We start from the raw sequence: 124,028 nt of genomic DNA, 5'->3' as shown, positions 1-124,028 counted from the left end.
ACATGTCATTTTGGGGGTCCTTGTCATGAAAAAGTTTGAGAACCACAGTCCTAGTCAATGTTTTGTGCTTTCCAGGCACTGAGGGCGGTGTGTGTGTGAGCTGTACTGTCTGATAAGCCAGCCCTGTGTTCTGTCGTCACTGATAACAAGGCAATAAGACTAGTTTTCAAATGATAAGCAGCAATAATCACCAACCAGTAGGAAAGCGCAGGTTCCAAACTGTATTGATGCTCTTGTGCTTCTTGTGTTTAGTGTCAAATTAGTGTTTGTGTGATGGGATTCAGGATAGGTGGGCACTATAGGGACATCTGGGCACCTCGATGTAAAATTGGCTATTTTGTCCAAAATGGTAAAAAAATATATATATATATATTCAAAAAAAGGTCTTAAGTAATGTAAAGTATATGATGTGAACATGCACTTAATTTCATCATTCAACTTCTTGTTTATCCCCCAAAATTACTTTTTTGTTGTTTTTGTAGCAATTGTAGAAATATTAGACCTTAATTGTCGAATGTTTAAGCATGTTCTAATCATGTATAATTTACTTTACTTAACATTTTGGACAAAATAGCCAATTTTATATCGAGGTGCCCAGATGTCCATATAGTGCCCACCTATCCTGTGCATGGTAAATGTATGTGCAATATTAAAGTCCAATTATTGTTTAAAATTGATACATTAATTTATATTACAAAAAATAAACAAGGGAAAAAAAACTCACCAAGAAGTAGGCAGAAGACATCAAGCCCTATGAGCAGTTTCCTCTTGCTGTTGTCAATGCCATTGTTGTTGTTTAAGGTAGAGGTTCCTCCGTTCCTTGTCTCTTGAGCCATGGCTTTCTCATACGTATACTTTTGCATTTGAGAAGAACTCCCCTCTTTTCAGTTCAGGTTTTTTTTTTTAAATCCCACGCCGATGCAGTAAAAAGAAACTCTCTTATTCTCAGTCCAGTATAAAGGTAGAACCCGGGGCAAGCTGCAGAAATGTCATGCAATTCTAAATGAGGGAAACTTCCCAAACTCAAAAGAAGTTGCAGATCAGCTTCTAATCAGCAAAAAAGTTGCGTTCACAGATGTCCCCTGGTTCGTATTTTTAACTTTCAGAAGAGAGGAAAAATCAAATAAAACTCGGCTGTATTGGACAATCTTTTTTAAAAAAAATAAAAAAAGATCACCCGCACGATCGCTGGTTACAAAAAAAAATAACAGTTTGTCTGATCACACAAAAAAATGAATGGAAAGCCCAGCTCCCGTTATTCAGACTCGTTACTTTCAAAGGATCAGGGTGAGAACTATAGCGCTCCGCGCTGTGAGCCTCTCTTGTTATATCAATCCTTTCCCTCTCTCCTCCTCCCCCTTTTCTCTCTCTCTTCAAGTCCCCTCTCTCTCTCAGCAGCTTCAAGCCCTCCTCCTCTTCTCCCTCGATCTGCTTTCTAGTGGAGGGTGATCACCTCCATCCCCTCTCCGTGGAAAACTTTCTCTCTCTCTCTCTCTGCTGAGTCCGAGGGTGCGAGGCGAGGGGGGGCGACGAGGCGGCGGCTCCAGGGCGCGCCTAGTGGTGGCGCGGCGGTACGACAGGCGCGCCGCAGGGGGGAGCGCACCACCATTACCACACTTTGGCAAGTGGTGGGAAAAAAGTATACTCAAATGTTTTACTTAAGTAAAAGTATCACCACTGCCATGCAGAAATACTCTATTACAGGTAAAAGTCCGGTATTCAAATTTGACTTCGGTAAAAGTACTTTTACTAAAAGTACAAACGTATTAGCATCAAAATGTACCTGAAAGTAACAAAAGTAAAAGTACTCATTATGCAGAATGTCCTATTTCACAAGTGTACAGAATGTATATAAATCTTTTGAACAACTTTGAGGTGTTGTGAGCTTGTAGATCTGCTATTTTCAAATAGCTGAATATAGGGATGAAGTGGTACATTTTTTAATAATAATCCAAATCTACAAAGTGACTAAAGTTATAAAAATAATTATCATGGAGTAAAAAGTACAATATTTGCCTCTGAGATGTAGTGGAGTAGAAGTAAAAGTATTGGAAATTGGATATAATAATAAAAAGCAAGTAAAGTAGCCTACAAATACCTAAAAATTGGACTTAAGTACAGGACTTGAGTAAATGTACTTAGTTACTTTACCATCCCAACATCCCACCGCCACACTCACTTGGACTGCTGCCCGAGAAACAGTTTGCTTTCTGCAAATCTGCAACACATATGCATCTATTTTCATCTGTCCATCTATCATGTTAACGCTTTCAAATGACAGGAGCATGTAAAGCTTATACTGAACCATAAGCTCAAGCCATAATGCTTATACTAGAATAGAATAGAATAGAATAGAATAGAAACAGAAACACGGTATCAAGACAATTTAACAAAACCCCAGCACATCTCAGTTTGAGGTTATGCAATATTGTACAAGAAAATACAGATGTAGGAAAAGAAGTAGGCTAAAGGAGACAGAAAGGCCAAGGAAATGAGAGAACAGAAGAGTGGAGAGGAGAGGAGAGGAGAGGAGAGGAGAGGAGAGGAGAGGAGAGGAGAGGAGAGGAGAGGAGAGGAGAGGAGAGGAGAGTGTTCCCACAGTGAGAATCAGCATTCAAAACACCTTTGGCAAACATGTGAAGTTTTAATAACAATGTGGAGGGTCCAGGCTCAAGTTGTCTAAATTGTCCCTTCACACAACATTGTTTGCCTAGCAGCTTTCAGAAAACAATAATTAGTTCCTAAATACATTAGTTCAGTGATTGTTTTGCTCAGTAAAAGGCATAATAGTTATCATTATAATGATTACCTAAGTTGTTTTTACTGAAGTGGGTCATGTATGTTTTGTAATAATAATCTAAATCTACAAAGTAACTAGTAACTAAAGTTTTCAAATAATTGTAGTGGATAAAAGTACAATATTTGCCTCTGAGATGTAGTGGAGTAGAAGTAAAAGTACTGAAAATTGGAAATACTCCAGTAAAGTAAAAAATACCTCAAAGTTGTACTTAAGTACAGTACTTGAGTAAATGTACTTAGTTTACTTCACGCCACTGTCCACATGATTCACCAGCTTTGTCGAAATGAAGTTCATAGACATGTTCCATCAAGAATATTATGCAGGAAAGGCAAAGTCAAACCCTTAGCGCTTACTGCCATCTAGTGGTGGAAATGACGAATAATAACATTAGGCCCAAGACCACAATCAAGTGAGTGGGAAACATGTTTAATTGATTGATTGATTGATTGAATTTTTCATTAGTCATAAATTTAAACAGCACGTGGTACAGCCAGACATTAAGGCTAAAAGGATAACGTTAAAAAAAAAATCCTAGGGACTTGTTTCCATTGTGGTCCTCTATGTATTCAATTCATCAGCATAGCATAAAAATTAAACACAATAATATATGTCATCATCAACAAATACAATATTATGTACAAAAGAGATGGGAAAATTACATTTACTTCCCCTTGTGGTCTCCTGATAGATGTTTTTCAGGCCACTTTTGAAATAAACCAGTGTTTCACGTCCTTTAATGGATGGTGTCAGCCAGTGGTGTAAAGTAACTAAGTACATTTACTCAAGTACTGTACTTAAGTACAATTTTGAGGTACTTTTACTTTACTGGAGTATTTCTAATTGTCCATACTTTTACTTTTACTCCACTACATCTCAGAGGCAAATATTGTACTTTTACTCCGCTACAACTATTTGAAAACTTTAGAGTTACTTTGCACTTGCAGATATAGATTATTACATTATAAAACATACATTAACCACTTTAGCCCTATTTTATGCCTAGGCTATTTGACAATAGTCAAATCTAGAAGCTCACAACGCGTCGCGTTCTTTTATCATGATGTCATGTCACATAATAATGTGATGAAATGGGTGAATCTTTCCATACATACTGGCGGCATAACCAAGACAACAACAGGGGTGACATGTTGGGTAGATTCAAAGGGACTTTGTCTACAGGGACCACCCCACCCTCCAAGATACCATGGGATCTGGAAGGGACACCATGAAGCATCCAAGCAAGGGGTTGCCCCACCACAACTGCACAATGAGTAATTTTACTTTTGGTACTTTAAGTATATTTTGATGCAGATACTTTTGTACCTTTTCTCAAGTACATTTTGAATAGGGGACTTCTGCTTGTAAGTATTACTACATTGCGGTATACTGATACTTTTACTTAAAGGCATACTAGGTAACGTTTTCAACAAAACTAAAGTTAAATTGTATATCTTTTGTGAGTGGCAAAAGTTTCACAACACCCACTCCATGAATTTCACCCCCGGAAGCCTTTTATTTATATATTTACTATTGAACGGTGAAGGGGGGGACTTTCCCGGGGAAATGACGTCATCTGGCCGGAAAACTGAGGCGGAAATGCACTGGTTTCCTGTTTGGCCAGGAACTAACGCAACGGTTTCCTGTTTGGCCAGGAACTACCGCGCTAATAACAAAAAGGAACCTCACGCTGATTTTAAGAGAATGTAGGATTGGAAGATCGAAAAAGAACAGAAAAAGAAAGCACAGCTCATGGTAACTAATGCTCCACTGGCTAAGAGAAACGATCCGTAGATAGTATAAAACAATTAAAAGATCGCTTTTTGAAACGCTTCCGGCTTCCGGTGAAAACGAATGGAATTCTGGGTAATCGAGGACTACGGAAATTGTATGCAGTGACGGTAGTGACCAGCAGAGGTTGCTAAAAATCGTTATATGTGATTCTGCATTGTACAACTTTAAGTAAAACATGTGAGTACTTCTTCCATCACTAAATCTGGATGTCTCCCAGAAAAGAAAAAAAGATCAGCCAACAGATGGCCAAATGTCAGTCTCCCATGACCACAAGAAGATATGAGCATTAATAAGATGTCACGGATCTCAAGGGCATATCCCCCCCCTCCCCCCCTCTATGGTACAGACTCCCCCCCTGGAACATGATTGCCAAGAGGAAATACATTTCCTCCCCTAGACAATACATAGGCCTACATGATTTCCAAACCATCTGACAGCCAGACAGTAGAAAATACCATAGACAACCCTTTTTACATTGTCTGGCCATCACTGTAATACAGTGGTGTAAAGTACATTTACTCAAGTACTGTACTTAAGTAAAAAAAAATTGAGGTACTTTTACTTTACTGTAATATTTCCAATTGTCTATACTACAAAATGTGTACTTTTACTCCACTACAATTATTTGAACATTTTAGTTACTAGTTACTTTGTAGATATACATCATTACATTATAAAACATATATTAACCACTTTGGCCCTATTTCATACCTGGGCTATTTGAAAATAGCCGATCTACAAGCGACGCGTTGTGAGCTTGTAGATCTGCTATTCTCAAACATTTTAGCACTTTTACTTTTGGTACCTTAGGTACATTTTGATACCAATACTTTTGTACTTTTATGTACTATTCTCATGTCTTACTAAATACATCAATCAATCAATAACACCACTTTGAGCACTTTACTTATAAATAACCTAATGTGCCAACTTGCTTCCTGCTTCATCGCCAGCAGAGGTCAGTATACCCCGGTTTTGATTTAGCCATTTTGCATTGGGTCCAGTAACATCTGTTTATTAATTTGTAATTAATTAGCCGAGACTGTGCTTCTCGTGAAAATATATGTGCCAGCCAGTAGGTAATAATATCTCCCTAACAGTGGTTTGTCAGTTATCCCCCTAAATCTTTCTCCCAGCACAATTCTGAGCCCTTCAAATAGTGGAGTGTGTACTCCTCTATCCTAACATCTAGCAGCACCACCTGTAGGTCCAGGGGTCTGTATCCCTGACCCCCTACCCCCCTGTTTTGTGATGATTGTTTTAACTGTTTATATTAGTATGTGTTTATATATTATTATGTTTTGCACGGTTGTTTGTCTGTTAGGTGTTGAATGTTTTCAAATGGACCACCATGGAAATAACTGTGATTCTATCCCTTTTGGCACTTTTAATGGTTATTTAAATTATGGCAAACAAACAATTAACAAACAAACAGCGAGTTTCTGCATATCATGCAAACCTTTCGCATACACTATCTGCATATAATGTATATTATGTCTTTGTTCTAACCTGTTTTCTATCTCTTTCCCTTGGTTCTCACTCTACCTCTATACTCTCTCTCTCTCTCTCTCTCTCTCCTCACAGAATACTACAAAACGATGGGGCGTGCACGGAAGAAAGAATGTCACCCACTGCTTTACAGCTGTAAAACTGTGAAGGGACAAATAAAACTCATTCTGATTCTTATTTGTATTCATTTTGGGGGTCACGTTTTGTAAAGAGGTGCGTTACTCTCAAGGACTCCTTAGAGCCCCATGCAAACAAGGTTCTTGAAAGGTACTTGATGACTCATATTTTGTGTCAAAAAGGCTGCTATTTATTCCTCTTCCAAACTGGTACCTGGTCTGGGCCAAACTGATCTCAGTTAATAGATAGAATAGAATAATCCCCACTCCTTTGGGGTGTTATTTTTGTCCTCTGCTTTTTACCCATCCTATAACAACTAGGAGCAGTGGGCAGCCTTCTCCCTCCATTGGCGCCAGGGGAGCAATTAGGGGTTAAGAGTCTTGCTCAGGGACACACATGGACACATTGCTGGCCTGGCCTGGAATCGTACCTGGGACAACCAGGAGCTCTGGCTCCCCAGGCGGGCTCACTAACCACTTAGATATGGCCACTGGAGAGAGAGATTAACCCACCATCACTCTTTGGTGCATACATTTTATAGTTAAACAATATAAGTCCCTCCTGCCAACACAACAGTCTCCTCTTAATTATATAACATAACTTGAAAGGCTGAGTGGAAAGGTCAACGGTTAGAGGTAAGTAATATAATGGATTTTGGGAGCAATCATTTTTAGCAAATTAATCCTGCTCAACAAGGACATATTCATTTTTCCTTTTTTTTTTTTTACAGTTCTGCAAGATACCTGTAATATTGTGAACAACAGGGGAGAGGTTAGCATGGATTTTAAAAGCCTGGTGTGAGTTTAATAACCAGGTATAGCATACAGTTTGGCATCAACTTAGTAATGGAGGAGGGGTGTGGCCTCCAACTTGGTCCAATCAATTTCATACTCAGATATCTTGGAAAATGGTCAGTTACCCAACAGTTTTCAAGGAATATGCTTTCTGAGGGTAACGATAAGATCAGCAGTATATCGTCAACATATAAATGGAGAATATCATTTTGCAAAGGGACGTATAGTCTGACTTACATTTATGCTGCTTTGTGTCTTACTTCTTTACAATTTCATTACTCCTTGGGAGTATAAAATTATATACACAAATCTCTGTGTGTTTGTGTGTGTGTGTGTGTGTGTGTGTGTGTGTGTGTGTGTGTGTGTGTGTGTGTGTGTGTGTGTGTGTGTGTGGGATATGTAGCCTATATTATCCATGATGAATATAAAAATGGATATAATCATCATATCATATTCATATTTACCTATCATCATATTTATCCATAGCCTATATCCCACATTCTTAGATCCAATCTATTGCGTACCATAGCCAAGCCCAGACCTCCCATCAAGATGCCACCCATCCTGTTTCTTGTATTTTCAATTATACAGTATGCACTTTTGGGTTGTTGTTGGCACTTGGCAGGCAAAATATTGTGCTTAAATATGTTTGGCATAACAGCAGAGAGACACATCTGATTTTCGGCTTAAATGAGCCCGGCCAAAAGCGTTTGGCTGCCAACAATGTTTTTCCGAAACGCTCTGATATAATGACAGGATGTTTTGAGCATCCCATCCCAACCCATCCCATCCACAGGGACCCCTAGGGGTTCCTCAGAGTTACTACAGGCGGTCCGCCAAATCTTTGTGTGATAGGAACTTGTATTTTTGTTTTTACATTAACCACTTGAACCCTAGCATCCCTATTCTGAGGAGAACTTTAGCCAAATACAGCAGATCTACAAGCTCACAACGCCTCGCACTGCCAGGCGTTGTGAGCTTGTAGATCTGCTATTTTTGGCAAGAGAGTTTGGTGTAGTAGAGGGAAACAAGAGTGAAAGGTCAAGTTTACTAAGTATTGAAGGTTAAATGTCTGAAAAAACACCTTAAAGGTTTAATGACATTCACTTTTACACCACATTCAAAGTCTTTGTCCTGGTCCTTCAAAAGTGTACAAAAAGTTTTAAGTGAAAATTCCATTCCAGTGATCAATGGCAGGTGTTTTTCTCTCACATTTCTAAAGCCTTTTCAACTGCAATGAAAAAAGAAATCTTTGCCTGCGGGTGTCGCTGGTGAGGGATTTTGCCTGTCAATCATCGCCTCTGCTCCGCCCCCCCCCCAAAGGAAAGGATAGGGGAGGGGAGGGGCGAGGAGGAGAGTGGGCGGGATTAATCGACTGTGACCTCACTGTCGAAGGGCCAAGCTCAGATTACTTTTCAGCCTAATTATTCAGAAAACCCCAGACCACAGAAAATCCACTGAATGTTTTAAGTTCAGGTTTTTTGGGTGTAATTGAAGTCATAAAACCCCAAATAAAACATTGAAAATAAAAAAAGTGAAAATGAATGTCATGATACCTTTAACATGAATAATAATAATAATAATAATAATAATAATAATAATAATAATAATAATAACAATAACAATAACAATAACAATAACAATAACAATAATAATAATAATAATAATTTACACAATTACAGTGCATGTTGTCAACACACATTTTATACAGTATGTAGTGGGGGGGTCCCTGCTTATCTCCCTCTCTCAGCTAAGGGGTCCTCCTCCTTAGGGCCTGAAAAAACGTTGAAGACCCCTGCTGCCATGATACGGGATTCCATTCCACACGGGGGGATTCTGTCTGATCTGACGCGTCCGTCCGTCGGTGGCGGTGGGTGTGGATTGGGTGGGTTGGGTGCAGTGGTGTAAAGTAACTAAGTACATTTACTTAAGTACTGTACTTAAGTACAATTTTGAGGTATTTGTACTTTACTGGAGTATTTCCAATTTCCAGTACTTTTACTTCTACTCCACTACATCTCAGAGGCAAATATTGTACTTTTACTCCACTACAATTATTTGGAAACTTTAGTTACTAGTTACTTTGCAGATATAAAGTATTAAATTATAAAACATACATTAACCACCTCCTGTGGAAGTCCTGTTCTATACCTAGGCTATTTGAAAATAGCCGATCTACAAGCTCACAACGCGTCGCATCGCGACGCGTTGTGAGCTTGTAGATCTGCTATTTTGAAATATTTAGTACTTTTACTTTTGGTACTTTAAGTACATTTTGATGCCAATACTTTTGTACTTTTACTCAAGTACATTTTTAATTCTGGACTTTTACTTGTAACAGAGTATTTTTATATTGCAGTATTGGTACTTTTACTTAAGTAAAGAATTTGAGTACTTTTTCCACCACTGGTTGGGTGCTGAGTGAGTGTGGGAACGGCCCCGCCCCCCCGGTGCACCCCTCAGGCAGCCAGGCAGGGCAGGCAGCACCCAACAACACACACACACACACACACACACACACCCGCCCACCACACTGTGACCGAGGCTCAGGCTAGGGAGGAAGCCCCAACCTCAGATCATCATCAGAGACGATCAGAGAGCCGTCGGTACTATACAGCCACGCAGGGGTAGAAGATGGCAGAGCGGCAGCCGATCAAACACGAAGGCAGGGTGAAGATCGGACACTACGTCCTCGGAGACACGCTGGGAGTCGGAACGTTCGGGAAAGTAAAGAGTTGAGTCACGATCCCCTTCTTTTAAATAGAATGCCCAACGTTTGATCGTGGGTTTGATCGTGGGTTTGTTCGTGTGTGTGTGTGTGTGTGTGTGTGTGTGTGTGTGTGTGTGTGTGTGTGTGTGTGTGTGTGTGTGTGTGTGTGTGTGTGTGTGTGTGTGTGTGTGTGTGTGTGTGTGTGTGTGTGTTTACCGAGCGGTGGTTCGTGGTTGAAGTTACCGGTGGGGTCGATGTACGCAGTTTGCGTAGCTGTGGCTCTGGTCCACAGCGTTAAGAAGGAGTTCTCCTTTAACGCTATGTTACTCTTCAGCCGTTGTCCGCACGCCCGCGGTAGCGCAGGCTGCGCAGCCTCTCGTCTGTAGTAAAAAAATAAAACATACGCTTTCGCTACTCACCAAAGCAAAGACGGTTTTAAGATGTTGAAAGCCTACTTTACTTAGTGGGGACACTCTGAGCCCCCCACCTCACGTCTAAAATACACTTTTTGTCCAAAAAAGAAAAATATTTCACCGGAAGGAAACAATGTTTTAGTTAATCCACTGCGCCCCCTACAGGTCTGGTTAAAGGCATTTTTCTATTGACATTTTTTCCCCCCTTCCGGTGAAATATTTTCCTTTCTGGCCATAAAGTGTATTTTAGACGTGAGGTGGGGGGCTCCGAGTGTCCCCACTAAGGAAAGTAGGCTTTCAACATCTTTAAACCGTCTTTGTTTTGATGAGAAGCGAAAGTGTATTCTTTATTTTTTAGTAGAAACGAGAGGCTGCACAGCCTGCGCTTACCGTGTGTGTGCGGGCAACGGCTGAACAGTAACATAGCGTTAAGGAGAACTCCATCTAACGCTATGGACCAGAGCTATAGCGTAGCTGTACATCCGTGGCTATAATAGCGATAGTATGGCTTTGTGACGTAAAGGGAGTTGGAGAATACCACAGCCTTCAAAGGCAAATTCTTTCACCACCAAAGCCCCTCAGCAATGATATAGGTGTTTATTAGATCAATTAGACCCACTGGCGTTGTACTATTATCATTAGTATTATCTATTATTATTTATTCGCTTGCATTTGTTGAATTCACTGTCCAGTCCAGCCGCTAAAGGGCATTTTTTAAAAGCCTAAACCCCCACCGTCCACGTCCAGAAGCATAATGTTATCTTGAGTAAATTCTTGATAACGCTATAATAAATGCTATAGATATGTTATCTTATCACACAGTCTGGTGGTAAATATGCGTCTAATACACTACTAGACTCGAGGAGCAGGCATAATAATGAGGGAACCGTAAAGTTTGCGTGGTGTTGAATGGCACGCTGTGCTGCTCTCTATTCTAGCGTCTCACTTTACAGTCTCTCATTCTGTCTGCGTGACCTTGTGGAATTTGAACACCCCTCAGCCCACTGTGGGGGGGCTTTCTCGCGATTCTTCTTCTCGCTTGGCCGCCCGACCCCCCATTCTAAGGGTGGGTGCGCAGTAGCTGTAGTATACAACCCTCGTAGACGTATTTATGATTCTGACGTTTTCAATCTACGAGAGTTGTAGGGTTCACGCCCCATGGAGACCTGGACTTTCTGCACTATGCCCCGCAAAGTACTCCAAACGTGTACAAATTGAAAATAAAGGTGCTTACCTCAAAGCCCCAAATGTTAACTACTTCTACGTGGTAGTAGTTTAATGTAATAATCCATATCTTTCAACAAAGAAGTGTTTTAATGCCGTCTGTGGCCGATTCTGTCGGAAGTTCCTAATGGGCAGTAGTGACGGGAAGTGAGGGGGCGCATCCGGTGAAACCCGGAATTACACTAAATGTAAACAGGAAGTAAACGAGGGTGAAAAAATGTTGTTCGGCCACAGACGGCATTAAAACACTTCTTTGTTGAAATATATGGATTATTACATTAAACTACTACCCCGTAGAAGTAGTTAACATTTGGGGCTTTGAGGTAAGCACCTTTATTTTCAATTTGTACACGTTTGGAGTACTTTGCGGGGCATAGTGCAGAAAGTCCAGGTCTCCATGGGGCGTGAACCCTACAACTCTCGTAGATTGAAAACGTCAGAATCATAAATACGTCTACGAGGGTTGTATACTACAGCTAGGTGCGCAGCTTGATATGGCTCTGAGGATTCTACTGTAGCCTCTGCTGTACACAAACAACCGTTGGTTGGTTGTGTACAGTAGAGTACAGATTCTACTGTAGTTGGTTGTGTACAGTAGGCTACGGGTCATGGTTTGGGGGAGGGGGTCGGGGTCCCCAGATGACAGTGAAGTGACAATTTAAGGAATTTTAAGACCTTTTTAATACCTAAAAAAAATAAAAATACAAGACAATTTCTGCATTAAAAGTAATAAACTATACTATAAAAACTGCTCAAACATTGAAAAAATTGTCAAATATTATAAGAAAGAGGCATTTCTTTTTTAAATAAAAAAAGCTGACAACGCCTCCCGTTGCAAGACGTTGTGAGCTTGTAGATTTGCTATTTTCACGATATTTATCTGTGGAACCGAGTCAAACTAAATGTAATGCCTCATCTCCTACAATTCCAAGTGCTTGTCAGGGAGGGGGGTCCCCAGTTCAAATATGATTATTTTGGGGGGGTCACAGCCTGAAAAGGTTGAGAACCACTGCAGTAGGCTACAGTAGAATCCTCAGTATATAGGCTAAACATGTGTAGACTCATATAAGTCAGTCTCTATAAGTAACGCTTGACTAATCCTTTTGTAACTCTGTAGTGTACACATGTCACCACCAGGTCCATTTGTTTACATTTGGTCTTCAAATTAGAGTTAAATACCAGGGCTATTTGACAGCCACGTTATTGATGTCACTGAAATGTCGCAGGCAGACTGACAGTGTCAACCACTGTTGCCAGATTTTGCGAGAGAAATAAGCAACTAGGTCTATGAAAACAAGCTAAAAAGAAGCAACTTGGCCACATGAGCACTTTAAACCTATTTGCATCAGCTTTTTGAAAATAGCCGATCTACAAGCTTGCAGATTTTCAAAACAAAATGTGCAATATTTTAAAAATACAAATCTGGTTCACGGGTCCCTGGTGGCACACAATATTTTCAGTCCACGGACAAATACATATTAATTTAGGGGTCCTTGACAGGAAAATGTTTGAGAACCACTGGTTTAAACAACATTTAGGAAGCAAGAGCAAAATAAGCAACAACACTTTAGAAACAAGCGCCAAAAAACACAACCCGCAACTACCAGTATTTAGGGACCAGTCGAAATTTACATAAGGGGGGGCATGGAGGAAATGTATGTGCCCTGATCTAAAATGCCATGACCCTCCCTTTGACAAAAAAAAAAAATCAATGACCCTCCCCAAGTGATTAAAAAAAAAAGAGTAACCCTCCCCGCCTAGAAGTGTCACGATATAGCCTATCGTGGTATTAAAATGTGATGATAGGTATTGTCATGATGTCATACTGTATCGTAATATTAAAAAAAAAAAAAATTAATAAAAAAAAAAAAACTTTTTTTTTGCCAGTGAAAGTTAGGAGTTTTTACTGTATGATATGACATGTAAAGCTTATCATAATCATAGTAATTATTAATCATGTCCTCCATATTCAAGGTATTTTGGAGAGAAATGAAACAGACTCCAGTCAGTCACTTTCAGTTTAAAGCACTGCAGAGGGGAGGTGTTGTGTGTCAGCTGATGCTCGTTGACGCTCGTTAATGTGACATGCATCTGCACTCTCAAATAGGCCTACATCTAATCTAAGATTGTATTATACTGTATCTGGTATTATAGATTTTTTTTAGCTGTTGGAAATAACTAGGCTGCACTTGGTTGGTAAAGTCCAGATGACAAAAATATGAGGTTTGTGGAATTTATAGTTATGCAGTCTTATATTATATTATATTTGTTATGTTAGTGTCTATCTGTCCTCTGAAACAATGGGTTTATAGTTAGTGAGAACTTCACTTCTCCATTAAGCTTGCACAAATGTATTTATTTGTGTGTACAAAGCACTTTGTAATTGTTTCTAACTTGCTTTATAACGTTATTTATAAGATGATGGCCAATGTTGATGATACATGAGAAAAGAACATTAATAATATATCATATCGATATCATGCCCAACATCATGTATCGTATTGTGAAATTCTTGACACCCCTAACCCTCCCCATCAAATACAACATGACATTTAAAACTGATATGTCCAATGTTTTGCTTTCCACATTGATTAGAACATTGCTGTAGTGTAGTCAGTCTTGCTAAATGCACAGTGTATCTGTAGTAGTGGTAGCAGAATGGATAGTGTTCTCATCTTACATGTGGGAAACCCATTGAATCCTGGTCAGATTGAAGAAAGTTGAATATTTGGTAACCAGTAGTTTAAAACTTTTGTCACTCTGCCCTTTTAATTATCAACTACAGTGACTACAACTACACTGTTGCCTACATAAAACAAATTAGGCTATCAATTATGGCCTGATGCTTCTGGTTTTACTTGTGGAGCTAGGCATCTATCCACAACTGTCCATATAGATCCACATTAATCACATGCACAGAATTACTTCAAATGATTATGAATATCCAGTTATAGTAGGCCTATTTATAATGCATCTCTCCAATAACGCCTGTTGAAGTTTTGCTTAATTGTTCAACCACCATCGTTAAGACGCTGAATAGATTTGATTGGGTCGTTCACACTCGCTGTGCGTTGATGGCTTGTTAACGACCGTCATTGATTCTAAATAGACAAGGTGTTACTTGATTTGAATTCTTTGTATCCTTTGAAATGGAGAGGGGTCATTGACCACTGTTCTGCTGTACTAAAAAGGTATATAAAAAACGGACTATTTTATAAATACAAAATTGCATGACCCTCCCTTGGATTCAAAGTAAAATTAGCTGACCCTCCCTTGGACCAAAATTAGAAAGGCATGACCCTCCCCTATTTTCCTCCATGCCCCCCCTTATGTAAATTTCGACTGGTCCCTTACAAGCATCTTCACAGAAAAACAAGCCCAAAGTTGCTTATGATAAGCAGACATTGCAACACTGACTGACAGTGTCAACTCCTGTTCTGACTTCTGAGGAGGACTGAGCCACCAGCTGGCTTTTCCCAGATGAACCAGCCCCTCCGACAGTGAACCAAGGCTACATTAGGCCAAACTCCTCTCCCCTCAAAGACTAAAATAGTCTCTTTTTTTTAGGAGGCCAGCAACAGTTTGCACCAGGGGTCGGCTTTTTGACATGAAGTGCCATGTTTTTATTTCCTTGATAGTCAGTGTGCCATATCAACATTAAGTTTAATTATGACGCCACATCAGAATAAATAAAATAAATCCAACATAACAACCTTATTGTTTTTCCTTCTTCTTTAGAAATATTTTCTTTCACATCAGGATGTAATGATCAGCAATAACCCAGACTCCCTCCCCAGTCAGAGTTGGGAGTTTGAATGATTGTAGAATTATGTGCAATTTGCATACATATGTGAGGGGACTTAATTTAACTGACTACATTTTTTTTGAATATTTAATTGTAAAAGAAAAATCCTCTCTCTCACACTTATGCCAGTGTGCCAGTGATCACCCTGCCCCTGGTTTAATCCAGACCCCAAAAATCCTGCCTGATGCTTTAATACAGGGGTCTTCAACAGGGGGTCCGGGACCCCTAAGCGGGTTCTCAGAGTTACTACAGGGGGTCCGCCAAATCTTTGTGTGATATGATTTTTTTTTTTTTACATTAACCACTTGAACCCTAGCATCCCTTTTCTGAGGAGAACTTTAGCCAAAAATAGCAGATCTACAAGCTCACAACGCCTCGCGCTGCGAGGCGTTGTGAGCTTGTAGATCGGCTATTTTTGGCAAAGAGTTATAGGTATAGAGGGAAAAAAGAGCAGCAAAAGTTTATCTGAAACCCAATTTTATACAATATAGAGGGGGTCCCTGCTTCATCTCTCTCACACCTAGGGGGTCCTTTGAACGTTACGTTGAAGACCCCTGCTTTAATAGTTGTACTGTATATAGTTGGATATTGTAATAACCCTTATGACTCCCCCTTTAGAAAGCCCCCTCTCTCTCTCTGTACATGTACTATCCTTTTTTCCTATTTGAATACGTGTTTATGTCTGCTTCATGTTTGTATTCTCTTTCTGTCAGTTGGAGAGCATCAGCTGACGGGCCATAAAGTGGCAGTGAAGATCCTGAACAGACAGAAGATCCGCAGTCTGGATGTGGTGGGAAAGATCAAACGGGAGATCCAGAACCTGAAGCTGTTCAGACACCCGCACATCATCAAGCTGTGAGTCACACGTCAATGTCTCCTTTACTGAGAGAACACAGTGCATGGAGGGACACAGGATGGAGAGGGCGGGATGACATAAAACTAGAAAATGTGCTCCTCGGAGCACAAGTCTCCGCCAGCAGACCCGTGCTATTTTAATAGCACGGGTCGTCTTGGTAGAACGGGTCGTCTTGGTAGAATGCGCGTGGTTTTTGGTGTTCTGCAGGGGCGACTGAATATGTAGTGTCTGCATCTAAAAAATGTTCTTCTTGAAGCAATGTGTCATATGGGAGTCGTCGTAATTGACTGGTTTGTTCAAATGCTTGTCTGTCTTCTTCATCTTCATTGTCTTGAACAGTTTCAGCAGTTGATTGGTGTGTTTGATCTATGTCAGTTTTCTCTAGTGCTACATAATGTATTTGATCAAGGTGGCCAATTGTTACAGTATTAAGACTTCGGCCTTGTTGTGGGATCAATTCAACTCTATAGTCCTCTTCTGTGTTACTGTTGTAGATGAGTATGCTTTCTTAGCTTTGGCCTTCTGCGCCTTTTATTGACCAATGTTAGGTGTTCTCAGAGGGACACACACACGCACGGACGGGTGATTTGTACTGGAAGGTACTGTTCCAATCAAGACTGATTGATCCTGTCTTACCTCACTTCAAAAAACATAAATGGCTTTTTGAAGTGACACACCTATTTATAGGATTTTATTTCGTCATGCGTCCCTCTAGCCAATCAAAGGCATTGGTGTCAACATATTGACACGTGTCAGGTGGAGCTTGACCAATGTTAGCTTGGCTAGGAGGGAGGTGAACACACAGCGGGACAAAGCGAAAACATACTCTCCGCCTCCGGCGGAGACAACAATTGGTTTTATGAAACCAGGATGCCACAGTAGCTGGTAGGGCACCCACATCATATGTACTGTTTGCAGTGCATCCCAATGAGGAGCTATGAAATTACTTAATGTTGCTGTCGGGCAGAAACCAGTTGCCCGACACATTTTCCGCTTTTATTCTTCATAAATCAGTGCTATTGAACACCCTTTACGTCTGTGTGTTGATTAAAAAAAAACATTGAACAAATGAAAAGTATTAAAAAGCAACTCTGACAAAACCAGCTAACTCCATCGGATCCTCAAACTTTCTGCTAAACCAGCTAACTCCACCAAAGGGGGGTGGAGTTAGCTCAGCTGGTTTTGCTGACTGTTTTGAGCTTTTGAGTGACATAGAATGACGGAAAAGTACGGAATAAATTTATGAAAAAATGATAAAATACGGAGATAAGAGGTGTCAGCCCGACAGTATATGCAATGTGGCCCCTCTGGAGTGAGTGTGGAAATATAGTGCCCCCCCCCCCATCATCAAAGTTGCATCACCCCTGTTTTAGAGTTAGCTGGTTTCTGCCCGACAGCAGAGATAAACAATATGTCCATAATGAAAATAAAGTCATTTTATTTATAAAGCGCATACATTGCTGTACCAATGGTCGGCCTCTGCTTCACGTCTCCCATTCTCAATGAGTCACATACTGTACATGCATATTTGCTGGGGGGGGGGGGGGATCCATGCCTCAGCAGATCCAATCTTTGAATATATATTTTTTAAAGCAAACATTTTTAACTCTGTTACAACTTCTGGGGGTCCCTGGAACAACATATTTTGAGATTGGGGTCCACGGCCCAAAAAAAAAAAAAACTGTTAGGATTTAGAAGACATTTGTTGAATACCCAGAACCAAAGATTTGAGTTACAAACGTTCGCTTTAAAAATATATACATTCAAAGATTTGCACACATTTTCACGTTTTTCCCCAAAAATAGCAGATCTACAAGCTCATAGCGCGGCACTCGGTGCCGCGCTATGAGCTTGTATATCTGCTATTTTTGAATAGCCAAATAAATCTTAAAATGACACACAGATGCGTTCCCGGTCTAAATACATTAATTCAGTACGTGAATTGTCCTGAATGAACATCAATAATTCAATCGTAAAGTTTTAATAACATGAAAGGGAATTGCTAATGGCTGCGTTATAAAGGAACTCGAGGATGGCTTTACTGATTAATTCATAATCTACTAACATCACACAATCTGAATCACCACACTCAAGAATGAATTGAATATTATTAAAACGTTGCATTCCCCAGCAAAATGTGTTAGTATTCACCTGTTTCCTAGGCTGTGTGTTTTCCACTTCCTGTCGATTTCATTGGATATCATTGGTCATCTGACCAGTTTCATTGGATTTCATTGGATCAAATCGACAGGAAGTGGAAAACACACAGCCTCGGAAACAGGTGAATAGGATCACAATGATTTGAACCACGTTAACCTTTTATACTTTGGCTATTCAAAAATAGCAGATCTACAAGCTCATAGCGCGGCACCGAGTGCCACGCTATGAGCTTGTAGATCTGCTATTTTTGAAAAATTGTGAAAATGTGTGCAATTCTTTGAATATATATATATATTTTTTTTTTAAGCAAACATTTGTAACTCAAATCTTTGCTACTGGGGGGTCCCTGGAACAACATGTTTTGAGATGGGGGTCCGTGGCCAAATACATTATCATGTTGGGGGTCCTTGACATGGAAAAGTTTGAGAACCAATGCCCTACTTCATCATACAAAAGTGTCGCACAAAAGTAGTGAAAACAGCAGACGTACAAGCTCACAACGCGTCGCAACGCAACACACTGCGAGCTTGTAGATGGGCTAATTTCACTATTTTAAGATGATTTTAAAACAATAGTAAAAAAGGGACTGGTTTTGAACATACAGTACAAGGTTTCCTCCCGACAGCAACAATATAATACCTGAGCTCTTTAGAGTACAGAAGTCCTGACGTCACTCGTTCATCCCCTAGGTCGTAAAGTCATTTCTCTATGGAGAATAACATTGGGTCATCATAGAATCGTCTCATATAAGAATTGTGGTCCAAAAATAAACAAACTGTCTTGGCAATATTGTCAGGGAGGTGGCTCTGTATCGTTTATGATAGTCAGTCACTCATATTTGATACAGTCTGTTTCTAATTAAAAAATTTAACTAATTCGGCAAAAGTAACATTAGCGTTTTCTCGTCAGTTGATGCTTCATATCCATAAGAATCAAACCCAGAACACAGTTCTTATTTGACGCGATATTAAACACGTCTATGGGAATTCAGAATGGGAGGAGGGAACCGCGACCCAGGTAGGATGCGTGAATTACGTCAGACTTCGGTGCTCTATAAACCAGAGGTTTCAACTTGCATTGAGAGATACGGCCAAAGTCAGTTCAAAATGTGATCTCGGGGGTTGCCCAGCAAAGCTCACATGAATCATTTTGAATAAAGTGTGTGTGTGTGTGTGGTGCTGTGTGAGCCCAGGTCTTTTTCTATGCTGTGGTCAGTGTGTTTTCAGTGGCACGCTTCACTTGTCCCTCTGTTTGTTTACTACAGCTGCTCTGTACTGAGCATGCCTATAGGGGTCCTAGGGGGCAGGACACACACACACACACACACACACACACACACACACACACACACACACACACTTACACAGCCATACTGTACAAACAGGCCTGTACAGTCAGGTTAGTGGAAATGATCCCCAGCTAGTTAATAGAAACTAAAGTGATTCCTCCTTGAATAAATCTCTTTCTACTTCCTGTCTGTTGACTCTTGTCTCTTGTTCTCATCTTCTCTCTCTCTCTCTCTCGCTTGCTCGCTCGCTCGCTCGTTCGTTATTTTTAGGCTAGGGTTAGGCTTGGCCCACTTTGACGCTGTGAGCTATGGCAGACATGTGTTCACTCTGCCTGAGTGTCTTCTGTCAGAGCATGGGCCGGCAGGAAGGGAAACACTCACATGCACATGCATGTACACACACACACACACACACACACACACAGAACTGTGGGTAGTGGGGTAGTGGTTCAGTACTGTGTGTGTTTGCCTGGAAAACAACCTTTATGTTTCTCTCAAGTGTGCCCCATATAATCTCCTAGTATGGTGTGTTTGAGTGTGTTTTTACTGTAGTGTGTGTGTGTGTTTGTTTCTCTCTCTGCTCCAGTCTTGTGTGAATGCACACTTGGAGGTGATGAGTTGTGAAAAGTATGTAATGATATATTATGGAGTGATGATTCATCACATCTGAATGCCTCGCTTACCTGTCCATCTGTTAATGCAGTTTCTAAATACCCGTGCCTTTATTTATTCAGGGAATCCCATTGAGAGCAAGCTCTCTTTTTCAAGGACGCCCTGATAACATAATACATACATAATGAGAAACAATAACAAACATTTGAATCACATTACAATGTCACAGATGCAAATACGCATATAGTTACATGAAACAGGTGCAGTCACTATGTAGTGTGTCCTCAAGAAGCACCCTGAATGTCTCTATTGAGACCAGTATCGCACCACTTTCAGAGAGAGTCCTGAAGTTTGTTCCATTTGTGTGGAGCATAATACATGAAAGCAGTTTTTCCTTGTTCACTGCTCTTACGTGGACTGGTATATCTAATGTGTGTTTGTGAACGTGTTGAATGTCCAGTAACCTTTGGTTCCAAAAGCGAGGATAGGTATAAAAGAAGTTTACCACACAAGGCCTTATGAATAAATAAAATACAATGTTGCTCTCTACGAACTGCGAGAGATAGCCAACCCACTTTATCATATGAAATACAGTGATGGGTGAGATAATCATCGCCAGTAATTAAACGCAAAGCACTGTGGTAGACTGCTTCAAGAGGCTTCAGTGTGGAGAGTGAAGCATGCATATACAGTATATCCCCATAGTCAAATACAGACATTATTACAGATTGAACAATAGTCTTGCGACGACCAAATGTCCTGGCTGGTATATGAATAAGAAAAAAGAGATAAGATTATCCACACAATTCCATATTGTCGTCACAATACCGATATCAAGGTATTTGGTCAGAAATATTGTGATATTTGACTTTGTCCATTAATAGCCCAGTCCTAATCCAACTCTCTTTGTGTGTCAGATACCAGGTGATAAGCACGCCCACAGACTTCTTCATGGTGATGGAGTACGTGTCTGGAGGAGAGCTTTTTGACTACATCTGCAAACATGGCCGGGTAAGACATCAAATTGTGTATTTTTTATATCATAATAACACATTTAATTTATGTAGCACCATTCTTACCCACATATAGGGATGGGCAATATTATCGATATCACGATATATCGCGATATTTTATTTCGCGATACTGTATCGATATTCCAGTATCAATATCGCGATTAAAAAAAAAAAAAAAAAAAAGTTTTTTTTTTTTTTTTTTTTTTTTTTGCTTTTTCAGATACAGGCTTTATGAAAAACATTCAAAGAACCTATCACAGATCTGCAGCTACTCAATATGTAGTGTATATATAAACAATATGTAGTTGTGATATATGTATATATCGCAATATATCGCAATATATCACAATATATCGCAATATATCGCAATATATCGCAATATATCCCAATATCGTGATACGACCCAAGTATCGTGATGCGTATCGCAATATAATCGTATCGTGACCCAAGTATCGTGATACGTATCGTATCGTGAGATTGTTGCCAATACCCATCCCTACCCACATACACCCTATTCTGAGCATGTCATAACAGCCAAACATTTGGCAAAAATAGCTTGTAGATTGGCTATTTTCGGTGAAGAGATTTGGTGTAGAAGGAAAGAAAAAGGAAGGGAACCAAGTTTTGACCCCTGGTGGATTTCTTTGTGGTTAAACAAACTTTGCAAAGTGCTGTACAGAATATTATATAGATATACAGTATATTTGGGTCCGTTCAGCCCCTTGAAGGCATTCCCCTATATCACGTACCCTTGTGTGAACAAACGTGAGAAGGGAAGAGCCACTGTCATTCTACTAAACCAGTGGTTCTCAGCCAGTGGTCCGGGGACCACCAGTGGTCCTTGGGAGGGTACCAGGCGGTCCCCAGCTAAATTAGTTAACATAGTGTCACGATCATTTTAACCACTTAGCTTTGGCTATTCAAAAATAGCAGATCTACAAGCTCATAGCGCGGCACCGAGTGCCGCACTATGAGCTTGTAGATCTGCTATTTTAGAAAAATCTTGAAAATGTGTGCATATCTTGAATATATATATTTTTTAAAACAAACATTTTTAACAAAAATGTTTGCTTCTGGGGGTCCCTGGCACAAAACCTTTTCAGATGGGGGTCCGCGGCCAAAATATATATCAATTTAGGGGTCCTTGACATGAAAAAGGTTGAAAACCACTGTACTAAACTGAACATTACATTCCCGTTGTATGTTCTCCTCATTGAGAGAGACAGTGGGGAAGCTGATGGTATTTGGCATGGGCACAGGAATCAGTTCTGGCCCAGTGGAGGGTGAGGGAGGGGGGTAGGCATATGATTCTGGAAGCAGGTGTCTAGCTGCCCATAGACATATAAACGTACAGTAGATGCCTCATTGGCCGCTGTGGTTCATTGGAGCGATGCGTCATCGCGGCCACAATATTTTGAGTGTAAGTCGTGCCTCCTCGTAGTCCTAATGCACGGTATGTCTATTGAAGCAGGTCTCTCCACTATTAAAATCATCATAACTCGCTGAATCCTCGACCGATTTTCACACGGTTTATAAATGTCAGACGTAAGTTTATGTTACGATGTAAGATAGTTTGTTAATCCATTAAGACCAGGAACGCATCTGTGTCATTTTTAAGATTTCTTTGGCTATTAAAAAATAGCAGATCTACAAGCTCATAGCACGGCACCAAGTGCTGCGCTATGAGCTTGTAGATCTGCTATTTTTTAGAAAAATCGTGAAAGATTTGCTAATCTTTGAATATACAGTATATTTATACATTCGTAACTCAAATCTTTGCTTCTGGGGATTCTACAAATGTCTTCTAAATCCTAACAGTTTTCTGAAAAAAACATATGTTTCTATATCAATGGTTCTCAAACCTTTTCGTGTCAAGGACCTCCAAAATGATATGTATTTGACCACGGACACTCATCTGAAAACATTTTGTTCCAGGGACCCCCAGAAGCAAACATTTGAGTTATTTTTTAATAGCCAAAGTATACAATAATGGTTTAAGTGGTAACACAGATGCGTTCCCGGTTTTAATGGGCTAAATAAAAAATGTGGGGTTTCATACGAAATGGTTACAATGGTTATAAAACAGAAGCAAGTAGTAGCCTCAGGGAGGTACTTCTATGCAACTCAGACATACTGTATTTCTTGCAGTGGAGTTATGACAAGCTGCCCAGCATACTGTGGGGTTGGTGTTGACGTGCGTCCCCACTGCTCAATGAGGCGTCTTACCTATTTATGTCCGTGATCTCTAGCCCACTGACAAGCAGTGGTGGAAAAAGTACTCAAATGTTTTACTTAAGTAAAAGTATCAATACTGCAATGTAGAAGTATTCTGTTACTGTAAAAGTCCGGAATTACAGATTCACTTGAGTAAAAGTACAAAAGTATTGGTATCAAAATGTACCTAAAGTATCAAAAGTACTAAAATAGTACTAAAATGTTTGAAAATAGCAGATCTACGAGCTCACAACGCGTCGCATCGCGACGCGTTGTGAGCTTGTAGATCTGCTATTTTCAAATAGCCTAGGTATAAAATAGGGCTAAAGTGGTTAATGTATGCTTTATAATGTAATGTATTTATATCTGCAAAGTAACTAGTAACTCAAGTTTTCAAATAATTTGTAGTGAATTAAAAGTACAATATTTATTTCTGAGATGTAGTGGAGTAGATGTAAAAGTATAGACAATAGGAATTACTCCGGTAAAGTAAAAGTACCTAACATTTTTACTTAAGTACAATACTTGAGTAAATATACTTAGTTAACACCACTGCTGACAAGTATTAAGAAGCATTTGTTTGGCTCTGCAGGAGGCTAGCCGTCTATAAAAGGGTCAGTCTGAGTGTGTGTTTGTCCGGAGCCGATCTCACAGACTGCTGGACGGATAAGCGGCAACTTGATTTCCATAAGCCTAACTTAGTGCCTCCACTAATCTATGAATATTTAACCACTTAGACCATAATCTGTCGGCACCACTGCCCTAAACATGTAGTGTTGTTGTTGGTAGGAATAAACACTGATTAAGCACCCGGGAGGAAGAGGACTAAGAAAGGGGAGGAGACAAATCCTAGTTCCTGTTTCTACACAAAAAAGCAGGTGGTGCCCCCAGAGGCCAAAACAATGGGGTTTTTGCCTCTGTTACCGAATGAGTTCCCAGATTTTTCCCAAACTTTAGTTGACTGCAAAAGCACCAAAAGTAGCAGATCTGCAAGCTCGAAACGCCGCGCAGAGTGACGTGTTTTGAGCTTGTAGATCTGCAACTTTTGCTGTTAATTTTTGCTGTTTAATTTAAATCCTGAAAAGTAACATTTTTGGACATATGAGGTTTCCACCCAACTGTGACGTTAAGCGACTTTGGGCTGCGCTGCGTTTTTTTTGTGTGCTTGTTGCTAAAGTTTAGTTGCTTATTTTAGCTTGCTTCCCCTAATGTTGTTTAAAACAGTGGTTCTCAAACTCTTTCATGACAAGAACCCGCAAATTAATAGCTATGTATTTGGCCACAGTGAGCTTGTAGATCGGCTATTTTCAAAGAGCCTGTGAATATATATGGTAAAACCGGTTTTGATGCTAATATTAAGTCATTTTGCCGGGGACCCCCTGTGTGTGTGTGTGTGTGTGTGTGACGGAGGGTCCTAGTCGCTTCTTTTGGGCTTGTTTGTGTAGACAAAATCTGGCAACACTGATGTGGATCTTGTGTCTTAACCCTTTAAGACCTGAGGCGAGTCTTTAAAAAAAAATCTAAATCCTAACAGTTTTTTGAAAAAAGAATCTAAACATTTTTTTTCAATATTTTTCAAAAATAGCAGATCTACAAGCTCGTAGCGCGGCACTCGGTGCCGCGCTATGAGCTTGTATATCTGCTATTTTTGAATAGCCAAAGAAATCGAAAGTGACAGAGATGCGTCCCAGGTCTTAATGGGTTAATATGACGTCCGGGACAATAATTCCCAAATCCACTTTGAGCACCGAGTGGTCTCGCAGAGCTTTAGTTGAGCACACAACAAAAATGTGTTGTGTTGTTTCAATCCCTTGGATCTAAACGCTAAAAAGTTCTCAAAAAGAAAGAAAGTTGTCAGAACTCAAGCCAACTTGAATAATTCTGGAAGATTCTGGAACGGGGCGCCTGGTACAGTCTGTTCTCTCACACCATCAACAAATCACTGTAAGATGCTAAATCTGAGCTATAAAGTTTCAGACCCTCTTCTGTCCTAGACACTGAAAAAGCTGCTATTGGCAGCTTGTTGTGGTTGACAAACATCCAATTAAAACGATTATGTAAGGGGTAATCAGCGCCTGTGGTTATTATTCCTTTATTTGTTTCTAAAACCGCATGGCTCAGAGTTGATTATCTTGTATACCATGGCCACTTACCAGCAATTAAATTGTAAGTAGTGTTTGTTCACATTTTGAGTAGAAAGTTTGTGTTGGCACCGTCTCCATCAACCTTGGAATAAATGTTCGTGCTCTACTCCAGCAATCCGGCGAAGCCATAATAACGACCCAGAAATGAGCACCAGCTGAGTCACTCTGACAATAGTCATATCTTTTACCTCAACAAAAACACAGTGTTTTTTTTTGTTCTCCCAAAATGTTGAAAGTTATATTCAAATTATGGCCATTCAATCCGGAAACGCATCCGTGTCATTTTAGATTTTATCCCTAACCATTACTTTTATACTTTGGCTATTGAAAAATAGCAGATCGACAAGCTCATAGCGCGGCACCGAGTGCTGTGCCATTTTAAAGGGTCTACACCATGAATTTCATTTTTTTTTTTTTTTTTTGTATTTTTTTTTAACATTCAGTCATTCATTCTCATTTCAGAGATTTTCAGAATGGGCGTGTCTGAACAGGCCATTTCAGAATGGCAATGCAAGTGACATCACTTGCATTGCCATTGCATTGATGCTGGCCAGACAGAATTGCTCAGTAGCCCCCCCCCTGCCCAAGAGGACGTTTTGGTATTGCAGCTGAAAGTGCTGTATAAGCCAGAGACAATTGACTTGGGATGAGTATATCTGAGTGATGATTTAGGCTCAAACCTTTTGAAAAAGGTTTGAGGGACATACACCATATGATATTAAATATAAAATATTTTTTTTAAATTCATGGTGTAGATCCTTTAAAGCAAACCTTTGTAACTCAAATATTTGCTTCTGGAACGAAATATTTTCAGATGGGGGGTTCGGCGGCCAAATACATGTCATTTTGGGGGTCCTTGACGTGAAAAAGTGTAAGCGCCACTGATATAGCAACATGCAATTCAGAAACCAGACATTTGTAGATGTGTTCCTGGATTGAATGGGTTATGTATAGTTTGCAGGTAATGTTGGCTTAAAACCCATTGAGACCTGAAGCCGATTCTACATGTCTCCTAAATCTCAACAGTATTCTGGAAAAAGTATGTTTCTATATCAGTGGTGCTCAATCTTTTTCATGTCAAGGACCCCCAAAATTATATGTATTTGGCCGCGGGACCCCCATCAAAATATTTTGTTCCAGGAACCCCCCCAGAAGCAAAGATTTGAGTTAAAAATGTTCGCTTTAAAAATATATATATTGAAAGATTTGCACACATTTTCACGAATTTTCAAAAATAGCAGATCTACAAGCTCGTAGCGCGGCACTCGGTGCCGCGCTATGAGCTTGTATATCTGCTATTTTTGAATAGCCAAAAGTGTAAAATATTGCTTTTTAGCTCAAATCTAAAAATGACACAGTTCCAGGTCTTAATGTGATATGTTTGAAAGCCTGTTTGACATTACCAAACCTGCATATGGACGATGTCACTGGTTGGCAGGTTTCTGAACTGTCCACAGCACACCAAAGAGTGAGCAGACAGAAAATGGTGCCATCTTATGAAATAATGAGCATTAGTGAGGACTAATTATATGAAGATGAGTTTGAAAATGGTTGAAGTGCCGCTTTTTAAGCATTTCATCTCATGTCGGGTGGAAACCTCATACGTCCAAAAACTGTTACTTTTCAGGATTTTACTTCAAAAGTAGCAGATCTACAAGCTCAAAGCTTCGAGCTTGCAGATCTGCTACTTTTGATGCTTTTGTGTGACGCTGTTATATGATCAAGTAGGACGTTAAAGGAGGAGTTCACCCAAAAAATTACTTATTTTCTATCAATTACACACCCCATGAAGCCTTGATTTCATGGATTTATTTTTGTTTTTGTGGCTTTCCTAAGACAATAATTTGATGACCGTGTGTATTTCCGGTAGGAGACACAAATAATCTACTTTGTGTCTCCTACCGGATACATTAGCCGGTAGGAGACGGGAATCAAATTATTAGCTTAGGAATGCGCCAAAAACAAAAAATAATCCATGGATTCAAGGCTTCATAGGGTGTGCAATTGATAGAAAATAAGTCATTTTTTGGGTGAACTCCTCCTTTAATTTACTAAAAAACACAAAAAGTTAGAATATGGAGATAGGAGGTTTCTGCCCGACAGCAACGATATTCATTTATAATGGTGATGAGACCTGCAGCTATGGATGTCTGATCTGGTATTGAGTCAGTCTGTATAATTATATGATGTATACATGTCTCTCCACTGTCTCCTCCAGGTGGAGGACACGGAGGCTCGCCGTCTGTTCCAGCAGATCATCTCGGGGGTGGACTACTGCCACAGACACATGGTGGTCCACCGGGACCTCAAGCCTGAGAACGTGCTGCTGGACGCCAGCAAGAACGCCAAGATCGCTGACTTTGGTATAGAGTCCACACAGAGAGCTCCTCCTCTCCTCTCCTCTTCTCTCCTCTCCTCTTTTCTCCTCTCCTCTCCTCTCCTCTCCTCTCCTCTCCTCTCCTCTCCTCTCCTCTCCTCTCCTCTCCTCTCCTCTCCTCTCCTCTCCTCAAACCTTTTCATGTCAAGGACAGCAATTGGCCTACGGACCCCCATCTCAAAACATTTTGTTCCAGGACCCCCCCAGAAGCAAAGATTTGAGTTACAAATGTTCGCTTTAAAAATGTATATATTGAAAGATTTGCACACATTTTCACGATTTTTCTAAAATAGCAGATCTACAAGCTCGTAGCGCGGCACTCGGTGCCGCGCTATGAGCTTGTATATCTGCTATTTTTGAATAGCCAAAGTGTAAAATAATGCTTTTTTTTTAGCTCAAATCAAGAAGTGACACAGATGCGTTCCAGGTCTTAAACGCTTAAACAACACTTTGTTGTTCTGTAGCTTTGTAGCAGCTACTAACATCGGGTGTCGCTTTGTATCTCCATGTCTCTGTAGCTCTGTATCTGCCAGTAATCTCTCAAGACAGATTCTGCTAACAGCTGACTATGTCAGCACCACTGCCCTAAAACATGTAGTGTTGTTGTTAGTAGCCATAAACAACACAGAAGAAGGAGGAAGTGGACTAAGAAAGGGGAGGAGCCCAAAACAAGTTCCTGTTTCTACACAAAAAAAAGGACGTGGTGCCCCCAGAGGCAAAAAAAACAAAGCAATCTTTTTTTTTTTTTCACTGAATGGGTTCCCAGATTGCTCTGGCAGATACAATGATACACGGCATATTTGTAGCTTTGCAGCGGAAGTTGAAACCAGCTCAACTTTTTATGTCGCTTTGTAGCTGTTGCAGCAGCTACAAACATCCAGACATCGACTTTCATGTTGCTGGCTTCCGTTGAAAAAAGAACGGTAGCCTAGTAGTAGCTTCGTAGCAGACGGTGTGTGTGTGTGTGTGTGTGTGTGTGTGTGAACGCAGCATGAGAGAGAGTTTACAAGCCTGCGTAGGCCCCCACACACTGATACCTTTATCCCTGCTTGACGAGCCAAGCCTGTAAGCTCCGAGCACACGGCCCGATCTAATTGGATGAACCTGCCTCCGCCTGCCACCGAAAGGCTAAACGCCAGACCCGCTATGTCCATCCAACAGCACTGACCCTTACCCCTTTATCTCCTGTAACTCCTCGTTCCCCTTCCCCTCCCTCTGCTGTCTCTCTCACGCTGTGTACCGGCGGCCTTAGCTCTTTAGTCATAACATTTCTCCCCGCTGTGCCCCTCCTCCTCCTCCTCCTCCTCCTCCTCCTCCTCCTCTCCCTGATGATCAGATGACACTGAGGGGCCTCAAGGCTTTCCTGCCAGATTGGATATCGGTTGCTGTGGGCAGGGTGGAAAGACCTCGTATGTCCCCCCATAAAAAAAGCTTTGTACTTTTCAGGAAATGGAAAACGTGTTGTGTTTTCCAATGGATCCAATGTAGTGGTCGTGATAACCGACAGATAGGTATTGTCGCTGTGCGGGGTGGGAAAACCTTGTATGTCCCCCCCAAAAAAGCGTAACTTTTCAGGAAATGGGGGAAAAAGAAGAACCTGTGTTCCAAATGGATCTAATGTAGTTACTATTTAGTCACAAGCTCCCGTTATTACTTTTCATTGGTTCAATATTTATGAAAACCCACTGACACACTTAACCCACTTTCACTTATTTATTTTCTTTCAAAAATAGCAGATCTACAAGCTCACAAGGCGTCGCGAGCTTGTAGATCGGCCATTTTTTGCTACGTTTGTGTGACGCTGCACGTATGACGAAGTAGTAGGGCGTTAATTTACGAAGAAACACATAAAGTTGAATGGAGATACGAGGTTTCTGCCCGACAGCGACAATATGAGACCTGCCTGTTGCTAGGAGACCTTTACCCGCCCAATGCACCCCCCCCCCTCCCCCCCTCCCTCGTTACTGAGTGCAAGAGCCCTGGTAGATGTAAAAAAAAAAAATCTTCAGTTTCTTACACAAATCACGTCCCCTATAAAAAAATGTGACAGAACCCATGACACTGTCCAAACAGAACCAGCTGTTATTCAGCTGGCAGATTAACATGCAGGAAGCTGGACGGGACAGGTCTGCTATTTTGTAACTCACATTTTCCATGTGATGCAATTAGGTTAATTAGGTTCCATGTGATTCAATCCGGGAACGCATCTGTGTAACCACTTTGTCCATATTTTACACTTTGGATATTCAAAAATAACAGATATACAAGCTCAAGCTTGTATATCTGTTATTCTTTTTTTAATCTTGAACATTTGTGCAAATATTTGAATATATTTATATTTTTAAAGGGAACATTTGTAACCCAAATCTTTGCTTCTGCGGGTTCCCTGGAACAAAATATTTTGAGATGGGGGTCGGCGGCCAAATACATATTATTTTGGGGGTCCTTGACATGAAAAGGTTTGAGAACCACTGTGCTAGATCATATATCACTTTGTATCTTTTGTAGCTGCCTGTGTGAATGCAGCATACACCCTATACTATACTTTCAGTCTGTTGTCACTGTACCTTACTTTTGTGGAAAAGAATGCTTGTAATGACAATATAACACCATGTACTGTAGCAAATGTCTTGAGGATAAACCCAGATCTCAGAGGTGGGATGGATGTAGGTGTGCGTTTGTTTACGTGGGCCTCCTGTCTTGTGATTGGCTGCCTACAGGGCTGTCAAATATGATGTCAGATGGGGAGTTTCTAAGGACGAGTTGTGGATCGCCCAACTATGCTGCACCAGAGGTCATCTCGGGAAGGTGTGTGTGTGTGTGTGTGTGTGTACTAGGGGTGGGACGATATGGGTACCTCACGATACGATATATATCACGATATTAGGCCCACGATAACAATATATATCACGATATTCGACGATGTTCGATATATTGCGATATCACGATATTCGATATATATTGCAAGAAATTTCACCAACGATATATCACGATATCTGAAAATATCGATATATTGCGATATCACGATATATTGCATGAAAATTCACCAACGATATATCACGATAGTCCTTGTATTCAATTCATAAACACATAAAATAGCACCAAACAGTTCAAAATCATCATTACACAAATACAGAGTAGGAAAAACAACGTATCACAAACTAAAAAAAAAGTTTCGGAAGTATATCGATTATTTATCGCGGGAGAAAGTATCGCGATATATCGATATATCGTCCCACCCCTAGTGTGTACAGTAGTATGTATTATGTCATTATGAATGTACAGTAGTCTATTAACTCATTGACTGCCAGAGTCAAACATCATCTACTGTATAGCTGCCCTTGCCTGAGTGTTTTTACTAACCGTTGAAAAAAATCGCTTTAAAAGACGTAGCCGAGTCTCGTAGAACTGGAGAAAAAGAGTTGTGCCCCGGCGATAATCCAATCCGTGGTTGTGGGCAGTTGAACGTGGGTTGTTTTTGCCAAAAAGCAGCAGAAAGCAGAGAAAATTTAATGTTTCTAAATCCTTTAACATTAGATCGGACGGGGCTGGGTTTGTTGTGATCACATTATTTCTGGGTCTACTGCTCTTCTGAAGTCATAGGATCACTCATAGGTTGGCGAACAGCGCCCTCTAGCGTAAACCTAGAAGGTCGAAACGTTGCATAAATAAAAAGTGAGTTTTTTTTTGGAGCTTGAGAACAGTGTGCAGACTTTCTTCTTCTTATCCTTAAAATACAATTTAAAATTATTTCAAAACTGTGTTATTGTTGGGAAAGTAACGTAACCGGTGTGTGCCACGCAGTGGTGGAAAAAGTACTCAGATTCTTTACTTAAGTAAAAGTACCAATACTGCAATATAAAAATACTCTGTAACAAGTAAAAGTCCAGAATTCTAAATTTACTTGAGTAAAAGTACAAAAGTATTGGCATCAAAATGTACTTAAAGTTGTACAATGCAGAATCACAAATAACGATTTTTAGCAACCTCTGCTGGTCACTACCGTCACTGCATACAATTTCCCTAGTCCTCGATTACCCAGAATTCCATTCGTTTTCACCGGAAGCCGGAAGCGTTTCAAAAAGCGATCTTTTAATTGTTTTATACTATCTACGGATCGTTTCTCTTAGCCAGTGGAGCATTAGTTACCATGAGCTGTGCTTTCTTTTTCTGTTCTTTTTCGATCTTCCAATCCTACATTATCTTAAAATCAGCGTGAGGTTCCTTTTTGTTCCTTTTTGTTAATAGCGCGGTAGTTCCTGGCCAAACAGGAAACCGTTGCGGTAGTTCCTGAGGACGTCGGCCACGACGTCATGACGTTGGCCAGGAACGTCATTTTCCCGGGAAAGTCGCCCCCGTACACGTTCAATAGAAAATATATAAATAAAAGGCTTCCGGGGGTGAAATTCACGGAGTGGGTGTTGTGAAACTTTTGCCACTCGCAAAAGATATACAATTTAACTTTAGTTTTGTTGAAAACGTTACCTAGTATTACTTTAAAGTACCAAAAGTAAAAGTACTAAAATATTTGAAAATAGCAGATCTACAAGCTCACAACGCGTCGCGATGCGACACGTTGTGAGCTTGTAGATCTGCTATTTTCAAATAGCCTATGTATAAAATAGGGCTAAAGTGGTTAATGTGTGTTTCATAATATCATAATTTATATCTGAAAAGTAACTAGTAACTAAAGTTCTCAAATAATTGTAGTGGAGTAAAAGTACAATATTTGCCTCTGAGATGTAGTGGAGTAGAAGTAAAAGTATTGGAAATTGTAAATACTCAAGTAAAGTACAAATACCTAAAGATTTTACTTAAGTACAGTACTTAAGTAAATGTACTTTGTTACTTTCCACCACTGCCGCGGCGCGACAACCCTGGTCCATACATACCGTGGTATTGTTTCATACATTGTGTGTCACCTGTGTGTTTTTGTGTTGTGGCCCTTTGCTGCCGTGCTTGCCAGGCTGTATGCAGGTCCAGAGGTGGACATCTGGAGCTGCGGGGTGATCCTCTACGCCCTGCTGTGCGGCACGCTGCCTTTCGACGACGAGCACGTCCCCACGCTGTTCAAGAAGATCAGGGGAGGGGTGTTCTACATCCCCGAGTACCTCACCCGCTCCGTGGCCTCGCTGCTGATGCTCATGATGCAGGTGGACCCTCTGAAGAGGGCCACCATCAAAGATATCAGGTACTGACTCGCCTTCACTGGACACCCCAGTGGAGTGGTCTTCAACCACATGAACCCCGGCAGCGGTTCCGGTAGGAGACACAAAACGTCTCCTTTGTGTCTCCTACCGGAACCGCTGGCCTCCGGCCCGCTGGTCATCAAATTACTGGCTTAGGAATGTGACAAAAACAAATAAATATCCATGAATTCAAGTCTAAGGTGCACTTTATGGGCCATTCACACTGAGCACTATAACTATAAAAATACTGTTTTAAAAATCGTTCTAAGTCAAGTGGATGGCAGAGTTCACACCGACTATATACAAAAAATTGTAAACGATATAGTTATAGTTATCGTTATAGTGCTTAGTGTGAACGGCCCTATTCATGGAGCCAATATTTGGCAAAATTAGCCATTCTAGATTGGCTAAGGATAGACCCTTAGCGGACCCCAGTCAATGACGTCTAGTTTTTAAGTGGTTAATGTGCGTCTGTGGCACTTATTGCAAAGAATCTGTGCCATTTATTAATCTTTTATAGAAATCTAAGTTGTCATTATGCATATTTGCACATAACCTGTGCATTTGTATCATCTACAAACACATTTTTCTATACAAAGCTGTTCTCAGCAAATCACTGCACTAATATTTTTCTTATCTATCTTTAACATTTCTACAGAAAAGAAACCTAAGATGACAAGGTTTTTACACAGTGATGAACACCTCTAGAACCATTATGTTGTCCTGAAATTAATTCAATTATTCTTCTAACTTGTTATGAAGATAAATGACACATTTTAATGAAGGATGAAAGTATGTAAAAAATAAAGATGCTTTGTTTTATTCGTAATGATTTTTGAGTGATGACTAAAATAGAGGAAATTAATCAACACCTGCTGGCAATCTGTTGTTTTCCCTGCTCTGCTGTCAACACGGTTGCCAAACCACTTAATGAAGAAGAACAGACTGTGGGGCCTGTATAATCACTCATTATAGACCAATGTCCAATTCTGCTGCAATGCTATTTAGTAGCTTACAATAATGGAAACATAATCATTTATTTATGGCGAGAGTATTTTTCACATACAAGGGATTTGACTTGGTGAGTTTGGTGCTTTGTACTTGATCGTACTACAGCGTCACACATAAGCATCAAAAGTAGCAGATCCGCAGCGTTTCTAGCTTGTAGATCTGCTACTTTTGCTATTGTTGAATTTGGATCCTGAAAAGTCTTGGACATGTAAGGTTTCCATCCGACAGAGACTGTATGCGATGGCCTATTTGATATCGGGGCGTAAAGCTGAGGGTGTGTTTTTTGCTTATGAACACTACAGCGTCACACAAAAGCATCAAAAGCAGAAGATCCACTTTGAGCTTGTAGATCTATCTATCTTTTTTAATCCTGAAAAGTAACAATTTTGGACATAATGAGGTTTCCACCCGACAGCAGATCTACAAGCTCAAAACGCGCCGCGTTTTGAGCTTGTAGATCTGCTACTTTTGATACTTCTGTGTGACGCTGTTGCATGATCAAGTATGGCATTAATTTACGAAAAAAACCTGAATATGGAGATAATTACGTAAGAGGTTTCTGCCCGACAACACAGCAACGATATACGATATTCTAACATGGCTGACTGTCCTGTGGTGTTCTCTGTCAGGGAGCACGAGTGGTTCAAGCAGGACCTGCCCGGCTACCTGTTCCCTGAGGACCCGTCTTATGACGCCACGGTCCTGGACGAGGAGGCCGTCAGGGAGGTGTGTGAGAAGTTTGAATGCACCGAGTCTGAGGTCATGACCAGCCTGTACAGCGGAGACCCACAGGTAGGCTCACCTCACCGCCCACATGTAGGATTGTTTGTTTGGCAGTGGTGGGTGGACAAAGTATATACTCAATTAAATGCTCAAGAATTCAAAAGTACATTCTCACAAAGTACATTCTCACAAAGTACATTCTCACAAAGTACATTCTCACAAATTCTCACAAATTCTCACAAATTCTCACAAATTCTCACAAATTCTCACAAATTCTCACAAATTCTCACAAATTCTCACAAATAGTGAAAACAGCAGATCTACAAGCTTACAACACGTCACGCTGCCACACATTGTGAGCTTGTAGTCCGGCTATTTTCACTAATTTGAAATAGGGCTTAAGTGGTTAATTCATATTATATTTTTGTACATTTTGGTCCGAAGAATCCCCTCCTAGAAATGTAGTGGAGTGAAAGTGAAAATCCTCAGCTTGCAAAAAACTAAAACAAATACTCCAAAAATGTACTTAAAGGGAAACTAGGTAATTGTTAGCCTATTTTTTTTTATATATTTGTATATAAATGTTTTAGCCCTCATTTCCCTCTATCGGCAAGTGGAAGGCAACATGGAGATGTGCATAGTTGAAATGTTTGACGTAATTGGCTTGGTTTGGTGTTTTGGCACACCCTCAGGTGGACACATTTGCAGACAGAGTGGCAAACGGACAGCCGCATTACAATATAGTTTGACACTTAAAGAGAGGTGTGACTTTTGTGATGGGTGTAGGGGCAGGTTCGAAACGAATAACAATATTGCAATTCCAATGCAAAAACTTTAGGGCGGTCCTTCATATTGGGATGGTGTGAGGGTTGGTTTTCAAAGTTGGTTTTCAAACCCCAGTCATGAATGTACTAGAAATGTGCTTGAATTTGACCTTTAAAAAAAAAACTTAGCACCTGTGATACCTGGAACGCTTCTGTGTCACTTTAGATGCCTTTGGCTATTCAAAAATAGCAGATATACAAGCTCATAGCGCGGCACCGAGTGCCGCGCTACGAGCTTGTAGATCTGCTATTTTTGAAAAAATCGTGAAATTCTTTTTTTTATATTTTCTTCAAAAAACTCTTAGGATTTAGATTTTTTTAAAGAGCTGGTGCCATATTTTTGTACTTTTTCTGTTTTTCATGTGTCTATGAGGTTGATAGAACTTCATTAAGCCCACCGGTGGTGTTTTTATGGTGTTTTATGTCTTCTCTGACTATTTGGAGTTTCTTCCTGGAGGCTGAAACCTTGAGGGTCAAACGTGCCAATAGAGAAACAGCGCTTTAGTGACATCACAAAGCCATACCCTCCCCCTCATTATCATAACACAACAGGTGTGGGCATGAGGAGGAGGAGGGACTAGGACAGGTGGGTGGTGCTAAGGTGGTGGAGGAGGTGCTAAGGTGAGAACCAGGTATACTTAATGAACTGGAGGCGTGTCCACATAAAAACACCATTTTAACACTTACTGTACACTTTTTTTTTTTTGAAAAAAATCCTTACATAATAATAATACCTTATGATCAGGTTTTAGGGTTGAAAAATATCATGGCACCCCATCTTTAAAGAATCGCCTCAGGTCTTAATGGGTTAACCATTCTATTCCCTCTCCAACGCCCTTCCAGGACCAGCTCGCGGTGGCCTACCACCTGATCATAGACAACCGGCGCATCATGACGCAGGCCAGCGAGTTCTACCTGGCCTCCAGCCCTCCCCAGGGCTCCTTCATGGAGGAAGGGATGCCCCTGCCCCCCGGGGTCAAGCCCCACCCGGAGAGGATGCCGCCGCTCCTGGCCGACAGCCCCAAGGCCCGCTGCCCTCTGGACGCCCTCAACACCACGCGGCCCAAGCCGCTGGCGGTGAAGAAGGCCAAGTGGCACCTCGGCATCCGCAGCCAGAGCAGACCCTACGACATCATGGCCGAAGTGTACCGGGCCATGAGGCAGCTCAGCTTCGACTGGAAGGTAAAGGGAGAAATGAGTGGACCGTTTGAAAATACATACAGTACATACACACGCTCTAACTACACAGACACACACACACACAGGTCATGCTAGGATTTTAACCCATTAAGACCTGGAACGCATCTGTGTCATTTTTAGATTTTAGCTAAAAATACTTATTTTACACTTTGGCTATGCTGTGCCACGCTATGAGCTTGTAGATCTGCTATTTTAGAAAAATCGTGAAAATGTGTGCAAATCTTTGAATATATATATTTTTAAAGCGAACATTTTTTACTCAAATCTTTGCTTCTGGGACCCCCTGGAACAAAATATTTTGAGATGGGGGGTCTGCGGCCAAATACAAAAAATGTTGGGGGTCCTTGACATGAAAAAGATTGAGCACCACTGATATAGAAACATATGTTTTTCAGAATACTGTTGGGATTTAGGAGACATATGCCGGTCAGAGTGTCTGGAATCATTACAGTTTACTCGCCTTTCGACCACAATGGTCATGGGTTCGATCCCGGGCACCACCAACTCAAAGTATGAGTAGCACGGCTTGGATGCGGCAAGCTTTTGCAGAGATCTTACTGTCTCCTCATTGAACTTTTCGAGTCGGGGGCACGGTGGCGCAGTCGGTAGCGCTGTCACCTCACAGCTAGAAGGTCCTGGGTTCGATTCCCGCCGGGGATGCTGTGGGCGCTGGGGGCGTGTTCTCTCCTCCGCGTCATCAGTGCCCACACCCTAGGTGGGGTTGGTGAAAGGGCCTTTCTGTGTGGAGTTTGCATGTTCTCCCCGTGTCTCCTATGGTAGGTACCGTCACCTCACAAAAACATGCAGTAATCCTGGTCTCTATACTGCCTCCCCCTGGCCAGCCGGGGCGCCTGATGAAGGGGAAAGGAACTGGTTGGAATAACGTGTTCCTTCCACGCACTACGTCTAACCAGAGAACTCCCCACTGTCGGGTGATAAGAAGCGGCAATGCTCTCATGCATTGAAGGAGGCTGGCAGAGGGAGTGTCTAAGGATTAGATAATTGGCACTGGGTGAAAAAGCAACTTTTCGAGTCGATTGGTGACATTTTATAGCACAGGAGTCAGGACGTATGTAGGATATGGATGTCTATGTATCCATTTTTTTGTTATTAGTGGTGCGGTTTCACCTACACAGGGCACAACCTCGCAGTGACGCTAGTAATGGACAGAACTTTGTCAGAGACGGTTGACACTTTTTGGCATCTCTGTCGGATGCTTCATCATCAAATGCGTGGGCATAGTTGTTGAAAGGTGGACAAGTTGGCATTGCACGGCTTGCATTTGACCTTGTTGTCATTCAATTGTTTCATAACGGTTCCAGTGCCACATTGGACACCTCATACTGTACGCGACAAAGCCGGCCAGGATGTCCGGAGGGAATTATATAGATACGTTTGTAGATTCCCATGAAGAATCAATTTATCATTTTTTTACCATTTTATTTTGAAATTGACCTCTTTCCTCATGGGGACATAACAAATGTCACTGATGTGTAAATTGGATAGTTCAGTCTCACGTGGCCAGGCACACACATATATACATACACACACACACACACACACACACACACACACACACACACACGTACAGCATGAATATTTCTATGGTTGTTTCTCTGTTGTAGGTGGTGAACCCGTACCACCTGCGCGTGCGGAGGAAGAACCCGGTGACGGGCAACCTGGTGAAGATGAGCCTCCAGCTGTACCAGGTGGACAACAGATCCTACCTCCTCGACTTCAAGAGCATCGACGGTATGAAGCCGGTATTATGTAAACATCATCATCCCAAAGGGAATTGTCAATCTTCTCACTTAATATAGCTGTGGGATCCATGGTGATAGATTTAAAATATGTTATAAGTAAAGATCACATTTTAAATAATACTAATAAGAACCGCATAGCCAAATATGGAGCACACGCTGACCCGAGATTCAGGTTAAAGATGGTTTACTCCAATAGGATTCTCTGAGAGCTTTCTCTGAGCTCCACAGGAGCAACAGGCACAGTTATACACGGGACTCCCTCTTTCTTTGGTGTTTCGCCCAGGAGGGAGTGGTTAGGTTAAGGCAGTGGTTCCCAAAAAGACTCAAGTAAACATCCCTTTTTTTTACTTCTTATTTAAAAAAATATATATATATATATATATATATATTTCAAAAGATTTTCTATTTCTTTTTTTCCCCCTTTTGTTTTTACAATTATTCATAAAAGATCTAAGTTCCATAAAAAAAACATAAAAGAAAACTTTACAAGTAGTGAAAATAGCAGATCACAACGCGTCGACACGTTGTGAGCTTGTAGATCGGCTAGTTTCACTATTTTGGGTCCCGGGAAGACATCAAATTTCTCTTTTGGGTCACGACCAAAAAAAGGTTTGGAAACCACTGGGTTAAGGCATATTTTCTGTGAGGTTAGGCCAGGGTTAGGTTTATATAACCACGCCCACCTGGGTGAAACACCAAAGATTCACCACACAGTTTATACACACAACGTTATGATCTCTGGAGGTACTTCCCACATTACAGTACATTATGTCATTGGAAAAAACTGTCGAACTGACGGAAGTGTGTGTCTCATGCAGTCTCTCAGGCCGGAAGCCTGCGCAGCGCGACGCGTTTTGAGCTATTTTTGCTACTTTTGTGTGACATAGAATGTCGAAGTATGGCATTAATTTACGAAAAAAAAGTTAAATTAACCGACAGTATATGCAATGTGGCCCTCTGGAGTGAGTCTGGAAATATAGTGGCCCTCTCCATCATCAAAGTTGCATCACCCCTGCATTACATCATCACACATTTGGGTACATAAGGAACACAGGAGTTCAGTTGGAAGCTGGAGTTGACCAAGGACATCTCCAGCTGAGGATAGGCAGTCGGCTCACGACACAGCAGATACAGAGGGGTCGGAAAACAGTAACTTCTGGCATATTCTATCTCTGAGCCACAACGGCCATCTCTTATCTTATGTTAGCACATAAATGTAGGTGAAGGCCAATTTGATTATACTTGACGGCGTACAAATTTGATACGCTAAAATACATTTTCTAACAAGGATGAGATGATTCTATAATAACTCTTCAGACATGCAAATGGAAAGTACAAAATCCAGATCTATCATATGTCTTTCCGTTAACCCAGTTAGAACAACACATGTATTGGCTGTTTCATTTGCAAAGGAAGCTTTCTTGGTAGGTAGAATATTTAGTTCTTTACTCAGGGTGTCCTCATTACATGTATCCTTACAAATGAGACAGAGCATAAGGGCATCATCATCATCATCATCATCATCATCATAATACTATAAGCCAGTGGTTTTCAACCTTTTTCATGCCAAGGACCCCTAAATTGATATACATTTGTTCGCGGACCCCCATCTGAAAATGTTTTGTGCCAGGGACCCCCAGAAGCAAAGATTTGACTTAAAATGTTCGCTTTGAAAAATTATATATATTCAAAGATATGCACACATTTTCAAGAGTTTTCAAAAATAGCAGATCTACAAGCTCATAGCGCGGCACCATGAGCTTGTATATCTACTATTTTTGAATAGCCAATGCTAAGTGGTTAAAATGATTGTGACGCTATGTTATTTCGCTGGGGACCCCCTGGCACCCCCCCCCACGGACCACTGGTGGTCCCCGGACCACTGGTTGAAGACCCCTGCTATAAGCCACCAGATCTCTGTCCGCAAAAAAAAAAGTGTCTGTCCGCGAATCCCTGTCCGGGGTGTGAGCTTCAGATGAGCCTCTTGGACCGTGTCAAAATTGGGAGGGACTTAAGGGATCCCAAGACTCAAAAATATATAGAATATTATAGGCCTGACCTCGACTAAGTCGACTAGTCGACTGGTTAGTCGCGGGGGGTCCGAGTCGACTAAGTGTCTCTTAGTCGACTCTAGTCGGAAAAAAAAAGAAAAGAAAAAAAAAGTTTTTTTTTTTTTTTTTAAGGGCCAAAAATGTTTTAAATTGTTTTTTGGCCAAGTCTACACCTGCAACCACACGTAACTTCCACTTTATTCTTCTTATTCCTCGTCTTTGTATTGGTATTGTTTGTGTTGGAGCGCCTCAGTGCGGCTGCAGAGTTCATGTGCAACCTCTTCCAGAGAGAGATAGAGACACTAGAAACTCTGCTGGAGACAAAACAAACTGTGTAGACTTGGCCCTTTGAAATAAAATGTATTTTGAACCCAAAAAAAAAAAAAAAAAAAAAAATTTTTTTATTTTTTATTAGTCGACTGCCAGTCGACTATTGGCAATTAGTCGCCAATTAGAGTCGACTAAACAAATCCTTAGTCGGGGACAGGCCTAGAATATTATAATAATAATAATAATAATGATGATGATTACATGAGTGCTTCCTTCCCCCAACCTCGTTTTGCCCCCCCTAGACGACATCATCGAGGCGACGGGCTTCAAATCGGGCTCGTCCACCCCGCAGAGGTCGGGCTCCACGGCCGGCCTCCTCCTCAGACCCCGGCTGAGCATGGACTCGGCCAGCCCCGCCTTCGTGGACCTGCTGCCCACGCTCAGCTCCTCCTCCCTCCCCGGCTCGCTGTCCGGCAGCAGCTCGCCCATGATGCTCGCCCCGCCCACCCGCCAGGGATCCCACACCATGGACTTCTTTGAGATGTGTGCCAGTCTGATCACCACGCTGGCACGCTGACAAGGTTTACCTTATACTTGACCCCTCCTCCTCGGCAGCTTTCTCCACCAATCACGGGGGGGAAGCCACTTGGGCGGGGGGGAGGGGGGGGGGGGGTGAATTCAAGCCAATCACAGATGACTTTATGCAGTGGTTCTCAAACTTTTTCATGTCAAGGACCCCCCAAAATGTATATGTATTTGGTCGCGGACCCCCATCTCAAAATATTTTGTTCCAGGGGACCCCCCCAGAGGCAAAGATTTGAGTTACAAACGTTTGCTTTAAAAATATTTATTCAAAGGTTCGCAAAAATGTTTTTTCAAAAATAGCAGATCTACAAGCTCATAGTGCGGCACTCGGTGCCGCACTATGAGCTTGTAGATCTGCTATTTTTGAGTAGCCTAAGTATAAAAGGCTACGGTGGTTAAAATTATTGTGACGCTATACTAACACATTTTGCTGGGGAACCCCTGAAAACCCCCCCCAAGGACCCCTGGGGGTCCCCGGACCCCACTTTGAGAACCAATGACTTTATGTATATCTCGGAAAAGTCTTGAGCCAGCCTCCTCTCCTTTTAGCTCCTTCTCCTTTTATCTCTCTGTTCCTACTTCTGAAAGGTCTGAAAGTTGAATGGATTGCTTGGACATTGTTGTAGCTTGTGAGATGTTTGGATGTGATGAAAACCAACCCCCCCCCCCCCAGATAAAGGAAGATATATATATAAGGAAGAGGAAGCCATTCGGGTTCTGACAGAATCATAGCCTTTTTTTAGTTTGTTTTGACACAGGTCTGTTGGGGGTCAGAGAGCGGTAACGATAGCTGTCCACTGTCCGCCTGTTTGGCAACTGATCCTGCAAATAGAAACTGTCGGGGCAGAGAAACCTCTTATGTCCATTTTTTTGGGGTGTTTTTTCGTAAATTAACGCCCTACTTGATCATCCTACAGCGTCACACAACAAAAGCATCAAAAGTAGCAGATCTACAAGCTACTTTTGCTACTTTTACTACTTTTGAATTTGAATCCTGAAAAGCAGGGGCGGACTGGCCATTTGGCATACCGGGCATATGCCCGGTGGGCCAAGACTGGTGGGCCACAAAAAAAAAAAAAAAAAGTTAAAAAATATTTTTGCTCCCGTTTTAGGATTATTACGGTCATTTCCGGCCCAATTATTAGGTACATTAATGTTTGGGCTGGGATGCTTCTCTGTGGTGTAATTTACATAGGGTTGCTGGTTAAAACAGTGAAACGCGCCGGCTCGGACCAAAATGCCAGGGCTGAATTTTGGTCCCAGTCCGCCCCTGCTGAAAAGTAACACCTTTTTGGACATATGAGGTTTCCACCCCGACAGAGACGAAATAGAAACCGTGAAACTTAGACCAAGGCCAACGGGGGGGGGGGGAGAAGGTTTCGAGGTCAGAGTTCACAGTTGTTGGAACACAGGGTCAGATAAGGTCAAGTTCACTGTCGCCCCCCCCCCCCCCCCTCCCCCACAGTGCTTTCGTGATTTCCGACTGACTGCTGAAACGTCACCAGACACTACATTTAAGCGAAACGTTATGACGACAGGAAAGAGCCTTCTGAGGTTTTCCCCACAGCCACTGATCTGATCCCAGGCCAGTTTACCCCCCCCCCCCCCCCTTAAAAGTTCTATATTATTAACCCATTCAAGGCGGGAACGCATCTCTGTGTCATTTTAAGATTTCTTTGGCTATTCAAAAATAGCAGATATGCAAGCTATGAGCTATGTGTTACTATACTATACTATTGTTACTATACTAAACTATGTGTTGCTATATCAGTGGTGCTCAAACTTTTTGTTGTCAAGGACCCCCAAAATTATATGATTTTGGCTGCTGATCCCCATCAAAATATGTTGTTCCAGGGACCCCCCCCCCACCCCCAGAAGCAAAGATTTGAGTTAAAAATGTTGTTTAACCCATTAAGACCTGGAACTGTGTCATTTTTAGATTTGAGCTAAAAAGCATTATTTTACACTTTGGCTATTAAAGAATAGCAGATCTACAAGCTCATAGCGCGGCACCGAGTGCCGCGCTATGAGCTTGTAGATCTGCTATTTTTGAAAAATCGTGAAAATGTGTGCAAATCTTTGAATATAAATACTTTTAAAGCAAACATTTTTAACTCAAATCTTTGCTTCTGGGGGGTCCCAGGAACAAAATATTTTGATGGGGGTCCGCGGCCAAATACATATCATTTTGGGGGTCCTTGACATGAAAAAGATTGAGCATCACTGATATAGAAACATACGTTTTTCAGAATACTGGGATTTAGGAGAGAATCGGCTTCAGGTCTCAATGGGTTAAAAAACGAATATATATATATAGATATATAGATAGATATATTTGCACAAATGTTCAAGATTTTTCAAAAATAGCCAACGCATAAAAATAATGGTTATAGCTGAAATGTAAAATGACACAGATGCGTTCCCGGGTGAATTGAATGGGTGAAGATGAGTTACATAGAGAGAGGGGAAACTGACCCTAGATCAGTGTCTGGAGAGGTCCTCATTTAAACACATGCAACACATTTTAATTTCAGGTTTTCTATTACTTTTTTTTTTTTGGTAAAAGACACATTTTGTTATCCATGTATGATATATTTATATTACGATCATTTTATGTAGCTGAGAGAGGTTGACGAAAAGGCATACCAAATAAGAGTCTATTCATACAGTATATATATAATATATATAGAGAGAGAGGATTGCTATTATCTTAGATATATCAGATCTGTATTTATTTTTAAGAGATTTTCGTCGTTGTTTTAGGCACTGTAGGAACATTTATTTATGCACTGTGTCAATATTAAGGAGTTTTATCCTGATATGTTTTGAAGAGCTTGTTGTGAGACGATGGGCCGCAAGGAGAGCCGAACGACACTATTCTGTAACACTTTACTTAAAGGTCGGGTCTATAATGCATTATAATGCACTTATAAGGCTTCATATTGTGTCTTTATCCATAATTACACTTTACATAACTGACTAAGTAAGTATGGTAGTTGTATTGTTCCCAATGAGCTTATCATGCATTATGACCGGCACTTAACAATACTTCATAAACCTTGTTATGCAGGTTGTTATGCATAATTATAAACATTTATATCGAGTGTTATGAAGCCTTATAAGTGCATCGTAATGCATTATAAATGTGATTATAGACCCGACCTTTAAGGAAAGTGTTACCCACTGTTTTGCTGCATGTTCGGTTTAGAGAGCACAGATACAGACCATCTCATAGTAACTGCATACCACTACATAATCCAACTCATTGTGCGCTCTTGAGTTGCTTTGATGTGGTGTTCATGTAGCCGTCTTCAATAAGCCCTTGTTTTTTGCTGATTGTAGAGGCTCGGACAGAGCTCGCCATAATTTCGTATTGTCAGGACTGGAACGCACACACACACACGCGTTTTTATTACTATACTTGTGAGGCCCGAAGAATAGCAGATCTACACGGTCACAACACGACGTGTTGTGAGCTCTCTAAAAAGTGAACTCTCTAATAATAAAAAAATTAACCATAGAAACAACCATTTCCTCTTGTGAGGGCCAAGAAAATGGTCCTCAGAATGTCTGTTTGTCAAATTATACTATACTTGTGGGGACGTTTGACCCTCACAAGTATAGTAATTCAAACACACACACACATGCTCACACACTCTCACACCCCTTTCTACCCCAGTCTAGCCCCTCACAGGGACTTGTTATTATGCTGCTCAGCCATGCATGTAAAGAATGCAATTAAAAAAGCACACAGCCAGCCTGCAGCATCAAGCGGACTGGACGGGCATGGCGGTACAGTACAGTACACAGTATAGTACAGTATAGTACAGTACATTACAGTACACAGTACAGTACAGTACACCGTCTAGTACAGTGTTATTGCCTGGCTCGTTCAGGAGCTGAACAAAGAAGGAAATGTCCACACAGTAGCAGCTTAAAGGACGAGTTCACCCATTTTCAACCTTTCTTCATATAATAGGTCCTCACTATTGCTCATTATAATATGATACAATTTTTTTCTACTGAGTCTTTGTCTCAGAGGAGGGCTGTGGACAGTCCAGAAACCCGTCTACCAGTGACATCATCGATGGGGAATCCAAGCTAATAGAAACTGCAGGCTTTCTATTCCTGGAAAGTTGCAATGCAATATAATAGAAGCCATTGTTCTCGCGTTAATGAAAATCTAAATAAAAATGTTGAAATCTTGTTGGAAAAAAAAATTCTGCCTAACGATGATGTCACTGGTAGACAGGTTTCTGAACTGTCCACAGCCCTCCTCTGAGACACAGACCGAGTAGAAAAGAATTGTACCATTTTATCATGAGTATTAGTGAGGACCTATTATATGAAGAAAGGTTGAAAATGGGTGAAGTCGTCCTTTAAGTAAACCAATCATATTAAAGGTATTAAAGGTAACTAACTAACTGAGCTCAACAAAGCCGTCTCACACTCTTTGCAACACGTAGGGTGACTATTTAGGATGCTGTGTGTGTGTGTGTAAAGACAGAGCGATGAGCTAGGGGTCCAAGATTCGATTTGACTTATGATTTTTAAGGTCATGATTTGATTCAATTTTTTTAACTTTTTTTTCCAGCACTGACGGCTATATCATTAGTCATTTAGAGCTATTGAGTCTTGATTGGTAAAGAAAAACACTTGTTTCTCAAAGTACCTTTTATTTGAATAATAACATAAATTCCCTTGGACGTGCGCATGCATGATTAACAGAAGGAAATAACGAGAATGGCCATCCTGTTTGTCATTTCTATTCACTGAATTGAACGTCGGTTTCGATTTGACTTCGATTCATGTTGGGATTCGTGACACCCTTACGATGAGGCCAAGAGAAGGGAGGATGGCAGGATGGAGATGAAGACATGACTTTGACGTGAGATGGTGTGTATCTGTAGACCTTAGGGCAGAATAAGCCACAGAAACATTTCCCAGGTTGCCTTAAAAAAAAAAGCAAAACACTTATTTAACCACTTAAACCCTATATACATATATAAATATATATATATATATATATATATATATATATATATATATATATATATATATATATATATATATATATATATATACATATATACATATATAAATATATATATATATATATATATATATATATATATATATATATATATATATATACCATGTTGTAAGTCAAATAGCAAAAATAGCCGATTGAATTGCAGAACGCTGACCTATTTTTTTGCCGGATATTTGCCTATTTTTGCCGAATGTTCATCTATCATATGAATAGGGACGTTAGGGTTCATGTGGTTTGAGTGTGCTCATTATGGTGTGTATGTGTGTGTTGAGTTTGTGAGTTTGATGTTGTGCGGAAAGGTGTAGCATCCGTCTTGTGTTTTGTCACGGATTTAATAAAGGGCTCACTGGCTTGACCACGATAGTGACTGTTTAAGAGGGCTTATGCTGTAATTGTAGTGCCAATAAAATAGAATTTTTTGTTCTGTGACGTCGGCAGACTGGGATTGAAAGAGCGAATCAGAAAAGAGCTATTCAAAACACAATGCAAATTGGAGTGCTCAGCTGTAGCGATTGATGGTTGTTGTGTATACACTGTTCAGACACTGCTGTTGTCCGTTTAGTCCACTCAGTCACTTAGTTTTTAAAGGTGGACTTAACAGCAGTATGTGAACCACATTTAAAAACCCATATCAGGCCATAAACACGCAAACACAGAACATGGAAATGAAATCCCCATGTTGGTATTTCAGTTTTCTTGTGGTTTCACGACCTTAAATCTTGGCCCTGATGTGGTTTGAGGCTTAATTTATACTTCATTGCATGACAGTGTCGCTTTGCGGACGAGAACAGATTCTCAGTTCACAACGCAGGTGATGCCGTTGTACAGCTACGGAGTATAATTTAGGCTTTTAAAAACGGTTTCGTACCTGAAACCTCGTAGCGTGAATCCACCGTGTGCTCAAAATTGCCCTATGTTGTCCTATGTTTGATGCATGACACTGTAGTCCTCTGTTGTTTGCCATAGTAGTTGTCTATGCTATCGAGTTGACTTTTTTTTTGTTTTTTCCTTTCCTAAATTATTTTAGGGTTGAATGTAAAATGCAAACTGTTGCTGCTTAGGTGAATTTCTATCTTTCTCCCTCTGTCTCTGCTCTCTTTCAATCTTTATGTATTTCTCTCTCTCTCTCTCTCTCTCTGTTTCTTTGGAGGTGTCTTGTTAACTTTTGCAGTGACATTGCGGTATTTCAAAGGAGTGAGCTTCAAGTCTGTTGCCTTTCTACTGGTGTCAGTATAAAACGCAGGTGGATGGTGTAGAGTTAAGATGTACTGTATTTTAAATGACTACTGTTCAACCAGATGCCATGTCCCCTTTGTTTGGACTCTGTTATGGATCTATAATAATATTATGCTGCGTGGATTTGGGTTTTAGTTGTCATTCCCTGTTCAAATTATTTGTCCTGAGTATTTACTTGCATGGCTGTCCTCCCCAGAGTCCGCACTTGTAAAGGCGGGCACGTAGCTAGCCAGGTAATGTAGCATCCTTTGCAATTGAACTTGGGAGTTGAAATGTGTGTTGCAAAAACTGACATGGAGTCAAATTGAAAGTAGTGGGCTGTAAAATAAATGGTAAAGAACTTACTTGAAAACATTAGGATTTAATTTATTGTTTTTGCTTGGTTAAAGCTGCACTATGTAACTTTCCTCTTCTACTCCGTATTTGAACCCGGTTTCCTTCGCAAGTGCTGACATTTTTACCATTGATACCATTGAATTTTGACCATCAGGTCAAAACTAAATGTCTCAATAGAAGAGCAGGGAGACCAAACCACCCCAATTGTATAAGTTATGTTGTATTAACATACTCTACCATACAGATTAGACATTACATTTATTCATTGTGTTTTGTGTATAAAATTAAACTAATATCCTGAGCTGTATCATAACATCCTGTCTGTGACAGTGTAAATGCAGTGAAAAGACAAAAAAACTAGATTTGATTCAACATGAAGTTTTTATTTCGTTTTTATTTCGTTTTCGGCAGTGAAAAAAGGTAGTGGACGAACATTTTTCGTCATAGTTTTAGTTGACTAAATCAACTGTAATATCCAGCCTCCATACCACCCCTCATCTTGTGCCCACATCCCATCATGACACCTAAACCAGTAGTTGAGGACCTCTGCCTTACGAGATCAACATTATTATAATGGCATCTGGTTGAATCTGTCAAAACTCTTTGTAACTCTGGCTGAAACCCTTTACTACTTGTGTTGTCTTTTGAAAGGGTGTTTAGTCAATGATCACGGACACATATGCATGGCTGTGTCTCCCCCCTGTACTACAACACTGTATTCTTACTAAACACAGCCAGGGTGACACTCTGCCCCCTGCTGCTAGACATTTGCAACTGCAAACAGCAGTGTATAAATGTCGACCTACCAAGTCAAATGGCTTGTTTTTGTTCCTGTATAGCGCACTGCCTTTGATCACACCAGGGCCAAACATCTGGCCAAATGCTTCCGATAGGAACCACGCTGCTTTTGAAAAAAAACAATTATATAGAATAGGCCTTATGATCAACTGCAGTGGTGTGAAAAGTACTCACATTTTTTACTTACTGTAAGTAAAGGTTGCAATACCACATTATAAAAATACCCTGTTAAAGTAAAAGACCTGTGTTCAAAGTGTCACTTGAGTAAAAGTACAAAAGTATTGGCATCAAAATATACTTAAAGTACCAAAAGTAAAAGTACTAGAATGTTTGAAAATGGCAAATCTACAAGCTCACGTTGAGCTTGTAGATCGGCTATTTTCAAATAGCCTATGTGTAAAATAGGGCTAAAGTGGTTAATGTATGTTTCATAATATAATTATATCTGCAAAGTAACTCAAGTTTTCAAATAATTGTAGTGGAGTAAAAGTGCAATGTTTGCCTCTGAGATGTATTGGAGTAGAAGTAAAAGTATTGAAAATCGGAAACACTCCAGTAAAGTAAAAAAAATGCCTCAAAATTGTACTTAAGTACAGTGCTTGAGTAAATGTACTTAGTTACTTTACACCACTGATCAACCGAAAGCTTCATCTTCAAAGGTGAAGATGTACGTCTTTAAAAAGCTAAACTCTTTGATATATTCATAATCTCCTGTCAAAGCGTAGTAGTGCTGTACCATTAATACAGGTGTATATGCAACTACCCTAGTGGCATGTTGGTCCACTTTATACTCTTTACTATGGGACTGGGAGAAACACCAGCCAGATGGGCTTATACATCCACATAAAGATGTTTCTAGTTGCAACCAAAGCCAGTGTTTTCCACAGCCAAGCTCTGCTCTGTGTTTTATCTGTGGAAAGGGGTTGTATGATTTGTATGTCTTCGGTGCAAATGAGAGTGTGTGTGTGTGTGTGTGTGTGTGTGTGTGTGTGGGGTCTCTCTTCCTGTCCTTGTGTGCAATTGAAATTGGGGATTTTATCTTGTTCTACACTGCATGGTGTTGCTGTTCTGATGATTTGCACTTTACGGTTAGTATTTATTGTAAAACAAAAATAAACAAAAACATTAAAAAATATTTTTTTTGTTTTCATGTCTTTTTTTTACTTACTGGTACCTTTATGTCTACTATATACACTCGCACTGAAACATACACTCACACATACTGTTACTGTGTATCAGTGCTTCTCAAACGTATTGAAAGTATTCAACTTTGAGAACCATATTGTACTACTCATACACACACAAGATTATTGACTTGTGTTTTTATTCCAGACACACAAAAAAACACCCACACACGAGCAGTATTATACCACTTGAACATGACCTTAACCACTTAAACCCCAGCATGCCTATTCTGAGGCGGCTATTTTAGGCGAACTGTACAAAGTACAGTTGTAACTCAAGTCCGGTTCTCTCTACATTGTCTTTGCTATTATGCTTTCGGTTTGGAAGGTGCAACCTCAACCAGCGTGTGGTTAACTGATATTTGGCACAATGCTTTGACAGGTAAACCTAGACGGTGTCAAAATCTGCAATGCAAAATATAAAGTCACTACAACCATGGAATGTAAAGTAATGAGAAAAAAATAAAATAAAAATAAAATGTTTAAAAAATTGAATATGTATGAATGTATGTACGGTATATATGTACAATTTATTTGTACGTGTACAGTATGTATGTTTGTGCAGCAGCATGTATGTATGTATATGTATGTATGTATGTACGGTATCACACGTACAGTGTGTATGTGCTGTATGTATGTATGTATGTATGTATACATCTGAATCAAGTCTTTGAACAGTCCTATGGATAAACACAAAGAGACAGTGATAAAATACAATAAAAAGTAGGCTTTCTAGCCGAGGTGTTGAACCAAAGCTAAATATGTATCTGGTAGTTTGTCATCAGTGTCCATTTTCACATAATGTGGCCAACAGGCCACTTTGTAACCAATCACCTGGCTTGTATGGTGAGCACTGCGTTTATATAAAACTGACTCCTCTGGAAACGGCAACAAACAAAAAAAGTAAATCCGACGCATTGTGAACTTGTAGATCGGCTATTTCTTGGCACGACACCGTCGCACTACGTATAAAATTCAGCATTTAGGCCAAAGTCACCAGCAAAATTGTCCCCCACTGGTTGAAGTCTTGAGCGTAGCTTCATATGCGCTACAGAAAGACAGGAAATCCCTTATATACTGCAGGAGAGGTCCAGTTCTAGGGTCGGTGTGGAGAAAGCTCCATTCTTTAGATCCTTACAAAGCTCCATTAGCCGTCTATATATACAGTAGAAGTTCATAACAGCGATCGCACGGAGAAGATGAGTCCGCAGTGAAGGTGAGTTGAGCCAGTTTAGAGCAGATGATTGTCACAGTTGTAGAGAACCTCACCGTAAACCACGCCGCTTCCCCCCAAATGCTTATTTCTGTTGACACAACAACAAACAACACACTTCACCATGTTAACAATATTACAGCAGAGGTAGAGTCCAGCTGAACTTGACATTGATCATAGAGTCGCCTTTACCCAGTGGAGGGTGGAAAGTAAATAGCTATAAGTACTGTACTCAAGTATAATCTTTTTTTGTGAGGTACTTATACTATGTGTATATGTGTTTCCATTTTCTGCTACTTTGTACTTATAGATTTGCACAAAAATAGCAGATCTACAAGCTCATAGCGTGGCACCGAGTGCCACGCTATGAGCTTGTATATCTGCTATTTTTGAATAGCCAAAGAAATTTTAAATGACAGATGCGTTCCCAGATTAAGAAACAAATTATTATTATTATATTTTGTACTTCTTAGTAAAAATGTTGAATGTAGGACATTTACTTGTAACAGAGTGTTTCTACACTGTGGTATTTATAATAGAGGCTATGCGCGCCGTGACATCATCGTACCCGGAAGTTATGCGGGAACACCTAATGAGTGGCAAAAAAACTACTTTGACAGCCCATACATCCAAACAGAGAAGTCCTATCTGATAGTATCAAATGACAACATTGCAGCTGTACGGAAATCTTGAATAATCCTTTTCTATCTGCAAAGTTTTTGTCTCATAAAAATCCACCGTAGACATTGACATTTCTGTCAATAAATTCTGTGCAGGTGATTATTTTTCTAGTGTCAGAGTTTGGAAGCGCTCGTTTTCACCAACGCAACGTCCTGCTGCTGCCTCCTGCATTATGTGACACTTAGAAACAGGTGGTACGAAGAAGGCGTTTCCAAACTCCAACGCTCCATGCTGCTCAATGTTTTGCCACTCAAGTCTAGATGAGATGGGCGTGTCCCGGTGGGAAAGTGACACATGTGCATCTCTATCTGTACTAAAGTGAGTACTTCGTCCAGCACCATTGCCCTCACCTGTGTGTGTGTGTGTGAGTAGTTTACTCAAAGGTGGTGATGTCAGCATACAGGTCTGGAGGAGGTAAGATGATCATGTCGGGGTCAAGGTCTAGGTCAGCATCCACTTCCTCTGTTGAACAGCTGTCATCGGGACTGCAGACAGACAAGGGTGTCAGTCAGGTCCGTCAAGATCACCACATTTTACTTGACTAGATCATTGTCACACAAATAATTGATTTAATTGTGCTTTTTGGCATTGACCGTTGGAACAAAAAAATACATTTCTGTTAGTCTTTCGTGAAGAAAGTTTGCAAACAGCAGAGATGACAAATAACTTGAATATACAAAGAAATGACATTTAATCATTTTATACTTTCAAAATGTTTTTTTTAAATAGTGGAAATATCAGATCTACAAGCTCGCATCGCAACGCATTGTGAGCTTGTAGATCTACCATTTTTGTTTTTGAGCATGTATGAAAATGTTTCAACGTGGAAAAACGTTCGACGATTATCAACTAATTGCAATTAGGCTATTATGTAATAATTGTGACAGGCCTATAGGCGTCATTATATCTATCTCTCTATCTCTCTAAACAAGCTCACACCGGTGTGAGCTTGTAGATCGGTTATTTTCAGCAGTGAGCTTGTAGATCGGCTATTTTCAGTCGTGAGCTTGTAGATCGGCTATTGTCCAGTGTCGTGAGCTTGTGGATCTGCAATTTCTGTGTGTGTGCAACTGCGTATAAATAGTATAAATCAAGTAAGTAAGTTGTTTACTCAGTCAGTCCCGACAACATAACGCTCATGCTCACTGACTCATATGTTAGGCACTTCAATGCCATGTAACACCTCAACCCTCGCTCACTAAACTTGTCTGCCAACAGGTTGCACGACATGTCTGAGATGTTTTCTCAATGTGTGTGTGTGTGTGTGTGTGTGTGTGTGTGTGTGTGTGTGTGTGAGCGCGCGTGTGTGTGAGACAATCCTTACTCACAGGCAAAGTGTTTCTTCCTCCACAAACACCGGACCTAAAGAAAGAGACAAACACCAAAGTGTTTAGTTTGTAAGCTTCGACTTCCTGTTTATCAGACCGGGTCAGGTGCTTCAGAGCACATTCCATTCACTGACTGACAGCTTAATCCAGCTATGTGTAGCTTAGCCTTAGACAATAGGTAGATTACAAGCTATTTTCTTTTTATCGTTGCTGTCGGGCAGAAACCTCTTATGTCCATATTTTAACTTTTTGTGGTTTTTCGTAAATGAACGCCCTACTTGATCATATTACAGCGTCACACAAAAGCATCAAAAGTGGCAGATCTACAAGCTCGAAACGACCAGCGAAACGACCAGCGAAACGACCAGCGAAACGGCGTTTCAAGCTTGTAGATCTGCTACTTTTGCTATTTTTTTATTTGAATCCTGAAAAGTCACAGTTTTTGGACATATGAGGTTTCCACCCGACAGAGACCATATATCCTATATTGTTTTAAAAAATTTAGAGTGGCCAATTATTCACCCGTCGCCCCTTTTCTCCCAGTTTAACCCATTACGACCAGGAACGCGTCTGTGTGTCATTTTAAGATTTCTTTGGGCTATTCAAAAATAGCAGATCTACAAGCTCATAGCGCGGCACCGAGTGCCGCGCTATGAGCTTGTAGATCTGCTATTTTTTTTTTTTTAATCGTGAACATTTTTGTGCAAATCTTTGAATAATATATTTTTTTAGAAGCGAACTCAAATCTTTGCTTATGGGGGGGGGGGGGTCCCTGGAACAACAAATTTTGAGATGGGGGTCCGCGGCCAAATACATATTTTGGGTGGTCCTTGACATGAAAAAGGTTTGAGGACCACTACTATTATAGTTTTTTTTTTTTAAACTGTTAGGATTTAGAAGACATTTGTAGAATCCCCCCAGAAGCAAAGATTTGAGTTACAAATGTTTGATTTGGACAAAAAAAATAATAATTTGACAAAGATTTTTAAAAAAATAGCAGATCTACAAGCTCATAGCGCGGCACTCGGTGCCGCGCTATGAGCTTGTATATCTACTATTTTTGAATAGCCCAAAGAAATCTTAAAATGACACAGATGTGTTCCTGGTCTTAATGGGTTCATTTCCCCCCACACGTTCACCTGCCAGTGAGGAGCCTCTACTGGGAGGATGTAGTAATACCCTCCGTCCTACCCCTCCCGTTCAACATTCCCCGCTGGCTCCGGGCGTCGCCCCCGGCTCGTAAGGAGTACATTCACCCTTCCTGGGCGGCTCCCCTCCCCCAACGCACGGCCAATTGAGTTTGTATAGAGTCTAGACGCTCAGCCAAACCGGATGCACCGTATAGGGGATCCGAACCAGAGACACATATAAAGGGAGACGCCTCCTCCGGCTCTGAGGCGTCTGTCTGTATCTCTGGCGCGCAGCACCAGCTTCCGCCCTCCCTCCAGAAGTTTCCGCGTGCGTCACAGAAGGGGTACGTTCGGTAGGCCAATCAGAGGCAGGTGGGGGCGGGTCTTTTCGTAACCCAGCCACTGGTCAGTTAAAGGGTTATTTCACTTTCAAAAAAACTTTTGGTCATTCTATCGTCTACTCAGGCTTTTGTGAGCCCCCCCAGACCGTTTTTAAGTTGCTTGATTTAGTATTTAGATATTTGATATTCATTTTATCAGACACGCCCCCTTCCTATACAAACCCATTATAACTTCAAAATCCATTTTTAACATGTTAGATTCGTCAAAAACACCCGTCCTTGGTTCTGGTGACTCACCCTGCCCTCCTAATACGCGAGGGGGCCGTGTTTTTTCGATAACTTTTTTCATTTATTTTTAATATTCTTTTGGGAAAATGAAAAAAATAAAATACATTAAAAAAATAAAATAAAATAAATGAAAAAATTAATCGAAAAAACACAGGGCCCTCGCGTATTAGGAGGGCAGGGTGAGTCAGCAGAACCAAGGACGGGTGTTTTTGATGAATCTAACAGGCTAAAAATTGAGTTTGAAGTTATAATGGGTTTGTATAGGAAGGGGGCGTGTCTGATAAAATGATTATCAAATATCTAAATACTAAATCAAGCAACTTAAAAACTGTCTGGGGGGCTCACAAAAGCCTGAGTAGACGATAGAATGACCAAAAGTTTTTTTGAAAGTGAAATAACCCTTTAAGACGCACTGTGATTGGCCAGAAGTCACTTTGAGTGGCAGCTTGCCCTCTATGGCGGCCGCCAGAGCGATACAGGTCGCTCCAATGAACTGCAGAGGCCAATGAGGTATCTAGGTTTCTATATCTATGATCCGAACCCTCTAGATTTGACAGGTATAGCCCTGGGCCACCTGAGCGCTCCCCACACCCCAAAAAAATAAAGGTAATTATTAAATAGTATTACAAGTACAACCTTTATTATTTTTTATTGATTGATTGAAAATTAAAGGTTGTAATACTATTTAATAATTACCTTTTTTTTCCTTCCCAAATCAATGCCAATTCCCCTTAAAGGATGACTTCACCCATTCTCTACCTGTCGTCATATAAATGGTCCTCACTAATGCTCATGATTATATTGTGCCATTGTTTTCTACTCTTCCATTATAGCATGCTAACTTTCCTGGAATAGAAAGCCTGCCGTTTCTATTAGCTTGGATTCCCCCATCGATGATGTCACTGGTAGGCGGGTTTCTGAACTGTCCACAGCCCTCTGAGACACAGACTGAGTTGACAAAAATGGTGCCATATTATCATCATCATATCATTAGTGAGTTGAAGATAGGTTGAAAATGGCTGAAATTGTCCTTTAAACAATGAACTACAGTCCCTGTCGCTGTTAACTCCTGAGGAGGGTGTAGATCAGTGCTATTCAAACGTTTTGTGCCCAAAGCACACCAAGATTTTGACGGGCAAGTAAAAATCTAGTAGAAAGCTTGTAGATCGGCTATTTTTGACGCACGACACCGTCGTGTGACGAAGTATGAATGGTTCTTAACGCACGCAGAGGAACATGCTATCCCCTCCCAGTTCTGCTCTCCTCTGAACAGGTACCCCGACCAACCAGCAGGAGTCGCTAATGTAGCGATAAAGAACACAATCCCCTGCCTGCGACCCACCCTCAAACACAGACAGTTATGTTGGATGGAGCGCCCGGACTAACCGAAGGCACCATGGAGGAATCAAACCCTGATAACCATGATGGAGGGTAAGTGCTTTGACCTCAGTGCCACACCCACATACCCAGGATTACATAGTTTAAAGTGATGAGTTAAGCATTACATACCTGCCTCCTCCTCTGTACTGTGGCTGGAAGGAATAAGAAGGAAAACGAAATCAATATAGCACTGGTATGTATTTAAGTATGTGCAGTGTTGCAATGCTGAATTGGAACGTGGTTGCACTGTATTTTAATGACGTGACGCGCACGTCGCTTAACACCTACACTACAGGTCAATTGACATGCATCTAGGCTCATTCCTATGTTAATTCACCTGGTGTGTGTCGGGAGCCTTTGCAAACTTTGTTGAGGTGTGAATTTAAAGTTGTTTTAAATCTATGCGTGTGCCTGCGCGTGCTCCTGGTCAAATAGTTCCTGCACAGCGTGCAAGGCCATCCCATGAGCAATGCAACCCTGAGTGTGTGTGTGTGTGTGTGTGTGTGTGTGTGTGTGTGTGTGTGTGTGTGTGTGTGTGTGTGTGTGTGTGTGTGTGTGTGTGTGTGTGTGTGTGTGTGTGTGTGTGTGTGTGTGTGTGTGTGTGTGTGTGTGTGTGTGTGTGTGTGTGTGTGTGTGTTTCATACCTGGGAGTGGGCTCCTCTTCCACAGGTGTGGGCTCCTCTTCCACAGGTTTGGGCCCATGGAAGAACGTGGCCAACTTCTGAAGTGCTTCATGTCTCGCTCTGAATAACAAAGAGAGAGAGAGGGACATTTAAATATGCATATCTGGAACATCAGGTTTGAGTGGTTGAGAGAAAGCAAGGGAGATAGAGAGATAGGGAGAGAGATATTAGAAGTAATATATATATATAGAGAGAGAGTGACAGAGTGGTAGGTCGATACAGACAGGCAGACAGACAGACAGACAGACTCACTGTGGGCCCTCTGTGCTGATATCACTGTGACTGTGCTGGTGGATTATGTTGACATCCTTGTTTCCTGAAAACACAAGCATAATACTGTAAACATAATAAACACTATAATAATAAACATCACTACACATACAGTACAATATATCTAGAGAGCAGTTATAAAGGAAAAATGCTATGTTCCTTCCTGAAGTCAGTAGGGGGGGGAATTATCAGATGAATTTCTCTTTCGCATCATTGTTGTTCTTTAACAATAACAACACACATTCCTTTAACTACTTAAACCACAAATGTGTCCCTCTGGGGTCTATAGTAGTGTATTTTCTGTTTTCACTCTACATTAAATATCGACAAGCTCACAACGAGACGTGTTGTGAGCTTGTCGATCTGCTACTTTTGCCCAGAATTCGGGATGCTAGGGCTTAAGTGGTTAACCACATGAACCCTAGTGACCCCATTCAGGGCATGCCATAATAGGCGAACAATCCGTGAAAATAGCAGATGAGATCGTCTTTTTCAGTGAAGAGATTGGGGGGAAAGGAGCGGACCAAGTCAGGACCCCTGGGGAACCCCCGGTCAGCTTATGCATTTGGGTGTTTAATCAAACATAAAAAAACAACTCAAATGATCAAGTTTGGTTGACATACAGTACTTCTGCTTCTTTTTCATCTCAAAATATGTTGTGCCAAGGACCCCCAGAATACAAGATTTGTGTAAAAAAAAAATCAATTTTCCAAACATTGTTGAGATTTTTCAAATAATAAAAAAAATAGCAGATCTACAAGCTCATAGCGTGGCACTCGGTGCCACGCTATGAGCTTGTATATCTGCTATTTTTGAATAGATAAAGTATAGAATAATAGTAAAAGTGGTTAAAATGATTGTGACGCTATATTAACTACTTTTAGGGACCCCACTTTGAGAACCAATGGTTTAGCCCTCTAGGCTTGCCTTAGACCGATCATCTGTGCCAACCCTAAACATGAACTATAGTGTGACCAGAAAGAGAACCGCTTCCTCTTTCAAATGAACTGATAGTGAATGCAAAATAAAATCAGTCCCATTTCTGTTGGTCCAATTCTCGCTCCAGTTCGGACTGCGTTTGGTTAGTTTAAAAAAGATTATTATGTGAAAACACGATTCGTGGCCCAGTACTGATTTTGGATCAGCGGGCCGGTGTGGAGTCTTACCCATATCTGGCATTGAGTGTGTCCTGGTGTGACCCCTGGAGAAAAGAAACGACATAGAAGATCTTAATCTTAAAGAAAAATGTAAACAATACAAAACGTGTACAGTTCCATACATACAGTATGTGGGTGTGTACATGAGTAGGTAGACCAGTTGCTCTGAGAACAGCTTTAATAGTAAATATTAAACAGCTTTAACCCATTAACACATTGCATGCCAGTCGCGTAGATCTACGCGAACCTATTTAAAGCCGCAGCGTGCCAGTCGCGTAGATCTACGCGAACCGCCGATTCCCATTGAAAGTGCCCCAGGTGCACTTTCCGAATTTTTTTGATCCATTTCCGTTTCCGGTTTCCGGTCGGAAACAGAATTATTCGGGTTCCGGTTTTTCCGATCATATCCGCTTCCTGTCTGGGATCCTGTTTAAAACTCGATTTTCTCGGTTGTTGTTTTTCTCCTCGCTGATCACTGTTTAGTGTTGATCGGCTGTATCTTCAAGATGGCGGCACGGATTTGGAAACTGTTTTCGCAGGCCGTTTCTCACAGATCCGCTGTGTGTTTAGAACCAAATGAACGCGCACTTTTAACTTATTTAGCGAAGTCTGTGGCGACATGAAAAAAACAAAAAAACAACAATAAAACGCTGGCACTGGTGAGTACATTATGAGATTAAACTCTGGCATGGAATGTGTTAAGACCTGAGAAGATTCTAGAAATATCTTCTAAATCCTAATTTTTTTTGAAAAAAAATATTTTTTTCCCTCGATTTTTCAAAAATAGCAGATCTACAAGCTCGTAGCGCGGCACTCGGTGCCGCGCTATGAGCTTGTATATCTGCTAGCCAAAGAAATCTAAAGTGACACAGATGCGTTCCAGGTCTCAATGGGTTAATAGTAAATATGTTATTGATGAGTCTTGACTTTATGGTCAAGACAGAATCTTAGACCCAGTGAGAAACCAGTTGAAAACAAGGTTATTACAATTTAGCATTTAGCTAATTGTATTTCCTTTTGTTTCTTTCATTTCAATTTGACTTTTTTTATTCAATTTCAGTTGTTTAAGTTAGCTTTGAAAGTGGGTTTGCTAGTTAAACTTTTTATACATTTTAGTTTTATTCTTTTGTATTGTAATATGGGGATTTGCCAGGGGCGAGGTTCAAAAAGGTAAGAAAAAAACAAAACATCGTAAATTGAAAACAGTTGGCACAGCTAAAGAATTGGAAGATAAGATTTCGTATGTATGTAAATTGACAAAGACAAAAACTGAGTATATATTCTCCATGATGTTTGTATAGTTAGTTTTGCAAATACACAATACGGTTTCAGTTGGTTATCGTTTGTAAAGCCTCATTTTTATATGCGTTATTACAGCACGCGACACCATGGTACGATGGAACATGAGGTCTCATAAGTCTACATTCATCAGTTGACCATGTGAAAGTGGACAGAGTGGTTATGTTGAGTTCAGGTGAAAGAGAAACGGAGAGTGTTAGCTCTCAGTTCAGGTCAGTGTGGAGTCTACATTCATCAGTTGACCATGTGAAAGTGGACAGAGTGGTTATGTTGAGTTCAGGTGAAAGAGAAATGGAGAGTGTTAGCTCTCAGTTCAGGTCAGTGTGGACCAGTGGTGGATAAAGTACTCAAATGTTTTACTTAAGTAAAAGTATCAATACTGCAATGTTGAAGTACTCTGTTACAGGTAAAAGTCCGGAATTCAAAATTGACTTAAGTAAGGGTACAAAAGTATTGGTGTCAAAATGTACTTAAAGTACCAAAAGTAAAAGTACTAAAATGTTTGAAAATAGCAGATCTACAAGCTCACAACGCGTCGCGATGCGACGCGTTGTGAGCTTGTAGATCGGCTATTTTCAAATAGCCTAGGTATACAATAGGGCTAAAGTGGTTAATGTGTGTTTTATAATATCATAGTTTATATCTGAAAAGTAACTAGTAACTAAAGTTTTCAAGTAATGTAGTGGAGTAAAAGTACAATATTTGCCTCTGAGATGTAGTGGAGTAGAAGTAAAAGTATTGGAAATTGGAAATACTCAAGTAAAGTAAAAATACCTCAAAATTGTACTTAAGTAAATTTACTTAGTTACTTTACACCACTGCATAAGTCTACATTCATCAGCTGACCATGTGAAAGTGGACAGAGTGGTTATGTTGAGTTCAGGTGAAAGAGAAATGGAGAGTGTTAGCTCTCAGTTCAGGTCAGTGTGGAGGACTTACGCTGCTGGACTGAAGGGATCACTGGTTTCTGTAGGCGAGGAGAGAACTTCCTCATCATCACCACTCCACTCTTCACTGTCGTCTGTAACTGAACACACACACACACACACACACACACACACACACACACACACACACACACACACACACACACACACACACACACACACACACACACACACACACACACTGGTGTCAAATTGAAGCCTGATACTGTAGAACAGTGGTTCTCAACCTGTGGGTCGGGACCCCCAGGGGGGTATCAACTATATCAAGTATACATAAATACTTACAACTGCCTGTTGAGAGTGGATATTGATTTGAAGTCCTGATGAAAAGAAGAAAAATGTATAAATGACAAATAGTAAGAGAGTAAACCTGGATGAATGGCGGGGCGGCAGTGGCTCAGGCGGCTTGGGAAACGGAATGTCCCCCCCAAATTTTGCCCAAATAAGGAGTTCACCCACACTCACATTTGGAGTAATACGTCTTATGACATATATCCACACACAGTGTGAGATCCACACTACTACTGGACCCCTGTGTTGTGTTTGTTGGGTGAAACTTTCCAAAAGTGTCGTGCAATGAAGGACAATTAAGTTAAACATGGCAACTTCGATTGGTACACACACACACCTGCTCCCTTGACTTGCTGCCTCCGGCTCTATGGCGATGGTGCTAGTTCTACGGTTGTTGCCCGCCCTCTTCCCCAGCTCCAACATCTCCTTGATGTCCAGTTCCAAGTGGTCCACAGCAATGTAGCCATCTGGAACACACACACATACGGGTATGCACATTTAATTTGGATTTAGCTCCACAAACTTTACCAAATAGGGTTCTCTTGTAAATCCACGGTTTAGTAAATCCACGGTGAAGCAGCATTCTGCTTCTATGGGCCGACAGCGTGGAATAAACTCCCATTACACCTAAGACAGGCATTCTCTGTGGATAGCTTTAAAGCACAGCTCAAGACCTACTTCTTCACACGCTTTTAGTTAATTTTTTGGTTGATCTTGTTAAATTAGTTGTAATTGTATTCTTGCTCTGTAAAGCACTTTGAGCTGCATTTCATGTCATGAAAAGTGCTATACAAATAAAGTTTATTATTATTATTATAAACAGGATGTCATTTGAGGTTCTATAATAATTATTGTATGAATTGAATGAGATACTAATAATGCTGTGTTCACACGAGCGGCGACAAAAGCTACCAAACGACCCAAGTGTGTCCGGCTACACATTCCTGCAGAGTCGCCGTTGAAGTGTTGCTCAAGCCACACTGCGTAAAAGAAAAGTGCAGGGTGAAATAGGCTCTGTGCATAACTGTGGTTCCCTTTCCCAGGAAAGGGGCATCAATATTTCTCAGATCTTCATTTCATTGGCTCAGCAGCAGATGTGAACTGGAAACACGTATGAAAGGTGTCATTTGTTTCCAGTTCAAAATCTGCTGCTGAGCCAATCAAATTAAGCCACAGTATGGGACACAGACCTGGAACAAGAAATGTTTATGCCCCCCTTCTGGAAGGGACTATTCAACCACTTTCTGTAGTGTTTTGCCTAGGTGGATGTTTTTATATGCCTAAACCTAACCTTAACCATAACCTCTCAAAAACTATGCCTAAACCTAACCTTAACCCTAACCTCACAGAAACTATACCTCAAAACCACACCCACATGGGCGAAACACTAGGAAAAGAGAGAGTCCGCTTTCTGTAAAACGAGAACTGCAGGTATGCACAGGGAACACAGTTCTATACACAGGGTCGGATTAGCACTATGTGGTGCCCCAGGGCGACCTCAAGTTGAACTAACCATTTTGTTTGTTTCTTTTCGGTTTTTGGTTACTTTATTTTGGTGTTAGGGTTAGGGTTATGTTATTTCATTCTTATTTAATGGTGCCCCCATTGGCTGGTGCCCCAGGGCACTCGCCCCCTACGGCCTATGGGTAATCCGGCCCTGTCTATACAGCGCCGGTATACAACAGTCTATACAACTGTTTAACAGCCATGTACGGAACAGGGCAGGAATTGCGGCGAGAGAGGAGTGGAAATGGTGAAACAAAAACATGACTAGGTTGACGCTTCACTAGTGCCTCATTGGAGCGCTGGAAACAGTTGAAGCCAAGTCGACTTTTCTTTGTCACACCGACCGGTCACACAGCGACAGTGTGTCAGCCATCAGTTTGTAGCTCCATGACCATGTCCCTGTCTTCCATTGAAAAGGAGTTGTAGCCTATTGCTTTGTTGCTGCTAGTGTGAACGCAGAATATGGCTTCACAGCGGTTTTGTTTGTAGAGAGATGGTAGCGTCCTAGCTGGTCTGATGTCATCCCTTGCATGTTTTGCACTTGATGTAAAGCATGCCGTTAGTTGGTGCAGGGCACAACGCGCCTCAGCTGTAATCAGCTGTCAGTCTGCTGATGGTATTCAAATCAGCCACACGTTCTACATGCCTATCAGACTATGGCTAAGGAAGCACCCGGGCCCTGTTTCAATAGAAAATACATCACGATTCGGTTTGCGTCAAGCCTTTTCACCTGGTCTTTAAACCATTGGTTCTCAAAGTGGAGAACCAATGGTCCTTGGGGGTGTTCCAGGGGGTCCCCAGTAAAAGTAGTTAACATAGTAGTGCTGCACGATTCTTGCTCAAATGTGAATCACGATTTTCCTCCATAAGAATTGAGATCACGATTCTCACACGATTCTCTTGTAAATATAAAAATATTAAGTAAAAAAATAAAAAAAGCTTTATTTTTGTCTGAATCGAGATCACGATATTTTTTCGATTAATTGTGCAGCACTATAACATAGTAGTTAATCATTTTAACCACTTTATCCATTTATTAGTTGGGTTTTCAAAAATAGCAGATCTACAGGCTCACAGCGCATCACTTTGTGCCACACTGCCAGCTTGTAGATCTGCAATTTTTTTGTAAAATCTTGAAAATTTGTGCAAAATGTTTAAGCAAAAATGTTTAACTCAAATCTTTGCTTCTCGAGGTCCCTGGCACTGCAAAATATTTAAAAAAGGGGGGTCCGCACCCAAAAATATGTCGATTTGGGGGTCCTTGGCACGAAAAAGTTTGAGAACTACTGACTTAAACATGGACCCTGAATCCTAGCTGTGGACATTATGAAGTGGGTGTGACTCACAGGTGTTGGTGCCGTCCCGGGCCAGCCACTTGCCCTTGGGACAGTTGGTCGTTCTGATGATGGTGATGAGGTCTCCGCTCTTCGCCTGCAGGTCATTCTTGCGGCCCTTTGTCGTCACGGTTACCGTGGCCTGGTACATGGCCTCCTCCTGCCCTGTGATCTGACGGAGGAAGGGAGGTGATTGGTGACGTGTGCGAGGTGACACACATACATACACACACACACACACACACACACACACACACACACACACCAGTGACACTAATCGAGGTTCCATTCTATTTAGTGTAACAGAGCCTTTCTCAGTGCGCCAACATGCAGCACCCTGACTCAGTTTGTCCTGAATGGAATGCGACCTTCATTAATATTATTGGTAACACCTGTGTTTAGTTTACCCTACTATCTCATGTCAAAGATGGCTGCTGTGAAACGGGTATTTTATATGCACGCATTGGCAGTTCTTTGGTTACAGCAGAGCTTGAAGATATTTTCACCAACACAGGCCCAGAGTGTTTGCGTTTCAACAATAGAAGAAGTAAGTAGAAATGTTGTAATTTTTTCTGCCTAAATGATCGCATAAAATGGAGGACAGACAGACAGAAATACAGATTCCTCCGAGGTCTGTGTCTAGGCACCGTGTTGGTTTGCTCAGCAGCTCCTGGAATGAATTCGGACAGGTTTTTGTGCCAAGGCGCACACACACCCCTCCCCTCCTCTCCTCTCCTCTCCTCTCCTCTCATCTACAGATCAGCTAACACAGGGAAACTGTCTGAACCTTCCCTAAAACATCCGGGACAACGCTCCACACGTCCCAGACTCTTCTCCTCCTGCATGCTCCCAAACTAGAACTGCAGTCTCACTCCCTCCACTCCACCTTAGCCTGTAGATCTTGACCTAGCCTTGACGGGGACCATGCATGCAGACTTATGCAAAGGTTAGATAGCATGTTATTTAGACAGATGCTAGGTTCATTGTTTACCTGCAGGAGGTATCCTATAGTTTCAAAGTAAAGATCATCTTTTGATAGTATATTGTTAAGACTGATGCTAGTTTACCTGTGATCCTAGACTACTGAGGCGCTACACTGTCTCTCATGGATTTGATGGATGTGTTTAACTTGCTTATTGTAAGTCGCGCTGGATAAAGAGCGTCTGCTAAATGCATAAATTGCCCTCTCTTCTCCTCTCCTCTCTTCTTATTTCTCAGTCAAAAGAAAGAAAAGCACTTGCTCACCTTGAACTTCTTCTTCATCTCGCCCTCCTTCTTCTCTCTCTCTTTCTGCTCCTTCTTCTCCCTCTCCTTCTGTTCCTTCAGCTCTTTCTTCTCCTTCTCCAGCCGCTGTTTCTCTCTCTTCCTCAGCTCCTTCTCGTCGGGTCCCTCAGGAGGAGCAGCCTTCTTGTCGGTCCTGTTGGAGGGAGACGGACAGAGAAAGAAGACAGACCAGACAGGTGTCAGTGTGTTAAGCACTGTCTCTATTTTTGGGCACAGCATTATAAGTGAGTCCATATTTTACCTTTTTGTGTTTTTTTGTAAATTAATGCCCTACTTGATCCATAATACAGTGTCACACAAAAGCATCAAAAGTAGCAGATTTAGAAGCTCGAAACGCGCCGCAAAGCAACGCATTTTGAGGTTGCAGATCTGCAACTTTTGCTGTTTTTGAATTTGAATCACGAAAAGTAACCGAACTGACCCACACTCGGTATATCACAGTGTACTGTACGTCTATGGGAGTGGTTCTCAACCTTTTCAGGCCGTGACCCCCCAAAATAATCATATCTGAACTGGGGACCCCCCACCCTGACAAGCACTTGGAATTGAGGCATTTCATTTAGTTGTCTCACGTTCCACAGATCTATCTAAAAATCTACAGGCTACATGCTTGTGAGCATGTAGATTGGCTATTTTCAAAATGTTTGCCTAAATGTTACCTTGCTTTCTACGGTAATATTTGACAATTTGGCCAATGTTTGACCATTTTGATAGTATAGTTTGTTGGTTACTTTTGTCATTTTAGAGGTATTAAAAAGGTCTTAAAAGTCCTTAAATTGCCACTCTAGAAACGTGCAGATACCCTGTATACACTTATACTGTAGGTTGGTTTGTTTACTGTTGAGTGAGAAAAACAATGTTGCATATGAAGCTAATTATCTGGGGACCCCCCCCCCCCAAAATATTTTTTGTGGGGGTCCCGACCCCCAGTTTGGGAACCACTGCTCTATGGGATAACTGAGACGCTCAGTATTCCACAGTGTATTGTACCTCTATGGGATAACACAGACAAAAACACAGCTCTGATATTAGAGCAGAAATGGGTCAGAATGTAGGCCTTACCTGCCGAACCTGCCCATCTTGGTTTTCTCCTCAGCCTGTTGACAAAAAGAAGAGAGAAAAAGGCCTAATGGGTTTTTGTGCTGCGATCTATGAGGCTGCTGCACTGAATAAACAGCTTTTGTCATGATAAGAAGAGCGGTTTTCTATCCCTTATTCACAACCTTAACCCATTAAGACCTGAGGCGATTCTTACAAATGTTTTCTAAATCCTAAAAATATTTTTTTCAAGATTTTTCAAAAATAGCAGATCTACAAGCTCATAGCGCGGCACTCGGTGCCGCGCTATGAGCTTGTAGATCTGCTATTTTTGAATAGCCAAAGAAATCTCACGTGACATAGATGCGTTCCAGGTATTAATGGGTTAATTCACATGCACACGCACACACACACACACATTATCACACACACACACACGCGCATTATCACACACAAAGAATTAGGTGGGGGGTGAGCTAAGATCGTACTTACTTTTGACGGCTGTGAATCTATGTACGGATCTATGTGAAATGAGAAAAACAGTTATGTAAACAACTCAAAATACGTTTTTTGAATATTCTTTCTATACAACAGATACTAGAGCCACTATGTAAACATCACCTTACCCACTTTATCTTATCTCTATGCTGTTGATTGTATGATAGAGGGTGGAATTGCGTGAAGTTTGACTATGATTACTGAAGGGACTGAATTGTCAATACATCAGAATTCACCGGGACTACGGTAACCTTGGAGGACCAGACGGGTGTGGTTTGTTGTGTTAAAACAATACTATGTGTCAGGAAGTCTGATGGTATCAGACCGCTCAGCCACTTTAAGCCCTGTACATCGTCGAAAATAGACGATCTACAGGCTCACAATGCGCTAGGGCTTTCACCAACTAGTCGTATAACCACTAGTCGACTTTGTTTGTAATTTGTTTTAATGCCATAGTAATGGCCCATCTTACTATTATTATTATCCTCCTGACTTTATTTTTTATCAAAAGGGGGTCAAAAGTATGCCCAATAAAAGCCTATTATTGGGCAATGGGGATCCTTGGAGACGCTGCTGTGGTGCTTTGCTGCTGTGCCAGAAGCGCTTCCCTTAAAACGCCATAAAAATAAGGGCAGGAGGATAATAATAATAGTAATATAGTAGTAGGATGGCATTAAAACAATGCCCCCCCCCTAATTTTTTTTATTTATTTTTATATAAATTTCGACTAGTCGACTACTACTTGGTCAAATGAGTCGACTAGTAAAAATCATTAGTTGTGAATGCCCTACAATGCGCCACGAGTCACGCTGCGTTATGAGCTCGTAAATCATGAGCTCATAAGTTTTAGAACAAGATTTTTTTAAATTATTTGAACGACTTGCCCATAAAATTAGGGACTCTACAGGGTTAATGTTGCTGTGATCTTGAATTTGTCTTAAAACACGCCCATCTGGTATTCTATGAGCAGTACTGTAGGTTTTAAACAAAGACTGATATACTGTATACAGTAGATCAGGGGTCTTCAACGTTTTCAGGCCAAGGACCCCTTAGCTGAGAGAGAGTCGAAGCAGGGACCCCCTACTACATATTGTATAAAATTGTGTTGCAGATATAAAAAAAAATCATATATTTCTTAGACAGTTTCATAGACTTTGACAGCACTATCATCAGCGTATGTTGGATTCATGTGTATCTTCAGATATTTAACCACTTGAACCGTCAATACTTAGTCTGCTCTTTCTTTCCCCTCTACACCAAAAATAGCCGATCTACAAGCTCACAACGCCTCGCAGCGCGAGGCGTTGTGAGCTTGTAGATCTGCTATTTTTGGCTAATGTTCCACTCAGAATAGGGATGCTAGGGTTCAAGTGGTTCATGTAAAAAACATGATCCTATCACACAAAGATTTGGCGGCCCCCCTGTTGTAACTCGGAGGACCCCTAGCCTGGACCCCCTGTTGAAGACCCCTGGTATAGATGTCTTACTCTTTGGCGGTCCTTTGCGTTTCTTGCCCCCGTCGCCCTTTCCTTTCTTCTTGGTGGCAGCGGTGGCGACGTCCTCGTACACGTTGTCACCGCTCTCATAGACTCTATAGCTGTTCTCTGTTAGGAGCCTGGACGGGACAAGAAGGTTCGTCAGAGAGGTCAAGGTCTCAGAAATGCTTATTTTGAGCAGTGGTGGAAAAAAGTACTCACATTTTCTACTTACTGTAAGTAAAAGTATCAAAACTGCAATGTAGAAATACTCTGCTTAAGTAAAAGGCCCGTGTTCAAAATGTTACTTGAGTAAAAGTACAAAAGTATTGGCATCAAAATATACTTAAAATACTAAAAGTAAAAGTACTAAAAATGTTTTAAAATAGCTGATCTACAATCGCGACGCGTTGTGAGCTTGTAGATCGGCTATTTTCAAATAGCCTATATATAAAACAGGGCTAAAGTGGTTAATGTATGTTTTATAATATAGTAATTTATATATATATATATATATATATATATATATATAAAACATATATATATATATATATAATTTTATCTCCAAAGTAACTAGTAACTCAAGTTTTCAAATAATTGTAGTGGAGTAAACGTACAATATTTGCCTCTGAGATGTAGTGGAGTAAAAGTATTAAACATTGGAAATACTCCAGTAAACTAAAAGTACCTCAAAATTGTACTTAAGTACAGTACTTGAATAAATGTACTTAGTTACTTTAGTTTACACCACTGATTTTGAGGCAACAATTTCACCCCCTTCTGATCTAAATACCAACATTAAGTATGTGGAGGCATAATCGCGTTATCGTCTGTCTCACCCTGTAATCATCGGGATGTCCTGAGCCACGGGAGAGGAGGAGGACTCGGGCGCCTCCTGCGTCGACTCCGGGACGTCCTGGAATTCGACGTCGTATTCCGTCCCGTTGCCGTGGAACTCTGAAGTGTCCGTCTCCGGGAACGTGTGTCCCTCGGGGCTGTCCAGACTGTCGGAGACCCCGTTCCCCCACGACTCCAGTTCGGGCGACTCTGGAGACGGTAGGCCGGGCGCGTCCGATCCCACGTCCTCGAACTCCTGGACCTCGGCGCTGACCTCTCCCTCTGAGAAGAACTCTGGAGGAGCAGGGATGTCTATGGCTGAGAGGACGAAAACAATATCGTACAAACATTAGAAAGGAAAACATTTGCTACACAAATAAAGGATGGGACTTAAAGGGATATTTCACTTTCAAAAAAACTTTGGGTATTTTTGTTGTCTACTCAGGCCTTTGTGAGCCCCCCAGACAGTTTTTAAGTTGCTCGATTCAGTATTTAGATAATTGATATTCATTTTATCAGACACGCCCCCTTCCTATACAAACCCATTGTTACTTCAAACTCTATTTTAACCATGTTAGAATCATCAAAAACACCTGTCCTTGCTTCTGGTGACTCACCTTGCCCTCCTAATGCGTGAGGGGGCCGTGTTTTTCCAATACATTTTTTAATTTATTTTATGTAATTCTTTTATTGAATTTTATTTTTTTCATTTTCCAAAATAAATATTTTTTTTTAAATGAAATAAGTAATTGAAAAAACACGGCCCCCTCGCGTATTAGGGTGGCGGTATGAGTCACCAGAAGCAAGGACGGGTGTTTTTGATGAATCTAACATGGTTAAAATGGAGTTTGAAGGTACAATGGGTTTGTATAGGAAGGGGGCGTGTCTGATTAAATGAATATCAAATATCTAAATACTGAATCAAGCAACTTAAAAACTGTCTGGGGGGTTCACAAAGGCCTGAGTAGATGATACAATGACCAAAAGTTTTTTTGAAAGTGAAATATCCCTTTAACTTTGCTGAACTTTACTTTTTACCAATTTTTTTCTCCCCAATTTAGTAGTGATCGCCGGATGCACCGCGGTGGATTCGAACCCCCCAGACCCTCCCCCCCAGTCACAATTATTACATAATCGCCTAACCACAATTCTTTTATATAATCGTAATGATTTTTTTTCACAATCGTCACAAATAATGTTGAAAATGTTTTCTGACATTTAAAAAGAATAGTGGAAACAGACGATCCGCAAGCTCAAAACGCGCCACATCGTGACGCGTTTTGAGCTTGTAGATCTGCTATTTCCACTATCGGCTATTTCCACTATTCAAGCTATTAAATGATGTAAGTTATTTGCCCTGAGCACATTTTGTCGACGAAGCCTAATCGCAATTATTTGAGCGACAATTCGTCGTCAAGTAAAATGTCATAATCGCGACAGCCCTAACCACCGCACCACCCGAACGCCCGACTATGCTGAACCTTTTGTCAACAGATTTAGTATATAGCAGTGTTGATTTCGTCGTCTAAAACTATGATGACTAAACTATGATGACTAAAACTAAGACTAAATATATTGACAATTTCGTCAACAAATAAAAACTAGACCAAAATGTTAGAGAGAGACTAGTGGAGAAGAGATCCAGTAGAACTAAAAGACAAGTCATTTTATGCTTGGTTGCGCTAGGGTGTGCATGCTGAAAATAGCAGATCTACAAGCTCACAACGCGTCGCAGCGCGACGCCTTGTGAGCTTGTAGATTGGCTATTTTCAGCATGCAGCCAAGTGTAAAATCAGCCATTACGACGCCATCAAGGCACCGCCAACATACATTTTAGTAAAACTAAGTCAACTGTAGATTTAGTCGACTATAATCTTATATTTAGTCGACTAAAACTAGACAAAAACTAAAACATTTCAGATGACTAAAATATGACTAAAACTAAATGGAATTGTATTCAAAAGACGATGACTAAAAACTAAATCAAAATCTGCTGTCAAAATCAACACTAGTGTATATAGCTTTGTGTCACAACGGAGTAACAGGTCCATACTGTTGTCTTCCAGAGCTGGTGGAGGCAGGTAGGGAGTCAGGTCGACGCCGGGGGGTCTGGCAGGCTTCTCTGGAGCCGGACCCAGGGAGTCTAGGTCTGGGAGGGGCTGCCTGGGCGGAAGTGGTGGAACCATCATCAGGTCAGGGAGGAAGTCGGTCCCCTCCTCAGCGATGCCCTCCAACAGGGGGGATGCTTGCCCTGCACAAAAAAATATATATATATATTGCGTGTCCATAGTTTTTTACTTTATTGAACCACTTATCATGGCTTCTGGTGGCTGCTATTCAAATTCACATTTGAACTAGATATGAAGTGGATATAAAATGTAATATGCCATTTGACATTCTTATCTCCATATTCTAACTGTGTGTGTGTCTTTGTGTAAATTAACGCCCTACTTGATCATATTACAACGTCACACAAAAGTATCAAAAGTATCAGATCTTGTCGATCTGCTACTTTTGATACTTTTGAATTTGAATCCTGAAAAGTAACAGTTTTGGACATATGAGGTTTACACCCGACAGAGACGATATGCAGTTTGTACGTGATCATAATAACAGACACAGCAAACGCGTGGAGAAGAAACGCTGAGTGAAAAGAACTCAAGGAAGTGTCCAGAGAAAGGAAAGAGGAGAAACAGAAAGACAAAAGACAAAAGTGGAAGAATTTGACTCGTGAGGAAAGCAAACCAGTCCAGGCCATTGTGCTGTGCACTCTGTCTGGCCTATACAGACAACAGAGGCATGACCTGGAAAAACCAGGAGGCTTCAACAAGACTCCTGTCTTACAGTCCAAGCCATATCTAGTATAATGTCCACCTGAAATAGCCTATCCTATAGATATTTGATAAAATATACAAGCTCACAACATATCTCAATGCGACACGTTATGGGCTTGTAGATCAGCTATTTTCGCTACTTGTCGTACGATGACGTGTATATAGGGCTATATGTGATTAAAGCTATGGCAACAGATAGGGGACAACTTCGAATATTTGTGTACATACTGAATATGTAGACAACAAGGAGTACAATGGACCACAATGGAAACGACTCCCCCTGGGCCTTTTTGTGTTATCCTTTTTAGCATAACCTTTGACTGTACTACCTGTACTGTTAACAAAGCTGTTAATAAAGTATTCAATCAATCAACATTATCAGTTGCTTTTTTATATATAATTATATGGAAATTATACATTTAAATACTCCTATGAGTGGAGGAAGTTGCTAGTTGTACATACTGAATTGACTGTGGTTGGTATATTGTTGGCCTGAAAATGTTCATTGTAAATGTCTATATTTGTCTATATGTCTATATTACATTATGACATTAAATGTACATGATGATAATATAAGTGTCCCTTTATTTGTCCAGTGGTGCAGGTTAAGCAGCAGCAAGGACATCTAAGGACATCTAAGTAAATGTTGGGGGCAGGGTGGATTTTGCTGTTCAAACATGATTTCCAAAATATATATAACATAATTTATCGTTTATGAGAGTAACTAACTGAGAATAAATAACTTTGATCTGTTGCCCTGTCCTCTAAGAATCACTTCAGTTCTTCCAACTGTGATAAAAATAGGACCGATATAAGAATGTTCCATTACAATTGCTCTCCTGTACTTATAAGACTGGTATTAACTTCCTTGACATGGCAGGTTGCACAGCACATACATTTAAAGTTTTTGAACCATGATGCTCATGCTAGTGTTCCATAGCTGACATTCCTGTCCTCCTCCGCCCTGCCTTTCTTGTTGAGTTGTTCCTGGCACAGGACAGGGATTCCAACACGCTTGTTTTTGTTGTCTCTGTCTTTAAACTCTTTCCTTATTGTTCTCAAAGTGGTTCTCAGACTTTGCAATCGCAAGGAACCCCATAGCTCTGAGAGCGTGCAACCTTACGGGTCCATTTGGTTCCAACCCCGATGGTCCCTGGGCCCCACTTCTACTATTCTGCCACCAAAATGTGGAATGCCCTTCCACCAGCCATCACACTTTGCGACTCTCTATCCTCATTAAAAACCACAGGACCTAGATAAGTATTCTAGCTTGCCCCCAAAGAGTAAGTTGATTTGTTAATAAAGTATGCAATCAATCAGCCTTTGAGAACCACTGCCTTGTTACTCCTGCTAATCATCACATGACGGAACCCTCCGGCATCAAAGCGTACAGACGGTGACATCTCCTGCATACCTATAGAAGCCAATAGCTAGTTTTGGGGGTTTTCTGTGACTGCATGATACAGTACATTTATCTGGTGTGTCAACTGTGAGGTGTATTTTCTCCATACCTCGTGTAGAGGGTGAAGTCACATTTTTTTATAATTTTTTTAAACAAAAACACGTGGGGTTTAAATCACAGGGTAACACAAAGTGCTGGAAAACAGAGAGATGTAGAGCAAGACACAGATAGAGAGAAGCTCCGTTGTGATCTGTCCAGTCTTACTGTGGTCGAAGCCGTTGACTTCTACCGGCCTGTTCTGATCATCGTAGTCGATTGGCGGGAGCTCGTATAAAGAGCAGGTGGGGCTGACAGACATGGGGGGCTCCTCAGGAGTTGGACTGACGGCGGTCGATGTGACGGGGCTGGTTAGCGGGATGAGAAGATAATAACTTAATATATTAGTGCGTTTCATTAGCGTCATACAATCTCGTACATTTAAAATTGTATAAATCCAGTACGTATCATAATTTCCACAATAGCTACAAATGTATACAAAACCTGTGGATAGCCAGTCATTTGGGGCATAAACAAGAAGTTGAAGGGTAAATTTAGGTCTGATAATGATGTACCGTGCATGTTGAAATCGTGTTACTTTACGATATTTTCGACCATTTTCCGAAACATACATTATTCTTTATGCTTTTGCATTTTGGAAAAAATATCCAATTTAACATCGAGATGCCCACAATGTTTAGGTGCCTACTTGACGTGTATCCCCTCTTATCACATTCACTGCCAGGGGCTTTTTAATGCCGGCAGGTAGCTTCTGCCAGCATTTTTAGGCATTCTGACACATTTTTGAAGAACCACAGAATATTTATCTCCAGTGTGATCGATCCCCTGATGGTCGCTAATCATGGAGGAAATCACTGTGCATCCGTGAAAAAAAATAACTGTCGTCGTGACCTCGCCGTTCTCTTGTTATACCCAGTTGAAAATGACATGTTTCGCCAAAAATACATAGTAAAAAAAAAAAGTACACAGGAGCCGAGATACAAGATTTTAACCCATTAAGACCTGGAACTGTGGCATTTTTAGATTTGAGCTAAAAAGCATTATTTTACAATTTGGGCTATTCAAAAATAGCAGATATACAAGCTCATAGCGCGGCACCGAGTGCCGCGCTACGAGCTTGTAGATCTGCTATTTTTGAAAAAAAAACGAACATTTTTAACTCAAATCTTTGCTTCTGGGGGGTCCCTGGAACAAAATATTTTGATGGGGGTCCGCGGCCAAAAACATATAATTTTGGGGGTCCTTGACATGAAAAAGATTGAGCACCACCGATATAGAAACATACGTTTTTCAGAATACTGTTGAGATTTAGGAGACATGTAGAATCGGCTTCAGGTCTCAATGGGTTAAAGTAATACGTTAACCAGGAAGTGAATGGAGCGGTAAATCTTCGGATCTCGTATCTTGGGTTGTGGACGTTTTCCCCACACCAAATAAAATCACAGACATATCCGTGAATGGCAGTGAACGGGTGGATTTTAAATCACAGATATGTACGTCAATGGCAGTGAATGTGTGTTAGTGCTGTTGGCTACAGAATACATCTATCCACCTGTTTCCTAGGCTTTTCACTGTGTTCCACTTCCTGTCTTTTGATCCAATGAAATCCAATGAAACCGGTCAGATGACTAATGATAGCCAATGAAATCCGACAGGAAGTGGAAAACACACAGCCAAGAAACAGGTGAATACACTGTTGTTTACCTGAACTTCCTGCGGGCCTTCTCCAGGGCTTGTAAGATCCTCTGGTCACACGGAGGGGTCTTCTTCCCGGGGGCGGGGCTCATCTCCCCCGCCCGCTCCAGAGCCGACAGCGCCGAGACCGGCCGCTCCTCCGCCTGGGGGGACGGCGGGGGTGTAGGAGGCGGCGGGGGAGGAGGCTCTACGACCGGGAGAAGTGGTTCCTCCTCCTCCTCCTCCTCCTCCTCCTCCGCCTCGGCCTCTCCTGCCTCCGCCGGCTCCACCTCGGCCGCCGCCGCCGGCGCCACGCCGGCGTCCGTCTCCGCCGGCGGCGGTGGAGGCGACGGAGCGGGGCTGATGGGGACGACGGGCGGGGGAGGAAGGTAGGGGACGTCCACTTCCGCGGGGCTGGGCGGTGGGGTTGTTGGCTCTGGAGCGGGCGGGGTCGGGGTGACGGAGTCAGGAGGAGGAGGAGGAGGAGAAAAGACCGGAACGGACATGGCGGAGGTTTCTATCTCGGCAGGGGGTTCGGGCTCCTGGACGGGATCCTCCGGGGCGGCTGGGACATCAGGAACGACAGCAGCAGGAGGAGGGGGAGGAGGGGGAGGAGGGGGGGTTATGGTCGGGCGCATGACAGGGCGCTTGACGGGGGAGGGGAGGGCAGCCGCGTCGGCCACTGCTACAGCACTGTAGTCGGCCACTGCCACAGCACTGTAGTCGGCCACTGCCACAGCACTGTAGTCGGGTACGGCGGGAACGGGTGGAGTCAGCGCCTTCCGTATCTGGAGCGGTTCCGGGTCACGGGGGGGTCCCGGCTCGGTCTGGCCCTGCGGGGCGGGCGACGGGGACATCAGGAGGACCGGGCCCAGCCCGGGGACGTCCGGGCTGCAGGGGGCGTCGAGGAGGGAATCGGCCGGAACTTCGGGCGCCTCTTTCTTCGACGACTTCCTGAAGCCCAGGAAGCCCTTCTTCTTCGGCGCGGCGGCGGCGACTTTGGGCGGCGGCGGCGTGGCGGCGGGCACGAGCTCGCCGGTCCTCACCTTGGGGGCCGTGCCCGGAAGCGGCGGCGGCTTCTTGTCCCTGGCGTCCGCCTTCCCCTCGCCGTTCGCCTTGTCTCTGCCCTTCGTGGCTTTGTCTTTGCCGCCCTTCGACTTGGACTCGCCCTTCTTCGGGATCAGGGGCTTCTTGCTCTCCTTCTTGTCTTCCTTGAAGACCACCGTGGGGCCTCCGGAGCTCTTGGCGTCCAGCGTGTGGTACATGGAGGTGAGGAGGGAGGGGCGGGCCCCCGCCGGCAGGTATTGGGTTGTTGGGCTGTTGGCCGTGGGGCTCTGGGGAGGGGGGATGACCTTGGGTTTCTGTGGGAGAGCGGGTTTGGTCCTGGGTTGCTTCAGGAGTATGTCCTCATCCTGGAACTTGGCCCGCAGGGCGTTGAAGTCCATCAAGTCGTCCTGGAGAGAGGAATGCATGATGCATGTGTATGTGTTACAATATGGTATCAATGTATAAGACATTATATTAGGGTTTGGGTTTGCAGAAACTGCACCTATAGTGTGTGTTTTCCTCACTACTGTCGATATCAAGAAAAGGAAATGCTTTTCAGGTGAATCATTTCCAGTAATAACTGTAATTTTGCAACCGGTGATATGATGTTGACTAATGGGCCATTTGTCTACTCCTGTTCCTGTGCAGCTGACTGTGGGTAGAGAAAGTGGAAGGACCAGCTTTGGAATCCTGTCACACATCAACCTAAATCACTTCTGAACAATAGCCTCTGTACCCCCCCCCCCCCCACACACACACACACACACACACACACACACACACACACACACACACACACACACACACACACACACACAGCTCTAAATACAAACAATACTCAGATTATCTGTTAGAATAGAATAGCTACTACTATGCTATTATACTATATACTATATTATTTCAATATTATTATTGCTCTGAATATGTGCTGCATAGCCCTGCCCTGCCCTGCTGGTATGAAGTGCTATAAAAGGAACAAACCAATAGATGCCTCTCATTATTTATGTTAGAGATGCCATGTTACTTGAACTTGATTTTTGTTTTTGTCACAACTTTTCTTTGTGGAATAAAATTAAGTGACGCTTTCATATCGTATGAAGCACTATAGTAAAATAAATAAATACAACTTATAGACCAATTATTTGTTTACCAACATTGAGACTGGACGCAGGTGGTTGTTTCATGCAATCAATTCCCAACATATTGTTGGGAATTGTCAGACAATTGTCAAAGCAAAAGTCAGACTCGATCAAATTACATCTATAGTCTTGATCCAAGGCTAATATCCGAACCCGACAATAATAAACCATATATTGTGTCGATCCATGTTAGATCATGATGTAATAACAATAACAACACTGCTCCATACCTGATCCATGGTGCAGCTTTATATCCACTTATTGAAACGATCCGCAGCAGGTAGTTTTAAAAGTCTTTCTTCAGTGTCTCATTCTGATTGCATCTATTCCATAGGATCTATTCCCCCGTCAGATCTTTACCAGGTTAAATGTGTGTAATGAAATATATAGGCTATATATTATGTCCCTTTCCCGATGCTCTCCTTGTCGATGTGATCCTGTCAGAGTTCTAGTCACAGTGATCACCAGATCCTGTCTAAGCAGAGAGACGCACCTGGCTGGCAGGGTTTCGGTGGAAGGAATGAGACGCGCATCTTTAACAAAAACACTCCTGTCTCGTCCAACTGGTCTCTGATCGTCGGTTTTTGTAGCGCAGTGGTGTGTAAAGTAACTAAGTACATGTACTCAAGTACTGTACTTATAAGTAGGCCTACCATTTTGAGGCATTTTTGCTTTTCTTGGGTATTTACATGTTTCTGTACTTTTACTTCTACTACATCTCAGAGGCTAATATACTTTTACTCCACTACAATTATATGAAAACTTTAGTTACTTTGTAGATTTTGATTATTATTATTACAAAACATACATGAACCACTTCAGCCCTATACATTTCGGCCATTTGAAAATAGCAGATCTACAAGCTCACAGTGCCATTGTGAGCTTGTAGATCTGCAATTTTCAAATGATTTTTATACATTTTGAAAACTTGTGAAATGGGACATTGTTCTTTAAGTATATTTTGATACCAATACTTTTGTACTTTTATCCAAGTAAAATTCTAATTCCGGATTTTTACTTGTAACAGAGAATTTATATATTGCAGTAGGCTATTGATACTTTTACTTAAGTAAAACATTTGAGTAGGCCTACTTTTTCCACCACATGGGGACGTGATGATGATCAACAGCTTCTCAACTGGTTTTCATAGCTTTGGAATGCAGCCCGGCTGGCACAGCGTGTGCGTGCTCACGCACGCGAACGCGTGTCACCGAGTTGATAGCTAGGTGTGTGCGTGGTGCACTTCCATATGGACGAATCTGATGACTTAAGATACTGTAAGATTAAAATTATAGTTCATTAGCCTATCCACCAGTGATGAAAGAAGTATTCAAATGTTTTACTCGAGTAAAAGTATTAATACCACTATGTAGAAATGCTCTGTTACAAGTAAAAGTGCAGTATTCAACATTTACTTGAGTAAAAGTACAAAAGTATTGGCATCAAAATATACTTAAAGTACCAACAGTAAAAGTACTCATTATGCAGAATGTCCCATTTCAAAAGTTAAATTACAACATCTTTTGAAAATAGCAGATCTGCTAATCTGGAATATTTGCCTCTATGATGTAGTGGAGTAGAAGTAAAAGTATTTAAAATTGGAAATAGTAAAGTAAAAACACCTCAAATTGTAGCTAAGCATGTACTTAGTTATTTTACACCACTGGCCTATGAGTGCAAAAAAAAAAGATAATAGCCTACTCAAAATGAAATACTGAAAACAAGCTATGAATAGCCTAATATTATCAAAGGAGAATGTTATTACAAATTGTCATACTTGATGAACCAGTATAGTAGCAGCAAAGTTTGGGAAAACCTCAGATGTGTGTGTGTGTGTGTGTGTGTGTGTGTGTGTGTGTGTGTGTGTGTGTGTGTGTGTGTGTGTGTGTGTGTGTGTGTGTGTGTGTGTGTGTGTGTGTGTGTGTGTGTGTGTGTGTGTGTGTGTGTGTGTGTGTGTGTGTGTGTGTGTGTGTGTGTGTGTGTGTGTGTGTGTGTGTGCCTTGCATCTTATTAGGCTACTGGTCAGGGCAGTTTGCAAATGCATGTCACCTCCCAAATATGGACATGAGGGAACAGAACTCAACTCATATAGGATCAGTGGAAAAAGTACTCACATTTTGTACTTAAGTAAAAGTATCAATACTGCAATGTAGAAACACTCTGTAAAAGTCCGGAATTCAAAATGTACTTGAGTAAAAGTACAAAAGGATTGGTATCAACATGTACTTAGAGTAGCTAGGCTACCACAAGTAGAAAGTATGCATGCAGAATGTCCCACATAAAATGTATACAAATCTTTTGAAAATAGCAGATCTACAAGCTCATATGCCATGTGATGCATTGTGAGCTTGTAGATCTGCTATTTTCAAATGGTCAAAATGTATATAGGGCTGAAGTGGTTAATGTATGTTCATGTTTTGTAATCTAAATCAAAATCTATAAAGTAACTAAGTAACTAAAGTTTTCAAATAATTGTGGTGGAGTAAAAGTATAATATTTGCCTCTGAGATGTAGTGGAGTAGAAGTAAAAGTACTGAAAATTGGAAATACTTTACTCCACTGTATAAATAAACCGGTGGAATTGGAAGTGGTGAAACAAAACAAAAAAAAACAGCAAAAAATGTGTAGGAAAAAAAACACAATGTCAACACTATAACATTGAAGCTGGTAATAATCTTTTGTGGGGTTCTCTCTCCTGATTGGATGAAATTGGTATCCTTAGCTGAAAATGTAGGCCTATGTTCTGTTTACTAAAGAACTGGAGAGATGGGGAGACCTGTTACTGAACAAACGGAATATACAGTAGAGCTTTAAACATTTTAAATAAAAAAACATTTCACTTAAGAGGCGATTCTTAAAAAAAATCTAAATCCTAACAGTTTTTTGAAAGAAATCGAACAAAAAAAAAGTCAAGATAAAAAAAAAAAATAGCAGATCTACAAGCTCATAGCGCGGCACTCGGTGCCGCGCTATGAGCTTGTAGATCTGCTATTTTTGAATAGCCCAAAGAAATCTAAAGTGACACAGATGCGTTCCAGGTCTTAATGGGTTAATAATACCTCCTTTATACTATATAGTCTCTGTCGGGGTGGAAACCACATAAGTCCAAAACTGTTACTTTTCAGGATTTAAAATGCAAAAAAACAGCAAAAGTAGCAGATCTACAAGCTCAAAACACGTCGCTTAGTGCCATGTTTCGAGCTTGTAGATCTGCTACTTTTGATGCATTTGTGCGAAGCTGTAGTATGATCAAGTAGGGTGTCATTTTACGAAAAAAACACACAAAAGTTCAAATATGGAGATATGAGGTTTCCGCCCGACAACAAGGATATTGCATCCATTGGTGCATTTTGTAAAGGAGGAAGAGAACCCGTGACCTTTGCTCTAGTGCCACCCTCTGGCCAAACAGGGTGGCAGCACGGCCACTAGAGGCTGCTATAGTGTAGCTCATGTTTTTCTCTTTTATTGAAACTTTTTTTGCCCCCATTATTATATTGTTGCTGTCAGGCAGAAACCTCTTATCCACATTTTAACTTTTTGTGTTTTTTTAGGGAAATTGACGCCCTACTCGATCAATGATCACACTAAAGCGTCACTCGAAAGCTTTAAAAGTAGCAGATCTACAAGCTTGAAACACGTCGCTTTGCGCGGCGTTTCGAGCTCGCTACTTTGGAATTTGAATACTCTTAACCACGTTGATTGATTGAATACTTTATTTAGAAAAGACATGGAAACAGTACATGGAAGTACAATTCACAATACAATGTTCCTCTAAACTGGATTGCTCATAAAAGCACATTAAATGAGAGACTTAAGGACTTATTGTCTCCGCCGGAGGCGGAGAGTATGTTTTCGCTTCGTCCCGCTGTGTGTCCCCCCCTCCTAGCCAAGCTAACATTGGTCAAGGTTCACGTGACACGTGACAATATGTTGTCACCAATGCTTTTGATTGGCTAGCGACCTACAAATCACCCGTCCGTGCGTGTGTGTGTCCCTCTGACAACACCTAACATTGGTCAAGTTTCACGTGACATCACAATATGTAATATAAATATATAAATAGCTTAGACAGGAACAGTACTTTCCAGTACAAACAGAGATCACAGCTGAGATCACACAATGAAACTAACTCCCATTACGCAAACTGAAGAAGCAGCAAATCATCGTCTGAAACCTGATGAAGAAGCAAAGGCGCAGAAGGCCAAAGCTAAGAAAGCATACTCATCTACAACAGTAACACAGAAGAGGACTATAGAGTTGAATTGATCCCACAACAAGGCCGAAGTCTTAATACTGTAACAATTGGCCACCTTGATCAAATACATTATGTAGCACTAGAGAAAACTGACATAGATCAAACACACCAATCAACTGCTGAAACTGTTCAAGACAATGAAGATGAAGAAGACAGACAAGCATTTGAACAAACCAGTCAATTACGAGGACTCCCATATGACACATTGCTTCAAGAAGATTTTTTTTTAGATGCAGACACTACATATTCAGTCGCCCCTGCAGAACACCAAAAACCACGCGCATTCTACCAAGACGACAAGTTTGAAGAGTTGGCAAACCCATCAAAGTACCCTTATGGCCGGGGTGGTTTAAAAACAGAAAGAGCAAAAAACATTTTACAAGAAAATATTTTAACCAACGCCTTTTGCATTGTGATGGCCGTTTTGCTAAAGACATAGACTATCTCCTGGCAGCTCAGTACATGGTGGAAGCACAACAAGTCAAAGATCAAATTCAGATATCCCTACGGCAAAGCCGTTTGATTAAAATAGCACGGGTCTATCCTATCCTTGTCCTTATCCTTATCCTTATCCTTATCCTGTCTGCTGGCGGAGACTTGTGCTCCGAGGAGCACATTTTCTAGTTAAAAATGAGATCCCCACGCACTCAAATCATGACGACATTTAAGAATGCAGACAAATATACACTACTATGCAGAACGTCATACAATCAGCTTACAGGTTACTGGTATGAAAAACAAGAAATATGTACAATAGACAGTTCGAGGAGGTGTTTTTTAAAGGCAGTTTTGAAAGTGAGTAGGGTTTTACACTCCTTTACTCCTTTTGGTAGGGCATTCCACATTTTTGTTGCATAGCATGAGAACGAGTTCATTCCCTTGTTTGTGCCGAATCTGGGTTGAACATGATCAGTGGGTGTCACACTCTGTCCCAGTGTGGGTACTATATGCCAAAAATACTGGAATCAAACTCAGTCCGTTGATGCAAAAGCAAGTGTTTTTATTCACATTTTTTCAGTAAGTCCAGGGAAAACAAAATAAATCACAAAATAATATAATACTGGCCCGATTGGCACTAGGTCTGCTCTCTACTGCAGCCCTTCACGGGTGGTGGTAGGCACCCTTCTTTTAAAGGCCCCTCCCACTGGACCATACCAATGTCTTTGCCCTTCGTGGCTGTGTCTTTGCCGTCCTTCGACTTGGACTCGCCCTTCTTCGGGATCAGGGGCTTCTTGCTCTCCTTCTTGTCTTCCTTGAAGACCACCGTGGGGCCTCCGGAGCTCTTGGCGTCCAGCGTGTGGTACATGGAGGTGAGGAGGGAGGGGCGGGCCCCCGCCGGCAGGTATTGGGTGGGGCTGTTGGCCGTGGGGCTCTGGGGAGGGGGGATGACCTTGGGTTTCTGTGGGAGAGCGGGTTTGGTCCTGGGTTGCTTCAGGAGTATGTCCTCATCCTGGAACTTGGCCCGCAGGGCGTTGAAGTCCATCAAGTCGTCCTGGAGAGAGGAATGCATGATGCATGTGTATGTGTTACAATATGGTATCAATGTATAAGACATTATATTAGGGTTTGGGTTTGCAGAAACTGCACCTGTTTGTTGAAATGGTATAGTGTGTGTTTTCCTCACTACTGTCGATATCAAGAAAAGGAAATGCTTTTCAGGAGAATAATTTCCAGTAATAACTGTAATTTTGCAACCGGTGATATGATGTTGACTAATGGGCCATTTGTCTACTCCTGTTCCTGTGCAGCTGACTGTGGGGTAGAGAAAGTGGAAGGACCAGCTTTGGAATCCTGTCACACGTCAACCTAAATCACTTCTGCTGGTATGAAGTGCTATAAAAGGAACAAACCAATAGATGCCTCTCATTCTTTATGTTAGAGATGCCATGTTACTTGAACTTGATTTTTGTTTTTGTCACAACTTTTCTTTGTGGAATAAAATTAAGTGACACTCTCATATCGTATGAAGCACTATAGTAAAAATAAATAAATACAACTTATAGACCAATTATTTGTTTACCAACATTGAGACTGGACGCAGGTGCTTGTTTCATGCAATCAATTCCCAACATAATTGTTTCGGGGTTTCGCTGGTTTCAGTACATTCAACCTTGTGTGTTGGCTAGTGAGGCGCGTCCTAGTGAGACGTGACCTTATTTTTTAACTCTATGGACATGACAGAATGGGTTTCATTTGGTGCCGGCCTGCGCGCGCATACTGGTTCTTATCAGTGTGACGTCGTCTGTTAAGGGGTCTATACGTATCTAGCCTTAATTGGATCAAATATCATGTATACTTTAACGAGACTGACTTTTGGTATAGCCAATATACATATACGAAAGCAAAAGTCAGACTCGATCAAATTACATAGTCTTGATCCAAGGCTAATATCCGAACCCGACAATAATAAACCATATTGTGTCGATACGATCCATGTTAGATCATGATGTAATAACAATAATAACACTGCTCCATACCTGATCCATGGTGCAGCTTTATATCCACTTATTGAAACGATCCGCAGCAGGTATAGTTTTAAAAGTCTCTTCTTCAGTGTCTCATTCTGATTGCATCTATTCCATAGGATCTATTCCCCTGTCAGATCTTTACCAGGTTAAATGTGTGTAATGAAATATATAGGCTATATATTATGTCCCTTTCCCGATGCTCTCCTTGTCGATGTGATCCTGTCAGAGTTCTAGTCACAGTGATCACCAGATCCTGTCTAAGCAGAGAGACGCACCTGGCTGGCAGGGTTTCGGTGGAAGGAATGAGACGCGCATCTTTAACAAAAACACTCCTGTCTCGTCCAACTGGTCTCTGATCGTCGGTTTTTGTAGAGCAGTGGTGTCTTTCTTTCTTTCTTTCCTTTATTTATTCAGGGGAGCCCACTGAGAGCAAGCTCTCTTTTTCAGGGACGCCCTGATAACAGCATATAACACTATACATGATGAAAAACAATAACAAACATTTGAATCATATTACAATCATCACAGAAGCAAATAAACAGTGTTACATGAAACAGGTGCAGTTACTATGAAATGTGTCCTCGAGAAGTACCCTAAATGTCTCCATTGAGACCAATCGCTCCAGTTTCAGAGAGTCCTGAAGTTTGTTCCATTTGTGTGGAGCATAATACATGAAGGCATTCTTTCCTTGTTCACTTTTCTTACGTGGACTGGTATATCTAATGTGTCTTTGTGAACGTGTTGAGTGTCCAGAAACCTTTGGTTCTAAGAGCGAAGAAAGGTATAGAGGAAGCTTGCCACACAAGGCCTTATAAATAAAAAGAATACAATGTTGCTCTCTGCGTACTGCGAGAGATGACCAACCCACTTTATCATATAAAATACAGTGATGGGTGTGATAGTCATCACCAGTGATACAACGTAGGGCACTGTGGTAGACTGCTTCAAGAGGCTTAAGTGTAGAGATTGAGGCATGCATGTATAGCACATCACCATAATCAAACACAGACATTATGACAGATTGAATAACAGTTTTTCTGCTGGAAAAAGAAAAACAAGACCTGTTTCTGTAGAGGAAACCAATCTGCCCTCTTAGTTTTTTGGTTAGGTTCTCCACATGAATCTTAAATGAGAGCTTGGAATCTAGCCAAATGCCCAGGTACCTATAAGATGAGACCAGTTCAATTTGTTCACCTTTAAGAGTGTAGACACCAGTAGAGGAATTTGTGTTTGGAGATCTGGAAAATACCATGCATTTTGTTTTGTTAGCGTTCAGGACAAGCTTAAGTTGAATTAGAGCCCTTTGAAACCTAGTGAAGGCAGTCTGCAAATTTGCAGTGGCCGCTTCAAGCGTTGGGTCAATGCTGTATAAAATTGTGTCGTCCGCATACAAATGGACATCCCATTGCGGGGAGGGGAGTGCAATATTATTAACATAGAGGGTGAACAAAAGGGGGCCCAAAATTGAACCCTGAGGGACACCTTTACCAACAGATAGAGAACTAGATCTAAAACCATCAGCTACAACAGCTTGTGTTCTATCCGTCAGATAATTGGAGAACCATCTGACAGATAGGTCATCCAAGCCAATGGAGGATAGCTTTTGTAATAAAATAGGATGATCCACGGTGTCGAATGCTTTAGAGAGATCTATAAAAATAGCTGCGCAGTGTTGGTGATTATCTAGACCGGTTAGAATATTGTTTGTGACAAGAGTTGTAGCTGTCACAGTGCTGTGACCTGGTCTAAAACCTGACTGTTGAGGTTGGAGTATGTTATGTGTGTTCAGGAATGCACGTAGCTGTGAACTGACGAGGGACTCAAGGATCTTGGCCAGACAGCACAATTTTGATATTGGCCGATAGTTATTTAGATCTGACTGATCACCACCCTTGTGTAGTGGTATGACTTGTGCATCTTTCCAAATTGCGGGAATTGAGCCTGATGTAAGTGTTAAATTAAATATATGGGTAAGTGGTGCAGCAATTAAACGTGCACTAAGATGCAGCAGATATGGGCTAATATCGTCTGCACCCTTTGATTTTTTTTGTGCATATTTGTGCAAGTGCAATTAAAACCTCAGAATGTGTAATTCGTCTAAATGTAAAACATGGGGGGGACAGGTCGAGTGAATTGTCAGTGATTGATTCATCACCATGATCTGCTACCGCAATATTGACAGACTGTCTGTCAAATAGATGACCAGCTAGTATAAAATGATTGTTAAAAACATCACAAATATCTGGTGTGTAAAGTAACTAAGTAGCCTACATGTACTCAAGTACAGTACTTATAAGTACCATTTTGAGGCATTTTTGCTTTTCTTGGGTATTTCCATGTTTCTGTACTTTTACTTCTACTACATCTCAGAGGCTAATATACTTTTACTCCACTACAATTATATGAAAACTTTAGTTACTAGTTACTTTGTAGATTTTGATTATTATTATTACAAAACATACATGAACCACTTCAGCCCTATACATTTCGGCCATTTGAAAATAGCAGATCTACAAGCTCACAGTGCCATTGTGAGCTTGTAGATCTGCAATTTTCAAATGATTTTTATACATTTTGAAAACTTGTGAAATGGGACATTCTGCATAATGAATGAATGCTTTGTTCTTTAAGTATATTTTGATACCAATACTTTTGTACTTTTACCCAAGTAAAACTCTAATTCCGGATTTTTACGTGTATTTATATATTGCAGTATTGATACTTTTACTTAAGTAAAACATTTGAGTAGGCCTACTTTTTCCACCACATGGGGACGTGATGATGATCAACAGCTTCTCAACTGGTTTTCATAGCTTTGGAATGCAGCCCGGCTGGCACAGCGTGCGCGTGCTCACGCACGCGAACGCGTGTCACCGAGTTGATAGCTAGGTGTGTGCGTGGTGCACTTCCATATGGACGAATCTGATGACTTAAGATACTGTAAGATTAAAAGTATAGTTCATTAGCCTATCCACCAGTGATGAAAGAAGTATTCAATGTTTTACTCGAGTAAAAGTATTAATACCACTATGTAGAAATGCTCTAGCTGTTACAAGTAAAAGTGCAGTATTCAACATTTACTTGAGTAAAAGTACTTAAAGTACCAACAGTAAAAGTACTCATTATGCAGAATGTCCCATTTCAAAAGTTAAATTATACAACATCTTTTGAAAATAGCAGATCTGCTAATCTGGAATATTTGCCTCTATGATGTAGTGGAGTAGAAGTAAAAGTATTCAAAATTGGAAATAGTAAAGTAAAAACACCTCAAATTGTAGCTAAGTATGTACTTAGTTATTTTACACCACTGGCCTATGAGTGCAAAAAAAAAAAGATAATAGCCTACTCAAAATGAAATACTGAAAACAAGCTATGAATAGCCTAATATTATCAAAGGAGAATGTTATTACAAATTGTCATACTTGATGAACCAGTATAGTAGCAGCAAAGTTTGGGAAAACCTCAGATCTATGTGTGTGTGTGTGTGTGTGTGTGTGTGTGTGTGTGTGTGTGTGTGTGTGTGTGTGTGTGTGTGTGTGTGTGTGTGTGTGTGTGTGTGTGTGTGTGTGTGTGTGTGTGTGTGTGTGTGTGTGTGTGTGTGTGTGTGTGTGTGTGTGTGTGTGTGTGTGTGTGTGTGTGCCTTGCATCTTATTAGGCTACTGGTCAGGGCAGTTTGCAAATGCATGTCACCTCCCAAATATGGACATGAGGGAACAGAACTCAACTCATATAGGATCAGTGGAAAAAGTACTCACATTTTGTACTTAAGTAAAAGTATCAATACTGCAATGTAGAAACACTCTGTAAAAGTCCGGAATTCAAAATGTACTTGAGTAAAAGTACAAAAGGATTGGTATCAACATGTACTTAGAGTAGCTAGGCTACCAAAAGTAGAAAGTATGCATGCAGAATGTCCCACATAAAATGTATACAAATCTTTTGAAAATAGCAGATCTACAAGCTCATATGCCATGCGACGCTTTGTGAGCTTGTAGATCTGCTATTTTCAAATGGCCAAAATGTATATAGGGCTGAAGTGGTTAATGTATGTTCATGTTTTGTAATCTAAATCAAAATCTACAAAGTAACTAACCCTAACCCTAACCCTAACCCTAGAAGTAAAAGTACTGAAAATTGGAAATATTCCAGTAAAGTAAAAAAATACCTCAAAATTGTACTTAAGTACAGTACTTGAGTGAATGTACATAGTTACTTTACACCAATGTATAGGACAAATAAACCAGTGGAATTGGAAGTGGTGAAAACAAAACAAAAAAACAGCAAAACATTTGTAGGAAAACTAAATGCAATGGGAACACTATAGCATTGAAGCTGGTAATCATCTTTTCTGGGGTTCTCTCTCCTGATTGGATGAAATTGGTATCCTTAGCTGAAAATGTAGGCCTATGTTCTGTTTACTAAATAACTGGAGAGATGGGGAGACCTGTTACTGAACAAACGGAATATACAGTAGAGCTTTAAACATTTTAAATAAAAAAACATTTAACTTAAGAGGCGATTCTTAAAAAAAATCTAAATCCTAAAAGTTTTTTGAAAAAAAAAATCTAACAAAAAAAAAAAAAGTCAAGATATTTCAAAAATAGCAGATCTACAAGCTCATAGCGCGGCACTCGGTGCCGCGCTATGAGCTTGTAGATCAGCTAATTTTGAATAGCCCAAAGAAATCTAAAGTGACACAGATGCGTTCCAGGTCTTAATGGGTTAATAATACCTCCTTTATACTATATAGTCTCTGTCGGTCCAAAACTGTTACTTTTCAGGATTAAAATGCAAAAAACAGCAAAAGTAGCAGATCTACAAGCTCAAAACACGTCGCTATTAGTGCCATGTTTCGAGCTTGTAGATCTGCTACTTTTGTTGCTTTTGTGCGAGGCTGTAGTATGATCAAGTAGGGTAGTCATTTTAGGAAAAAACACACAAAAGTTCAAATATGGAGATATGAGGTTTCCGCCCGACAACAAGGATATTGCATCCATTGGTGCATTTTGTAAAGGAGGAAGAGAACCCTCTTTTTTTTTTTACAACCCCGTGACCTTTGCTCTAGTGCCACCCTCTGGCCAACAGGGTGGCAGCACGGCCACTAGTGGCTTCTATAGTGTGGCTCATGTTTTTCTCTTTTATTGAAACTTTTTTTGCCCCCATTATTATATTGTTGCTGTCAGGCAGAAACCTCTTATCTCCACATTTTAACTTTTTGTGTTTTTTTTTGGGAAATTGACGCCCTACTCGATCAATGATCACACTAAAGCGTCACTCGAAAGCTTTAAAAGTAGCAGATCTGCAAGCTCGAAACGCGTCGCTTTGCGCCGCGTTTCAAGCTCGCTACTTTGGAATTTGAATACTCTTAACCACGTTGATTGATTGAATACTTTATTTAGAAAAGACATGGAAACAGTACATGGAAGTACAATTCACAATACAGGGTCCTCTAAACTGGATCGCTCATAAAAGCACATTAAATGAGAGACTTAAGACTTATTGTCTCCGCCAGGCCGAAAGGCATGGCGAGAGAGTATGTTTTTCACCCTGTCCGTCCGTCCGTGTGTCCGTGTGTGTGTCCGTCCGTCCATCTGTCTGTGAGCAGCTAATCTCAGGCACCGTTGGCCCGGTCGCAGCGAAACTGTGCACACACACTCCCTGGATGCCAATTCAGAACCTCTGCCGCAAATATTTCTCATGGCCCTTTTATAGCGCCACCAGGAGGCAGATTTATGCAAAACATATTTTTTGACTACTCCTACAGATTTTGTCCAAAAATCACACAAATCGCTACACAGTATCTCTAAAGTCATTAAACGAAACAGGTCTTTCAGATTTTTCTTATTCCATCCTGATTGGCTAAAAATGTCTTCCAAAGTTTGCAGGAGTGCTCTGTTTTGAACAAAATGCCTCAAATCATGAACACAGCATGCAATTTCCGTGAAATTTTCCAATCAGCCTCATGGTGGCGCTATAACAGGCCTATTAGGTTTTTTTTTTACCTATAACTGCACCAATCTGTGTAAAACTTTGTATGCACACTCCCTAGAGGTCAACAAAAAACCATTGCCCTGCATTTTTCACATCTGCCTTTTATAGCGCCACCAGGAGGTCGACTTATGTAAAACACATGATTTTATACTACTCCAATTTTATCCAAATTTCACGCAAATCGGTACACATGATCTCTATAGTCATGTGATCAAGATGGATGTGTTTGATTTTTCATATTCTATCCTGATTGGCTAAGATTGACATCTAAAGTTTGCATTATTGGCTTGTTTTTAACGAAATTCCGCAAATCATGAACGCACTGTCCGATTGCGGTCAGACTTTGCACGCACATTCACACTATGTTGAGGAACAAATGCCACCCTTTTAACATTGGCCTGTTATAGCGCCACCAGCAGGTCTAATTTAGCAAAACAAGTGTTTTTAACAAAATGCCTCAAATCATGAATGCAGTCAGGGTCCAATTGTCGTGCAAGGCCTAAGAACAAATGGCACCCTTTTCACATTGGCCTATTATAGCGCCACCAGGAGGCCACAATAGCCTACCTGACCTGGCGGAGACCTGTGCTCCGAGGAGCACATTTTCTAGTTAAAAATGAGATCCCCACGCACTCAAATAATGATGACATTTAAGAATGCAGACAAATATACACTACTATGCAGAACGTCATACAATCAGCTTACAGGTGACTGGTATGAAAAACAAGAAATACGTACAATAGACAGTTCGAGGAGGAGGGGGGTAGGTTAAGACTTTGACAGGGGCCAGTTTGGAATTGCAGCCTCCTGAAGGTGTTTTTTAAAGGCAGTTTTGAAAGTGAGTAGGGTTTTACACTCCTTTACTCCTCTTGGTAGGGCATTCCACATTTTTGTTGCATAGCATGAGAACGAGTTCATTCCCTTGTTTGTGCCGAATCTGGGTTGAACATGATCAGTGGGTGTCACACTCTGTCCCAGTGTGGGTACTATATGCCAAAAACACTGGAATCAAACTCAGTCCGTTGATGCAAAAGCAAGTGTTTTTATTCACCTTTTTTTCAGTGAGTCCAGGGAAAACAAAATAAATCACAAAATAATATAATACTGGCCCGATTGGCACTAGGTCGGCTCTCTACTGCAGCCCTTCACGGGTGGTGGTAGGCACCCTTATTTTAAAGGCTAAGCCCCTCCCACTGGACCATACCAATCTTAAATTGACTCCTCAATTTACACACAAACCAGTTATTTCTCCAATGTCTAAATACATTACAATTCACATTTAACACATTTAAAGTGTCATCACATTACAACGGGCAGGCACTATATAAGGCAGCCTGCAGCTCCACTCTGGTCCTTCGTCACTGCCCAGAACCAGGAAGCACTGTGGTAAGAGAAAGAAAGAAACAGTCAAACATTTGCCAAAAACATTCCCTGCAACTTAAAAATTAAGAACAATTTTAACCTTTAACCTTGTGCTGTGAACTCACTTATGTTATGTGTTAAAGGAACAATAATACAGGAAAAGTACTAAAAGCTGTTAAATGGAGTTTAGTGTGTGCACCCACCAAACTATCCTAGCATGCTACCTGGCTATTGTGTATATGGTGTATTGTGTAGTGTTGTGGTTATGATGTTGTCTCTGGTGTTGTGATTGTGGACTTCATTTACCTTTTTGAAGTATTTAGACAGGTACATGGGTATCCCAATGTTGCTGTGAATCTTGTAGACCAGGCCCATTGCAAGTTGCCATACTCTGACCTCAACCCTGAGCCATCCAACCCTAGCAAAATGAGCAGGGGTTAGATGGGTTGTATGTTTGAGGCCAAGAAGTAGCCTTACCAGTTTGTTTTGGGATGTCTGGAGCCTTATTTTACCACTTGAGCCCTAGCCGAATGTTCTGGTAAGAACATTCTGTGAAAATAGCCGATCTACAAGCTCACGTGGCAGCTCGCTGTGACGTCTTGTGAGCTTGTAGATCGGCTATTATTGACAAATATATTTAGTGTAGAGCAAAAACGGGTGGGGACCTCGTAAAGACTAGTGTCTTGGGGGGGCTCTGGGGTTTAAGTGGTTAATGCTCTGTGTCTTAAAGTCTTAATGTTTTATAGAAAGCACTTTAAATTGCCTTGTTGCTATAGGCTACAAATAAATGTGCCTTGCAAGACTCTTATAATTTTGTTACATTGTTACTGTATAGTTTCAATAAGGAAAATAATTGATGAGGTCTCATGTTGAAATGATTGGATGACAGAACATCATGTTAAAATGTTTTTTCAGAAAACAAAAAAACGTTTATAACAATATGTGACTATTGACACACAAATGACGTTGTTTGTCAGTTATGTAACATAAGAGGCCAACATTGTGTTTTGAAAATTGTAAACCTGACTTAGGCCAAATTATTTCTGGAGTAAGGCACTTACTCCAGCCAATTTATTTTGCCTGAGTCCCATTATCTTTGACTTAGGCAAAAAAAAAATCAGGCCGCGACCCCCCAAAAGAATCATGTTTGAACTGGGGACCACCCACCCCGGCAAGCACTTGGAATTGCAGGCATTACATTTAGTTTGACTCGTTCCGCTGATATATATTGTGAACATAACCGATCTACAAGCTCACAACGCCTCGCACTACGAGGCGTTGAGCTTGTAGATCGGCTATTTTCACAAAGTTTGCCTCTTATATAAGACATTTTGTGTTAAAAAGGTCTTAAAAGTCAATTAAATTGTAACTTTGTAACCGTGTATTCTGTTTGATTCAGAGTCACGCCGCCATCCTTGACCGTGATGTGGATCCTGTCCCAGTGAGCAGTTTAGAGTAGGAGTCGGTGTTGCCAACGGATCTGCATCTGGAGTTCATCTCTACAGAAAGGATTCACATCAGATAAGTCAGAACACAATGTCATGCACTTTTACTTATAGGCTTATTAGAGACTTTGAAATGGATATTTTCCGCACACAAAAATGAACTAAAACAGAGGAACAAAGAAGCAATTGTTTTAGAAATTTAAGGAACGACTATTTTGTTACTTTGAGTTCAAAAGGACATTGCACTCTTCTACTTGCTACTGGTACTTTGTTTACTTTTGAGAGAGCTCTGTTTTGTGTGGGGAGTATGTTATTTTCATGCACTTAATTGTACATGCTATTTGTTATTGTGTACCTGTATATTGCCAAGTGTTCAATTTGTACAAATTCTCCTAGTGAATAGCCTATAACTACTCATAACCTAGGCTGTCTGATGTATAGTAGGGTAACTCTAGAAAACAGAGGTGCTGCTACAAATACATTCCGAAAGCCAGTGTTTCAGGGGGAAAGCTTGATAAGAACTTGGAGAACAGTCCCAGTGGATCAGTGTGTTGTGCACGCATACCGTAACTCAAGTCACCCAGTTTGCAAGTTTAAGCCCCCATACTTTGTTAACTTCGAGGTATAATCTCCCAAGAGCTTGAAAAGAAAATAGCATGACTTTCTTTTTTTGACAGCATGTCTGTCTGTCTGTCTGAGCCTGTGGCAGTAGGCTATGCACTGGACAAATGTGTTATTTCAATAAACTAAAAACATGGGAAATGTTAGAGGGAGTAATAGCCATGGATACACGACGGTCGACTGTCACGACCGTCATGGATGAACTTCAACCTGGTGTTTGCACTTTCTCCATTTATGGCCCGTACATCTACATAAACGTTCATATTTCAAATATAAAGTGCTTATCCCATGGCCAAGGATGTCGCATTTATGTACAGGCTCTCAGAAGTACCCGTATCATCCGTATTGTTCAATAAAAAGCATTGTAATCTGATCGGTGGCCATTTTCTCCATATGCTTTCAACTGAGCGACCCTATCGGTTGGTAGGTGTATTGCATGCACTCTGATACATTATGAGAAAATGGCCACTGATCGGATTAAAATGCTTTTTATTGAACAATACAGAATAAACGGGTACTTTTGAGAGTCCCGTGCATAATTGTAACATCCGTGGCCATGGGGTAAGCACTTTATATTTGAAATCTGAACTTTTATATAGATGTACGGACCATAAATGGAGAAAGTGCAAACACCAGGTTGAAGTTGATCCATGACTGTAACAGGAGCTTTCATGTACCGCAGGGTAAGACTGATAATAATAATAAATTGACGAACACATGAATTAATATACTTTTGTGTGTGTGTGTGTGCGTGTGCGTGTGCGTGCGTGTGTGCGTGCGTGCGTGCGTGCGCGCGCAGTGGTTTTAATGCCTGCATTCCCTCTGATGTGCTGTGGGAAATTTGTCATGGACGAAACTTTTGTCCTTTATTATGGAGAAGAAATAAAATAAGTTAACTCACTCTTATCACCCCGGGTGCGACACGTCACATATTTATATGGCATGCCGGTTGCGTTTATGCATGGTCACCAGTAAGTAAGCATTGCCCACCCTGCCGAGCCATGTGGCCCATAGGGTGTTAGGGGTTAGGGGTTATCTCCTGTTTCCTTAGCTTGATGTACAAGTACACCCACTGGACATGATATTAGTATGTCGCAGGTACTTATCCCCAATCCAACCATTGATGCTGAGTGCCAAGCAGGGAGGTATCGGGTCACATTTTATAGTCTTTGGTAGGTATAACCCGGCCGGGGATCGAACTCCGAAACCCCAATCTCAGGGCAGACACTCTAACCACGAGGCCGCTGAGAGCCTGGTCACCAGTATAGAGGCATTTCAGAGTTGTTTGCACCCCCTGGAGGTTGGCTCGTGTGACTCTAGTACCTCTCCTCAGCCAATGTCTCTTCAAAAGCTCTTTCGCTGCTGGCAGAATAAAGCCTCTTGGGTTCGCACTAAGGTTGTCCTCATGGGCTGCTTGTTGTTGGATAGCTCGGCCAACACCTGCACCATTGCGCCATTGTTGGGTGAGTTATACCGACATACTTGGATGAATCATGTGACAAATAAACCTTGAATCTACATACGTGTGTGTATGAGTCGTGTGACAAATAAACCTTGAATCTACATACTTGTATGAGCGGGTGACAAATAGTAGCCTGGTAAACCCCCTCCCTCCGGAAATTTCATTTGCATTTGATTTCAGGGAGGTCTGGGATTGCGAAGGGAGTAGAGATGGCCGAACACTGCGTGTCCGAACCAATCAGCGGCTGCTAGGGGCGGGATCATCCAATCACCTGCCTAGTAGCTTGAAAAAAAAAAAAAACTGTCTGTCATCGATTCTGCGCCCGGAGTCTCAGATGCAAGTACGCTGTGAAACTAAATGTGTGTCGCAAGCTTTCTTCCATTTGACGGTGTCAGGTTAGACAAATAGCCCTTCTTGTTATACATACTTGTATGAGCACATGACAAATGAACCTTCTTGAATCTACATACATAGTAGTATGAGCTCATGACAAATGAACCTTGTTGAATCATCCATATGGCTGTCAGATTGTCTATACTGCTTCCACTGTGTGCGCCCAAGGCCTGCAGAAACCTTCTACTTCACTCAACACAGTGTACCTTCTCCTGGAAACACATTGTTGCTGACTAGGCACTTTCTTCAGTGGCATCCCTATTTGGGATTAAATGTAGACGAAAAGGTTTTCATAGATTTACATCGTCGAGAGCTTGGTAGATCTTTGGCAGTTAATTTCCCTGTACTTTCCTCATATACGAGGTGCGTAAACACATTGTCAGCATAGTTGCTTATGTCCAGGGCATAACAGAAGCCTCCACAAGCACCTCAAACCTCATGAAAATGGCTTGCTTAAGGCATACTTCATTGTCCCTTTAAGTTAAAGTGGCTCCAGTCAGTCAGTAGTGGACAGGTAAAATACAATCCTCACACCAAGAGACAAGCTATTTTTTTAATACACATAATCTCTCCCTTTAATCTGGTGAAAGAAAAAAAAATCCAACTATTAATAACTGCTGGCGTTTCCTTGCTTAATCCCTTATATACTTTTTTGTACGACAAATAGGGGTTCGAGCTTGTAGTTCTGCTATTTTTGCTATTTTTTTAAACTTCTGGACTTTTTTATTTTTATTATTGAAATTCTTTAAAATGTGCTTCATGACCCTGGCTCTTGAAAGAGGCTAGCAGAAAACACAGACCTTCTGCAGACAGAGTGTGGATGGTGTCTGGTCGAGAACCCTTCAACCAATAGAACGTCAACCTCGGCATGTATGTTGTTGAGGACCCAGCGGCGTTGCAGTGTCGAGAGTGAAGTCGGTCTTAATCAGCAGTTGTCCAGAACCTGGTGTGGGGCAACAATGTAGTCAGATGTTGGCTATCTGCCTGCGGCCAAATACACCCAAATATGGAGATGATGAGACCAAATGTGACTGACATCATAGTGCTGACGTCCTACATGACCGACGTGAAAGTCTGGCCTCCAAATGGTCTCTGCGACATGTGGGCGTGCTATTTTTGCTATTCGGTGTACAAGGACGTATATAGGGCAGGCTCGAGTAGTGGTTAAGGATACAGGGATTGAAACATCCCCGATAATTATCGTATTTGTACGATAATCTTACCGTCTGTAGTCTGTACTACAGACGGTAAGTAAATCTTGAAAAAAAAATCTTGAAAGAAAATGTTTTAGATTTTTTTTTTCAAAATGTTTCAAAATTTCAAAACTTTAAAAAAACCTCAGGTCTTAATGGGTTAAAAATACCATCATTCCGAACCTCCGGTACGATAACCGAACGTTCCCCATCTGGCGACACTGTTCAGTACGTAGAACACTTAGGCAACTGGTCCCCCATCAGCACCCGTCTCTCCACCCCGCTCTCCGAGATGGCCGCCAGCCGGACGACCCCTCCGCTGGAGCCGTCCCGCTCCATGGCCAACGCCAGGGCGGTGGCGGTGAGCCGCACGCACTGCTCCTTGTTCATCCCGGACCTGTAGTTGGAATCCACGAAGCCGTAGACGTACGTGCTCCCGCTTCCCCCGATGGACACGGGCTGCCTCACCATCATCCCCCCTAAGGGGACGGAGTACACCTGGCCCCCTTTCCTCCTGTCCCACCCCGCCACTATGATCCCGGCGGTCAGCTCCTCTCTGTAGCGGTAGCAGGTCCTCTGGAACAGGTTGGCCGCCGTCTCCACCGGCGGCAGCCGGTTCGTCTCGACGCCGTGGAGGCCCAGCCGGTAGGCCACGACGTCGGCGACGGCCTGGGTGTCGGCGGCCGAGCCGGACCTGCAGCAGAAGACGCGGTCGTGGACGGGGGTCAGCTTGTCCGTCACTCTGTTGGCGACGTACGGACCGGCGGTGGTGCGGGAGTCGGCCCCGATCACGACCCCGCCGTCGTATTCCACGGCCATGATGCTGGTGCCGGTGCTGACCTCCTCTGTCCCGGTCCAGTCCGGTACCAGGTCGTTGTTGCAAGCGTTCGATTGAAACATTTTTGTTTTGCGGGGACCCGTCGGCTTCTGAGGAAGCTCTGATCCAGAAAATAGCCTTACATACCTCTGGTCTGACGACACACGCATCGCAAAACCGTTGTCCCTAACAATGCCGATTTGTGCAGCCGCTCGTTTAGCGTTGTATTACACAGATGTGACAGTAACCTTTCAATGATTAATTGGTCAAATTATAGGCAAGATTTTAAGTTGAATACATTGTTTTTTCAACAATTAATTTCGATTTTTATTTGGAAAATGACTACAAAATGTGTCTGTGAACAGCTAATCTCCGGCACTGTTGGCCTGGTCGCTGCAAAATTGAGCAAACACACTCCCTGGATGCCAAAGACCAACCTTTTTCGGATTGGCCTGTTATAGCGCCACCAGGAGGCCAATTTTTGCACAAAAATATGATATTACTCCTACAAATTTTGTCCAAACACCACGTCAAAGTATAGATACTCCTGGTCAAATATTACTCAACTACAAGTGAAAGTTTGTTGCTCTGTCAAAATAATTTCTTGTTTAAAGTAGGCCCTACTTGCTTTTTAAAATGCTTAGGTATGCAAAAGTTCAAATTACAAAGTACATTTTCCTTTTTCAATATTACAAGACACAAAGTACAGCTGTAGTGGTCAAAACTTTATTTTTATTTCATTTTATTACACAAGTTTCTTGAACCGCTGTCTTCTCTCCTAAGCCTGACAAATAAAATCTGCTAATCCCCCCCCCCCTTTTTTTTAAGAATAGAAAAGAAAAAAGAATCAATGAGCGGTGTTTGACAACAGTTTTTTTCTTTTTTTGATCTCTGAACTCCCAAAGGGATTCTAGGCAAGTTCAGATATCGCAGGGGGGACTTCTGAACGGGCCATGCCGAAAATAGGTTGCTTTATTCGGATACAATGCGTGTCACTGCTCTTTTTAAAATGTAGGCTTAAAGGAGTAGTTCACCCAAAAAATTACTTATTTTCTATCAATTACACACCCCATGAAGCCTTGAATTCATAGATATTTTTTAGTTTTTCTCACATTCCTGAACCAATAATTTGATGACCGGGTGTATTTCCGGTAGGAGACACAAGGAGTCTACTTTGTGTCTCCTACCGGACACATAGGCAAAAACAAAAAATATCCATTAATTCAAGTCTCCATGGGGTGACTAATCGATAGATTTTTTTTTGGGGGCGAACTACTTCTTTAATGTTGCCTAGAATCCCTGTAACAGTGGTGTGGATTTCTTGACTTGAATATATATCACTGAAGCTTTGTCATTCATTGGATAGTGCATTTTTGTATCTCAACTCCAATTTTCATTAAGGGTTTCACTACAACAACATCAACAACATTCGCGACAGCATTCGCTACAAAACTCTTTGCAGCTTCCACGTTGGCCCTTATCACATCTTTTGAAAGGAAGGAGACTCTTTCAGCTTCAATTCTTGATTCTAGCACATCATCTGTATTCAGCTGCATTTCTCTTAAATATTCTTCAAGTCTCTTCTTTTCATCCTCTTCAATAATCCTTTGCTGCTCTATCTCTGCTTCTTGGAACATCTCAGTGGTGTAGTGGCTTCCTACATTAACCTCCACCATCGACTCGATTTTGGCCAGCAGCTCAGTGACCTGAGAGGGATCCTTGGTTTCGTTGTTGAAGACATGATAGCGACCGTCATATTTGCTGATTACTGCTTGTAGTTTTGGACTCTTTTTCACAAAGTCTTCAACTGGATAACCATTGAGCAGGTCACCACCAGTGAGGAGAATCATGGTGTATTTGTTCGACATGTCACCAAATGCCATCTGAATCATTTCCACACATGTCTGATCCCCTACTGTAAATCTTCCCAGTTTGATCACAATCAGGAACACATGGGGACCAGGAGCAGCAAAACAAATACACTGTTTGATATCATTCATATCTTTATCATCTCTAAATCTGGTGTCAAAGAATCCTGGTGTGTCAACAACAGAGATGTTTCTACCATCCACTAGACCTCTGGCCTTCTGACAGTCCATTGTCAGAGATTCGGATTCAAATGCGAATTCGGATTTAAATGCCTCACGACTCAGGATGGTGTTTCCAGTGGCACTCTTTCCTGCTCCGGACTTTCCAACCATCACGATACGAACTTCTTTATTGTTTGTCTTGAGAGCTGGTGGATTAAAATGATATGGTTATGGATGATGCATTTTAGAGGTTTCCTAAAAAACATTGTCTAATATATTGTATTATATCAGAGTGTGTGTGTGTGTGTGTGTGTGTGTGTGTGTGTGTGTGTGTGAGAGAGAGAGAGCACATACTGTACCTTTTGAACTCATGTCTGCCATGATGTTTGTGTTACTCTGAGAGAGAGAGAGAGAGAGAGAGAGAATTATAACAGATCTGCATACTGTATAAGACAGATAATGTTAAACACAATGTATAGCAACCGTTTTTCATCACAAAATCAAATGAGTTGTAATAGTCTCTATACTGTAAGCAGGGGAGTTGTACTCTAAGAGAAAGCACGTCTTAAAGGTTTACATTATCAACACAATGTCAAACCATCAAATAAAACATCATTAACAGAGCGGCCTCTTCACCCTTCATTTCCTAATAATGATTTGTCTTATTTAGCTCATGGGCAATTGTATTTATGTGGTGCACGATTTGACAACTATTGCAGGACATGCAGTGGTGGAAAAAGCACTCAAATGTTTTACTTAAGTAAAAGTATCAATACGGCAATGTAGAAATACTGTGTTACAAGTAAAAGTCCGGAATTCAAAATTGACTTGAGTAAAACTACAAAAGTATTAGGTAACAAAATGTACATAAAGTACCAAAAGTAAAAGTACTAAAATGTTGGAAAATAGCAGATCTACAAGCTCACAACGCGTCGCGATGCAACACGTTGAGCTTGTAGATCGGCTATTTTCAAATAGCCTAGGTATAAAATGGGGCTAAAGTGCTTAATCTAATATATTTTATAATGTAGTAATGTATATCTGCAAAGTCACTTGTGAAATAATAATCGTAGTGGAGTAAAAGTACAATATTTGCCTCTGAGATGTAGTGGAGTAAAAGTATAGGCAACTGGAAATACTCCAGTAAAGTAAAAGTACCTCAGAATTGTACTTAAGTACAGTACTTTGAGTAAATGTACTTAGTTACTTTACACCACTGAGGACAAGTATTGATAAAGTGGGTATGCGTAACTTGACTGAGATTTCCTCACTCACCTGTAGACAAGGAAAGGAGACCTGATGATGAATCCTCCTGATTGTTTTGGTGGTTCTTTAACTGTGTTTTGAATGCAGGGAGAACCTATCAGTGGATATAAGTGTAATAAGTAAGTTGGTGAGTAATATTAACTAGTCTCACATTTAGGTTTCACTGAGGCAGCACCACCTGCATGGCAGTGGTGGAAGAAGTACTCAGATATTTTACTTAAGTAAAAATAGCAATACCACAATACAAACATACTCTGTTACAAGTAAAAGGCCTGTGTTCATAATGTTACTTGAGTAAAAGTACAAAAGTATTGGCATCAGAATATACTTAAAGTACCAAAAGTAAAAGTACTAAAATGTTTGAAAATAGACAATCTACAAGCTCACAACGCGTCGCATCGCACGGTTGGTGCATATATTTAATGTTTCTTTACTTTACTTAAAAACCCAATGACCATTATAGTGACATATAATCACACTATAAGGCATTATAACAATGTATTAGTATAATGCATTGTGAAATTATTATAATGGATTATAGCTATGACAATTATAATACACTATTATCCTGGCCAAAAGAAACAAGTTTGTAATTGACAAGTAATTATAAAGTATTATGATATTTTAAATTCTAAGTCTACATGCCATTTTCTATAATGTGTTATGATTATTGTTATAAAGCATTGAGTATTTATGAGTCCTCTTACAATGTTATGAGCAGATTATAATATATTATATTATTTTGTACTGTTTAAGGCATTATATACATGGGTCTCAATATCTTACCTGGTTTCAATGTTGAAATCCTGATGTAGGTCTGGAGAGACAGAGGAAGTATAAAGACAGGCTATGAAGCTTCATCAATAGGAACCAGCTCACTGACACATCTCTGGTGTCTCCCTGTCATTTTATATGTCAGTCTGCAGTTCCTTCAATGGGGGAAGTCAGAGATCTATTGTTTGCATGAAGTGAGTGAATCACTTGATTAAGCCCTTCAATGTGGGAAGTCAGAGATCTCTATTGTTTACACTCAGGGGTGTCGAACTCATTTTGGGGTCGGGCCAAATTGGTCAAATGGTGACTTGATGTGGGCCGAAACCAGTTGCGGACGCGCATGTGCGCCCACACGCATTCAGTCACCATCTGTTGTCTCAGACACTGCCACTAACTACGTAGATCACTTTTTTATGTAGAATAATTCAATTTGAAGTTAAACAATACCTGGTAATGTGTGTGGGTGGTTAGGTAATGATTACCATGTTTTAAGCCACGTTTCACTACAGTGCCAGAATTTTTACAGCAAAATAATTTATAGAACAACAGTGGTGTAAGGTAACTAATTATATTTACTCAATTACTGTACTTCAGTAAAGATTTGAGGTATTTTTACTCTACTAAAGTATTTCCAATTTCCAGTACTTTTACTTCTACTCCACTACATCTCAGTCACTGTTTTAACTACAGTATATCAAATTCTTGGCCGAAACCGAATACCGAATATAGGAAACACTTGGCCGAATGGCTGAAAATTATTATTTAAAAAAAAAATATATACATTTTTTTAAATATTATTTTGTACCATGCTGTCATGGCTATGCCTGTTGTAGAGCTACATGATTATGGCAAAACTTCTGTTTTGTCTGCAGTTGCATTATTGCACACAGCCAAAATGCATCCTTTTTGCATTCCTTCCTTTTGGAGAAGTTACTCAATTTCATTTCAGAAAGACACACACACACACACACACACACACACACACACACACACACACACACACACACACACACACTCAAAGTCAAGCGTTCACAGCTGGTGTTAATTTTTTTGCCCTGCGCAGGCTCTTAACTATCGCTGGTTATCCTACTAATGTTCACCCTCTGACAAGTGGATTCTAGTATTCAGTTGAGACAGTGCTGTGTGAGGGGGGAGGTGAGGGGAGGGGAGGGGGCGGGGTGCGGGGAGGAATGCAGCCGCTCTACTCCTCCAGATGAGAGACGCAACTGATATATACTTCTCCAATCTCCATACAACGTTGTTTTACCGGATTTGTGATCCTGTTGAAAAAGCGCTCTCTCCAGTACAGGTAGAGTTGAATGGTGATGGTCCTCTGTATGCTAATGACCTTGGCTGTGGCTTCACGGCTTGGCCATTGTTCTCATAGAACAAGTTTGTCCAGTATTCAGACCCTGCCTCAGTGCATAAGAAGTTGCTAGCAGCCGTTTTTTTGTCTTTTTTCTCTCTCTCGTTTTTTTTCCCATTAAAAGGTAGTATTAAATGGCGTTTTCTAAAATCACATCGCGGGCCAGATTTGACGACGTTGCGGGCCAGAATTGGCCCGCGAAACAACAGTTTGACAGGGCTGGGACATGAAGTGAGTGAATCACTTGATTAAGCCCTTCAATGGGGGAAGTCAGATATCTGACTATTGTTTACATGAGGTGAGTGAATCACCTGATTAAGCTAAATTCAATCTGCACCACAGAGAGAAGGAAGATAACGGCACAATCAACGATTGACGTAGTCAAGGTCCAGTGCTTGTTTAGCATCAGTGTGCAACGAAAGACTACTGCATATATTACTCAGCGGTGGAATGTAACTAAGCACATTTACTTGTACTGTAGTATCAATACTGCAATGTAGAAATACTCTGTTACAAGTAAAAGTCCGGAATTCAAAATGTACTTGAGTAAAAGTCCAAAAGTATTGTTATCAAAATGTACTTAAAGTACCAAAAGTAAAAGTACTCATTATGCAGAATGTCCCATTTCACAAGTTTTCAAATGTATAAAAGTCTTATAAAAAAAATAGCAGAATCTACAAGCTCACAATGCGTCGCGATAGATCGGCTATTTTCAAATGGCCAAAATGTATATATGTATAAATGTATATAAGTGGTTGATGTATGTTTTGTAATAATAATCAAAATCTACAAAGTAATTAGTAACTAAAGTTTTTAAATAATTGTAGTGGAGTTAAAAGTACAATATTTGCCTCTGAGATGTAGTGGAGTAGAAGTAAAAGTAGGCTACATAATATGTAATGTCTTTACTTAAGTACAGTACTTGAGTAAATGTACTTAGTTACTTTACACCACTGCAAGAACCTGAGAGACAATGAGACCTCAAGACGGTCCAACATGGAACATATTTGTTGAGATATGGACTCCAGTACCAAGCTCCGCACCATGGGGGACCAGGCAGGCACGCCGGAAGGGGTTAAATAGTGGGGGGGCAGTGATGACGCCATAGTGGGCGTGGCCAAGTGGTGACGTCATGACTCTAACATTCCGTTTTGGTGTAGCTCCAAATAGCGCACACATGTAACCAAATGGACTATGGATACCTCAGACTTTAACTAAAATAAGCACTTTGATGTGTTGTTAGTTATGTTGTGTTGTTAGATGACAACTTTTTATCAGTTAAATTATTAGGGTATAGTTACCATATGTTAGTAATGAAGTTTGTGTGTTTCCCAAACTTTTTACGACATGCATTAATAATAATTAAAAAAATAACTGTCCACAGCTGGACAAACTGCAATAATATTATAGCCTAATAATACAATACCTATACCATATAGAAGAATTTAGGTACTTTTACTTTACTGGAGTATATCCAGTTTTCAATACTTTTACTTCTACTCCTATACACATATTGTAGGCTACTTTTACTCCACTACAATTATTTGATAACTTTAGTTACTATAGTTACTTTGTAGATTTTGATTATTATTACAAAACCACTTATACAGTATATATTCTTTGGCAATTTGAAAATAGCAGATTTGCGACGCGTTGTGAGCTTGTAGATCTGCTATTTTCCAAAAAAAAATTATACATTTTACACATTTGAAAACTTGTGAAATTGGACATCCTGATTAATGAGTACTTTTAATTTTGGTACTTTAAATCCATTTTGATACCAATACTTTTCTACTTTTACTCAAGTATATTTTGAATACCTTACTTTTACTTGTAACAGAGTATTTTTACATTGCAGAATTGATACTTTTGTTTAAGTAAAAATTTGAGTACTTTTTCCACCACTGGTAGGCTATTCAGTGCATGCAGTGAGTGATCGAGTGACTGTTAGTGCGCACAGGAGGAGGGAGTCGAGGGACACAGCATCCTGTATCTTCATTTCAATAAGGGCAGAGCCAAAACCTGCAGAACATGTTTAGCACAGCCACAGAGATCACGACTTGTTTATTAGAGGCAATTAGCATGTCTGGCTGGGGCCGCTTGACAATGGGAACGGTGGGGTGGGCGGAGGCTGCGGAGCTACTGCTACGCTGGTAGAGAAAAAAAAAGACGATTTTTTAAAAATTATTATTATCCGGCAGCACCACCACGCCTGTGGAACAGCCTTCCAAGCCATTTCAGAGCACCACAGACCCTGGACTCTTTTAAATTAGGCCTAAAAACCTTTTTATTTAGGAAGGCCTTTTGATGTTATATTGTTGTGTATAGCTACTGTCAGCAATATCCCTTTGTGCTTGTCATTTTTTTAACCTATAGCTTTTAACCTTCTATGATTGATTTATGTTTTAACTATGTATAGTTGGAAAATGCCAGAAAGTTGAAGGAATCTACCAATGATGACCGCAGGAGAGTTTACATAAAAGCAATATTTGTTGCTGTCCGGCAGAAACCAGCTAACTCCATTTTTCCGCTTTTGCATTTTTTTCCCCCATAAATCAGTGCCATTGAACACCCTTTACGTTTGTGTGTTGGTAAAACAAATATTGAACCAATGAAAAGCATTAAAAAGCGCTTCTGACCAAACCAGCTAACTCCATTGGATCCTCAAACTTTCTGCTAAACCAGCTAACTCCACCAAAGGGGGGTGGAGTTAGCTGGTTTTGCCGACTCCAGGCTCCACCCCCTTTTTACCTCCAACCTCATTGTGAGCTTGAAGGTCCATTCAGCTGTTCTTATCAATGATGAACAAAACCTCCTAACTCCACTTTTTGTTTTGTTTTTGTCATTTCCTGAAAAATGAACATTTTGGAGTTGTTTTTTGCCGGACAGCAGAGATCTACATCCTGCTGTTCGCAAGGAATGGAAGAGGCTGCGTGATTATGCAAAACTGGAGAGATCAGCCCCAGCAAATGTTGGGTGTATAATCAGAGGTTGTTTATAAGTTAGTGTCACCTTTTCAGTAGCCGGGGTCCAAACATATAAGACTGGGGTCCTGGAATATCAATGGGCTGAGCAACAAACTGGAAAACATAAATGTGATGCAGTGGCTGAGGGAACATGACATAGTGGTACTACTAACTGAAATGAAAAGAGCTTGTACCTGTGTTGGCCAAAAACCTGATTACTCAGAGAGGAGATGTTATTGCTCTGTTTAAACATGACATTTACAATGGCGTTACTGTAGTTGATACATCAGCCCAAGAGCAAATTTGGTTCCAACTTCAGAGTGTTCCTGGTATAATGATTGGCGGGGCCTATATACCACCATCTGACTCACCTTATTTCTATAAGAAATCCAGGCCAAAACCTAGGATAACACCTTTGGCTATGTGGTGGTGGGTGATATGAACACTAGGTATGGAGACAAGGTGAAAGAGCTGCTGAAGGTAGCAATGACATGTACTGCTAGAGAAAGTGCTCCTCGGAGCACAGGTCTCCGCCAGGTCAGGTAGGTTATTGTGGCCTCCTGGTGGCCAATGTGAAAAGGGTTCTGATAAGACCGGTTTACAGCATCTGTGTGCAGATATATATTATATAATGTGTGTATATAAGTTCTTTCTTTGATTGTATTCATTTAATTGAATTCCTGCAATATATTAATTCAATGTGTAATATGCAACTGTCTCTGGCAGCCTTATCTGTAAACGCACTCACATAGGACACTTAAACTGATCCAGTCAGTAATTTTCCACACCAAGCAGACAAATGTAAGAGACGCCCTTTTTCCTAATAAAGTGCTTGGCGGAAGGAAGTAACGGCAGTGTGATCGTGGACATGTCATGTGAAGCATTGTCGTTGCACTCCTCGCGAGTAAATGAGATCTCATGTGTCACGTGTGTCTTCATTTGGGTGTGATCTACAGCATAGGGGTTTATGATTAGTGATCTATAAACCTAACAGGTTCCATTTCTTCTTAGGCCTTGCACAATCGGACACTGCATTCATGATTTAAGGCATTTTGTTTTGCTAAATTAGACCTGCTGGTGGCGCTATAACAGGCCAATGTTAAAAGGGTGGCATTTTTTCCTCAGCATAGTGTGAATGTGCGTGTAAAGTTTGACCGCAATCGGACGCTGCGTTCATGATTTGCGGCATTTTGTTCAAAACAAACCACTAGTGCAAACTTTAGATGTGAATCTTAGCCAATCAGGATGGAATGTGAAAAGTCAAACAGATCCATCTTGATCACATGACTATAGAGAGCATGTGTGCCGATTTGCGTGAAAATTTGATAAAATCGGAAGGAGTAATGAGGCACATGTGAAAAATGCAGGACAACGGTTTTTCCTTGACCTCTAGGGCAGGGGTGGGCAGCATTTATGTCCAGAGGGCCATACTGACTTTGATAAAATGAGTGAAGGGCCACACATTGTACAATTGAATTGAAACTTGAAAGACATAGTGCTGAATGATGTTAAAACTGCATGGATTTGGTAGACATGCCAGACTACTTTAGAATAAGGTCCTTGCTTTCACAACAACAATGTTCAGTTACAAAATATTTTTTTTCTTCTTTTTGTATCACTCTGGTGTACTCTCTACAAGGTTACAATGAAAAGATTACATGAAACAATCCACGTCAATGCCGTATCTCATCTTATCTGATATGCACCATTCATTATATATGGACTCACGGCAGACTGTTTCACTGTTACATTATAAACATAAAACATTTGAGTACATACGGATGGAGGAATGCAGGTATGTACTCAAATGGCAAATGTGAATTAGTATTAATTGGAGTTAGATTAATTTGTCTCAAAACCATTAACATCAGCCTTCTAAAATGTAGATTTCTTCACTTGGCCCGCCGGCTTGAGATGGCAACACACAGCCCCCCCAAAGTTTTGCACAGATCAGTGCAGTTATAGGTAAAACACGAATCCGCCTGTTGTAGTGCCACCATGAGGCTGATTTGAAATATTTCAAGTTGTATTTCTTCCTCGGCATAGTGCAAAATTTAACGGAAATTGCATGCTGTGTTCATGATTTGAGGCATCTTGTTCAAAACGGAGCACTCCTGTAAACTTTGGAAGCCATTTTTAGCCAATCAGGAGGGAATGTGAAAAATCAGAAAGACCTGTTTTGTTTAATGACTATAGAGATACTGTGTACCAATTTGCGTGATGTTTGGACAAACTCTGTAGGAATACTGTCAAAAAATGTGTTTTGCAAAAAGCGGCCTCCTGGTGGCGCTATAACAGGCCCAAGTGAAAAATGTGGGGCAGAGGTTCTGCTGGCATCCAGGGAATGTCTGCACAGTTTCGCTGCGATCAAGGCAGCGGTGCCGGAGATTAGCTGTCCACAGACGGAGGGGGGGGGGGGACGGAAGGACAGGGTGCAAAACATACTCTCACCAGCCTTTCGGCCTGGTGGAGACAATAATGATAATAATAATAATGATCAAGCAATAATAATAATAAAAATAGTAATATTACATGCAATTTATATTGGCCTTTTCTAAATACTCAAAGTCGCTTGGCATGCAACTATTGATCATTTTCTTAGCGATAATTCTGTTGTTAATTTTTCACCGATTAATTGAATAATGTTTTTGTCAACAAATCCTTTAACCACGAGAACCCCAGCATTCATATTCTGAGGGGGAACGTTAGCCAAAAATAGCCGAGCTCACTACGCATCGCAACAAGTTGTGAGCTTGTAGATCTGCTATACTTTCACTACTTTTGTGCGACACTTCTATGAAAAATATATGAAAAGTCGAAATATGGAGATACGAGTTTTTTTTCAACATATCATAGGCTACTGTATAGGTTTTCAGGACTGAAAAAGATGACATAACATTTCCATGAGAACCTGATCTCTGGGTCATGTCTTATTTCTGGTGGTATGCCGTGGTGGAAGAAGTACTCAAGATATTTTACTTAAGTTGATGGAGCTGTTTTTCCTTATCACCGATATAAAGTACCGCTAACTTTCAGAAAGGCGACAAGGAAAGCAGACGGAGACAGGCAGCCCTATTGGGTATGATGAAATATTGTATTTTAGTCAGACATGAGAGAGAATGGGAAGGTTTACAGTATCACAGGTGGCACGCATTATCGGTCGAACCTCTCTCACCATGAGAGCAAGAAAAGCACTGGGTTTTACAGTTTCAGTGTTGCCAGATTCTGTGAGAGAAACAAGCAACCAAGGTCTAGGAAAACCAGCCCAAAAGAAACGACTATGGGCCACATGAGTACTTAACATGTACATCAGCTATTTGAAAATAGCAGATCTACAAGCTCACAACGCGCCGCGATGCGACGCGTTGTGAGCTTGTACATCGGCTATTTTCAAATAAAACCTTGCGAGGAAATTATAATAAGCAGATCTGGCAACCCTGGACCCGTTATCAGTTTGTTAACATAAACAATGACATCATAGGATGTGACATAGATGAGTTTCCGGGCGAAGGGGGACTCCTTGGTTTGGATGAGAGTGATGATGACATGTCGTCGTCAGATGGGGATGATGATGGTAGATGATAATGATGAAGGTGACCTGCGCCAAAGTGTCTGGGTCAACACTTTGACCTCGGCTTTTGACCGGTCACTGGTCGGTCAGTGGTCACCCAGTGGCAGTGAAAGAATCGTTATTGTATTGGGAGAACACCGAGATGTATTGTTTTGAAAACAGTTCTTCCTTAAATAGAAATATTGACATAACTCGAGGAGCCGACAGATAGCAACAAAAAAAAGGCTGTAGCCAGTTTGACCTTGCATAGAGAGAATAGGAGACTAGAGGAGCATTATTATATCAGAGATGACATTTTAAGCAGGTTATGACACTAGACAAATTATTATCAACAAGAATAACTCTATCAATGTCTTTGCTTGATTTGCTCAAATCTAACTGTTCTTGTTTTTGATTTTTGTTTTTTATAATTGATTGTATTTAGACTATTTTTTATTTTTATTTTCTCATTTATTTATTTGTTTTTTAGATGCCATGTGTAACAGATGTAGAATGGTCTGGGATGGTGTGAGAGCCCTCATGTGTATGTTTCGTTGAATGTTATGTGAATGTTTTTTTGTCATTGTTCCCCTGAGGACCCCCTGGAAGACGAGATGATGCATCTCATTATTTTAGTTTATCCTTCAAAAAAAAGAAAACTATAGGTCTCACTACAACAACATCAACAACATTCGCTGCAACGCTCGCTGCAACCCTCTTTGCAGCTCTCGCTATGGCACATATCCCATATTTTGAATGGAAGGAGTTTGAATGGAAGGAATTGGAGCTTTCAGCTTCCATTCTAGCACTTGATTCTAGCACATCATCTGTTTTCAGCTGTGTCTCTGCTTGTATCCGAACCTCTCTTAAATATTCTTCAAGTCTCTTCTTTTCATCCTCTTCAAGAATCCTTTGCTGCTCTATCTCTACCTCTTGGAACATCTCAGTGGTGTAGTGGCTTCTTCCATTAACCTCCACCATCGACTCGATTTTGGCCAGCAGCTCAGTGACCTGAGAGGGATCCTTGGTTTCGTTGTTGAAGACATGATAGCGACCGTCATATTTGCTGATTATTTCTTGAAATGTTTTACTCTTTTTCACAAAGTCTTCAACTGGATAACCATTGAGCAGGTCACCACCAGTGAGGAGAATCATGGTGTATTTGTCCGACATGTCACCAAATGCCTTCTGAATCATTTCCACACATTTCCGATCCCCTACTGTAAATCTTCCCAGTTTGATCACAATCAGGAACACATGGGGACCAGGAGCAGCAAAACAAATACACTGTTTGATATCATTCATATCTTTATCATCTCTAAATCTGGTGTCAAAGAATCCTGGTGTGTCAACAACAGAGATGTTTCTACCATCCACTAGACCTCTGGCCTTCTGACAGTCCATTGTCAGAGATTGGGATTCAAATGCGAATTCGGATTTAAATGCCTCACGACCCAGGATGGTGTTTCCAGTGGCACTCTTTCCTGCTCCGGGCTTTCCAACCATCACGATACAAACTTCTTCATAGTTCGTCTTGAGAGCTGGTGGATTAAAATGATATGGTTATGGATGATGCATTTTAGAGGTTTCCTAAAAAACATTGTCTAATATATTGTATTATATCAGAGTGTGTGTGTGTGTGTGTGTGTGTGTGTGTGTGTGTGTGTGTGTGTGTGTGTGTGTGTGTGTGTGCGAGCACATACTGTACCTTTTGAACTCATGTCTGCCATGATGTTTGTGTTACTCTGTGTGTGAGAGAGAGAGGTTGGTATCATTATAACAGATCTGCATACTGTATAAGACAGATGATGTTAAACACAATGTATAGCAACCGTTTTTCATCACAAAATCAAATGAGTTGTAATAGTCTCTATACTGTAAGCAGGGGAGTTGTACTCTAAGAGAAAGCACGTCTTAAAGGTTTACATTATCAACACAATGTCAAACCATCAAATAAAACATCATTAACAGGCCTCTTCACACATTTCCTAATAATGATTTGTCTTATTTAGCTCATGGGCAATTGTATTTATGTTAGCCTTGACATACAACATCAATGTGGAGCACGATTTGACAACTATTGCAGGACATGCAGTGGTGGAAAAAGTACTCAAATGTTTTACTTAAGTAAAAGTATCTATACGGCAATGGAGAAATACTGTTACAAGTAAAAGTCCGGAATTCAAAATATATTTGAATAAAACTACAAAAGTATTGCTATCAAAATGTACTTAAAGTACCAAAAGTAAAAGTACTAAATTGTTTGAAAATAGCAGATCTACAAGCTCACAACGCGCCGCGATGCGACACGTTCTGTCCTTGTATAGATCGGCTATTTTCAAATAGCCTAGATATAAAATGGGGCTAAAGTGGTTAATGTATGTTTTATAATGTAATAATTTATATCTGCAAAGTAACTAGTAACTAAAGTTTTCAAATAATCGTAGTGGAGTAAAAGTACAATATTTGCCTCTGAGATGTAGTGGAGTAGAAGTAAAAGCATAGACGACTGGAAATACTCCAGTAAAGTAACAGTACCTCAAAATTGTACTTAAGTACACACTTGAGTAAATGTACTTAGTTACTTTACACCACTGAGGACAAGTATTGATAAAGTGGGTATGCGTAACTTGACTGAGATTTCCTCACTCACCTGTAGACAAGAAAAGGAGACCTGATGATGAGACTATCCTCCTGATTGTTTTGGTGGTTCTTTAACTGTGTTTTGAATGCAGGGAGAACCTATCAGTGGATATAAGTGTAATAAGTAAGTAAGTTAGTGAGTAATATTAACTAGTCTCACATTTAGGTTTCACTGAGGCAGCACCACCTTCCAGTGGTGGAAGAAGTACTCAGATATTTTACTGGTGACTCACCCTGCCCTCCTAATACGCGAGGGGGCCGTGTTTTTGATAACTTTTTTCATGTATTTGTAATACTTTTTTTGGAAAATGATAACAAAATGTAATACAATAAAAATAATTAATAAAATAAATGGAAAAAGTAGTCGAAAAAACACGTCCCCCTCGCGTATTAGGAGGGCAGGGTGAGTCACCAGAACCAAGGACGGGTGTTTTTAATTAATCTAACATAAAAAGGGAGTTTGAAGTTATAATGGGTTTGTATAGGAAGGGGGCGTGTCTGATAAAATAATCAAATATCTAAATACTGAATCAAGCAACTTAAAAACGGTCTGGGGGGCTCACAAAAGCCTGAGTAGATGATAAAATGACCCAACGTTTTTTTGAAAGTGAAATATCCCTTTAAAGGTAGGGTAAGTGATTTTCTTTGGTTAAAATAAGTGTTAAATAGCTCTATATTCTGATAGTACTCATTGCTATAGAGTGTTTGTTCAGTAAAAGGAGCCTCCTTGTCTCTCCAGCTCTTTATAAAACAGAAAATGCATTTATTTTTCAATTTCAGTTTCATTTCCAATTTTATCCAATCAGGATAGAGAACTCAATCAGGATATAGATTAAACAAGTGAAATTGGAAGTGATGACACTAAGAAATGAGCAGGCAAAATTGGAACTAGAACACTATAAAAATGAAGCTTAAAAATGGGTACTTTCTCCTGATTGGCTGAGAGTTTGACACCTACCGGAAAATGTATTTTCTGTTTATTAAAGAGCTGGAGAGACAGGGAGACTCCTGTTACTGAACAAACACTCTATAGCAATGATTACTATCAGAATATAGTGCTTTAACCTTTTAACAAAATACTTTTTGTTTTAACCCAAAAATATCACTTATCCTACCTTTAAGTAAAAATAGCAATACCACAATATAAACATACTCTGTTACAAGTAAAAGGCCTGTGTTCATAATGTTACTTGAGTAAACGTACAAAAGTATTGGCATCAGAATATACTTAAAGTACCAAAAGTAAAAGTACTAAAATGTTTGAAAATAGACAATCTACAAGCTCACAACGCGTCGCATCGCACCGTTGGTGCATATATTTAATGTTTCTTTACTTTACTTAAAAACACAATGACCATTATAGTGACATAATCACACTATAAGGCATTATAACAATGTATTAGTATAATGCATTGAGAAATTATTATAATGAATTATAGCTATGACAATTATAATACACTATTATCCTGGCCAAAAGAAACAAGCCTGTAAGTGACAAGTAATTATAAAGTATTATGATATTTTAAATTCTAAGTCTACATGACATTTTTTATAATGTGTTATGATTATTGTTATGAAGCATTATGAGTATTTATGAGTCCTCTTACAATGTTATGAGCAGATTAAAACACAATATATTATTATGTACTGTTTAAGGCATTATAGACATGGGTCTCAGTATCTTACCTGGTTTCAATGTTGAAATCCTGATGTAGTTCTGGAGAGACAGAGGAAGTATAAAGACAGGCTATGAAGCTTCATCAACAGGAACCAGCTCACTGACACATCTCTGGTGTCTCCCTGTCATTTTATATATTTCAGTGTGCAGTTCCTTCAATGGGGGAAGTCAGAGATCTATTGTTTGCATGAAGTGAGTGAATTACCTGATTAAGCTAAGTGCAATCTGCGCCACAGAGAGAAGGAAGATAACAATCCATGATTAACGTAATTAAGGTCCAGTGCTTGTTTACTACTTGAGGGTTACTAGCGTGCAACGAAAGACTACTGCATATTACTCAGTGGTGGAAAGTAACTAAGTATATTTACTTAAGTACTGTACTTGAGCACAGTTTTGAGGTATTTGTACTTTACTTGAGTATTTCTAATTTCCAATACTTTTACTTCTACTCCACTACATCTTGGATCCAAATATTGTACTTTTACTCCACTACATTTATTTGAAAACTTTAGTTACCAGTTACTTTGTAGATTTTGATTATTATTACAAAACCACTTCAACCCTATATACATTTTGGACTCTAGTCTAGGCCGGGAGTGCACACACAAAGTTTTACACAGATCGGTGCAGTTATAGGTAAAAACACGAATCGGCCTGTTGTAGCGCCACCATGAGGCTGATTTGAAAATTTTCAAGTTGCATTTCTTCCTTGGCATAGTGGGAATGTCCGTGCAAAACTTCACAGAAATTGCTGTGTTCATGATTTGAGGCATTTTGTTCAAAACGGAGTACTCCTGCAAACTTTGGAAGCCATTTTCAGCCAATCAGGATGGAATTTGTGCACAGTTTCGCTGCGATCAAGCCAGCGGTGCCGGAGATTAGCTGTCCACAGACGGAGGGACGGACGGAAGGACAGGGTGCAAAAAATACTCTCGCCAGCCTTTCGGCCTGGTGGAGACGATAAGGGTAATAATAATAATGATCAAGCAATAATGATAATAATAGTAATATTACATGCAATTTATATTGCGCTTTTCTAAATACTCAAAGTCGCTTGGCATGCAACTATTGATCATTTTCTTAGCGATAATTCTGTTGTTAATTTTTCACAGATTAATTGAATAATTTCTTTGTCAACAAATCCTTTAACCACGAGAACCCCAGCATTCACATTCTGAGGGGGAACGTCAGCCAAAAATAGCCGAGCTCACAACGCATCGCAACAAGTTGTGAGCTTGTAGATCTGCTATACTTTCACTACTTTTGTGCGACACTTCTATGAAAAATATATGAAAAGTTGAAATATGGAGATAAGAGTTTTTTTTCAACATAATCATAGGCTACTGTATAGGTTTTCAGGACTGATTTAAAAGATGACATAACATTTCCATGAGAACCTGATCTCTGGGTCATGTCTTATTTCTGGTGGTATGCAGTGGTGGAAGAAGTACTCAAGATATTTTACTTAAGTAAAAGTAGCAATACCACAATATAAAAAATACTCTGTAAAAGGCCTGTGTTCAAAATGTTACTTGAGTAAAAGTACAAAAGTATTGGCATGAAAATATACTTAAGGTACCAAAAGTGAAAGTACTAATGTTTAAAAATAGCAGATCTACAAGCTCGTAGAAAGCTTGTAGATCGGCTATTTTCAAATAGACTATGTATAAAATAGGGCTAAAGGGAGTAATGTATGTTTTATAATATAGTAATTTATATCTGCAGTCTATAGTAATTATTATTATTATTATCTAAGTAAATAGTAATTAAAGTTTTCAAATTGTAGTGGAGTAAAAGTACAATATTTGCCTCTGAGATAGTAGTGGAGTAGAGGTAAAAGTAGAGACAATTGGAAATGCTCCAGTAAAAGTACCTTAAAATTGTACTTAAGTACTACTGCCCTGCCAAGCCAAAGTGCAGTAACTACGTTTTTGGACACACCGACTTATTTGTGTATCCAAAAGGTCAAATGCGCCATTGTGATGTTGGGGGATAAACAATTACCTCAAGAACAGATTTACAATTAGTGTGATATCACTTATATGCCGATATCTCATTTGGCTGACCAGTTGAATCACTTTTAAACCCATTTTTCAGTGATTCCCCCCCCCCCCCCCCGTAGTTACAGCACTTTGACTTGGCAGGGCAAAATGTACTTAGTTACTTCACACCACTGGTGGTATGAATGACATACAGTAAGTGAAGTGTGAAGTGCATTTGGAGTGGAAGGGAACTGACAGTATTTGACCAGCTGATCAAACACACAGTGAATGGGGCTCTCTGGTACCCCTCCCTCATCGAAGTCTTCAGCCTGAGTTATACTTGGTTGTGTGTCGTGTCACACAGACACATACTGTAGCCTACACACAAGTTGTTTCTACGTCTGTTGATATTTTCATTGCTATTGTTCTCAAACTATACACCACATATCTGCTGCTATTTTAATTGTCTCATGCATAGACATTTGTATCTATATTTAGGAATATTTGACACTTAATTCCCTACTGTCCTTATTCTTTTCCTCCTTCCTTAAAACTGCAAATGATGCAACAAAGAATTTCACCCTCTTAATTGTATTTATTTTTTACACCAGTTAACCTGTGATGTGACAATGAAGTTGAAGTTTGTAATGGCAGCTTTTGATGTTACTTTAAGTAAGTTAAACAGATCAGGAAGATGCAGGACTGCAATATCAGGAATCAAACTCCATACTTTATATCTCATCACAGCAGAGAGAGACTAGTGTGTCCCTCCAGAGCTTCCCCTAGCACCCCCCAACACCAATGTCTTACACACATTTATACTGGCAGGATGGTACACAGAGGTATAACAACAGATTTTTCAAAGTGTTCTAGCTGGCCAGACAAATGGGTTATATGTTTATAAGTGATACTGCATTAAGTGTACATGTATTAATTAGGTAATTGTTCATCCCCCCCAGTCACGAGGGCTGATTTGACCTTTGAGACGAATAAATAACTCATGTCAACCTCAAATGTAGTTACTGCACCCAGGCTTTGTAGAGCAGTGTAGCTAGTTTTATTTGATAATATTATAAGCCTATGTAAATAATATGTAATGTGATATGTACTGTAATGTTTAAAATAACAATGAACAAATTCACTGAGGCTAAAGTAGTTTTTATACTAGTGTGGTATGGCTATTTGCAGGCAAGCCTATATGGAGAGTAAAAGGAGTAAATATAATCTGTGTTGTAGACAACATTAGATCAAAGCATACCCAGTTTCAGTTTTTTATCTGCCTACGCTAGTGGTCCATTCTAATGGTAATCAGGTAATCAGTGGTGGAAACAGTACTCACATTTTCTATTTAAGTAAAAGTATCAATACTGCAATGTAGAAATACTCCATTACAAGTAAAAGTCCAGAATTAAAAATGTGGTTGAGTAAAAGTACAAAAGTATTGGCATCAAAAGTAGAAAGTACTCATTATGTAGAATGTCCCATTTAACAAGTTTTCAAATGTATAGAAATATTTTGAAAATAGCCGATCTACAAGCTCACTTGTAGATCGGCTATTTTCAAATGGCATAGGGCTGAAGTCGTTAAAGCATGTTTTGTAATGTTAATCAAAACCTATAATGTAACAGGTAACTACAGTTTTCAAATAATAGTAGTGGAGTAAAAGTACAATATTTGCATCTGAGATGTAGTGGAGTAGAAGTCAAAGTATTGAAAATGGAAAATGCACATGTATGTGCATGTGTTTCTATGGGAGAGCATGGATGTCTGTTGACTAAGTGGTAAAAGAAAGACCTTTAACAGTATTCTTTGTGCTTAGATCAGAGAAGAGAATAATGCTGACACACACACACCTTTTAGAGAGAGAATATTTATAAACGGAAAACATTTGTGGTTTAAGTTTAATGAAGAAATATCAGATTAAATAACACCTGAAGGCACACTCTAAACTCAGTTAGGAACATGATCACAACAGAAAAACAAACCTTACTACATTTATTTTAAATAACAACAGCTGATTACATTAAATATATTCACATCCACTCTTGTCAGAGCCAGGACATTCAACCTTGCAGCTCTTATCAGGTAGCCTATACCACATGTTGGAAAAGGCCTTTTCCACCCCCCCCCCCCTATTTTTTGCAAAGGAGAGCAAACAATATAAATGACAACTGACAAACTAATACAAAATGACGATTATGTACAACCAACACTTTTTATCTACCTTTACCTTCAGGGAATTTCCCTTGTAAGGGTTGTATTAATTATAATGCCATGATTACTGGAGACTGTCATACACCCTCATAATGGTAAAAAAAAAAATCTAAGTAAAAGGGAGAATTACATGCAAGACAACGTTTGTAGTTTTAAAAGTTTTTAAAGTGTTCCTGTGGTTTCTGCTATGTGGGAAAAACCAAAAGAGAAGAGAGAGTGTGTGGAAAATCCTTTCATTGTACGTATCCTCAATAATCTGCACCCAGTTAAACTATAAACTAATCCACAAGACTCCCCTGGAGTAGAACACGCCTTCTCTTGACGGTGTTGATCCGGTAGGAGAGTTGCCTTCACATGCAGTGTTGCCAGATTCTGTGAGAGAAACAAGCAACCAGGTCTAGGAAAACCAGCCCAAAAGAAGCAACTATGGGCCACATGAGCACTTTAACATATACATCAGCTATTTAAAAATAGCAGATCTACAAGCTCACAACGCTTGTAGATGGGCTATTTAAAAAAAAAATCTTGCGGGGAAATTATAATAAGCAGTTCTGGCAACCCTGTTCACATGTTGGACCTCTCACATACTCCAGAGGACACACGTGTCCTGTGGGTTAAGAGCGAAAACCTGACTCTTACATTTTAAATTGCAACCTATGATTGACTGGTGATACAAACATGAGGGACACAAGGAATCAACAATCACAATATGTGGGTTACTGAGCAAGTTTAATGACAGGAATCTGAGAGAAAGATGGAGGAAGGTAGATAATGAATGCAGAGATGACAATAGAGATGAAGAACTTGTTTTAAGACTTCCTTTCCCTGCCTAACCCAAACCAAATGTCCCTCTCTTCTTTTTAGTCTTAGCTTATTGTTTTTAGCTTTTTAACGTTTTTCTTTTTTTGCTCCTAATAAAATAGTTTTTAAGCTGTTTTGTAAAGCGACTTTGGGTACTAAGAAAAGCGCTATATAAGTCTGATGTATTATTATTATTATTATAACTCATAATCACACACTGCACTACTTTCATGGCAGTAGTTTAGTTTTTAATTTAGTTGGCATTATGTATATATTTTCAGTATAATAGCTCCTAAACAAAAAATTAAGATACGAATAAATAATAAATAAAAATAATCGTTTGGTTCTCTTTCCCTTAATTAATCATTAACCTCCCCTTACTGCATGTAGAACTTTCACTGAATATCTATTTTTTGCCTCCTGGCAGAGATAAGCACTATATTGACCACACTACTCGCTTTATACAGTAAGTTAAACCTTTTTATGAATAAAAAGTAAATTTTGTCCAATCTGTATGGTAGAGTATGTTAATACAATATAACATATACAATTGCGGTGGTTGTGTTTTGTCTCCCTGCTCTTCTATTGAGACATGGAGATCGTGTCAAAGGTTATGTCTCACCTAGACACAGGATCTGACACGAATTTTGACCTGATGGTCAAGATTACATTTATCCCCTGAGCAAGCAGGCAGGCACTATTAGCTCAATGATACAAAATGTCAGCACTTGCACAAGAAACTGGGTTCAAATCCGGGGTAGAAGAGGAAAGTTACATAGTGGAGCTTTAAGTTTATTTATGAAGCACATTTCATACAACAGCCAGCAGACTCAATGTGCTTCAAAATGAACTAGACTTATAGGAACTTATGAAAATCACTTACCTTACCCTGAATTTCATTTATTTTTTACACCAGTTAACCTGTGATGTGACAATGAAGTTCAAGTTTTTTTTTAAATTGTTTTAAGTGTTCTAACTGGCAGACAAATGGGTTATATGTTTAGAGGTGATACTGCATTAATCGTATATGTATTAATTAGGTAATTGTTTATCCCCCCCAGTCACGAGGGCTGATTTTACCTTTGAGACGAATAAATAACTTGTGTCATCCTCAAATGTAGTTACTGCACTCAGGCTTTGTAGAGCAGTTCAGCTAGTTTTATTTGATAATATAATAAGCATATGTAAATAATATGTAATGTGATATGTACTGTAATGTTTAAAATAACAATGAACAAATTCACTGAGGCTAAAGTAGTTTTTATACTAGTGTGGTATGCCTATTTGCAGGCAGGCCTATATGGAGAGTAAAAGGAGTAAATATACTCTGTGCTGTAGACAACATTAGATCAAAGCATACTCAGTTTCTGTTTTTTTATCTGGCTACGCTAGTGGTCCATTCTAATCGTAATCAGGTAATCAGTGGTGGAAACAGTACTCACATTTTCTACTAAAATTATCAATACTGCAATGTAGAAATACTCCATTACAAGTAAAAGTCTAGAATTCAAAATATGGTTGAGTAAAAGTACAAAAGTATTGGCATCAAAAGTAGAAAGTAGTACTCATTATGTAGAATGTCCCATTTAACACGTTTTCAAATTTTGAAAATAGCCACTCTACAAGCTCACTTGTAGATTGGCTATTTCCAAAAGGCCAAAATGTATATAGGGCTGAAGTGGTTAATGTATGTTTTGTAATGATAATCAATAATATAATAACTAGTAACTAAAGTTTTCAAATAATAGTAGTGGAGTAAAAGTACAATATTTGCCTCTGAGATGTATTGGAGTAAAAGTAAAAGTATTGAAATTTGAAAATACTCCAGTAAAGTAAAAGTATCTCAAAACTGTACTTAAGTACAGTACTTGAGTAGATGTACTTAGTTACTTTGCACCACTGCCATTAATACATTTTTGCAGATCTTTTGACACCTGGAGCAGAAAGAGAGCATGGATGTCTGTTGAATAAGTGGTAAAAGAAAGACCTTTAACAGTATTCTTTGTGCTTAGATCAGTGAAGAGAATAATGCTGACACACACACACCTTTAGAGAGAGAATATTTATAAACGGAAAACATTTGTGGTTTAAGTTTATTGAAGAAATATCAGATTAAGTGACCATTTCCTTTGTTCTGAACACCTGAAGGCACACTCTAAACTCAGTTAGGAACATGATCTCAACAGAAAAACAACCTTACTACATTTATTTTAAATAACAACAGCTGATTACATTAAATATATTCACATCCTCTCTTTTCAGAGCCAGGACATTCAACCTTGCAGCTCTTATCAGGTAGCCTACCACATGTTGGAAAAGGCCTTTTCCACCCCCCCCCCCCTATTTTTGCAAACAAGAGAGCAAACGATATAAATGACAACTGACAAACTAATACAAAATGACGTTTATGTACAACCACAACACTTTTTAAAATTGCAACCATTGATTGACTGGTGATACAAACACGAGGGACACAAGGAATCAACAATCACAATATGTGGGTTACTGAGCAAGTTTAATGACAGGAATCTGAGAGAAAGATGGAGGAAGGTAGATAATGAATGCAGAGATGACAATAGAGATGAAGAACTTGTTTTAATACTTGCTTTCCCTGCCTAACCCAAACCAAATGTCCCTCTCTTCTTCTTAGTCTTAGCTTATTGTTTTTAGCCTTTGAACGTTTTTATTTTCTTTGCTCCTAATAAAATTGTTTTTAAGCGGTTTTGTAAAGCGACTTTGGGTACTAAGACGAGCGCTATATAAGTATAAGGATAAAGGATAATTCCTTTTAACAGGTCGTTCATGAAAGTCCTTGCGGTCTTGTTTCCAATGAGAACCTGTGAGCAAAAGTCTGATGTATTATTATTATTATTATTATTATTATTATTATTAACTCATAATCACATGCTGCACTACTTTCATGGCAGTAGTTTAGTTTTTAATTTAGTTGGCATTATGTATATAATTTTATTGTAATAGCTCCTAAAAATAAAATAAAGATATGAATAAATAATAAATAAAAATAATCGTTTGGTTCTCTTTCCCTTGATTAATCATTAACCTCCCCTTACTGCATGTAGAACTTTCACTGAATATCTATGTTGCCTCCTGGCAGAGATAAGCACTATATTGACCACACTACTGGCTTTATACAGTAAGTTAAACCTTTTTTTATGAATAAAAAGTAATGTTGTCCAATCTGTATGTTAATACAATATAACTTATACAATTGAGGTGGTTGGGTTTTATCTCCCTGCTCTTCTGAGACATTTAGATCGTGTCAAAGGTCATGTCTCACGTAGACACAGGATCAGACACGGATTTTGACCTGATGGTCAAGATTCAATTTATCCCCTGAGCAAGCAGGCAGGCTCTATTAGCTCAATGGTACAAAATGTCAGCACTTGCACAGGAAACCAGGTTCAAATCCGGGGTAGAAGAGGAAAGTTACATAGTAGCCTACAGCTTTAAGTTTATTTATGAAGCACATTTCATACAACAGCCAGCAGACTCAATGTGCTTCAAAATAAACTAGACTTATAGTAGCCATTGTACAAGTCAATATTCATGCACCAGTCCTGTATCATTCTAGCATTACTGTTAGTCCTGGCATTTCTCTCTTGAATGTTATACATTAGATCTATAATATTATATCACAATACAAAACAGTCAAAGTGCAGCAGAAGCTCAACACACACAGAAGAGCTAAGGTGACATCACTATGTCATCATGGTCACAACATACTGTACATGACATCTTCATCTTGTAGAAACGTTTTTACTTAAGTAAAAGTATTAATACTGCAGTGTAGAAATACTCAGTTACAAGTAAAAGTATTCAAGTATTCAACATTTTCTTCAGTAAAAGTACAAAAGTATTGGTATGAAAATGTAAAATTAAGTACTCATTGTGCAGAATGTCCCATTTTACAAGTTCAAAGTTGCATAAATATCTTTTGAAAATAGCAGATCTACAAGCTCACAATGCGTTGCATCGCAACGAATTGTGAGCTTGTAGATCGTCTATTTTCAAATGGCCGAAGTGGTTAATATATGTTTTGTGATAATAATTTAAATCTGCAAAGTAACTAGTAACTAAAGCTGTCAAATAGTTGTAGTGGAGTAAGAGTACAATATTTTCCTCTGAGATGTAGTGGAGTAGAAGTAAATGTATTGAAAATGGGAAATACTCCAGTAAAGTACAGTACTTACGTTAATGTACTTAAAGGTAGGGTAAGTGATATTTTTTGGTTAAAACAAAAAGTATTTTGTTAAAAGGTTAAAATACTATATTCTGATAGTAATCATTGCTATAGAGTGTTTGTTCAGTAACAGATGTCTCCCTGTCTCTCCAGCTCTTTAATAAACAGAAAATACATTTTTCGGTAGGTGTCAAAATCTCAGCCAATCAGGAGAAAGTACCAATTTTTAAGCTTAATTTGTAAAGTGTTCCAGTTAAAATTTTGTCTGCTCATTTCTTAGTGTCATCACTTCCAATTTCACTTGTTTAATCTATATCCTGATTGAGTTCTCTGTCCTGGTTGGATAAAATTGGAAATGAAACTACAAAATACATTTTCTGTTTTATAAAGAGCTGGAGAGACATGGAGACTTTTTATATGGACAGGACACTCTATAGTAACGAGCACTATCAGAACATAGACCCATTTTGCAATTATTTGAATAATTGCAAATCACTTACCCTACCTTTAACACCACTACAAATGTCCGACGATATCCAAAGCTCTGAGACAACTCTTGTTTTTTGAGACCATGACAGTAAGTGAACCACACCAGGTGACATCTCCTCTGTAAGCATCCATCAAATATTGTGCTCATATAATTGCTACAGTACCAAGCTGTGTCAGAGAGGCTTTAATGAAATGTTTACATTCGGTGTAAAGAGCAGACCTACAAGCTGCATTGTGTGTCTGTATACCTTGTTGACCTGTGTCCCCTATAGGGATACATTTGCTTGGTGTGGATGTATCTATAGACTCGGTTCCCTGTCATTACCCTTCATTTTACTGAGAGTGTCTTGTCAGTCTGTGTTAGAAAATTCAAGGTGTGTGTGTGTGTGTGTGTGTGTGTGTGTGTGTGTGTGTGTGTGTGTGTGTGTGTGTGTGTGTGTGTGTGTGTGTGTGTGTGTGTGTGTGTGTGTGTGTGTGTGTGTGTGTGTGTGTGTGTGATCCAAAGGTACTATTTGACAGGAGATGCAGTTGTCCCTAAGTCATTTGCATATTTTAGTATTGTGGGAAATCTCACTGGATTAGGTTTTAATTGTATTTGAGAATTAATCTCATCCAATGAAAATAAACGTTATGGAGGTGATTATGTTAAAATACTGTATCAAGTATTTTTATTTTATTTTAGGGTAAAACCACCTGTCCATCACTGACTCAAATCATAAGGTGACAGCAAACTTAGAGATGCTGCTTCACTACCTCCCACTAGGACTCACGTTCTCAAACGTTTTAATTTCAAGGACCCCCATAACTCTGTGAGTGAACTAAATGGAACCAAATGGACCCATAATGGTCAGCAGCTGATTACATTAAATAAATTCACA

General features: G+C 40.4%; 4 protein-coding genes across 5 annotated transcripts; 1 reads left to right on the top strand and 3 right to left on the bottom strand.

Moving 5' to 3' along the window:
- The first annotated feature begins 9,570 nt into the window (after window positions 1–9,570).
- On the top strand, window positions 9,571–41,472 carry prkaa2 (protein kinase, AMP-activated, alpha 2 catalytic subunit). The gene is made up of 10 exons (XM_080431457.1): window positions 9,571–9,745; window positions 15,877–16,018; window positions 20,997–21,090; window positions 27,669–27,813; window positions 30,548–30,635; window positions 32,794–33,018; window positions 34,657–34,819; window positions 36,418–36,756; window positions 38,400–38,526; window positions 41,161–41,472. The coding sequence occupies exons 1-10, from the start codon at window positions 9,646–9,648 to the stop codon at window positions 41,433–41,435; spliced, it is 1,698 nt and encodes a 565-aa protein (XP_080287583.1). The 5' UTR covers window positions 9,571–9,645; the 3' UTR covers window positions 41,436–41,472.
- A 5,103-nt stretch (window positions 41,473–46,575) lies between these two features.
- On the bottom strand, window positions 46,576–77,643 carry LOC308087523 (uncharacterized protein). 2 transcript variants are annotated; one of them, XM_080431455.1, is made up of 20 exons: window positions 77,414–77,643; window positions 75,028–76,451; window positions 73,531–73,670; window positions 71,084–71,281; window positions 69,033–69,348; window positions 68,206–68,333; window positions 66,713–66,741; window positions 66,245–66,279; window positions 65,144–65,315; window positions 63,911–64,070; window positions 61,396–61,525; window positions 61,053–61,087; window positions 60,760–60,847; window positions 58,531–58,565; window positions 57,347–57,410; window positions 57,056–57,154; window positions 56,541–56,563; window positions 53,273–53,306; window positions 52,295–52,429; window positions 46,576–51,354 (listed from the first exon to the last, which is right to left on the bottom strand). In XM_080431455.1, exons 1-19 carry the CDS (start codon window positions 77,420–77,422, stop codon window positions 52,318–52,320), a joined length of 3,231 nt encoding a protein of 1,076 aa, XP_080287581.1. In that variant the 5' UTR covers window positions 77,423–77,643; the 3' UTR covers window positions 46,576–51,354; window positions 52,295–52,317. The 2 variants fall into 2 exon arrangements, with proteins under 2 accessions (XP_080287581.1, XP_080287582.1); XM_080431456.1 differs by having other exon boundaries at window positions 46,576–51,358; window positions 52,297–52,429.
- A 4,870-nt stretch (window positions 77,644–82,513) lies between these two features.
- LOC308086739 (uncharacterized protein) lies at window positions 82,514–84,128 on the bottom strand (the record flags this gene model as incomplete). The annotated part of the gene is made up of 2 exons (XM_080430387.1): window positions 83,916–84,128; window positions 82,514–82,930 (listed from the first exon to the last, which is right to left on the bottom strand). Exons 1-2 carry the CDS (start codon window positions 83,922–83,924, stop codon window positions 82,514–82,516), a joined length of 426 nt encoding a protein of 141 aa, XP_080286513.1. The 5' UTR covers window positions 83,925–84,128.
- A 12,470-nt stretch (window positions 84,129–96,598) lies between these two features.
- Window positions 96,599–97,273, bottom strand: LOC308086738 (proteasome subunit beta type-6-like; the record flags this gene model as incomplete). Its single annotated transcript, XM_080430386.1, has 1 exon — window positions 96,599–97,273. The coding sequence occupies one exon, from the start codon at window positions 97,271–97,273 to the stop codon at window positions 96,599–96,601; it is 675 nt and encodes a 224-aa protein (XP_080286512.1).
- Between the last annotated feature and the right edge of the window lie 26,755 nt (window positions 97,274–124,028).

Source organism: Gymnoscopelus braueri (genome assembly GCF_963280865.1).
Source record: "Gymnoscopelus braueri genome assembly, chromosome: 6".
Classification (NCBI taxonomy): domain Eukaryota; kingdom Metazoa; phylum Chordata; class Actinopteri; order Myctophiformes; family Myctophidae; genus Gymnoscopelus; species Gymnoscopelus braueri.
This window is presented reverse-complemented; position numbering and strand designations above follow the sequence as displayed.

Excerpts from the sequence above, each read along its gene's own strand:
- prkaa2 (XM_080431457.1), top strand. The coding sequence starts at position 9,646 with ATGGCAGAGCGGCAGCCGATCAAACACGAAGGCAGGGTGAAGATCGGA. Across the intron at positions 34,820-36,417 it reads TGTACAGCGGAGACCCACAG|GACCAGCTCGCGGTGGCCTA; the intron begins GTAGGCTCACCT and ends ACGCCCTTCCAG. Across the intron at positions 38,527-41,160 it reads CGACTTCAAGAGCATCGACG|ACGACATCATCGAGGCGACG; the intron begins GTATGAAGCCGG and ends TGCCCCCCCTAG.
- LOC308087523 (XM_080431455.1), bottom strand. Across the intron at positions 71,282-73,530 it reads AGTCAACGGCTTCGACCACA|GGCAAGCATCCCCCCTGTTG; the intron begins GTAAGACTGGAC and ends TTTTTTGTGCAG. Across the intron at positions 60,848-61,052 it reads TCCACTCTCAACAGGCAGTT|TTACAGACGACAGTGAAGAG; the intron begins GTAAGTATTTAT and ends GTGTGTGTTCAG.